A 143,661-nucleotide genomic window follows, 5' to 3' on the forward strand; every position below is an offset into this window, starting at 1 on the left:
TTTTTTTTTGTGCTTCGGAAAATATGTTAATTTTATTTTAAATGATATATATATATATATATATATATATATTTTGTTGATGAATGATATATACATATTATATTAAAAAAATATGTATTGATTTGACATTTAATAATTTGATATAACCCTTGAAGAAAAAATATAAAAAATATTGACTGAATAAAAGAATACTTCTTTCTTTTAATATATTTTATAATTGTTTTACAAAATATTTTTGATCAATATACCAGTTTAACCGCGACTCAATCATAATTCAACTATTAAATCTTAAACTAGTACTTTGACCGGTTTAATAATCGGTCCGGTTTTTAAAAGATTCAAAAATATAGAGAATCAATTATCAATCAAAAATGAAAACCAATTCCTTCTCTTAAAATTGCCTACACAATATGCGAAGTTCCCTTTGAGTGTTTCAGTCAGAGACGAACGAGACACAGACTGCTCTCACTCTTTCTCTTTCTCTCTCAACTTTTTCTCTCACTAGAATCCATGGCAGCCGGAGTCGACGGCGGCGTGAAGGAAGCTACGGCGTCGCAGGCATACCTTGAAGGCAAGGCAGTGAACGATACGAGAGCTTTGATAGCTGAGCTCTGTCGCCATTTCTACAATCTCGGTTGGGTTTCAGGAACTGGTGGCAGCATCACCATCAAGGTCCATGATGACTCCATTCCTAAACCCCATCAGCTTGTGATCATGTCCCCTTCAGGTATATCAATCAAGCTAGAAAAATTTCATGTATATGAACTCTAACTCAATTTTTGAATTTTCATGTCACTTTTTTCGTGGATTGGTTGGTTGATTTGTGTGCATTTGTTTAACATGTAAAGCTATAAGTGGGTGTGAGAGTAGAAAATCATGAATGAATTGAAGTATAATTGACTTTGATCATTGTAGTTGTATGATCAATTGATCATACATTCATGTGTATATAGCTTTCTTGTCATTTTGGTATTGGTGAGATTCCTGGTTTTCGGAGTCCGTTCGAATGGAATGTAAAACAAATCTCACTATGGTTGATTTCAGTTTGGATTGGTTAATTGGTGGAGTTTGATTTCTCTGCTTACTAGTCAATTTAGTTATTGGTTGTGCTAGTTTCAGGCTGAAGGAGTAGTGGGAATTCTGTGTGGGATTGGTTGGTTGATTTCAGTCACAGGAGTAGCTAAGTCAAATTTTGAATCTTTTTATCATTTTTTTTTGTGGGATTGGTTGGTTGATTTCTGTGCATTTGTTTAACATCTAAAGGTATAAGTGATAATGAGAGTAGAAAATCATGAATGAATTTAAGTATAACGGACTTTGATCATTGTATGATCATACATATATGTGTATATAGCTTTTGGGATAATTAGTTGTTTGATAGCTTTATTGTCATTTTGGTAGTGGTGAGATTCCTGGTATTCCGAGTTGGTGCAAATGGAACAAAAAACAAATCTCAGTTTTGTTGATTTGAATTTTGGTGGGTTTGGATTGGTTAATTGGTGGAATTTCATTTCTCTGCATTCTACTTGCTAGTCAATTTAGTTGTTTGTTACGGTGGTTTCACCCGCAGGACTTGTTGGAGTGTTGTGTGTTGATCGCGGCTTCATTTTATTCTTCCATTTTATGAAAATAAAATTCTTGTGCAGGTGTTCAGAAGGAAAGAATGGAACCAGAGGACATGTATGTGTTATCCCACACTGGAGAAGTCTTGGCTGCTCCATCTCCCAAGCCTTACCCGAATAAACCTCCCAAATGTTCTGATTGTGGTCCACTTTTCATGAAGGTAAATTAGTTGTCGCCCTAAGATGTGACACACTCTGTTACTGATTGTGTTTCTCCCTAATATAATGCTCTACTGATTATCATAACATCGAAGAAATGCTAAGATTAATTTATTCATTCTTACTTATGTTGGATTTTGTGATAGTAATTTTTTTCCCTGTATACAGTACAAATGCTATTTTGCTTTCAGAAAATTGGATTCATGTTGCCACAATTTTGACATACAAGGAGATAATATTGAACATATTATAGTAGTTGGAAGGGCTTCTAGATTCTTGCTATGTATTATGTATATAATTAAAATGAATACGCTAATACTCTTACTGTCAATGTTTTCATTTCCAAAAAGAATATTTTATTGAATTGATAATGGAAAGAAGCTGATCATGAATTTTATCATTTGAATATTTATCTTTTATCAAAACTAAAATAGATGATGACGGTAGTTACTTGTTATTCTTAAGCATGTTTTATGAATTTTTTTTAAATATTTTCTCTCACAAATGCATTTCCCTTTCTTTGTTTCCAGGCATATGAAATGCGTGATGCTGGGGCTGTTATCCACAGTCATGGGATAGAATCTTGTCTTGTAACAATGCTCAATCCTTTGGCAAAGGAATTTAGAGTAAGTTTTTGTACATGGACACTTCAAAGTTTTGTAAACTTCTGGCATTTTGTGATTAGAGATGCTGATTCTAAATTATGAATTATGAAACATCATTTGTAACCTTGTGATCTTTCTCTTGTGTTTTTATCAGTAACTTTGAATTTTCTGAAGTTGTTTTCACTTATTACATATTGCTTTTAATGGGAAACATAATTTTGTAGTTGTAGTTCCGTTTTTTTTCTTGAGTTTTGTATGTTGCAGTAATTTTATTCTAGTTATTTTGACTTGATTCTGGCTGTCTCTACAAATTGCAGATTACACACATGGAAATGATAAAAGGAATCAAGGGACATGGTTATTATGATGAACTAGTGATCCCCATAATAGAGAACACATCCTACGAATATGAGCTCACAGAATCTCTAGCTAAAGCTGTATGTTTCACTCTGAAAATTAACCTATGGCTGGATGAATTTACATATTCGTTAATAGTGAATTACTTTGGTTCTGTTAAACTATCTTGTTTTTTCTGCAATAGGTCCACTTCCCAGTGGATTTTAATATCACAATTCCATTTATTCGATGTTTTCTTCACAATAACATACAGATATTGGTCAGGGTTTCCATGATCACACCGTGTGGTGTTTCATTAGTTTTTTGTTTTTGTTTTTTTATGTCTGATATACCTTGATCTTTTCTACTAATTTGTAGATTGAGGCCTACCCTAAAACTACAGCAGTACTTGTACGCAACCATGGAATATATGTTTGGGGAGACTCATGGATCAGTGCTAAAACTCAGGTTTGTGCTGTCCACAAAACGCCTAAGTCACAAATGTATATTTCAGCTTCTTAGAAGTTCCAGAACATATGATGCTCCTGAATAAGTGCATAGGCTTTTTATTTCTCTGGGATGTTTGTTTGTACGTTATCATGCTTTCTTGTAAATGGTGTGTGATTTTATTACAGTCTGAGTGTTATCATTATCTCTTTGATGCTGCTATCAAACTTCACCAATTGGGATTGGACTGGTCTACTCCAAATCATGGTCCAATACATAGTCCTAGGAGTCTCAGGATTGCTGGGGATTCAAATCTGTCTGTCAAGGCAAGGAAGGTTAATGGTGAAATTGATCCATTTCCAGTAAGATGATTTTCCTCTGTATTTAAAACTTTAGATCTCTAATCTAGTTTCTAGTATTATAACATAAAATTCCTGAAACTAGATCATCTATGCTCAGTGTGGACTAAGAATGCAAATGCCCAGTTCCTTAGATGTCACACATTTAGTGCAGTTGTTTTTCCATGTAGTTATATATTTGATTGTTGAGTACTGTTCCCTTTTATATTGCAGCGTTGCATTGTTCTTGACATTGAAGGAACTACTACTCCCATATCATTTGTTACTGAGGTTCTCTTCCCATATGCACGTGATAATGTTGAGAGGCATCTATCCAAGACATTTGATACTCCCGAGACCCAAGCTGATATTAAGTTGCTTCGCTCACAGGTAATGTTCAAATAGAGTTGGTTGGCTTTGCTTACTTATGGGATGGGAACCTGTGGGTCAGAGGTTTTGCCTTAATGACACTAACTGATATGTTGCAGATGAAAATAAGTTTTGGTTTTTAATTGCACTGTCCTTTTATGCTCTGCCCTTTATTATTTGAACACTTGCTACGAATAAGTAGTTTTCCGTGTTCATTTCATTCATTTATTCTTCAAATGGTCATACTTCATCTTGTTTTGGCATTTTTGTATATGTTGCATTCAAAGATTTTGGACCACTCACTTCCTTAAACTGTGAGTATAGGTTGAAAGTGACCTGGAACAAGGGGTTGCAGGTGCTGTGCCTATTCCTGAAGATAATGCTGTGAAAGAAGAAGTCATTGCTGCTTTAGTAACTAATGTAGAAGCTATGATTAAAGCAGATAGAAAGATCACTGCCTTGAAAGAGTTGCAGGTAATTAGACATTAGCAAAAAAATTCCCTTTATTGAATTTACCTTTGTGATATTATTATCTGAAATTTAGCTATGCAGGGCCATATATGGCACACTGGTTATGAGAATAATGAATTAAAGGGAATGGTTTTTGATGATGTACCAGAAGCCTTGGAAAAGTGGCATGCCTTGGGCATAAAGGTTGCAATTCCTTTTCCATTGTTCTACTTCTTTCCATTTCAATTGGCTAATTGTTTACCTGTTCTATTAGTCTTCCTTCTTAGTGTATTTCCATTTTTGTCTCGTTTAACTATAAAAGTTTTGTTTAACTATAGGGTAAAGCAATTATTTTTCTCTGTTGGCCTAGAATGAAACAAATACAGCAATCACGTACATGAAACAATCTTAAATTTTTTGAATTTGCTTGAGTGATTTTCACTGCAACCTGTGATTATGTATGCATAAGAAAATTAATGACAATCACTATTTATAAAAATAATAAATAGGAAGAGACATTTCGGAGAACTTTATGCTTTCCAATGAAACTAATTCCAACATGTTATTCCTTGCATTTTTAATTGCTATTTCTAATCGGTGCAACAGGTATACATATATTCTAGTGGTAGCAGGTTGGCGCAAAGGCTAATATTTGGACATACAAACCATGGGGACCTAAGAAAATATTTATCTGGGTTTTTTGATACCACAGTGGGGTAATGTTTATCTCTTTATCTCAAGATAAATGCTTACAATACACAATGACATTATTTTTTTACACACTCTTCAATAAGACGTGAAAGCCTCTGCTAGCCCACTACTAAAGAGCGGGTCGAAGTAATTTTGTTAGGCCAAGCATAGGCTTCACCCAATAATAAAGAATATCAAAAAGAGAATGACAAAGAATGTCACTACAAGCATTCCTCTTATCTCATTTTTTTTTACTAAATGCAGTACCTATTTTCATGCAAAACTTTGCAGGAACAAAAGAGAAACACACAGTTATGTTGAAATTTCTGCATCACTTGGCGTTGATAAGCCATCAGATATCTTATTTGTAACTGATGTTTTTCAAGAAGCTACAGCTGCTAAAGCAGCAGGTATGTGTTTTTCACTTATTCTTTTATATACTAAGTACAGACGTAACTGCTTTGGGAGCTTTCAATTTCTTGTATTTTTTTTAGAGAGCAAAAGTGATTTATTAAAAATCAAAATAAGAGTACAATCCCCTTATAGAGGAGATGAGACAAAAGAAACCGCAAAACTCCCAAAAAAGATTAAAAAAAACTCTTGTATCTTCTTAATCAACTATTATCAAGTCAGGACTAATTTGACAATGCATGAGTAATGACTAATGACAATGCATGAGTAAATATTTTTCTTCAAAACCATTTAAGTGTAATGATTAGCCTAATGGGTTACCCATAAAGATTACCCACAATGGTTAGAGTTTTTAGGTTTATGTGGGTTTAGGTCTTTGTTTGTGTAATTATCCACAATAGTTTACGGGACTCTTGCCCATACCTGCACATTATTCTTATGTTTTATAATTAAAATTTGTAGGGTTTTTAAATAGTTTTAATTGTCAATTTACACTTTTAAGTCCCCTTTGGAAGTTGAGCTTATTTTCATAAGTTATTTAGATTGACTTATGAATAAGAGTCTACGCTTATCCATAACTTATTTTCAGCTTTTTTCAGTATGTTTCTCAAATTATGAATAAGTGCTTAATTAAGTGATAAGAACCTTGGGAGAACCATACCACAAAAGCTAGCTGTTGTAGTTGGAGAGCCGCCTGGTAAACCCCACATTAGAATCTCATACTTCCAATGTGAGACTCAAGTCTCATACCTTGCAATTGGGTCCCTAACATCCACCAGGCTCCGGCTCCGCAACCCCGGCGCATCACGCGGGCTGGCTGTGCACCAGCTCTTTGACTAGTCCCGCGAACACTATAATGCCGGCGTCACCACCCGCGCCGCTAGTTTGCAGTTGAGAGACATGGTGGAAGGCTCTTATACTAATTGATAAGAACCTTGGGAGAATGATAGGTTTAGGAAGGTTTATACCAGAAGGGGAAGGGCTCGTGGGTTAAGTGACTAGAATATAAGGACTAAATTGTAATAAAGTGTTTAGCTGTTAGTGACAGCTGTTGCCAGCTGTGGCAGTTAGATTAGATATCAAGTATAAATAGGGAAATAGCTTAGAGAGGAAGTTATCTGAATTTTAGTGTTGAGAACCTGGTTGAGGAACCAGAGAGATCGTGGGATCTCTGTGAAACCCTAGAATTCAGTGTTCTTCCCCAATTTCCCATTTCTCTTGTATTTTCCCCAATTTGGTAGTTCACGTTCTATGCATTCCTGATTGTACTCTGTTTTGGAATTCAATAAAGTTTCTGGAGAATTACCAGTGTTATCACTGGTATCAGAGCACCATCCTGGTGCCTGAATCACGCGATTGTGCTACTCTGAATGGTCAAGACAAGAACCATGGCAAGAAGCGAGGGAAGCTGGAACCAGGAGCGAGAAGAATTGCGACAGGAAACCGAAGGTTTACGCACGCGTCTGGAGCTGAATGAGGCGCGCACGAAGGTGGCTGAGGATCTCATTGCAGCGCTGCGAGCAAGGTTGGGGAATCACGATCGGGATTTCTCTGAGGAAGACGAAACCGATGGAAGAAGGAACAGAGAGGAGCGAAACCGAGTTCCTAACAAGAATCGATGGAGGAAATTGGAAATCCCAGTCTTTTCTGGAACTGATGCAGTTGGTTGGACTCAGAAATTGGAGCGTTATTTTGCTCTGAGGGAGGTAACTGAAGAAGAAAGGATGCAGGCAACTATGGTGGCTTTGGAAGGAAGAGCTCTCAGTTGGTTTCAATGGTGGGAGAGGTGCAATCCATCACCATCATGGGAAGCATTCAAATTGGCTGTGGTAAGAAGGTTCCAACCCTCTATGATACAAAATCCTTTTGAATTGTTGTTATCTTTGAAGCAAGTAGGTTCTTTAGATGATTACATTGATGACTTTGAAAAATATGCTGGAGCATTGAAAGAGATAGATCATGATTTTGTGAGAGGTATATTTTTGAATGGACTTAAGGAAGAAATTAAAGCTGAGGTTAGGCTTTTTGAGTTGCATACACTGGCTGAGGTCATTCAGAAGGCCATTCTTATTGAACAAAAGAATGTGGCTGTTTCCAAGAAAGGAGGTGGTTTTGTCAGGTCTGCCAATTCTTATAGACAGAATAACTACAATAAGGTGGTTACCATAGAACCACACAATAGCACAGAACAGAAACAAGACAGTGCAGGGAATGCTGCTAAGAGTGGGTCAGGCAGTGAAATTGTGAAGGCTAGGGGAGGGGATTATAAACACTTGACTGCTGCAGAAATGAAAGAGAAAAGAGAAAAGAACCTGTGTTTTAGATGTGATGAGCCTTTTAGTAGGGATCACAAGTGTAAAAATAGGCATCTCAGAATGTTGATCATGGAGGAGGAAGATGACTTGGAGGGAGGGGAGTTTGAAGATGCTCTTTCAGGAGAATTCAATTCTTTACAACTTTCATTGTGCTCAATGACTGGTTTTACCACTAGCAAGTCATGGAAGATGAAAGGCGTTATTGAAGGTAGAGCAGTGGTTGTGCTAATTGATTGTGGAGCCTCACATAGCTTCATTTCCAAGAAACTGGTTGGAGAAATGTTGCTGCCAGTGGCTAACACCCCATCTTTTACAGTGGAAGTAGGGGATGGACACAAGACCATGTGTAGGGGAAAGTGCTCTAAACTGAAGCTCATGATTCAGACCTTAGAGGTTATCCAAGACTTCTATCTTTTTGGTCTTAGTGGTGTTGACTTGGTGCTGGGGTTAGATTGGCTGGCTAGCTTGGGAGATATTAAGGCCAATTTTGGTAAGATGAGGTTGTCTCTCAGGAGAGGAGGACAATGGATCACCTTGGAGGGAGATCCTACGTTGACCAAATCTGAGCTGTCCTATGGAGCTCTTATGCAGGTCTTGTTTGAGGAAGGGGAAGGTTTAATGGTCCATTGTGAAAAGGGAACCAAAGAGGACAGGGAAGCCAGCACTGTTCCAGCAGAATTGTCAAAGGTTTTGGCTGCATTTGCTTCAGTTTTTCAAGATTCTCAGGGATTACCACCTAGGAGAAGGCATGATCATGCCATTCATCTGAAAGAGGGAGCTGAGATTCCAAATCTGAGGCCTTACAAATGTCCTCATTACCAAAAGAATGAGATAGAGAGGTTGGTGGCAGAAATGCTAGAGGCTGGGGTCATAAGGCCAAGTGTGAGTCCTTACTCTAGTCCCATTATCTTGGTTAAAAAGAAGGATGGAGGGTGGAGGTTCTGTGTGGATTTCAGGGCTCTTAATAAGATCACCATTCCCAACAAATTTCCTATTCCAATCATTGAGGAGTTGTTGGATGAGATTGGGGGAGCTAAGGTGTTTTCCAAGCTAGATTTAAAATCCGGATACCACCAAATCAGGATGAAGGAAGAGGATATAGAAAAGACAGCTTTTAGGACACATGAAGGGCATTATGAATTTCTGGTCATGCCTTTTGGGCTTACTAATGCACCATCTACGTTTCAAGCCCTCATGAATGAAGTTCTTAAGCCTTATTTGAGGAAGTTTGCTCTAGTGTTTTTTGATGACATTTTGGTTTACAGCCCGGATATGTCTTCTCATGCCAATCACCTACAACAAATCTTGGCTCTTCTAGAAAAGAATTCACTCACAGCAAACCGAAAGAAGTGCACATTTGGTCAGCAGAGTTTGGAATACCTGGGCCATATTATTTCAGGGGAGGGAGTAGCAGCAGATCAATCCAAGGTTGAAGCTATGAAGGATTGGCCTATTCCCAAAGACATTAAGGGATTGAGGGGTTTTCTGGGTTTAACCGGTTATTATAGACGGTTTGTGCGGGATTATGGAAAGATTGCTAAGCCCTTGACTGAACTTTTGAAGAAAGATGGGTTTAAGTGGTCCCAAACTGCTTTGGAGGCTTTTAATCTGTTGAAAGCAGCCATGATCAACCCTCCTTTGTTAGCAGTACCTGATTTTACTAAACAATTTGTGGTGGAAACAGATGCCTCTAGTAAAGGACTTGGTGCTGTCCTCATGCAGGAAGGTAGACCTCTAGCTTTTTGGAGTCATGGCCTCTCACAAAGGGCACAACAGAAGTCAGTTTATGAAATGGAGCTTATGGCTTTAGTGCAAGCAATACACAAATGGAGACACTATCTCATGGGAAGGCATTTTGTAATCAGAACTGATCAAAGGAGTTTGAAGTTTCTAAATGACCAAAGGCTGTTTTCTGATGAGCAATTTAAGTGGGCTGTGAAGTTAGTGGGTTTGGATTTTGAAATCCAATATAAACCAGGAAGTGAGAATTCTGTGGCTGATGCACTTTCTAGAAAAATGATGTACTCAGCCCTCTCTATTCTTACTACTGCTGAGAAAGATGATTGGAATTTAGAGTTACACCAGGATCCCAAATTAGCTAAGGTGATTCAGGATCTGCTGATTTCTCCTACAACTCACAAGGGGTTCAGTTTCAAGAAGGGAATTTTATACTACAAAGATAGATTGGTGTTGTCCAAAAACTCCAACAAGATTCCATTGATCATGTCTGAGTGCCATGACACTCCAGTGGGGGGTCATTCTGGCCATTTTAGGACTTATAAGAAGATTGCTAGCTTCCTTTTTTGGGAGGGCATGAAATCAGATATCAGAAAATTTGTTGAAGCTTGTGACATTTGTCAAAGACAGAAGTACTCTACATTAGCTCCTGGAGGATTACTACAACCACTTCCTATTCCCACTCAAGTATGGATGGATGTGTCCATGGACTTTGTTGGTGGACTTCCCCGAGTCAAAGGCAAAGATACTATATTAGTGGTAGTGGATAGACTGTCCAAGTTTGCTCATTTCTTTGCGTTGGGGCATCCTTTCTCAGCTAAGGATGTAGCCTTGGTGTTCATCAAAGAGGTGGTGAAATTACATGGTTTCCCTACAACCATAGTTTCTGATCGAGATCCTTTGTTCCTTAGTCAGTTTTGGAAAGAGATGTTCAGAATGGCTGGCACACAACTGAAAATGAGTACTTCTTATCACCCTCAAACCGATGGCCAAACAGAGGTGGTCAATAGGTGCCTTGAAACTTATCTCAGATGCTTTGTTGGTCCTAATCCTAAGCATTGGTTGGAGTGGTTATCTTGGGCAGAGTTCTGGTTTAATACCAATTATAACAGTTCAGCTGGCATGACTCCATTCAAAGCTTTGTATGGTAGAGATCCCCCTATTCTCTTGAAGGCTGGAGCTATACCTTCTAGGGTTGAGGATGTTAATCAACTATTCCTAAATAGAGATGAGGTTCTGGTTGAGCTGAAACAGAATTTGATCAAGGCTCAAAATCAGATGAAGGTGCAAGCTGATAAGCATCGAAGGCCAGTGGAATTTCAGGAAGGGGATTGGGTGTATCTGAAGTTGCAGCCCTACAAACTGAAGTCTTTAGCTTCTAGGCCTGTGGCTAAACTAGCTCCAAGATTCTATGGCCCTTATCAAGTCATTAGTAGAGTTGGAGCTGTTGCATACAAGTTGGAACTACCCCCTCATGCTCGCATTCACCCATTTTCCATGTTTCCTTGTTGAAGAAGGCCCTGAAACCTGATCAGCAACCACAGCCTCTCCCTCCCATGCTCAATGAGGAGTTAGAGCTGGAAGTTTCTCCTGCTGAGGTGATTGCTACCAGGGAGGATGTGCAGGGCAATTTGGAGGTGCTCATCAATTGGGACACTCTTCCCTCTTGTGATAATTCTTGGGAATCAGCTGCAAGAATTCAAGACTTATTTCCCCTGTTTCCCCTTGAGGACAAGGTTCGACTTTTAGGGGGGAGTATTGATAGGTTTAGGAAGGTTTATACCAGAAGGGGAAGGGCTCGTGGGTTAAGTGACTAGAATATAAGGACTAAATTGTAATAAAGTGCCAGCTGTGGCAGTTAGATTAGATATCAAGTATAAATAGGGAAATAGCTTAGAGAGGAAGTTATCTGAATTTTAGTGTTGAGAACCTGGTTGAGGAACCAGAGAGATCGTGGGATCTCTGTGAAACCCTAGAATTCAGTGTTCTTCCCCAATTTCCCATTTCTCTTGTATTTTCCCCAATTTGGTAGTTCACGTTCTATGCATTCCTGATTGTACTCTGTTTTGGAATTCAATAAAGTTTCTGGAGAATTACCAGTGTTATCAGAGAACCATACCACAAAAGCTAGCTATTGTAGTTGCAGAGCCCAATGCCTTATAAACTTGACATTAGAATCTCATACTTCTAATGTGAGACTCTCCCACACCTTGCAACTGGGTCCCTAACATTAAGTTGTTTATTCAAACACACACTTGGTGATATGGGTACCCTAGTCAAACCTTACCTGATTGTCATTCCTAGTTAAACTAACGATGTCACAATATTTGTTATTGTAAGTGTAATACAAAGGTGAACTCTAGTCAATGTTTTGTACTGATAATTTCTTTTTTGTTTTTAAATCTGAATATTATTTTTTCTGTTGAATGGGCAAATAAGTGCATAAAAAATCTCTTTTAAATGAAAAATATTCCTGTTCACTATTCCGATGTGAATAATTAAGTAATAATAGATAAGACAACATCTTCTATCCGACTATCCCAATTGGGAAAACAGAAAATATGAACTTGATATCAATTTTTCTCTTTAAATGCATTACAGCCTTTTCCTGTACTTACACATCATTAGCACATACATTTCAAACTTGTGAAATGGTGCAGATTTTATTCGTTTCACTGTACATCGAAGAACTTCTCCAACCTTCTTTTTGTGATTTTAGTTCAATTTTGTTTGCTAAAAAATTGTCCGTGTTTCAGGTCTGGAGGTCATAATTTCTATTCGGCCTGGAAATGCACCTCTCCCTGAGAATCACGGGTTGAAGACAATCAGTTCCTTCTCTGAGATCTGAGAACAGATGCAGTGATCTGTGAGATTATGTTGAATGAGGCATGATAACTATAGATATTGTAACATTCACTTTTGAAGATGAAATGATAATGTAATATATTTCTGGAACTAATCAAGTTCCAGTTCAACTTTTTTTTTTTTAAGTTTTGCGTGAAAAAATCTAGTTAATTTGCATTTTCATATGTACTATTATATGGCATTTGAACATGTTACAGCAATAAAAATGTCCTCCTTGCCAATATTTGTCTCTTACTGCAACTGTCTCAAAATAGGATTTTGATTCATTCACATCCTTTTTTTTTTTCATCTCATTTTTTTCTCTTCCTATTTTTTTCTTCGTTTACTATCACATCATTTGTTACTCTATTTTGGATTCATATGTCTCTTTGGTGTGGGTGAATTCGGGGTTTGAATAATTTTTTCTTGTAGACCACTTATCAGCCTAAGAGATTCAGATTTTCTGACGATGAAGATATCTGAGTAGGTCTTAGGTCATAAATCTGCTATCGATCATTGATTAGGTGGTCTAAACTTTCCATGCAAAAAACAAAGGTGTAGGAGATGATGTTAGATCTCCCTGCCAAATTCCCTGATAGGCATGAAGCATATGCTTGGGAGCTTGGATATATGGATGTTTCTTGCGCTTCGGATTGTCTGCAAGTTATGAAAGTTCTTCAAGGCAATGTCAATGCAAGTTATGAAAGTTCTTCAAGGCAATGTCAATGTTTCGACCTTTTGGGTGAAGGAGTCTATTTTGCGAGTTAGGAATTTGCTCACTCAGGATCGACATGTTTTGGTAGTTCACAACCCTTGGGAGAGGAATAATGCAATAGATTACTTGCCTCGCCTTGCTTCTAGAGAAGGCACCTCGCGTCGCATTTGGAGGCTTCCACCATCGTCCATTGTAGCTACTTTATGCATGGATGTGGCGGCGTAGTTTTTTGTGCTCTTATTAATTTCCTCTTGTAACCAAAGAAAGAGAGTAACTTCTAATTTAAGAATAATTGTACAAGTGGCTACATCCTATTAAATGAAGCGTTCTAGAATATTTACTTAATCTATAAAATAAATCAAACAAAACTACTATGGCCACTATATTTAATTCACATATGTTTGAGCTTGTGGATATAGAATTTGCCAATTTTAATATTTTTTTTTGTTACAGGAGGAAATGAAAACTTAAATTTTAAATTTCATTTAGCTAATATCACAACATAAATGCACTTATCATTGTATATTATTACACTGTTCAATTTGAAATATATATATATATATATATATATATATATATATTTAAACTTTTCATAAATTTTATTACTCCAAAATCATATTAAGAGGTAAAAAATTTAAGTTTTTAATTGTAAAATAAAAGTTATTTTAAAAAGATGCACCCACGCAAATGCTATGACTCACTATGACAAAGGGTGTGGCGCTTTCTAACAAATGACAAATCAGTATGAGAAATGGTCCTTGAAGTTGGTTTCCTGCTTTCTTTGTGTTTCATCCTGTTTTAGATGACCTAATAGCTGCCATATTTGTTTAAAAAGTGGTCTCAGAAATCCCAGAACTATAAAAGATTGATGTTCCTAATTGATCTTGAATCTAAGAGAAAACAAAAATTGTTTTGCCAATTTTTATTCATTGCACCAGCAGCTGGGTCCAACCTATAGACGTACATAATTGACAAAACAAAGTCTAAAAAGTGATGGCATAGAAAAAAGTTTGTCTTCTCATATTCTCTTGCTCTTGTTATTTACATATGGTTTCTTTACTTCCATGCTTTCTCCAACATGATAATTATATTAATAGTTCCATTTTCTACTTTCTTCATCTTTAGACTTTTCCTCTCGTCATTTTGTTACCTTCTAATTGATTTCAAAGGTACAATCAATGTAAATTAAATTCAACAGAACAAGGGGAAATGAGAAACAGGCAAATGGGTAAATTGATATAAGCAATAATGATGGTTGCATGGTTTCAGAAGGACAACTAGTTAGACAACTTTGATGATCAGTACCTAAATACCAAATTAGGCCCTGTGATGCCACATTTTCATATATATAGGATACTGTCATTGTCTATAATTTTTCTGCATTTAGAAACAAAAGAAGATGAAGTAAGCAAAAGGTTTCTACTATACTATTACTACTTGATCTGAAAGGGAACTTGAGGACTGATACAGAAACAGTTTTTCTTCTAATAGGTGTCTCTGACAAAAAAAAACTACCCAAAACACATCATGTTACATGGGTTTGAGTAACAGAAAACGAGTAATGATATATACACACCTCCTTATTTATACACTTCATTTTCACCTATTTTTATTTCTATCTCTCTCCTCTTATTATCTATCACATCTTATACTTTCTCTCTCTTACTTTTTTTTTCTTCCTATCTCTCTCCTCCTCCACCTCTTTCCACCTCAATTTAGAGGTGTGGATAGATAATTATTGCATAGAAAACTAATCAAACTAAAACTTCCAAAACCAACAAGAGGGACCCCCTCAAGCTTCAATGAGTTGACCCTCGACACCCACCTTTCTTTCCATTGCATCTTTGTTTGATGACATAGGATACGGTTAGGTCCTCAGTACAAAGTACAGACACTGTTTTCCAGTAAAATGTGTCCCAAATAATGATCCGCAGTTACTAGTCCTCCCTTTTCTTTCTTCTGAATCTCTTCATCTCTAAATACAACTTCTCTTTGGTGGTTGGAAACACATTATCATAAAATTTGTGAGATAATCTTCAGCTTTATGAATGTTCCTTTAGAACCATTTGGATACAAACCAAAGCACTGTTGGGAGCTTATTTAAGGGCTCATTTGGTTTACGAAAACCGGAAAATAACACATTCCAATCCACTTTTCGTAGCAGTAAGGATGTGACATTTTTCTGTTTTCATACTTTTTTTGCTGTAAACCAAGTAGGCTTTAAGTGCTTTTTCTAATACATAAGCTTCAATAAGTCTATGTCCAAACACACTCTTATTGTAATAGAAATCCAAGAATAATCATTCATGGAACATGGTGAGAAGAATTAAAATTTACCTAATTAGGAGAAACTTGAAAGTAATAGTACTGCTCCATGGTGGAAAATAAAGAGGGCTTTGTCATTAAGGGAAGTTTACAACTTTTGCAAGCTTTGTACCTGTTGATGGAAAATAAACTGCAAAAACCCAATAATCATTCTCTAAATCATAGCCTGATGATGATGATGGTGCTCTAAATCATAGCTTTGTTACTCAAGAAGGTGACTCTGTAACTCTAGGTGAAGTCACAGGAAAAAGAGGTAAGAGCTGTGGCTCAAAGCCTCTGGGAGTTGACATGGGAGATGGGTGTAGATAGAATCCCTTGTCAGCTATGGCCTTCTCCTCCTCTGAAGAGCTTCCAAGTGAAGGTGAGGACTTGTCAAAAGGGTCATCATTCAATGGAGTGACAGGGCTAAGAGCAAGGGAAGGGAAGTCAAGAAGGCTAGGGGAGAGAATCTCTGAACTTGAGGGAGAGAACCTACAAATCTCTGCAGAATTAGGCTTCATGAATGTGTTGATGATGAGGGTGTTCTTCAGGCTGTTGTTGTAATTCCTCCTTTCATACAGCTTGAACCCTTGCTGCTGCTGCTTCTTTGGTGCTGTCTTCATGGGAGGGATGTTGAAGTTTCTGGATGATGGAACTGGATCTTGTAAGTGTAGTTTGGAACATGGAGCTGGTTTTGTGGTATCTGATGAGCCAGTGAGCATTTGAACAACTTGCTTGAAAGAGGAAGTGTCAGCTTGGACATAAGTGGTGGGGTAAGGGTTTGAGTCAGATCTGGGAATGTTGTTTGGGGTGTGAGGTGGTGTTGGGATTTGGATACCATTATTGCTGCTGTTTCTGAGATTGCTTCTAGGAGACTTCATGAAAGTTTGGTTCTCTCTGTCTTGGACTCTTGAGCTTATTTCCATTGATGTGAAGGTGAAGGCTGCTCTGTCTTCAAAGGAAGACAGGAAAGAGGTTGGGGAAGTTTGGATGAAAGTGATATATGGAAGAGTGAAAAACAAGGCTTGATGATAGAAAGCAAGAAAGAAAGAAAGTGTCTGCTTGCTTATGTAGCTTGAGTTTTGTTCTGTCTGGACTCTGTTCCTTTCTTTATATTATTTTCAATTCAAGCATGGTATTTAGGCATCCTACTAGATTGTTTTCTCTTAACCTCATTCTTTTGTTAGGGTGTGTTTTAATAACAATTGTGATTATACATGTACATACACATTTCAGCGGACATCTAATAGATATATAGTTTACCAGTGACGCTTAAAACGGCTAATAAATTATATGTGTATTGGATGTTGCTAAAATCGATATATTCAACTAATATTTTTCTAATATGTAATATGAAAGAGCTTTTATATTTATAAGAAAAATTTCATTCATTATTTATCTCAAGGTGTATAATAACGTTCGTTTATACAGGTGTCATGTCAAAAGTACCCAACATATAATTTCTATTGATTAAGCCATTAGATTTGTAGTTTTAACCTATTATTTAATGGTTGATTCGCTTCTAATTTACACCTCTCATGCTTGTCTAATACAAGATTCTATCATAGTAGAATTAGGAATTATTTGGCAAATAGCATATGTGCCACACCACACAGCAATAGGGAAAAGTTATGATTGGGGAGTTAAATATGGGAGAGGCATTGACTTCAGAACCCAACAGCAGAGACTCTTGTATTGGTGATGTGATTGGGAATGATAGCTACATGTGCACTAATCCCATTGTTAGATTAATTCCAATTTTTAGACATTTTAAGAGTGCATTAAATTTTTTAAATACTTTCATCACTTCCTATGTCACTTTTAATTAACTCCCATAAACTAATAAAATAGTTAATAATCATGAATTTATAAAATTAGTATTAATTTTATTACACAATCTTTATTACAAATTTAAAAGAATTTATTGATGTACTAGCGAAATTGAATATAAAACATTAAAAGTGAAAATAAAAAGCTCAATGTATATCATTCACAATACTTAAAAGTAGTCGTTTGAACTATAAGATTGAGATTTCGATCCTTAGAAGTCGCACTTCTAAAGAAACCTTTAACGTTCATCACACACAAATCAAATAAAATTGCATCAATAAAAAGATACTTATGGTTTTAAAAAGTAAAAATAGAAACATTTAATGATTGACAAATATTTTAAAATGACACATATTATGGTTGGCTAAATGAGCCATAAGGGTTACTTAACCTCACCTCAATTGACCAATAGAATTATTTATAAATAAATTAATAAATAAAATATAAAATTTTTATTCCACTTATTTTAAATATGATTGATCCACCTAGGACTATGAGTTATTTAACTCAAACTATTACATGGGTCATTTAGACAACCACTTACATATAAATATATGTGAACAATTTAGAATGTTTCATGCATTTTGTCTTGTAAAAAAAATTAGAATGTCCCATAAATAGAAACAAATTGAATATTTTTTGGGCTTTATCTATTTAGAATCAATTTTTTCTTTCATCCAATTTTTACTTGTTATTTTTTTCTATCTCTCTTTTCTTACTCAATGATATCACATAACATATCGATGTTTTCCCCCTTGCTTTGTTAGGGTTAGCTCATCTGGAGGAAAACCCGCGAGACTCCACAACCGGGGAAGAAAGCCAAAGAGACACCAAAAAAGGTCCAAACGATAAAGGAAGAAGCCATGAAGGATGTTTCTATCCTCAATTTCGCAATAGCAATCACGAAATTTCCAATTGAAAATTTAGGAGCCCTATTTCATACAAATGAATTCTTCTAAAAAAAATTCAATGTGGATTAAATTACTTGTTTAGTTCAAAAAAAAGAACTTGTTAGTGTTCATTCAATAAAAGAAACTACGTAAACAAAATTAATTTTAATATCCAAACATAACTATTAGTCTTATTTTGTCACTTCAGAAACTTGCTTACTTTAAAGAATCTTAGCCAACAAATTTTACGGTTCATGAGTTATTATTATGACAATAAAAATACATAATAAAAATAAAATTAAATAATCATTCATTAAAAAATAATACAGGCTTGTATATTTTTTATCATTTCAAATAATCTGCAACTGAGACCAAAAGGCAAAAGGTGCAAGTTGTGTGAGGTGAAAGATTATTCAAGAGCTTTCAGCAAGCTGTGAATGTGACTACATCAAACCAATCATGTTAGCCTCTAAATGCACGTTAACAAGTCAATCTGTCTCACATCTTACATCTACATATATATGCTTCCACAAGAAGGTGAAGAGGCTTCACCCAAGTTGCATTCTTTCCATGAGAGTCACACCAAATTATGGGAGTCTCCATAGTATTTGGTCCATTTGGTATACAAGAACTGCATCGTTAATTTCACAAGCACAACAAATTCTCCAAAGCGTAGCGAAAATCGTGGCATCTCGGAGAGTGAGTAACTCTGATCAAAGAGCTCGAGCAACATTTTTAAACTCATTCAAGCAAGACTGGAGTGTCTTCTGACGCTTTGTTAGAGACTCTCGTTCATTTTGCAGAACATCTATGGCGCCCGGAGCAACAAACATGTCCATGAATTTCTCATCATTCACAGCAAATAAATCTAACATGAGAGCCACGAGAAGTCCCTCTCGGCTGCACAAATAAACACAACAAAACAGGCGTTGTAATTGATAGTTGCATACACTGAGGTAATGTGGACCATATAGACCATATATAAATTAGATCCATGTTATCTAATGAGGTTAGGAAATTTATACATTGACACCCCAATTCCACCCGACCCCTAGAGAGAGATTGGAATGAAAGAGAGGAGTGAAAGATATGATGAAAGACAAAGTGAGTGCGGATATATCAAAACTGGCTATGGTCTGAAAAAGGGTGAGCATAAGTTTAAGAAGAATATAATTCAAAAAAGAAACATGAATAGAAGCAAATATATTATTCATTAGGAAGAAGATATGAGGAGCAAAAACCTAATTTTTGTAAAACAAATTAAATCAACCAGAAGAGAAAAATAACAAAAACTAGTATAAGAGAGGAGTGAAAGATATGATGAAAGACAAAGTGAGTGCGGATATATCAAAACTGGCTATGGTCTGAAAAAGGGTGAGCATAAGTTTAAGAAGAATATAATTCAAAAAAGAAACATGAATAGAAGCAAATATATTATTCATTAGGAAGAAGATATGAGGAGCAAAAACCTAATTTTTGTAAAACAAATTAAATCAACCAGAAGAGAAAAATAACAAAAACTAGTACCCTTTGAGGCTTGAAGTTAATTTGCCACTGCAAGGTGATGATGGTGGGAAAGAGCACAATAGGATGCTCTTTAATGGAAATATGTGACGGAAAACATCATGAATTTGGAAAGGGAAAGGTATTTGGTTGGAGTATTTCTGAAGTTAAAACATTCTACAGAAAGGTAATAGTGCAGTACTGAGAACATTCTACCAATATTTTCTGTTACCTTATGTATCTCTACCTCCCTAGTTCAAGTCCATTAAGCTAAATTCGGACTTGGAGGGTTGTGTACCTCCCCCGAGTAAGGAAGACTCAAACTCGAACTTAAGGGCAGGAAGCTCGGCCTAGATAGTGAACTATGTTAACACGTAATTAAGAGGCCGCTTGTAACCTCCAAGGATATTAAGCCAATCATCAAGGCTACCCTTAAGGTGATCATTAAGCCACTAAATTGACCAATAAAGTATCATATTACCCAGAGCAACCAAGAACCCAAGAGGCAAGCAATCCTAAACCTTATAGCCCCCAACAATGACGGGAAAAATAAGTTCAATCACCACGGATTCTGGGACCTAAGGCTAAGTGTTCTTGTACACTTGGCTTAATTCCCCGAATATGGAGAGAACAGTATCGTCTATTCTTTTTTTACCACATGTATCATCCGTGGGAGCTAATCATGTTTGAGAATTGAACATCCACATCATTTGGGGATAACTCTTCCAGCCGAAATTATCAATTCACTAGACTCGAGCCGAGAACCAATCACCCGTTGATTAAATCATTCTATCAATATGGTACCGCCTATAGCTTGAACTTTTATAGTGATGCATTAAGCAAGCAAAATTAAGGCCGAAACTGGTTTTAGAAAAGTACAGAAGCTTACCAAGGGGTTAGGAATCCAGAGTTCATGGTTGATGTCACGCCTCTCTCAACAAGAACTTCACGTATACGTGCAAAATGCTGGGCAGCTGATAAACAGATTTCTGAGTAAGGTGAACCTGATCTCTCCCCATTTCCAAACAAAATGCCCCCATTTTGCGGCCTAATATACTCAGAATTTTTTCCATTTCCTGCCATTCTGGAGACCCTCTTCCTCGGTCCAAGGTCATTACAAATTCCAAGCTCCCTCTTTTTTGGATCACCTGGCTGATCAGGAGATGGGGTCTCAGGGATAGTCATTTGGCTTTCTCGCAAAGCGTCTCTAGCTTCTGCTGCAGCTTTACCCGGTGTGGTTTCCTGCATGTTATTATTTTCTGGAGGTATGTTTTCCTGATCCCTCATTGCATCATGATTGGAAGCTGAACTCGTGTCGCTCAAATCAAGGAAAGCCTGGCTGAATTTGTTGAAAGTGGCAGCATTTTGGCCAGAACTGGGTTGGAATTCATTGAAGTAGCAGACCTGTGAGTATGGACTGGTAACTGAATCAAGGTGGTGCCTCACAAGCTGCTTGCACTGCTTAGTGAGATCCTTTATGAAACGACTGTATGCACACCGTAAAGCAGCATGAAAACCAACATAGCCATCCATGTTTCCTGATTTAATCCCATCTTCAAGGTGGGAAAAAACACCAGTAAGCTTTTCGAATCAGTTGCAAGAAATAATATCAAAATATAAGAGATGCAAAAAACATAATCACCACTAAGCTTTACCTATTCCTTACAAAGTTACAAGGGGTTATATGCTTTATGCCTTTATCACAAAATAGACAAAATATGGTTAAAATCTAAAAGACAATTGAAGGGGGAAAATCCCAAGACATTAACACAAAATGAAATGAATATATGCATTCCCAGAAAACATATAAAAAAGATGATAGTAGAACAACTTTTTTTCTTTTTTTGTATATTTAAGTTCTGGAAGGACAATGAAATATTCAATTGCCCAAATGTAAATTAAAAAATATCTTTAAGCTGAAGAAATCAGAACCCGTGCAAAGGATTGACTTGATGCCTGAGTTGGAATGGGAAATGGAATCAACTATTGAGGAAATTTTTGACATTCAAGTAGTGAGAACCCAATAAATAAGAAAGTGTTTATTTTCTGGTGCATTCAACTTTCCAAGAGGGTTTTTCCAATTGAGCTAAGTATTTGGTTTGAGAAAACGTACATTCACATATTCACATCTAATCAAATGGATGTGTTTAGTTTCCAGTCGAAAACACATTCATGATTCAACTGACATATTTTTCAAGTGAGGAAAGTTGTTGGATTGAGAAAAGCACATGCACACCCAATCTAGAGCCAACAACACAACTGACAACTGAACGGTATACCAACAAGGAGTTTCACTTACATTGTGAATCACGACAGCGGTTTCTTTCTAGAGCCAAATCAAATAAACTTCCTAAAACAAAAGCAAGCCGATCACAAGCAGTATCAAGAAGAGGAGCAAGCCATGATCTAGCAGCAGCACGTGCAATCTCTGCAGCAGCCTCTGTTAGTCCTCTTCCCCCACCTCGGCCAGCATGGGCAAGTAATATATTTGCTACCTGTGAAAATGACACTAAAGAATTTGAAGTTGAAATCTCAAAAAAAATTGTTCCTCCAATGAGTATATGAAAATTAAATCACCTTCTCCCGTGACACCGGGGGGCATTCAATGGAATATGCAGCGCAACGAAATTCATGCATCACCCTCTCAAATGCAGCCCCTCCATAAAGGCGAAGGGTAGCATTAGGGGGATTTACATCCGTAATGACACCAGGCCAAACCCCAATACCACTTTCTGACCTCTCTTGTACTGTTGTTTTCCCCCACTGCTCAGGGCAAGGATCCGCTGCACCATCAATCAATGCACCCTGGAACAAAACAAAAGATGCACCTATCAACTTAAAACAAATGCACATAATCGTTGACACCCTTTGTTGAAAGATGTTCAAAATTACAGCTCATTTGTGTAAGTGAATTGCATAGAAGCTTAGAATACATTATAAACTTGGTCCAAGGTGTGGAGACCAAAGGGTGTAAGTAATATATATGGTACATTAAATCCATCAGAAGAGAAATTTTTGCAATATAAACTTGGTCCATCAATGAAAAAGTTTATAGATATGAGTAGAGACACAATAAGTGGTTTTGTACAAACTGTTAAACACGGTTCATCAGTCATGAATAAGTACCAACCACATGGTTGCTGATAGAAGCTGCATCCAGCATTGCGAATTTCCTAAGATGAGAAATATCTGAAGTGGCCTGTAGCTTTGAATCCAGTCCGGCAAGCTCAGAAGTGATTTCACCACACCGTTGCTCAAGCAATGCAAGAGTTGCAGGCGCAGCTTCTTTGTATTTCTTCTGTAGCTCAGACTCCAAATAATCCCTCAGACGGCCAAAACCAACATAGGACTTGAACTTTTCTTCATCGAAACCTCCCTTGACACCCTCACGAAGATGACGAATAACCTCCGAGTCCACCTGAGAAATCTGTCTACGGAACTCCTCATTCGAAACATTGGTTCTGTCCTTAGGCAGGGCCACATAATAAGGGCGAGTGCTATCTCCAAGGTATCCACTTGCACTCAAATAGCGATCTACTTCCCACCGGTCACTAAATTCCTGCAAGCATCAGATAGCTTATCGCCGAGACAACAATAACCAAAGCACTATTTCACTGCATGATGTCAGCTACATGAATCAACCAACTTCATATATTGTAACATACCATGTTTAGTTATGCATTTGCATCATCCAACCCACGACTCCAATCTTCAAAACATGGTTTTGTAATTTTTAACATGTTTGAGAACATATTCCTCAAGGGTTGGAACATGGTTTTGAGTAAAATTAACTATCTATTAGCATGTTTGGAAACCCTTCTAAAATTGATTTTAAAGTCAAAATCAGTTTCAGAAAGAAACTTCTATAAGTAGCTTTTGAATGCTATAATTGATTAAAATCTACACATGAATCACTCTACTCCAATCATGCTTAACCAAATCAATTCTACAAAAAAAAATCAAATTTATTCAGAAACACATTTCCAAATGCTCACCCAATCACACACATAATATCTAATGATGTCCATGTCTAACTCACAGACAATTTAAATGCAGAAACAACACCATATACTCCATGCATACTTCTACCAATTGATAACAAAAACAATCATAAGTTGATGAGTTAACTAAAGAATTATATCATCAAATTCATACCTTGAGTCGATTATCAAATTTAGATACAACAACAACCGTCCGTCTAAACGTGGGATCAATTTCGCGAACCGCATCCAACCACAATGAGGAGCACCACTCAACACTACTCTGCTGAAGGAACAAGATAATGCGGTGTGGAGGAGCAGCCAATGACTTCACCATCGAAAGAATCTCCTCAGGCGTGCTCTCCGGTTCACCCTTCTTCGCCTGCGAAACACAAACACAAAATCAAACCTTCTACATCTCCTCACCTCTAAAAAACCCCATTCCCAAATTCCAAAACCCTAACCTTGAGAACAAACCCCGGCGTGTCGATAATCGTGAGATTAGGACAATGCGCGTAATCAGCTCTCAGCACAATCGGCTTCGGGGAAACCGCGGTCCTCGTCGTCTTCAAAAGCGCCTCGGTTCGAGACTTGATAATGTCAGCAATGGTAGAAGCAGAAACCACAGGACTTCCATACTCTTCTGAATCTTCCTCCTGCAAATCAGTTACAACTGTTATAACCGTTTAATAACCGAATTCAGTTACGTTACGGTTGCAGTTACAACCAGAAAGCAAAAATTGATAGAAATGGGTGGCGATTTTGAACCTGGAAGCGGCAGCGAGGTTCTGCGGCGGAGGGATCATGGAGCATTTGGAGGATAAGGGGGCGGCGAGTGCCCATCTCGACCTCGCGGACATTGAAGCGGAACCCGAGGAGGGCTTCGAGGAGGGAGCTTTTGCCATCGGATTGGCCACCGACGGCGACGATCTCCGGGATTGGGAGTGTTTCGCCGAAGGCTACGGCGGCGGCTTGGAGGCGGTTGTAGGCCTCAAATCGAGACGTGGAATCGGGGCGATGTCTCCGGCGGGATGATTTGTCCGATGGGGTTTTGGTGGGAGGAGTGGCGGTGGAGGATGACATGGTTGCCGTGGTTTGAGTGGGGAATGGAGGGAGGGAGAGATGGATGGAGTTTGAATTTGAATTTGGGGTTGGTCTCTTTCCTTTTCGACCGTTGTATTTGAACTTGTTGGGTTGCGACTAAATAAAATGTGTTGAACTAGTGGACGTTGAATCATTTCATGGCACACCAATCCATTTTTTACATAAATTTACTTAAAACATAAACAAGACATTTTTAACTATATAAATCTAAATCTTAGTTGTACTTGCAATTTATTAATTTCATGACAATATTGTCATCAGTTAAAGTCGTCAGAAAATGACATGCCGAATTTTCCCGCCACCCTAATCTTTTTCATCAAGCTTTCATGCGCTAACACTGAAGGCTTTGATCGTTGATTACATTTTTTTGTGTGAAAAAGTCATTATGGACGGTTGTCAAAGTCATGGTAATTGGCAGATAAATGTGTTTGTCGGTAAATAGCTAGCGGTATTCTTATAGTGTTATCCTCAATTTCAATCGGATAAATCCTCTCAAAATTTTAAAAAAAAATTGATCATAAACTTGTTGTTCTAGATTTGATATTTGGCGCTCTTTTTTTCTTCATCCTAGAATCAAAATTTTGAGGTGTTTTGTGTTGAATTATTCATGTTCTACTCATTCAAGTACTAGATCCTTGTAGTTTGATCAATTTAATTAGTGGAAATTTTGTAGATATTGGTAAAATAAATTGATAACGGTGCACCATACTTACGCGCTAGATTACCGATAGCTTGGACCATCAGTAACAACGCGCTAAATTTTCCCGCCAAAGTTACTGAGAATTTATGAATGTTTAATTTCTTAACCAACGGTTTTCGTACCGTCGGTAATAGATTGTCGGTAAATAAAACTTTTATTCGAGTGTATACATCCAAAAAATATTGGACATTGCTCTGGTATCCTTGAAAATGGCAGGTTCAGTATCCTTCAATTCAATATTTACCACCGATTTAAGTTAATCCCAAGTTAAAAACACACAACTTAGGATTTTCCTTCTCAATCCTTTAAATTGAAAAGCTATTTTCAAAAAACTAATTTTAAAAATTTATTTTTCAGAGGATGAAAAGAATAGTTTTTTTTTTAAATCGGAAAGATAAATTGCACCACCCTCCACGATTGATCCGTAAACCTCCTCCACTCAACTCATATGTGGGTCACATCACTCTTCGAATAGACCTACACATAAGAACCTAGCATACGACTACTTGAACATTGATATACATTCATAAATTATTTAAATTGAAAATACACGATTTGGGAATTTCCTTCTCAATTTTTTTAAATTCAAAATCAATTTTCAAACTTATTTTTCGGAGTAAGAAAAGAATAATCTGAAGATATTTTGCAATGCTAAATTACTTGTGACTTAAAAAAAACAAATAAAAAGCATCTCAATGAAAAAAGAGGTTTCTTTTTTTGGTCAATAGTTTAAAAACAATTTATATCAAACTCATTTTTTCTGTCTTCCTCTTTGTCATTTTCTCTCTTTCTATTTTAAAAAACAAAAAACTGTTTTTGCAAACTAGGTTCTAAAAGTTCAAATATTAGTCATATTAATCCTATACAAATCTCAAAGAGAGGAACATGTCATAAGAACACAACTAGTAATTGAAGTTAATCCAGACTAAAAACACACGATATAGAAATTTCCTTCTCAACCTTTTAAATTCATAAACTATTTTCAAAAAACAATTTTAAAACTTATTTTCAGTGGAAGAAAAAAACATTTTAAATGAGATATATTGCAAAGTTAAACTACTTGTGACTTGAAAACTAAAAACAATGTTCATCAAAAGAAACTAAAGTAAAAATAGAAAACATCTGAAATATTTAGAGATTTCAGTTTTAAAAATTACAACTTATATCAAACATTTTTTTGCTTTTTCTATTATTATAATCTAAACTTTTTTGCAAAAGAGTGGCCTTAAGTTCTTGAAATTCAAATAGTGGTCATATTAATCCTATACGAATCTCAAAAAGAGGGTCACATCACTCTGGGGATGAACATTCACACGAACACACCAACCTTGGGGTAATGAACATACACACAATACCCGAGAGTATAACTTTCAAGCCATAATTCTACAAAAGGTTTTTTTTTTGTATATATTATCAAGTCTATAACCAACATAAAGAGATATCAACATTAAGTTTCAGTATCTCACAGTACCATTCCTTTGACCAATTAACTATAAAAAAAGAAAAATGAAAACCAAAATCTATGTTTCTGGTAAAACAAAATGTAAAATTAAATAGTCATACTACATGTATGAAGCTTCACAGAAAGGAGCTCAACCATAACATGGTGTGTTTGATCCACATTCCCTCCAAGAGGTTGTGTAGAACAGAAGAAAAGAAAACTTACTGACACTGGCAGCAAATCTAGACACCCGAAAAAACTGAAAATGGATTTTCAGCTCCTTCTACATCTAAGCTGTTCAGAAAAGAAGGATGTATCCCAGCATCAACATGAACACAGCGAAGAAGGCTCCAGATGCCACCCATATCCAGTAATCGTTAGACCTTCTCCTCTTGAGAATTGCTTTCGGAATGGCCTCAGGGGCTTTTGCTCGGCTCCTCGATCTAACAACGTGCTCCTTCACGGCCTTCTCCTTCACCGGAGCTGAGGGTTGGACTTTATCATCAGCTTTCTCCTGTTCTGCCACCTCAACCGCTTCATTTGCCGGTTCCTCAGGGTTCGGAGCAGCTGCAGAGCCGGGACCCGATTTCTTTGCTTTCTTCTCACGTTCCTAACACAAATCAAGACCCGAATTCATATTTCAGTACTTAATCTTGCATTCACAAAGCATGTTCAGAAAAGAGAATTGCACCAACAATCACCTTAAGCTTCTTCTCAGCCTCCTTCTGTGCTTTAGCTGCTGCTTTGGCTGCTGCTTTCTCTGCAAGCTTCTTCTTCCTTTCCAAGGCCAGCTTTGCTTTTGCTAGTTCCTCTTCTCTTTTCATCTGTTTCAACTTCGCCGGATCAATTTCCGGCTCTTTGACAGGAGCGTCCTTGTGCGGGTTTTCATATTCATATTCATCAGCATCTTCTACATCATTGATAGCCAGACTGGGTTTCAAATTTTTTCCTTTGTTTTTGGTTTCTTTCTGAACCTTCGGGGCAGGCAGAGTTTCTTGGGGAGGCGCTTTAGGCTCCTCCTTTGGCTGCTGTTTCACACTGCTTTTCGGTAACTTTTCAGTTTCTGCAGCAGGTTTTGGTTCTTCCAGCAATGGCCTTTCATCGGGATTCCTCATTCGACCATCCCTACTCAACTGCCGCATATCCAGCGATGGCAAAATTCTTTTCTCATAGTCATTCCTAAAGGATTTGTCGCTGTTCCAGAGTGACATAAATTTCTCAACCTAGAACCCACAAAAAATATAAATAAAATTGCAACTACTACACAACTTAGGTAAGAAAAACAGCAAAAAAAGTAGTAATATGACTAATGTACAATGCAATGTGAGGCCTGTAGACAAACCTCTGTCTGTGACAGTTCCCCGAGAGCATCAATATCTTTCTTTGCAGCAACCTCTCGTGCTTTGCTCAAAATTGTACGACTTTGGAAGAAATGAGTGTTCTGAATAAATGAAGATCAATTCAAATTCAGAAATTATTCAGCACTGACTTGTGAAACAACAAATGAGTAAAACTTTCTGATAGCATGTCCATAAATTTGGATCAGAATTAAGAGTATAGCTCGGTACCACGTGCCAAGAATGAGAAACATAAAACTATGGTGTGTGTGTCACAAAAAAACAAGACATACTCCCTCATCACGTTGTTTTCTTAGCTGCTGAATGCTCCCAAAAGCTTTTTCCCTCTTCTGAGTTACAGCTGCCAGTTCTTCCTGTAAAGACTGGAGATCCCTGTCTATGACTTTCAGCGCATCATCGAGCTGCTTGATTTTGGACCGGATGACTTGCCTCTCTTTTTTCACACCATCCAAATCTCCACCTATGAGCTGCAATGGAAAATAATTGTTAAAGAACATTTTAAACAGTACATAATTATAAATCCTTAACCAAAAGAAAGAGTTCCATAGGAAAAATAAAAATAAAACTATCTCACCTTAACCTGGTCATGAATGTCTTCTCTCGGCCCAACAGAGTCTTGCACTTTGGCCCTCAAGGAAGCATTAGCAATAACCTTATCCCTTGTCCCCTCAAGCTGTTTGATTTCACGAAGGATTTGTTTTTCCTCAGTCAATGGAATGCTCTCATGCTGTATGCGGTATTGCAAGCTATATATCTGCATCAATTAAAGTACACATTGGAATAGCGAGTGAATCAAGAATAGATGTTAGGATTAATTATGATGCAGAAAAAATAACAAAGTCTGCAATAAAAAATAACTTGGACTCATAAACTTACAGTGTCATTAAGTTCCTTCTCAGATGAGCATAGTCCACCCTGGCCTGAACTGTTCGCATTACGCAGCTTGCCCAATGCTTGCTGCAGAGGTTCAATCTCTTTTATTTTTTCATCCACAATACTCTGAAATTGCCTATTGTCATCTCTGAGAGACTTAATCTGAGAAATCAATTCTGCTCGCTCTGACTGCGTAAAAACCAAATATGGCATAATATTAGATGCAATCAAGCTAGTAATCCCAAATTATTCTAAAAAAAAAGCTTTAAATTGGAGTTATTGATGCACCGCGGTTGCAGTCTCGCATTGTGGATTGAGGCAGCTGCTGCAACAAATATGTTGTCGCCACACATCATCATGAAGTCTACAAATTATATCATTAACTTGGTCTTTCCATTTTTACTAAAAAGGTGTAAGCAGATAAGATATGTGGTAATGTAATAAAGGAGATTCCATCATCATCTTTTCCAATGAGGGTACTGTATCCTAACAATTAGAGGCTACCATTTTTGCTATGTTCAACTTAAAAGAAAAATACATAAAAAATAACAATGTATTTATATCTCAAATAAGTGAGTCACAGAAAAATTATACACTAACTGTCAGGAGAATTGGTGCTCTGACAAAAAAGAAAGGTAAAGGGCTAAACAAGCTTTTGGTCCTTATATTTGTTTTTTGTGCTTACTAAGTTATTAATTTTTTTCCACTGTTTTAGTCAATAAGAAATTTAGCAATTACATTCCTTGTTGTCCTTATGGTGATCATCCATCCAAATTATTTCGTCCAATAGTGACACGTCAACTGGTATTAATGAGGTAGTCTTAGAAGAAATTCCGACGCAAGTTACTGTTAAACTGAATCATCCAAATGCAGGTTCATCACAAGGACAGCATTTATTCTATATAGAAAATTCCGGGACTACAGAGAACAAATTAAAACACTAAGGACAAAACTGAACAGACGAAGTTGAAAATAAAGACGAGGAGAACAGGAATATTTAATTCCCTCCTTCCATTGTCTTCGCATTTTCAACTCCACCAAGAACAACACAAATTTTATGGAACAACCATGACCAAAGTATTATCAACTCACCCGCTTCGCCTTTAGAGCTTCAGTGATCTGAAACCGTGCTTGATTTGTCAGGTAAATCTCCTTATCAAGCTTATCAACTTTGGACTTAATGTCGGGATCATCATAAGGCCGGAACCTGACAAAATAAAAAGAATGTATCTGCTGAGGTGCAGGCCACTCTTCAGTTGCATCTTTCGGGCCACTGGAATCTGGAACACCATCAACTTCGGCCTTAGCAGCTTCATTTCCATCTGAACCAGATTTTACGGGCTCTGCAGCTCCCGGCTCCTGTTCCAATTTCCCATTTTCAGTTTCATGAGAAACAGATTTCTCTCCTTCAGCAATGTTTTCCACTGGTCCTGGAACCATCTCAAATCCCACAACCTCAACAGTCATTGCTCCAGCTACAGGACAGCCTCAAAAATCCCCCAAAACCTAATGCCAAAGCATAACAATTCATATAAACATAAGGAGCATTCAAGAGCATGTATAATTAAACAGTTTGATCCACAGGCCTAACAAGCAGGTAAACAAATGCCAACCCATAATACTTCATATGAATGCAAAATTAAACAAAAGGAACATTCAAGATCATGTATAATTAACCAGTTTGATCCACAGGCCTAACAAGCAGGTAAGCAAATGTCAACCCATGATACTTCATATGAATGCATAATTAAACGACACCTACTCCCAAATACTTCATATGAATATAAGGAACATTCAAGAGAATGTATAATTAAACAGGCCTAACTAGCAGGTAAACAAATGCCAACCCATGAATCAAAAAGATTTTTTTAGAATGGTTAAACATGATTATCATTTAGGGGAAGAAAACACACCCATGCAGGCCAAGGCTTAATGATGAACACTTCTATTCGTCAATAAACACATGAACTATATCAATTTGATCACAATCAGGCAATTTCAACCGTGCATGTCAAATGGGCAAAGGGACCAATGGACTCAAACATGCAAAACAAAACCCCCCATGAAAAACAGAATTGTAAACAAAGATCACACCTTGTTCAATGAACAAACCAAGCATGCAAACCAAAATTGGAGAAAAATGAGACACATACAAGAGGATAACAAAATCAAAAGGGAATGATCTGAATACCTTGAATGGCACCCCACGATTGATAATTCAAAAAAGAACAAAACTTTGAACTGAGAAGCTTCAGAAAATGAGAAATGAGAAATGCAGAAGCAATAAAAAGGGGAAGAGAGAAAAACAGCAGTGTAGCACAAATGGATAATTACCCGCAAGAGAGAGAGATTGCCACAAAAGAAGAAGACCCCTTTTGACAAAAAGCCACCAAAATCCAATGCCCAAAATAGGTTAAATCCCTGAAAAGAGAGAGAGAGAGAGAGAGAATAGAGAGCACAATGGGTCAGATCTTTCTCTCTGTGTCTCAATATAAACCAGTGCTAGAGAGAGAGAGAGAAAGTGAAGGGAGAGAGAGAGAGAGAGAGAGAGAGAGAGAGAGAGGGTCGTTATATATATACGAGGTGATTAACGATGCTTCTACAGACAGTGAAAACGGTGGTCCAACGTTTTTCTCTTGACATAGATTTGCAAAGGTTGTTCTTTTAATGTTTTCTTTGTCTTAGGAAAAGCAAGTAGTGTGTTTACCTCTATTTCTTTATTTTTTAATTGTGTTTAGGGAAATATTAAGTGGGGATGTAAAGGAAGGAAATGAATGAGAGGGAAGATTAAGAAAAAGAGAAAAAGAAAAATAATAATTAGGCAAATATGGATGAAATGTGTGTAAATATAGAATAGAATATTGGTTTTTAATTTTGTGTATAAAACCAAACCATAATTTATCATTATACTCTATTTCTGACATGTATAAAATCGAATAAAACAACGGTTTCAATTAAAGATTTCTTGATGCTATCATTTCACGTTTTCTTTCATGATTACTGTGGGCGTCGGCACAACATAACAACTTTGGGAGTAGCAAGCACGATTGAGAAATCACATAACGTGTCACAAGACATGTGAAACTGAGAATGCGCTTCCAAATGCAGAAAACGTGAAAGGAAGTTGAGTGCAGCGTGAATTTGAAAGTTGATTCACGTTCATAATAAAATTAAACAATATATATCATTTTACTCTATTTTTGACACGTATAGAATCGAATAAAACAATGGTTTCAATTAGAGGTTTGTAGATGCCATCATTTCACGTTTTCTTTATCGATTACGGCGGGCGTCTACAAAACAAAACAACTTTAGGAGATAATGAGAATGTTTGAAAAGCTATCTAACGTGACACGAAACATAATGAACTGATAATGTGCTTTCAAATGCATAAGCGTGAAAGGAAGTCTGGTGCAGCGTGAATATGAAAGTTGATTAACGTTCATTATGAAGGTAACGCAGAAACGCAATACCCCCAGTTGAGAATATCATATTGAGTGGATAGCATAAAGATAAAATGGAAAAGAATTACTTGAAAATACTAAAATACAAATTTTTGATTTTGTATATTGTGTTTGGTGATAAAAAAATAAATCCATATCTATTATCTTATTCTACTTTTGAAACGTATAAAATCGAATAAAACAATGGTTTCAATTAAACATTTGTTGATGTTATCATTTCATGTTTTCTTTATCGATTATTGTGGGCGTCTGCAAAACAAAACAACTTTGGGAGATAACGAGCGTGTTTGAAAAACAATATAACGTGTCATGAGACATTGAATGGAGAATGCACTTTCAAATGCAGAAAATGTGAAAGAAAGTTGGGTGCAATGTGAATATGAAAGTTGATTCACGTTCATTATGATGCCATCATTTCACGTTTTATTTATTGATTATAGTGGGCGTCTGCAAAACAAAACAAAACAACTTTGGGAGATAATGTGCGTCTTTGAAAAGCCATCTAATGTGTCACGAGACATATTGAACAGAGAATATGCTTTCAAATGCAGAAAACGTGAAAAGAAGTTGGGTGCAGCGTGAATATGAATGTTGATTCACGTTCATTGTGACGATAAAACAAACAGCAATAACCCCCAGTTCAGAATATCAAATTGAGTGGATAGCATAAAGATAAAATGGATTAGAATTACTTGAAAAATACTAAAATATAAATTTTTTATTTGTATATTGTGTTTGGTGATCATAAATTAAATCCATATGTACCATCTTATTCTACTTTTGAAACGTATAAAATGGAATAAGACAATGGTTTCAATTAAAGATTTGTTGATGCTGTCATTTCACATTTTCTTTATAATTACCGTGGGCATCTGCAAAACGAAAACACTTTGGGAAATAATGAGCATGTATGAAAAGTGATCTAACGTGTCACAAAACATATTGAATGAAGAACAATGTTATCAAATATCTGTCATGGCGCCGCCATGGCAGTTTTTCATGGCGGTTTTTTGGCTTTCCGCAATGGTCGATATCCGCATATGGCCGCAATATGTCGTCATATTCCGCTATATCCCGTTATATTCCGTCATTATTTGTCATGTATGGCGGGATTTCGACTTTCCGCCATGACCTGTCATCCGCAATTAACAACACTGATGAAGAATGCGCTTTCCAATGCCGAAAAGGTGAATGAAACTTGCGTGTAGCGTGAATATGAAAGTTGATTCACGTTCATTATGATAGTAACACAGACACGCAATACCCTCAGTTAAGAATATCATATTGAGTAGATTTTTGGGCTTTAATGGAATATATTTTCCAGAATAATGACATTAACTAGTTGTGAGCTAGTGATTTCAACTATGATGATTTTTCCCAAATTTTTTAACTGTGTTTTTGATGCATTCTTTATCAACTATTATTATTATTATGGATGACGAAAAAAACGTAACAACTTTGGAAGATGATAAACATGTTTGAAAAATTATTCAACGTGTTATGGGCTATATTGAATGAAAAATGAACTTTCCAATGCAGTAAGTGTGAAATGAGGTTGAGTGCAACATGAACATTAAAGTTGATTTGCGTTCATTGTGACAGTAGCACAAACAAACAATATCCTCAATTTTCTCATCGATAACATCATATTGAGTGGATTCATGACCTTTTTATGGAATATGTTTGTCAAACCAATTACTACCTTGCAGATAAAATGGAGTTAGAATAAATTGGAAAATAATGAAATACAATATTTTAATTTTGCATGTGTTTGGTGATTATAAAATCAATCCATATTTATCATCTTATTCTATCTTTGACACGTATAAACCGAATAGAACAATGATTCCAATTAAAGATTTGTTGATGTTATCATTTCATGTTTTCGTTATCGATTATTGTGAGCGTCGGCAAAACAAAACAACTTTGGGTGATAACGAGCGTGTTTGAAAACTGAAAAGTCATCTAACATGTCATGAGACAAACAAATAATGGCCTTTCAAATGCAGAAAATGTGAATGGAGGTCGGGTGCAACATGAACATTAAAGTTGATTCACACTCATTATGACAGTAACAGAGTGTGCTTGAAAAGTCAACTAAAGTGTCACGAGGCAAATGAAGAATGAGCTTTCAAATGTAGAAAATGTGAATGGAGATTGGGTGCTATATGGACAATAAAGTTTATTCACGCTCATTATGACATTAACAGAAATACACAACACCCCCTGGTTGAGAATATCATATTGAGTGGATTCACGGGCTTTTATGAAATATTTATATTTTCCAAACCAGTTACGACCTTAATGAAAGTCTGTTCACAATCACTGTGAAGGTAACACAAGCATACAATATTATCCTAGTTGATAACATAATATTGAGCATATTTATGGCGCTTTATGGACCTCTATCAAATCAATTTTTATCTTATATATACGGAGATAAATCTTATGAGAGTAGTCTTTTTATACAAGAATGTGAGAATAAATCATGACTGTTAAATCTAATGATTGATGGTTAAGATTAAAACAATATAATGGTCATATGACCACTTTAAAAATGTCATGTGACTTTTTTAAAAATACATATGACTTAATGTTTAAATATTGCCCATTAATGATTATATATATATATATATATATATATATATTCATAAATGTTTTTGAAAGTCAAATAAGTTTCAGTTATCATATATACATGGAGTCAATAAAAAAAGACAAAAACAATTAATACGTTAATAAATGTTTTTGGAATGCACATAAAAGTTTTGGAAGTCAAATAAGTTTTAGTTTCTTATATACATAAATGAGTAATGATTCATCCTCCTACAAATGCTATTACGTACGAAATGAAGATACTAATATTCAAATGAAAAGTTAATGTATCAGATAGCTTAAAAGTGTAGAAAACATTTAATTTTTTCTTCATTTAGTATGTAGGACAATAAAGTAGGAAAATATAGACGAGTAAATCGGGAAAAGTAACCCAAAGACAAGCAAAAAAAAACTATAAGCCCCTAATATAAAGAGTTAATAATTTTAGAAAAAATATTTTCTAAATTTAGTATCAATTATGAGACAAAATAATCTTTCAAAATTTAAAATAATTATGAGAAAAATATCTTTTTCAAAATCCCAAAATTTGCAGAAAAGTAATATATGGCTTCGTCAACTTACTAAGAATAGTATGGGAAAGGAAAAAAAAAGGAAGATAGGTCACGAGGGTGCCACTTATAGGAGTTGATATTTTTTAGTTTCGAAAATAATTTATAGTGTAAGATATAACATAGTTCAATTAATTTTTTAAATAAATATCATAAGAAAATAATATCATATAAAATAATTTATAGTGTTACAATTTTTTTATATTTTTAAAATATTAAAAATTAAAAATATAAAAAAATATTTTAAAAATATAAAATATATTTTAATATTAGTTTTATAAAACCTCTACAACTAATACTTGGTTGTGACTTTTTTTCTTAAAATAAACCTTTATTAATGGTCAAATGCAAAAAAAAAAAATGTACAATCCATGCGAAACAAACAAGCCAAAAGGCCAAAAAGCCACCAAAAATCCCCCCCTACCCTCCACACACACACAAAGCGTCCTCAAATCAACCTAGGATGATTTCACGTAAGCTAAGTTATTAAACCCTTAATCATTACTACATTTGAGCCCTTAGGGTGTAACCCCAATTCGTTGCCCACTAACCAAATTATCTTCGCCCTAATGGTAATCACATCCTCACTTGGAACTGGCTATAGGAAATTCTTTGGTGGCTTATCCTTCTTGGTAATCACATCACACCGTGACATTTTATTATTATAAATTTTATATCATGATTGATTAATTAAGTACCTGTGTCATAGGGGTAACGTTTTTATATTTGGAGTACGAAATTATTAATTAATATTATTAATTTGTACTATTTTTTAATATACACGAAGTCAAGTTCGCCCGATCAATGACACACTAGCCAGATCAATGACCCATAACTCATTGACTCAGTACCTCAACTGAGTCGATGGCCGAGCCGAGTTTCAAAACCCAACACACACTCATTTTTCTTTCTACTCCAAACTTCTTATCACATAACATCATCATACATCAACTAAATTAATTATTTATCTATCTTCTTTTTCACTTTCACACTTTTTTTTAGAGATGAGTAGAAAGAAATATGTGAGAAATAAAGTAAATTTATAGGTTAAGAAATTATTATTTTAATGTTGCGTGTCAATGAACAGTGTTTTAGAGAACCTTTATGCTTTGTTTGGTTCATGGAGATTTGGGTAGAAAGAGAGAGTTAGTGGAAGGGAGGATGAAACATGAGTCTCGGAGACAAGAGGGAAGAGAGGGATTTAATTGTGGATTACATAGCTTTATTGAATCTTCTCAATTTGAATAGAAAAGGAACAGTAAAATGAAGCATGTGCCAGTATTTTATTTTGCTGTTATTGTTTCGATTAATGATATATTCACATCTCACTTTTTCTTTCATCTCTTTTCCACTCATTTTTTTTTCTATCTCTCTGCGTTTCTTGTCACATCACATATCATATCACTTATTTCTCTCACTTCTCTTCACATTTTAAATAGGTGGAGGTGGAAATGGATGAGGAACTAAACATTATTCTATTGTTTCGGGTGGTTCTAAACCGCCATGAAATGAAACTAAACGGCCACAAGGTGTTGATTTGACTTTAGAATAAATTTTTTTTTTCTCCATCTCATTCTTTCTTTTTTATCTCTCTACTCTTTCTATCATATCAAACAACTCTCACAGTGTCTATCGAACATTTTTCTTCATCGTTTTGTTTCATGCATATTTGAGTTAATGATGCAGCCTTGTATTCCTTACCATGCAGTTTATGTCGCCTCATGTTGGAGTTGAAATGGTCTTGATTTTATTCTAAGGATATTACAATGATTTGTTAATAGATCCCCTTTTTTATGTATCTATCACGTTACAATCGCCGGTTCCATTTGGCCAATTTCTTTTGTCTATTTTTTAAGGACTCATTGACAAGGACAACTACAGTAATTGTTTAGTTTTCTGCAGTTATATTCTTTTGCCACTTTATCATTTTTTTCATGCTCTAGGTTTGTCTCTCTCTGATAGGAAATGCATACTGTTACAAATCTCATGCTTAGGCATGTATCACCTAATGTTGGTCATTTAAAATGTCCTTTAACTTTTCTAAACTTAGTTAACAATCTATTTTAATTGAGCAATATGCATTCACACTCACTTTATTTGCATTTCTCTTCTCTTTCAATTATATTACTCATCACATCTGCTATTTTTTCTCACTTTTCTTCATATCTCCTCTCCACTCCTTCTCCACTTATTTGAGGTGTCAATGAAACTTAATTGCTTTTTTTTTACTCGCTAACCATCTCTTAAATTCAATACGTGATGTTGATTCAGAATTCAAAGGCAGTGAGTGTTGAGAAGATACATGAAGAGGATTTCAAATATGTTCATTTCAGTGGCAACTAAATGGTGAATTTGCTTCATTTAGATTTCAGTGATTCATGGAATTCAATTCAGAATGAGAGAAACAAGAAGCCATGATAAATCTCACTGATGGGATCCTTTGAAATGGATAAAAAGTTGCTATCACCTCTCATTTTGATCTCTGTGTTCATATTCTTTCTTTACACATACTTTGATATTCTTTCTTTTTATCAAATCTTCAGTTCAATGTTCTTCTTTCTTCCATCTCAATTGTCCAGAAACCAAACTGCTCCACTTTTTGTTGAGACAAAGATTTCTCCTTCTACATCTCTTGTAGGGTCTGCAATTCCTCGTTTTGCTTATTTGATTTCGGGATCAAAAGGCGATACGGAGAAGCTTTGGAGAACTCTCCTTGCCCTTTATCACCCACTAAACCATTACATTGTTCATTTGGACCTTGAGTCACCTCTACAAGAAAGGTTGGAACTTGCTTCTCGAATTGGGAAAGAGCCTGTTTTCAATGAGGTTGGGAATGTTTTGATGATTCAGAAAGGTAACATGGTCACTTACAGAGGACCAACAATGGTTGCTAATACTCTGCATGCTTGTGCTATCATGCTCAACAGAAGTAAAGACTGGGATTGGTTTATAAACCTTAGTGCTTCAGATTACCCTCTTGTGACTCAGGATGGTTAGTTTTTCATCTATAAGACTGTTTCATTTAGCTTTTTGTTCTGATTCAAAGTATGCTTCTCGAAACCCTCCTAAAATTGATTCAATTCAGGAAGAAGTTTATATGAGTACATGTTTGGATCAGCATTGTCTAATATTGATTTTGATAGAACTGATTTTGGTTAAAATGATTATGATAAACATGAATTGAAAGTGTTGAGTAATGTGTTGAATTAATGTTTAGTGGAATAAAATTGTACTTATTGTAGAGTTACAAGTGGTTAATGTTAGTGGAAGCACTTAGTGCTTAATGGAGTGTTAAAGAAACTAGTGGTGACTTCTTGATAATTGTAACTCTCACTCACTGAGTACATCTGTATGAGTTACATAAAATAATAAGAAAAATACAAAGAGATTCAGCACCCAAAACACTTTCTCTTACTTTAATTTTCTGCGAAGTTAAGCAGTAGACTTTTGTGTGTTAGTATCTATTTCCACCTTAAGAATACCACCAACAGATAGTGATGTGATTTATATTTCAGTACCTTCACGGGAAAAGTGAATTTTGTAGGCTAATGTTACGAAATTCTGTTGTAAAATCTTAGAATTGATTATGTTAAATGTAGAAGTTACTTTTACTAGCTTCTAGCACATTTGATTTAGGGGCTGAAATCAATTCTTCATAATGACTGCTGAATAAATTATTGAGTTTCAGAATTGATTTATATAAAAGAAAAGTGGATCGAAAACAAGCATGCTATTTATGCTCAATGATTGTTAGACTAATATGGGTAGATGTTTGTTTGTGCAGATCTGCTGTATACATTTTCTGATTTAGATAGAACCCTTAACTTCGTTGATCACACAAGTCATTTAGGATGGAAATTGTAAGTTTTTTTTTTCTCTGACCCTTCCCTTACATAGTGATGAGTTGTGCTCTTCCATTGAGATATGCAACCTTGATTTATACAGAATGAATTGAACTATGTTGTGTGCTGTGTAGGGAAAAACGAGCAATGCCTTTAATTATAGACCCAGGGCTTTACATGTCAACCAAGTCTGATGTCATTTGGGTTGGTCCTAAGAGAACTTTTCCAACAGCATTTAAACTATTTACTGGTTAGTTTGTCTTAATTTCTACACCTTTGTTCCTTTCTCCTTGTAGAAACTTATCAGTTGATTATCATTCAAATGGCTCACTTATTCTTATTTGAAGAAATCTTGAGAGGTTGCATATTGATCAGAAATATGATTTCGGAAATCCTCCTAAAGAGCAAACCATTCATCACCTTTTAAAATGATATCAAAGTGTATCATATATATATACTCCATCCGGTCCTATTTATAAGCAACAAAAAAAAATTCACATAGTTTAAGAAATGTAGTTAAACTAGATAAAATGCATTAAATTTGTCTTAAATCAAAATAAACTTCCAAAATTACCCTTTGTTATTAGTGTTGGAAAGTGGGAAAAAGAGAGAATAATTAATGAGACACATTTTACAAGTTAGAATTAATAAGGACATCATTGGAAAAAATTAATTAATATAGCTCAAACTTTCATTTGGTTCTTATAAAAAGGACCAAGGTTTTTCTTCTCTTTCATGCTTATAAATAGGACCGGAGGGAGTACCTGTTTGTTAGGCCATCCATAAATGAGTTTACACGCAGATGTCAAGTCCTGCAAATTCCATGCTCTAAATGTCCAATATTGGGCGTGAAGTTGAAGTGTGACTGAGAAGTCACACATTAACTAGAGATATGATTAAATATAAGGATAGAGCATACCTGTGAGCTAGGAAATAACTGATGCACGAAGGATTGTAATCTGTCCATGCGTAACTTCAAAACAAGTGTTATAACAGTAAAGAAAAAGGTGCTTGCTACGATACCACAATACTTAGTGTGGGTATAATACACGAAAGGCTGTGGACCAATTAGAACCATTCACATCCTCCATATTTAAAAAAAAAAACAAAAATATAAATAAAAAATGAATAAATGTAAATTATTTATTGGCCATGTCATTCATGTATGATACTTAGTGTGGGTATAATACACGAAAGATTGTGGACCAATTAGAACCATTCACATCCTCCATATTTAAAAAAAAAAAACAAAAATATAAATAAAAAATGAATAAATGTAAATTATTTATTGGCCATGTCATTCATGTATGATACATTGTGGGTATCATAGAAACCACCAAAGAAAAATGTGCTTATTTGAGGAAAGATTAGCTTTTTACATCAAGAAAAATGAGAGAATAACTAATAAGAGTATTAACAATGTTACACTTTCATGTCAACCATTTTTTCTATGAATTGATGTAATAGTACTCCTAGCCTTATTAATTACTGAGGGTATCAATTTTTTAGGCTAGTCTTCTCAGTTATCACAAAGCAGCTTATATATTTTCTTTTTTGAGGTGGATACATTCTTATAACAGGGCTAGCTTTTCATACTCAAGAAATAGAATGAATTTCAAAATTTTAGGGTCTGTTTGGTTTGAGAAAACGTTTTCTATTTTCATTTTCATTTTTCATTTTCTGAAAACAGTTTTCATTTTTAAATTTTTAAGATGTAGAAAATGTGTTTGTTTTGAATTTCTATTTTCAAAAACTAAAAATATTGGAAACATGTTTGATTTAACTATTTTTAATATAAAATTAATAATTATTGTTTTAAATACATTTAAAACAAAGAACAATAGTCCCGGGTTCCTTAAACATTTAGTTCAAGATTCGATATTTGAGCGGTGCGTATGAGAAATCTTCTATTTAAAGAGACGTATTCACTTAACGTGATCTCAGAAACTCAGGGGATTACTCTCATAGCTACCGATAATATTTTTTGGTATAAATATCCGGTACCATGTCACTCTTTGAATGCTGCCAGAGTCTTAAGACTCTTCATCCCTCCCTAGAGTGTATTGTGTGGGAGTCGAACCAGAGAGCTCTTCCCACACGTACACTCAGTCTGCGTTACCAACTGAGCTACCTCTCTTGGGTAGCTACCGATAATATATAGAATATATTGGAAAACCAAAATATAATATACATTTAATACAAATTAGTAATAAAAATAAACTTATATCTCATTAATGAATAGTTTATGAATAAAAAATATAATTAAAATAATATATGTGTTCATTTATCAAGTGCCCTGGAACTATACGTACCAAAAAAAAAATTCAAGTAGAACTATGGAACGTACAAAGAAACGGAAGAGAGAGAAAGAGTAATGAGAAGGAGGCGGGTGCAATCAGATAACCAAAAAAGGAAATAGTTATGAAAAAGAAAAAACTTCACCATATTAACAAGTTTGCCACCGCATTTTCTAAAAGTCTGAAAACGTAGAAAACGTTGTTTTTTTATTTTCAAAATTGGGGCCATTTCCAGCACCATTTTCTCTGAAAACATTTTCTTTTTTCTGAGCAAACATATTTCCAACTTTATTTTCAGTTTTTAGTGAAAATGAAAACAGAAAACGTACAAACCAAACAGGCCCTTAGTTTTTCCTTGTGTCACCCCTCATTTTCAGAAAGAGTAATGATACCTAATTATACAGAATTCTCGTGACATCCATCCGATATACACATTACCGGTGATTTTTAACCTCTGTAAACATTTGCGGCTGTTAAGACAGCTGTTGTGTATGTTGGAAGGGTTTCAGTGAATTCTGAATGTCTGCCAATCATTGTTGTTTCAGAAAGACTAGTTGCTAAAAATCGCTGCTAATGTGCAGGGTCAGCATGGATGGTTTTATCACGAGCATTTGTAGAATATGTTGTGTGGGGTTGGGACAATCTACCAAGGACCCTTCTCATGTACTACACCAATTTCATCTCCTCCCCTGAAGGCTACTTCCAAAGTGTTGTATGCAATGTGCCTGAACTCAGAAAAACTGTTGTCAACAGTGACTTGCACTACATTTCTTGGGACAATCCTCCAAAACAACACCCTCATATCCTCAACATTAACGACACTGACAAAATGGTTGCAAGCAATGCTGCATTTGCAAGGAAATTCAAGCAAGATGATCCAGTCTTGGATGTGATTGATCAGAAATTGCTAAATCGGGTTAAGGGATTATTCACTCCTGGTGGTTGGTGTTCTGGGAAACCTAAGTGTTCTAAGGTTGGGAACATTTACAGCATTAGACCTGGTCCAGGATCTCAAAGGCTTCGTATGCTTGTAGCTAAATTAACTTCGAAGGCTAGGTATGGACAGAATCAATGTGAATAGATCTTATTGGGAATTTTCTTTGTTAGAGTTGGAAGATTCAGAGACAGATGAAAGGTTATTTTAGTGGTTAAATTTGTTAATGTCACTCCTGCATCCATCCAGCACCTTATTTATAATATGCAAGGCAAATCAATTCTATATATGACCTTAGCCAAAGTTGCCGCTTGGAACCATATTCAGAGCTTGTTTGGAAATCATTCTACAATTAATTTTGAAGGCAAAATCAAGTTTGGGAAGAAGTTTCTATGAGTAGTTTCTAGGTATTGGAATTGACTAATTAAAGTGAAGTTAGTTCAAACATGTTACGAGTAGGGAAGGCATGAGGGTCACCTTTGTTTTCCCATTATTTTGTACTCCTCTTTATGAGTTTTGTAATATTTTTATAGCTCCAGCATCCCAACTTGGATTTTTTTAGGCTCAGTCTCTGCAACATCATTGCAAGACATTTCTTTTAACTATCATGATCAACAAACAAGTGGGTTACTGAAATTTATGTATCTTTTTAACCAAGTCTAGAGGCAATGAATGGACTTGATCAACAATACAGGGAATTCCAATCCTTCAATATGGAAATACTTTGAAAATAAGCAATTGCTACTAAAGAGAAATATGAAAAATCAATTATTGTTTGTAGTCAACACATGTGGATTCATTTTGTGGACATTGTTACAAAAACAGAATTTTCTTTTGGACCCAAGGTAGCCAGCTCAAGTTTGTTGATGATATATAATGGGTATTCATTGTCTATGTCTGTCAATGATCTTGAGATTGCTATATATGATTAGTTAACATACAAATTGTCTAGATCTTTTTTTTAGAGTAAAATTGTCTAGATCTTAGACCATGGTTTCAAGTCTTAATTGCAGCACGTGGTTTGCAGTAACCTCCTTGTCGTGCACCTGAAGGAAGCAAGTTGAGCTCAAATACATGGAATATAAGCTATCTTTTAGCCTTTTTTTTCTATTTTTCTAAAGGAAGAATTCTCCATGTCCCTTGCTGTAAGGGAGAAATCCGTGATGACCTTTACTTTATACAATTTTAAATTGTGTGATACGATAAGATTGTTGTCATTCTGTGAGTGGACATAGTCTAGAGATTCAGAATAGGCCATGTTATTTATTATTTATTTTGTGCCAATTTAAAAATATTCCTCTAGTTTCACTTTATTGGCGCCAATAAAAGTTAATAGTACTAGAGTCGTTGATCTAACGGTTATTCAACTAAGTCCTTTTTTATTATTTTAGTATTTCAAGAAAGATTTAAAGGTTGTGATCCCAATTCATGATATCTTTGAATTTTCAAAATATTAAATACTGTATGAAGTTTGGTGATAGCTAGTAATTCAACAACTTTCAATTCCACACCACAACACACATTTATGTGGAGTTGTTCTAACTTAACTTAAGCAAGGGTCTAGGGGTTTTGGTTTTTGTAATGTGGATTAACTCTTTTAATAAATCATTCTCTACGCACACTGCCCAGAGATCACATATGCCGAGTCCCGGTGTCGAACACTGACACGACACCGACACCCGTACCACACCTATAGGACACGTCAGACACTTTCTCGTCGTGTCTGATTAAAAAAAAAATTTACTGCTCGGACATTTGAGTCGACACCTCTTCTTGGCTGGACACTTCTAGGACACTTGTATTTTTTAAAAACATATAATTTTTAAGAGTGAACCATGAAAGAAATTGCTAATTTATCACTTAAAGAACCAGAGTTAAATACATTTTCAATGATGATGATCAATAAATGAGTGAAAATCAATAGATAGATTAGTTTTTTTTTAGACAATTTGTCTTTTTATAAAGAAAATATCAAAGTAATTTCCTAAGCTTTATGACAAGAGTTTCATAAAAAAATACCAATATATATATATATATATATATAATATATACGCAGTGTCCCGTGTCTTGCTTTTTGGACTTTAACCGTGTCACAGTACCGATATCGTGTCGTGTCCAGATGTCCGTGTTAGAGTCTGTGCTTCATAGTTGTTAAGAGGTATAAGAAAGCATATTTTATGCAAACAATTTACATGATAATTATAAACTATGAAGCATTAAGAATGATGAGGTGGCTGCTGTACTTATCCAAATGTTCATTAGTACTAAAAAATTATCGGATTAAGACATGAAATCACCTTAACTAACTAGTGATAAAAAAAAATCATAAGATAAAGATCCTGACAAGTCATATGGACCCCCCCTTACATCCTCAAAAGTCCAAAGATAACAACAGCACAACAGTTAATTATGTATGTCGACCCATTTTGACGACCTTTCAATCGAACAAACTCCGAAGCTGTCAAAGAAAAAAGCATGTCGATTTATACTTGTGGCTCAGAGAATATCTAAGCAATTTCTATGCCATTTATGGCATAATACATAGTTTGTCATCATTGATCTCTGCAAAACCAATCTAGAAGAGTTATCCTGCTCCTATATAACTACCCTGAGGCTTTAAACAGATCCCCTTTATGAACCCTTTTTTATCTGTATAACATATCCAACCTTGACAGAAAAACCCTGTTTTTTTTTTTTCCTTCTTCAAGGCTTTCACTAATATCCTTGTTTCAAGGATTCTGTGAGTTTTCTGGTTTCAATTTGAGGTTTCTTTGCAGCTTCTGATTTGTTGTAACTGCATAATTGAATCCAGACCATGTGTGTCAAACTAGCATCATAGTATGTTTGGATTAGTTTCCCAGAACTAATTCCGTTATCCAGAAATTGCTCACAGAAGCTTCTCCTCGTAAGGACGGAAAACCATTTGTTAGGGACCATTTTCGCGCGAAAAGGTTATAAGTGAGGGACCAAAAGTGCAGTTTAATTGATTTTTGATCAATGGTTTCTTCTGTGTTTACCCTTATCTGCTTTCTTCATTCTGCAATAGCTCTTAGTTGCGGAGCTATGATGATATTCTACTCCAAAGAGATCACAGTGTTTGGCCGTGGACCGGAGACTGCAAGCAAGCTTCAAGGTTCAACGTCGCATGATCAGCTACTGATTAAGACCTCTGATTCGTTCTCCGGCCTGCTGTTGTTCGCAATTGGGATCCTTTTGGTTATGGTTTCCTTGGTTAAGGATAGGGATTTTCAGAGCTTCTTCGCCAAAGGGTGTGTGCTTCTTCACGTTTCCATGGCAGTGTGGAGATTCTTCTTTGAGAGGAAGATTGAAGATCTTGCTAGTGACTGGCCTAGGCATGCTGTTGGGAACATTGCATTGGCAGTTTCATGGGTCTTCTTTCTTGTGTTCTCATGGAGAGAGAAGTATGATTGATTTGGGTTTCAATGGCATGTGAAGACTCAAAATCTCAGGATAACCATTGTATGAGTTCTGGTAAGAGAGGATGTTATAGCTTGTTGGGTCAAATTCCTGGTTCTGTGCTGCATAGATTCTGTGGATGGGTGTGAGATTGTTTAGGATCTTGGTTGGCAACTTAACTGCTTCAAGTTCAACTGCAAATCAATGTTTGATTTTCAGTTAAAACATTTAGTTGGAATTGTGATTTTCATTCAATGCACGAATGTCCTTTCATATTCACCGTATGGAAATCCAAATTTAAGGGCTTTGGGGTCCTAAAAAATGTTGAAGTATTCTTTTCTTAAGGCTTTATGTGTGTGAAAGTATAAGTTGTCAATTTTTCAGCATTACATCCATAACATTTATGTATGTTTTTGTGGCATATTGTTGCATTTGATCAATGTGGAGGTAGCATCCATATGTAAGAAAAATTCCACTTTTTTAAAGTTGAGATATGACAGCAAGGAAAGATTTATACGGATTCTATATTTATAGTAATTTCTTTGTTATTTGTCATCTCTTTCTTTTCTACTCGATTATATTATTATAATAATATTATTTAACCCCTTAAAATAAGTTTGACTGCTCATTTTTCATTTAACTAAATTTATTCGGGTCCGGATCCTCTCCAGTGAAATTCTCTCAATTTTTCTCCAATGGACATTTGTGGCGGTTCAAAATCGCCACCAAATTTTGTCAGCTGCCACAAAACCGCCACAAATTTCCACTGGAGAAAAATTGAGAGGATTTCATTGGAGAGGATCTCAGCCCAATTTATCCTCCATCGTTTTCTGATTCAGACTGGTCAATTCAACTGAGAACTTAGTCGGTTACACCAAACAGCGTCATGTAAGACAAAAGAGAAGTGAAAATATTATGAATAATGTAATAAAAATGCAACATGAAAAATGGGCAAAAATGTGATAAAAGAGAATAAATATGTTTAACATGCACTCCAACACATTTGATGTCAATAGTCAATTTTGTGAAAAATCAACACATATCTCCTACTTCTTAAAAGATGTGTTGACTTTTTAAAATTGAACCCATCACATCAACTGGACCCTGCAAAACGACGTCGTTTCTTTCTGTGCTCTGTTTCTCTCCCAACTCTAATCAACCCTAGCTGGCAATCACGTGTTTCTTCTCCTTTTCTACCTACTCCATCGTACCATTCACCTTCTCCCTTTCTCTTCCACAGCTCATAGAGTTGTGATTTGTGAAGTAACGCTTTTTTAAGGGTTTATTTTTTTGAACTCGTTTTTTTAAGGGTAATAGTAACGTTATTTTTTGTAATGAAATAAAAGGGGAAAATATAAATTGTTTTATTAATTAATAGTATAAAAACTCAACCGAATCACATTTCTTGTCTGTCTGTAAACTTGGAAGAGCAAATCACCAGAAAGTCCCAGAAGCCCTCCAATACTACAGTGCAAACCTAAGAACACGGTAAGCTTTCTTTTCTTCTATCTCCCACTCAATCTGTGTCTCTTCTTTCTTTATGACTTGTTGTGTCTGTTAAATTTCCCAGTCCATGTCAAATTCTTCTTATTTGAGTTTGTGGAATATTTTCTAGAAGACCCTTTGTGTCCTAGATTCAAGATTTATACAAAAGATTAGATTTTTTGGTCCATGGGGCTTTTTGCTATTTATATTCTGCAATTGGGTCTTTTTAGGTTTTTGATGATCAATTTTCAATCTTTATATACAATTTTTAACGAATTGCCAAACTGGCTATTTGTGAAATTTCAAAGATTAGTACTTTAATGATGGTTTAATGGTGGAAGGTGGATTGAATTGAAGTACTTCAAACTTAGTTCAAGAGGAGTATACATGGTTTTACTCCAGTGCCCTCTATTTTATTGGATATGGTATTATTGTTCACAACTTGCCTTGGGTACCATACCCTTTTGTGTGGCATAGCAACACCCTAAAGTTCAAAATTAATCTTGTTTCAGCTGAACTGATACGCGTTATATGTGAAAAGTTTCCATTGTACTAGTGTTAGTTAAGCTTAGTATACTTGCTTGTGTCCCATTGACATGTTGTATCGAAATAAATTTCATAAATTTGTATTCATCTCGCTCTCTTGCTCCAGGTCTATCTGAGTTAAACTTATTTTTCACATCATTGTTGTTTTTTTGTTCTTTAGAGGATTTAAGACAATGAGTGGTGCACAACTGCAAAATGCTTCGGCTACCTTGACCTTAAAAGGGTCACAGCAAAATAAAAGTTCAGCAACTGAAGCTAGTGGTGTGGAGTCAAAGCCAAAGAAGAAAATATGCTGTGCTTGCCCGGACACTAAGAAACTGCGAGATGAATGCATCGTAGAGCATGGTGAAACAGCTTGTATGAAGTGGATTGAGGCTCACAAACAATGCCTCCGTGCCGAGGGATTCAATATTTGAGATTGTTAATGAGGAAAAGACAAGAAGACATTGATAGAATGACTAGGTTGGTTTTATGAGATTGATAAAGATTTTGGACCACAGTTTATTTCTTTATAGTTACATCAGAATGATATTCTGAAATTATGAATAAAAACAGGGTTATTGATTGCTACATACTATTTACAACTTATTAACTTCAGACCTTTTGAATCTGGAGGTTCTCCGCTCTCTGTCTCACATTTTTGCTCATTCTCTCTTTTTCCCTGTTTGGCTCGATTTTCTCCGCTTAAGCATCTTTTGGATATTTGAGTATAGGCTTTAAAGTCCTGCCTATTCTCTGATCTTCTTGTGAACTTAATTTCTTGTGGTATTTTAGAGTTAGAGACGGTGCTCTGAGGAGAAAGAGACGGTACCCCCTCCATGAAAATCTCATATTTGTGTTTTTTGAGGTATATCACTGTGATATGCTTTAGTTATGGTTTATTACCTTGTTATATTGTGATTATTTACTCAATTATATCTGGGGAAATATGCTGTTTATTTTTTATCAATTCGTTTCTATAATTATTTGAAGTTATGGGTTCTATTTAGGTGATATGGTTTTATCGGGGAATTGGAAATGTGAAGTTGACTGGTATGAGATTGAGAATCCTATCCTTTGAAATGACTCTGATATGAAACAACAATGACCATGAGATTTGTATTTTTGGGGGATCCATGTTAGAGCCTCATAGTTGCAGTGATAGTAATGGCGATAGCTGACTATCAGTGAGAGTTAGTTAGTTAGGTACAATTAGAAGAAATAAGGCATATTGCCTATAAACGAGAGGAGGTGTTGCAGACCCTCCGAATTTCTTCGATACCAATTGATGGGAACTGGTATATATTACACAATAGGGGAAGTCCCCTTGATCACAACAATGCAAAACACACAGAGTAGATCTCTAAGGTTCTACAACTTCCCTGTCCTAAGGCTTCTATTTCCATTCAAATCACTTGCTAGATCTCTTCCTATAGGCAATATGCTTTATTTCTTCTAACTCTACCTGACTAACACAGTGGCCATCACCTCTCATATGGTTTAGGTGCATCTAGTAATATGATACTAGGAGGAAAGGGTTATCTATTAGATGAAGTTGTCAGTGCACAGAGAGAACTACTAATTAGATGGAGCCGCCCGCGATAAGATTATAAGATATGGAAATCATCTGATTTTAGAGAGGAAAGAGGTATCCTTTAGTGGAGCTGACTTTAAATGAGAGGTTTCCCTTAGAAAGAAAGGACTATTAGTGAAATGAAGTCACCTCAGATTTTATTTTTTCATGTTTGATCCCTGTTGTATATTTTCCTATGTTTTTCTTTTTAACATTCTTTAGTTCTATTTTTACTTCATTAATTCATAGTATTAAAAATGTTATTATTTCGATTTCGATATAGCACATTTGCAAATTTGTTTATTTTTGTGCAAAAAGTTTACTGAGACTATTTGGATTAATTGTCTTTTGTTCATTATTATGTTTACCAGAGTTTTGAAAGAATAGCCACTCTTATTGTGTTTCCTCTTCTAATTCCTGGTGGTTTTATGCCCGATATGAGTCTATGTGACTGGCCCTTTCTCTTATTTCTCGTCTAGATTCCCAAGTAGCTCAGTAACCCGCTTCTTAGATGTTGCAAACCGTCCAACATCATCACCCGTCTATTTTTGGTACGCCTCCTTTGTTTGGTGGCCCATTTGATATTATTTTGTAACCTCAGATATTCTGCAGTTATAGGGGGCTAGTGTAGAATTTACACCGAGTTGTGAAAATTATTCTGTCATGGCCTCGTGGGATTTGTGAAAAAACTGTTTTGCTAAGTATGTTGTGGTGACTGTTAGGCTAGTCAGGTTAATTGGTGTATCTGTTAAATTAGTTTTTGATCCAGTAATGGCTTGAGTTTAGGGTTTTGAATTGATTGGAAGATAGCTGCCATTAATCAATAAATCCCATTACCAGTTGGTCTTTATTGTTGAGGGAAATCATAGTCATTTTTAAATCTAAAGGTGCAGAAATTTTCAGGTTTTATCATTTTTTTCTCCCCTTCACTTGATACTTTTGTGGTAATATTTTGTGTTGCATTATATTAATGATAGTTTGCGATGCTTTTTTTCTAAATCTTGAACCAAATTCTGTGGTGGAGCAATAAAGTAAAGCATTTTATCCAGATGCATAATTTTCTCCTTCTTATAAGTGCTTGTTAGGTCTTCGCCACTTAATCATGAATTTGAAAGAATCAGGCAATTGTTGAATCCATTTGTCCTTTTGTAGATTCATTCATCTTATATCCTTCTCTAACCATCTCAAATCTAGTATACTAGCTACACCAATTATACTGCATATTGTACTAGTTACAGTGTTTGTACAGTAGAGTTCCCATTCACCGTTGTATAATACTTGCTGGAAAGCCATTATTTATCTGAGTATCTTTAGACAACTCTTTTACATCTTAGAATTATATTAGATGAACTTTCTAAAAGCTATGCTTTAGCAATTGATTCATCTGGTCTCTAAAGTAAGGCATTGGCAATCTTCTATAGGATATCGATGAGCATAGTATGCAAATAATAAACAAACGCCCCTATCAGTTCTGCTTCATTGCTTATCTTTACTTGTCCACTTATTACCAGCTTTGTCAGAGTTAACTGCCTTTGCTTTATGTGTCTTATTCACCTTGAGTTCAAATAGATTTCAAGTCCTGTGTGTCCCAATTTTTCTTTCAAATTTTAGTCTGAGTTGGTTTTCACTTGTATATGTGGAATCTATGTGCTGATGTAGATGGTGGTATATCAATAAAAGCACAGAAGCGATTATTAAACAAAGAATTAGACTTGTTTTAGTCCATTTAACTATAGAATGCTACAACTAGGGCTGTTGTATAACTGGGACAGGAACTGGAAACAGTTGTGCTCACTTGACAGGCATGAAATTTGATAAAAGCACACTCATTTATTTAGTAAAAGATTACATTATTAGAATTAGATAGTTTCTATTGCCAAACACATGGCAATTACACATTTGCATATGTTCCTTAATGGCCGCAGGTGCAGTTCACACAGGTGCAGCTAGCGCCACACTTGCAGTTCCCATCATGCTCAGCAGCTGAAACGTCCATGGCAACAGTCTCGACATAGCTGAAAAGAAAAACATGTGAGTCATAACAAGCTTTCCTTCTTGGTGTAACCTTATACAATGGACACTGAATGCAATTTTTTTACCTCGTCTGAGTCTCTACGATGTTAAGGCCATAGCTGTTTCCCTTCCTGAATAGCATTAGCATAGCATATATATATTAATCCTTTTAGAGATCAAATATGGTGATTGAAACACACAGACAAAGAAATGAAACACTTACCCACACTGGCTCTTGTCAGCGCAGTCGCAGTTACCGCATGAGCTTGACATGTTTGGTTTTGAGGAAGAGAGAAATACCACAAATGAACTTAGCTGTAGAATTCAAAGCTTTGTATACTGCTGCTGTGTCTTTAAGTTGTGAACCATGATCCTCTATTTATAGTGGAAAGAGGAGTAATTCTTACTAGGGAGGCTTCGTTGATTAGAGTTCCTCTTTAATTGTGGACCTCACAAAGCATGTGAGGGGTTCACTGTTCTGGAGAATTGTTGTTATCTGAAGGAATCTAAATGATGGAGGCTTGGCCTCCTCTGCTCCTCTCATGTCAATTCAAGTTGGTTCTTGAGTGTGTCATATTAATGTTCTGAGATTCCTATGCTTTTTGGTTCAAAATTTTCCACTTGCTTGAGTTTCAAATATGGACAATTGATAACATATTACCCTTACTTTTTACAGACTACTAGTGCACTTTATTCTACTCTTAAGGTAGTGTTCCTTCTTTGCCATATTTTTAACTTCTCCAAGTTCCTTCTTTTCAATACAAGTTTTTCTGCAGAAGTTAAGTGTCAATAGGTGTTAGGTAGGTGTTTCTGCGAATGGTCCCTTGGAATTTCTATTAGGAGTTCAGCATCCGGCCCTTGGAATTTCTATTAGGAGTTCAGCATCCGGAAGTTGTATTCGGTTCAAAAGTTTAGATAACTAAGAATTTAGTCAGTCTATAGATTTGGACACAAGGGTAAAAAGGATAAATTTTGGGTTGTGTGAGTTGCATGAGAAACACAAAATTGTTGCAGGAGAGTTGGGATAACATGGTGGCTGCACAAGGTGGAGGTTGCGCTAGTACTGTCCAGTAAACCATGAAATGAATCTTTTATTAGAAAACCATAGAAGATTCGTTTCACCTTATTTTGGCTTAATTGTTGCAGGGCCCCAAACTATGGCTACTGTCCATTTTAATTATTTCTAGTTCCTTTTTAAGAAAATTCTAGCTACCAAACTACCGTAAGTAGCAAGTGAGTCTTTCTTTTATTTTTGGTACATTAGAAAGATAAATTGCTCCTTCCGAGGATTGATCCTTGGACCTTTCCCATTCAACCTACATGTCCCCTTAACTCTTACCACTTGAGCTATAATTCGGGAACAACAATCAAGTCTTTCAAATAATAACTTTTGATGAAAAAGTAAAATAAGTAGCAAAAGTTTTTTTAGCAAAAAATTTAATAAATAAAAAGATAAAAATATCACTTAAGACCAAATAAAAATGTAATTACATATATAATTCATAAATAAATAGTAAATATTTTCTAAATTTTAAGAAAAAATTATTTAATTACCATTGGTTCGAGCACGGTTTGACCACTATTGAATCATTGAACTTTAAACAATACATCTGTCGATTTTATAACCGGTCCAATTTTGAAAACATTGGATTATAGAGGCCAAGATGTAATTTCAATATTTGGATAGTTAAAAAGCACAACAAAGTTAGCATTAAACATTGAAATTTCACATAAAAGTCAATCATTGGTTAACCTTTTTTAGTTCCACATCGCAAAGCTTCTCCACCATTCGCTCTCCTTCCGCTATATAAAGAGTGTTCACTATGTTTTAGACACCAAATTAAAATCCCAAAATCTAGTACCAATGTCTAGGATTAACAGTCCTTTGAGTGTTTGGGTCACTTGGCTTTTCTGCTTAGCGTGGAACCTATGCGCTAGTCTAAAGTTTTGGTGGTTGTCGTTGTGCTGCAAGGTCAAGCTCCTGAGAGGCCTAAGCGAGTTATTTTCATTAAGGTTTTCTAGGCTTAATTGCACTTTTCGTCCCTGATGTATCATGTATGTGCGATTTGGATCCCTGATTTTTAAAACGAGCAATTTAAGTCCTTGAATTATTAATTTGTGATAATTACGTCCATCTGTTAATTGAACATCCAATTAATAACAGAGTTAGCATACTTGGCGTTCATTAATGACGTGGCGTTGACTCTTTCACCACTAGAATGTCACCGGGGCTGCCAACTCACTAAATAAGAGATTAAATAAAACTAATTAATTAACTAAGTATAATCCTAAAAAATAAATCTGGAATCTAAACCTAAACAGCCCCATCCCCTTCTCTTCATCTTCTTCCACAGCCCCAACCCCTCTCTTCAACATGATCCGCCCAAACCACCACTCTGTCAGCTACCCTTTTCTCAGCAACAAAACCCAAAGCACAACTCCAAAGAACACAATCCACCGATCTGTCAGCTACCCACTCTGAATATTTATATTTTGATTCTTATGTTTTTTATGGGGAATGTTGTGCGGAGGTGCAGGAAGTGCGAAAAGGTTGTATATAATCAATTATGGGATCTTTTTGTTATTAAATTTGAATATTTGTTTTTTGATTCTTGTGTGTTTGATTGGGAATGTGGTGCGTAGGTTCAGGAACTTTGAAAGTGTCATACAAAATCCATTTTCTGGAAAAAATTATTTGGGGCAAGGGTTAATTTTTTTGGAAGAAGAGTGTGGATTTGAGAAGGGAATGGTGGTTGAAGAAGAGGTCCTGTAAGTTGGTGATAACACATATTATGTTGATTCTGGGTTTGTTCACATAACATGGCTCAACTCAAAAGAAGGAAGGAAAATACCCATTTGCGGTTAACAAACTTTTGGGAGCATTTTTAACGTTTTTCATTTTAGCATTTACGAATCTTTAGGCATTTTTCCCGAAAATTGTTTGGGTCTGTTAAGTTTTGATGGGGATTGTTGTGAAGTTTTGATGGGGGATTGAAGAGGGAGAGGGACGGGAAATCGGGAATGGAAGAAAAAGGTGATATGGAAAATAAAAAGGAAAATTGATAAATAATAATAATAATATTAAATATTAATTGTTGTGCCAACTCAACAATTTCCGTTATGAATTAGACGGTCAATTGACGGAGGGACTTGATTGGCACATAAAAATAATTTAAAGACTTAAATTGCTCGTTTTAAACATTAGGGATCCAAATCGCACATACATGATACATCAGGGACGAAAAATGCAATTAAGCCTTTTTTTTATTTCAGTAAAACTTATTTTCTACCATGAACCCGGTTGCAACAAATGATGACTCCACTGGGAAGAGTCAAGCTTCACATGATTGATTGGACAAAACTTAATGACTTTATTTTTGTTCATATTACCCCTTTTGTAATATATACTTGATCACTTTTGTATATATGTTTTAATTGTTGTGAACACTAGCGTAGATGGTTAATAGTGTTCTGGTAGATATTGGTTCTATTGTATATCTTAGCGGAGAAAAGAAACTCTCACTTGGGAGAGAGAAAAAGTCCCCGGATGTGGGTGTAAAACCTATGATGTGGAGGAGAGAGTCCCCAAAGAAGGTGAAAACCCCCAAGTTAGGGTGGGTGACTGCGGCGTTGCTGGAGTTCCTCACTCAATTTGCTCAATTAGGGTTTTCTCCAGCGACGCTACTTTAAGTCATCTATTATTATAATTTCAATCTTTCCACTTTCCATAATCTAATTTTAATAGGCCCACAGCTCACTACAATAATTGTGACAGTATATTTAACAACGTTAATGTTTATTGATAAGAAAAACCTTCAAGACCTGTCATTAAAAAACGTACACAATTATCTAATTAGAACTCATCGTCTTAACATATTAGAATTAAATTAATAGAGAAATAAATAATATAAAAAAATGTATGTAAGCATTTTTTTAAAAGAAGAACTTTATTAATAAAATAAAGGAGAAGTATGTACAAAGGTTACCAAAAGCTAGAAAACTATATATTTATTTAATTCTTAAAAAACACAAGGGAATGTGTATTTTTTTTTTAATTTGGGCTCGTTTGGTACAACGTATTAGACATGATAATATAAGTTTATACAATACATTATAGATTTATTCTTTTTTTTTGAAATAATAGATTTATTCATTGTTTGGTGCTAACATTATATTGTATAAGCTTATACATCAATCCCCTCTTATACATTGAAATGATGGAGTATTATTCTATCATATAAGTGATGGAAAAATCATGATAAAAGTGTCATGTATAAGCTATATAAAAATCCACAGCCACCACCACCACCATCCCCCATCGCCACCACTACCCTCCATCATCACCACCACCACCGTCGCCTCCACTACCACCCCCACCACTACCACCACCACTACTACATCCACCACCATCACGTTCTAACACCACCACCACACTACCGCCGTCGCCGCCTCCACCACTCTCAACTGTAATCGTTATTACCACCACCACTACATACTACCATGACCACCACTACCGCCACAACCACCTCCCTCTACTACTGCCGCCACTGCTGCTACCAACGCCCCACAACACTGATACCACCACAATACTCTCCTCTAGTATCATCCACCACTGTCACATTGCCTCCATCGCCATCGTCACTACCACCACCACTACCTACCGCGACGACCCACCACTACCATTACCGCCACAATCACTTCCCTCCACCACTGCCACCGTTTAACACCACGACTGCCACATCTACAACCACCACCTCCGTCACCCCCATTATCGCTACCGCCATTGTCGCGGCCACCTCGGCCGCCACCGCCATCTTTACCACTCACTAACATGATCTCATTTTTATAAATATATATCATTATTCAATATTTCATAAAACATATATATGTTTATATTATTTTAAGCGAAATCGTAAGTTACACAGTGTATGACCAAACATTATATAGTATTAAATTTTTATTAGGTCTAACACTTATCGGGTCTTATACTGTCAGACCTTATACTATATAACATACCAAGCGGAAACATGTAATGTTAACAATTTTATACTTATCTTATTCTTTTATTTTTGGCATAATCATATATTTGGTCCCTACTTTAGACTATGTGTGATTTTAATACATTACACTCTACTTTTAAAATCAAGTAAATTTGGTCTATTTGTTGATCTTAATATGTGTAAAATCCTTATATATATATATATATATATATATATATATTCAAATACTGTAGGATTTATGATGAATTGGTTTAAAAGTCGTAAATTTTGTACGAAAATAGAATACTTTTGCAAGATACGAGGTTAAAATTCAAAGAGCAAATTGGAATTTTGTTTTTTTTGTTGAAAATTAATATTTTGATGAGTGGCATTTGAGAGGAAAAATGTCTATAAAAATATTATAAAGTAACTTATAATATTATAATACTTCATATATAATATCATAAGTCACTTATATTATTTATAATATTTTATATTATAATATTAAAAAGTGACTTATATTTGTGGACTATAACTTTCCTTTTAAATATTTTTTTGTGTGAATATTTTTCCCCCTTTAAACATGATTGAACATATGAGGTAATATAACGTTCAAAAAAAAACATGAGGTAAATTTTATTATCATGATATTATTAACAATAACTAAAATTTCTGACATGGAAGATGGATCCAAGTTAAATCTTACCCCATCCATCATGACTCACGAGTCATGACCATAAGGGGGCGTTTGTTTCAAGTTTTGAGATCACATTCCCGGGAATGTTATTCCTGGGTAAATTTTATAAATGTGTTTGGTAAGTATTTTGTATTCCTGAGAACATTTTAAATTTTCTTAATTTAAAAATTAAAAAAACTTAAAAATATAGATAATAATGATAAATTGTGGGAGAAGTAGGAAGTTACATTCATCTTTCCCATGAGAATATCAGATTCCCAACCTTTTTCATGGGAATCAATATGAAGGAAATCATGGGAATTGTGGAAGTTATTTTATTCTCGGGAATGATCGATACTCAGGAATCATAGTTTCCAATCTTGTAACAAACACAGGAATGTTCATTCCCAACTTTCATATTCCCGGGAATATCTTTCCAAATCTTGAAACAAACGCCTCCTAAGTAGTAAATTTTCAAAAATATTTTAGTAATTAATAATGATAAGAATAAAAAAAAACCGAGGGTGGTGAGGAAAGCAGTTTTGGTCTGATTGGCAAAAGTAAAGATCATAAAACCGACCGCAGAAGAACAGGGCCAAAGACAAACCTCACTCATCAGTCATCACCTAAACGGTAGGGACAAAATCGCAAATAAACGAAAAACCCGTGCCCCTTTTGATAATAAAAAAAATATAAAGAACACAACACAACACAGTGCGTTTCGTTCTTCACAATCCTCATGCCAAGGCGCGCGAAGTAACAAAAGCCCACATCATAACAAAACCGAAACCCACTTCATTCATTCATTCATCTCACTCTCTCTCTCTCTCTCTCGCGTTCGGAGCTCAATTTCCCGCCGGCGAATTTTTCCGATGAACCGATCGATCCAGCCGCCGCCGCCGCCGCCGTCGTCGGAGCATCCATTCCGAAGCCCCAAATTGTTTGCTTCTCTCTCTCTCTCTCTCTCTCTCACTCACTCTCTTCCTTCGATTTTTCTCTGTTTCGCGTTTTTCACTTTCTGAAACGATTGTGATTCTTCCGTTTGTGACAGGAGGAGAGTGTATTCGGGAAGCGGTTCTCATCACATGATGAACCCTGATGTGATCGAGATTCCTCAACCGGCGTGTAACGCTTCTTCCAATTTGATGAAGCAGAAAGAGGTATCGTTACTGATTGATTAATCGCTCTTTATTTTCTTTCAATTCTCTTGTTCTAGACTCATTTTTCGTTTACTTGTTATTTAATTTCAGTTGAACTTTTTTTTGTTACTTTTCTGATATCTGGGTTTTTTGGGATGATTTTTTTTTCCCTGTTGATCAAAGCTGTTTTCGCCGTTTAATTGTGGGTTTTGATGTTATCGAAGCATGCATTTCGTGTAAACCGAGGTTTCTGTCTTTGCATGTTCTGAGTTTTGTTAGTGTTGTGTTGCATTGGAGAGGGACTGAACTTGGTTGAATTTAGTGTGGGGAGAAACAACATTGTCAATTTTGTTTTTCCTTTTTCAGTGAAACTGCACAGGTTAATTCGGTTTATGTTTTCTTTTGTATCCTTTTTAATCTTGGCTCTTCATTGATGGTTGCATTGTTTCTACCAAATGTAGTTGAAGTTTAGGGTTTTTTCGGTACATCGGTTGAGAATTCAGTTAAGATTGGATATCACTGTGGTCATGATCATATCTTTTTTTCTTCTGTTTTTCTTGGGCAACACTGGTAGAGAAAGAAAAACAGTAAGATCTTTGACTATTAGGGCAACTTTTAATGAAATATAGTGGTTGGGATGGGACCACTCGCCCATCCAAGAGTCAACAAGCATGCCATTTTTATTTTTATTTTACAAAAATTTGGCCAAAAAGTACAAGCTATCTAGTTTTTTTTTGGTTTGCTGAAATTTTGATGGCATTATGATGTGAATGGCTATGTTTGTAAATGGGTTGTTTCAATTTTCAATACTCAGCAGTCAGTTGGATTTGACGCTATTGATTTGTTATGGATGTTGAGGTCATGAAAGTCTTTATTTATGAATAGATGTCTTATAATTCGGTGATTTCTATTCTTAATTGTGCAGTTGTTTTTTCTTCAGTTGTACTAATACTGGGGTCTGGGAATATGTTTCTTGACGTGTTGAATTGCCCACATGAACACTAGTTTGTCTACAGACATTGGACAAGGTTTTGTTGATATGGCTGGTTTAGCAGGAGAGTAAGATTTTTATTGTGCTGTGTTAGAAGTGGAGGTGTGCATAGTGTAAAATTGCATACCACATCACCTGATGTGGCCGTAATATTATCGTTGCGGAAGTATCTGCATCCTCAGCTGCAGTGTGTTAAATAATCACAGGAAAACCTGCCGCATAGCATTATAACAGCCACAATATAATAGGTCCAAAGATCATATTGGACCGCAATAGGCTGCATCGAACCACAACGGGCCTAAGGTCATCGCACAAATCCCATTCTTCATCCTCCTTTGTTTAGTAGATTGAAGGGGATTTCAAGGGTTTGGGGGGGGGGGGGGGGTGTATTTCAGATACTGGTGGACTGTTGATGAAGAGGAGGTGGATTTCGGAGAGGGGGGGGGGGGGGGGGGATATGTGTGATAAGTCATGAAGGGTAACATTTGACACAAATATAAAATAAAGCCACAATTCCTGCAATTGTGATTGTGACCACGTCTACTACCGCAGTTGTAAATTTAAGCTATGGATGAATGCAGCTATTTCTATGGATAGTCTAGGATGATTTATATGACACTGCAAATAAAGCGGTTCACTGAATTGTTTCTGCATACCTTGCGTGTGTGTTTCAAGATAGATTTTATGAGCGATATTTTCAGTAGATGTATTTTGTGAAGGGTGGCTTTGTTATTTTGAATTTCGGAAACTTTGTTTTTGTTTCTATTCTTTTTAAAATTTCAAGATACTCTTGAAGTCTTCTGATTCTGAGTCTCTTGCTGTAAATTTCTTTCTCATTCTCAACCAATGAAATTTTCTGTGCAACAAAAGAAGAAGAAAATGCTTATGATTAGCAATACTAGAAGAGTTATTTGAACGCTTACTTGACCAAGAACTTTTTCCAGCATAGAAATTAAGACAGATAGTTCTAGGGTGAATCACGAACTACAAATTCATAATGTTGTGATTTTAAGAGTCTCATATTCTGATTTTTTTCCTTGTCTAGTTTTTCGTGAGAATTCTGTGTAGCATGGGTTTTACCAGCATTTACCTGTTGTCTTCGTTCTTTAATTTCAATTAGATGTTTCTTTACCATTTTACATAAGGTGATTTTCATCCTCTGATTATGGTATGCCATTGAATTATTATTGCTGTTGGCATATTAAAAACCAGTCAAGGCCACTTTTCTGTCCTCTTATATGCGAGTCAATTGCAATGGAATATACTCTAATGCTGACTTAGGTTATCTGGGATCCCAGCAATTTGCTTGAGTTGGTTAGCAGTATATTTGTCTTTTGTTTTTTCCTCGTGAAAATTAGTCTCCCTAGCATTGCTGTTATACAACTTGTTTCCGTCGTGTAAATATATCTGCTTGAGGTATTTGCGGACTGCTTTTCTTTCTAATTTTGCCTAGGTGGTTTTCAAATTTCACTGTGTTAATGTTGATATTGGATTATATCATTATGACCTTGACATACATTTCTAAAGCACAGTTCTTCTCTTTGGCCCAATTTGCCTCTGAATTGTACTAATTGTATCCAATGTTATCCTTTTTTTTTAAACTAAGAAATACTAATTGTACTTTACTTTTGCAGGCTGTTTTTCATGGCGTGATTGACATCAGCAATGATGATGACTCTGCTGATTTAGTGTTAGTTGGTGAAAAAGTTGGAAAAAGTAACAAGGGGAAGACAGTTGAATCTATTCATGATGGTTTTGGTGATCATCAAAATATGGTTTGTGAATAGGATATCTTGTTTCTTGCAGCTAATTATGTTATCTTTTCCAACATAGAAAAATGACTAACATGTTCCTTGGAATTTTTTTCAGGAAGTGTTTGACAGTATATTTTGTCCACCTGTTATGGGCAAATCTGGACCAGGTAGCGGGGTTGAGTCTTCCAATGGTTATACTTCAGGATCACATGATATAATCCATGTTGATGACATTTGTTCTGATCAATCATATGATGATGATGACTTCTCTGATCTTTTTTCTGATGATTATATGGACGTAGATGATTATGCTATACTACAGGCACATTTTGATAATGTGAACATACCTCCTGGAATTGAGGCACCCATTCCTTGGTTGTCACAATATGATCTAGGTAAAAATTCTGCAGCGACTTACTCATCTCAGCCTTCATGGTCATTAGAGCCTACTAACCCTGAAATCCAAGGACCTTCAGCTGGTAGTTCTAATTTGCAAGTAAAAGTAGGTTCTATTGATCTCCCTTCCGGAAAGAAGCTGTCTTCTTCTAAGTTATCTTCTCAAGCTGCATCTAGTAAGAAGAAATTAGATGCCTCACAATGCAGGAGGCGTAAGCTAAAGTTGGCATTAGAAGTGGAGTCATCTAAATCTAATTGGGTTTTGGGACATTATGGTAAAAAGAAGCCTGATGTTTTTGGTTCTTCAGCTAACCATGGATATATGAACAATTCAGAGGCCATGATGAAGCTGCCATATGGTGAGCCACAATGGGAACTATTTGAAAGTGAAAAGAAAGCTGCTGGAAGTATCAGTTCACATCATTCGAATTCTGTTGGACCTGTAGATGGATCATTGCATTTACCGGGAAATGAGTCTGCAAACCCTTGGTTGTCGAAGAGTTCTTTTCATTTTAATCCATTTTCTAATTATACAGCTAATTCAAGTTTTTTCAATCCATTTGTTCCTCTTAATGCCCCTCCTCCGGAGCTAGCGTTTCATAACACTTGGGCGGCTCACAATTACGCGAGAGGTGGAAATAATGGAACATCTGATAGTACTGTTGTGGCAATCTCTGATGAAGCCAGAGATGAAATTTTAAGGAAATTTCAAAACTTTAAACAATTTGACACCGTTGAAGACACTTCAGACCATCATTTTCTTCCCACTAATTCTTCCATGAAGCAGGTACTCTTGTTAACACATTTTTTTTCAGTTTTTGTCTCGATCATTTTGGTTTAACATCAGTTTATTTCCTGAACAGTATCCAAAGGATTGGGCTAAAAGAATCCAGGAAGAGTGGAAGTTATTGGAGAAGAACTTACCTGGTAAGGTTGTTTGTTTAGTTTTCCTGTAAAGAATTGGCTGTAATATTTTCCTTAATCAAATCACTTTTAGTGTTTGATTTCGTTTTTCAAGCTGATGGAGCTACTCTATGTGATTATCTCCATCAGTTATTAACAAGCTAACGGGTGCCTTTCAGACTCAAAGCCCATTAACATGGCTGCAATTTTTTAGTATAATCCTTATGAAGTAGATTTTAACATTCTTTCCGTTGGTAAGACGTAAGAGTCCAAATACTCGTTCTGAAGCAGGAAGTTAGAAAAAGCTGTTGATTGTGTTCTGAATATCATAATGACTAATGAGCAACCAGCCATTGGGTTGATTACTGTTTCTTTGACACTTTATCTCATTTCAATCAGATACAATATTTGTCAGAGTTTATGAATCAAGAATAGATCTTTTGAGGGCTGTGATTATTGGAGCAGAGGGAACTCCTTATCATGATGGTCTTTTCTTTTTTGATGTTTTCTTTCCCAGTGGCTATCCCAATGTACCCCCGGTATGTGGTTGAGGGTACTGCATTTGAATAGCAATATTTATATGTTCACTCTTTTTAATTTAAAGTCTGACTCAAGCTACAATATTTAATGCAGCAACTCTACTACCACTCTGGTGGGCTTCGTCTCAACCCAAATTTATATAATTGTGGCAAAGTATGCCTCAGTCTACTTAACACCTGGTCTGGCAGTAAGAATGAGAAGTGGCTTCCGGGTGTTTCAACAATTTTACAAGTTCTAGTCTCTATACAAGGTCTAATCTTGAATACAAAGCCTTACTTTAATGAGCCTGGATATGCACATATGAGTGGCTCGGCTGATGGTGAATTGAGATCCCTACGGTATAATGAGGATACATTCATGCTGTCTTTGAAGACAATGATGTATATGATAAGAAGGCCTCCAAAGGTTTGAACTATCTCTCATTCTCTTTGTTCAATGTTTTATCTCTCTCATTGGGTAAATTGTTTTAATAAATGTGAGCATCGCCATGGTCACTCGTAGCACCTCAAGAAAGCCATGCCTAGAAATGCTCCTGTTGTGCATTTTTGCAAGTTATGAAGTTGGAGAGTAAGAGAAATAAGCATTGTATTAACTAATTTAGGGACAAAAATTAGCATTTTATGACAACAAACTGAGCAAAATGGGCAAATGATTTGATGGTTTCAATTGAGTCCGTTTTGAAGTATATGAGAAGCATATATACTTCCATTAGAGAATTCATGAGATCTTGCCATTTAGCACTGCCCACATGATATATCTGCATAAATCAAGATACTTTAATAATTGGCATAGCATACTGGATCTTTGCATAGATGCTGGTAATAAAGCTTGTTAATCTACTAAATCAGTTTTTTGTTTTTTTCAAACAAAAGTTAATTATTGTGAGATAAAGAAGACCTGATGTGTGTTGGAATACATTTTGTCACGCATGAAATACATGCCTTGCTTCATACGAGCACCTGTCTCTGCACCATTGCATTTATGCTTTCCAAAGGTCTTGATAGTTGATACCTTTATGTTTTATGGACGATCAACTACTATTGCAAATCATCACTAATGACCTGTAACCATAGTAGTCAATCCCGGATAGCGGCGCGTAGCGGCCGGCCCCAAAAGTGGGATAGCGTGATAGCGCATAGCGGGATGGCCGCTATTCTGAATTTTTTTATGTAATTTTATATCATTAATAGTTTAATACTATATACATATAAATAGCAAACAATGTCAAATATTGCCTAAAATTCATAACATTCATAATAGAAATAAAAATCATAAGTCTTGAACAATAACACACAACTAATAACTTCTCAAAAGCAAGGTAAAGAAGTCGAATTTGCAAATCTGAATGAAGAATGAAGCTTAATTCTTTCAATTTTGACCTATAATGGCCCTGAGAAGTCCTAACATGCCCATAAAAAGGTTCCCCAACGATTTAAAACAAAGAGGCTTGAGTCATTTTCTCCTTCGTTCATATAGCGCCGCTATTTCCCGCTATTGGCCGCGATCTGCCGCTATTTTGGCCGCTATTCGCGCCGCTACGACCGCTATTGTGAAGTTGGCCGCTATTTCATCTCAATAGCGGCAGGGAGCCGCTCCGCTACGCCGCTATAGCGCCGCTATTTGCCGCTATTGACTACTATGCCTGTAACTGTATTCTGTTTTTTGAGTTCAAAACTTCAAATATTGACTTCAGGTTATTTTTTATTTCAGAATTTTGAGGACTTCGTTGTTGGGCACTTCTGCAGCCGAGCTCATGATATTTTGGTGGCATGTAAAGCATACATGGATGGTGCTCAAGTTGGCTGTTTAGTCAAAGGTGGGGTTCAGGATGTTGATCAAGGAGACAAGAGCTGCTCAAAGCAGTTTCAGTATTGCTTATCTGCACTTGTTAACATGCTTGTTAAAGAGTTTACACAAATTGGAGTTAAGGACTGTTTGAAGTTTGTGTCTTCATCAACAGCACAGGACAAGCAGTTGGGTGAAGTGCCTGTGGCTGCTATGTTTTCTTGATAAACCCAATTTTTTGAGACTTGAGAAAGGCTTTACTACATTTAATTTATACAGCTATAAGGAGGCTTATGTTTTTATTACATTGTTGAATTTAGACTCTCTTTATTTTCATGGACAATGGCTGCACATAGTTCTGGATGTTGTATATACTTACAGATGAAATTATAATGGTTGTTAGGATGGCATAAGACTTTGATCATTTTATTCTAGCTTATTGGGTTCTCTTATCTCCTATTGGTAAACCAGTTTATTGTGTACCTGTTGGCACCAAAATATTCATAGAGGATTAAACGGCTAAAAACTAATATAACTGAACTCTGTCTAGTAGATTCTAGTGTAGCCCTTAGCAGTTCCAGAAGACGGCTGGATGAACACAGATTCGCATGCAAGTCGAATTTTCGGGCAAATATCATTAGGGTAAACAATATATTCATGATACTGATTTGAATCCTAAGGGTTTCTGATTAAGAAATTGGAAATGGATCCACTCTTAGATAATAGGAATTTTGATTTCAAGTGGGGCCAACCGATACACTTGAATAAGACCTGGTCTTTAGATGACTAGGATTGAAGGCAACATCTAGGCGAGATATTTGGATGTGGGGAGGTGGTGTTTTTCCTTTGTAACCATTGTGCTCAGCTAGAATTTACCTTATGAATAGGGGATACAACGACTGAATCCAATTTGTACAACAACTCAAACCATCAATACAACTACAAATTTCATGTATCTTCCATATCGGTTAAGTCCCTACACAAGTTATTTGAACCGGCAAATTGACACCCCTAATGGGAGCAACAAACGCATTGAGAAGTTTTCATCACCTAACCACAACCATGATTGACGTGTGGATCTAAGGTTGGAGTGAAGCATGAAATCCTCAAGCATTCAAAGGAACAACATTAACCGAGTTCCTATTTTTGGTCTCATCTCCAACTCTAAAATGATTATTCAATCAAATACTATTCAATTAATTATCACATATAGTAATTACCTATCTCTCGTTCATACTTACCATCTACATCTACATTCATGGTAACAAAACAGAAGCGCAGGATTGCAATACACAAATGGATTCTCCACTGGAACATGTTCTTGTCCTGAATTCCGTCCCCTCACCCTCTCTCTCAGATCGTGTTGCGGCAACAACTGCCCTTTATGTTTTAAATGGCATTGCCAGAGACGGTACCCCAAAGGAAGATCAAGATTCTCCACAAGTTCTAATGGACAAGATTCTCCAACATCTTCACATCATCAATTCCGATCAATATTCTAGTACACACGCGACGAAGGATTCTCCAAAATATCTACTTGACAAGATTCTCAAACATGTTCTTATCCTCGATTCCGCCCCCCCCCCCCCCTATCTCTCAAGCAGTGCTGCTGCAACTACTACCTTCAACGTTCGAAATCGCCCTCACAGAGACGAAGAGCTTGGGGATATACTGAATTCTGACGCTGTCCCTATTATCATGAGACTTCTTTTTTATTTGAGAGATGAAAATGGTGGTCAAGGCTTCTCTGATACCTTCAAATATGATGTGCAGAGAGGATGTGCTTTGGTCCTCACCCTTCTATCTTTTCAACCGAAGTATCAACAACTCATTGTTGATGCTGGAGCCTTGCCTCATCTTGTTGATTTGTTAAGGGTGCACAAGGCTGGTGTCATGTCTCAAGCACTTATTGGTATTCTTAAGACAACAGCAGGCACAATAACCCATCTTGCCTATCAAAACTCCAACATTAAGACCCTTTTCAGGAATGAAGGTGGTATTCTTCCTCTTGTTGAATTGCTTGAATTCAATGATTCAAAGGTACAAGTGGCAGCTGCAGGGGCCTTGCGAGTTCTTGCATATCAAAATAATGACAACGCAAATCAGATTGTTGAATGCAATGCATTGCCCACTCTTGTACTAATGCTTGGATCAGATGACCCTACTATACATTATGAGGCAGTTGGTTTAATCAGAAATCTGGTCCACTCTTTGCCAAATATTAAGGAAGCTCTTCTTGAAGCTGGTGCTTTACAACCAGTGATTTGGTTGTTGAGTTCCTCATGTTTGAAGAGCCAAAGAGAAGCAACTCTTTTACTTTGTCAGTTTGTTGAATTGGGTCGGGCTACTAAGATTCAGATTGCCGAAAGAGGGGCTGTAAGACCTTTGGTTGACATGCTTACATCCTCAGATGAACAACTTAGTGGAATGTCAGCTTGTGCTCTTGGGAGGTTAGCACAGGACCCTGACAATCAAGCTAGCATTGCTTATAATGAAGGTATAGAGCCTCTACTCAATCTTCTTAACTCAGAGATTTATTTTGTCCAACACAGTGCAGCCTTCGCTCTCTATGGTCTTGCTGTTAATGAGGACAATGTTGCAGATATTATTAAGACTGGCTCAAAAACTTCTTGATGGACCTTTCAATACTCTTCCTAGTTCCTACTAAGAAGTATGTGGCAGTAATTTAAAAAAAAATTAGAGGAGATTATGCATGGGCGAGTACTAAAACACCTGATGAATCTTATGCGCTTTGCAGACAAAGGTGTTCAAAGACTTGTAGCTATTGCCCTTGCTCACTTATGTTTCCCCGATGATCATAAAACTATTTTCATTGTTAATAATGGACTAGAATTGCTTATGGATCTTCTTGAATCTGCAAACCTGAAACAGAAGAGTGATGCTTCAAGAGCACTTTACAAGTTGGCCACCAAAGCCACACCTGTCTCTCGTGTTTTTCTTGCTCCTCCGAAGGTGTACTTAGGCGAACGATATGTGAACAATCCTAATCTTTCTGATGTCACATTCTTAGTTGAAGGTAAAAGGTTTTATGCTCATAGAGGTTCTTTAAAGGCTTCTTCCGATATATTCCGTGCAATATTTGATCAACGTTATAAGGAAAGTGAAGCCCAAGATATAGAGATTCCAAATATTAAATGGGATGTCTTTGAGTTGATGATGAGATTTATTTACACTGGAACAATAGATGTCAATTTGGATATTGCTGAGGACCTCCTCATTGTTGCAGATCAATATCTTCTGGACAATCTTAAGTCTCTTTGTGAACATACTATTTCTCAGGATATTTCAGTGGACAATGTTTCAATATTGTACGAGATGTCGGAGGCTTTTAATGCTACATCATTAAGAAATGTGTGCATATTGTTTTTTCTGGAGCAATTTGATAAGTTGAGTGTCAAACCATGGTATTCTCGCCTAGTTTGTCTTATTGCACCAAGCATACGCAAATTTTTCTCAGCTTTATTTGACAAGTATGATTTAGCTGACTATTGAGGATTCTTAAACTTTAGGAAAGGTGAAAAATGTTCAAAGATGTAAATGATTTGGTGTGTTTGGATTTCAGTTTGCAAAACAAAGTTTGGGTGAATGTGAGTTTGCAAAACAGAATCTACGTCAAAGTGGGTTGGTTGTAATGTGATTTATGTTTGAATACTTTTATTTTAAAACAGAGTTTGATAACATGAATCATGGTTGGCTGATATTAGTTTAAAGCACTTTTAAGTTGTTTAATTACTAAAAAATATCAAATCAATCTCATTCAAATATTTTTCTTCAACTGATGCATGAGACTTGCTTTTGGTACGAATTGCATGAGAGACTTTGCATTTATAAATTATGAGAAAGACTAAAATCAAACTCGTTTATAAATTCAGGGACTAATTAGACCAATAACTCTAATTTTTTTTAAAGTTTCATCTTTTTAATTTTGTTATAAATTTTAATTTTTTGTCTTTCTATTTGATTCTTTATTTTTTTTAGATGTTTGTGATATTTTACCCCCTTCATATTATATCCCATGTATATCTCTTTTCAAGGTTTCAGACTACCGGATAGAGCACCGATGACATGTTGGGAAGGCCAGCAGAAGCTGGATTACCCACCACTTTAAATTTTAGTGATCTCAGGTAGATTCAAACCCTCAACCTATTGCGAGGTGATAAAGTTAAACCCGGTAGGTTAAATTACATTTTTATACCTATGTCAGAATTCAGAAAGATATTTCCTCAAATTTTCAATTGTTTTCCTTCCTCATTCCCTCTTGCAAGCATGGGTATATATTTCCCAAAACCTTATCCCACCCAAATATCCCCATTTTCTTCAACAACACAAACTGAGAAAGAAACTGCAAAACCTTCATCATCACACATTCACACCACAAGTGAAGAGACATGTTCACCTCATCATCTCTCTTCTCATTCCACACTCCAACTCCAACCCTTCATCATCATCATAATCTCATTCCCTTAACCACCACCACACACTCCTTTCGCTTTCTTCAACCACTCAACCACCCTCTCTCCCTCTCCCACTCGCCGGCGCCCTTCTCCGCCGCCGCCAAGCCACCCACCGCCGACAAGTCCAGCGAGCAGAAATGGGTCCACGAGGGTCTCATCACTGAGTCCCTCCCCAACGGCATGTTCCGTGTCCGCCTCGACAACGAGGACCTTATCCTCGGCTATGTCTCCGGCAAGATCCGGAAGAACTTCGTTCGGATCCTTCCCGGCGACAGGGTCAAAGTTGAGGTCAGTCGCTATGATTCTTCCAAAGGACGCATAGTTTACAGGCTCCGTAACACCGGTGGTGGCTCCTCTTAGCTTTCATGCACGTGAGGTGTTTGTGAAAATGTCTCAGACAACCCTCCAATTGGGTACTCTTCTTTTGTAATAGCTTTTCTTTGATGGGGAAGGGAAAGGGTATTAGAGACTCCATAGTTGTACTCCATGGTTGTATAAAGAAGAATCATTTGGGTCTATTTTTTTTTGTTCAGTTTCACCTTATAATTGATGCATTTTCTGTAGTGGTTGTAGTGAGTGCATTTGATTTTAACCTCCTATGATGTGCATGTCTTTGGTAAAATGATCAGTTGATTTTTGTTTTATTATGACATTTTGACATCAATTGATCAATGCAATCTAGACCAGCTAAGTATAAAGAGTAGGGTGTTCCCCCTTGAGATTGTGTCATTTCACATTGATTTGTCTGCATTTCTGAAACTCTTGGTATTGATTGAGCCATGTTAAGACTTGCCATCTGATGAGAATTTCATGGGTAATGTTTGATTTTCTGTCAGTGGTTTAGGGAGGAAGAAGTGAATCAAGTGATATTGAATTAAGTGGCAAGGAATTGAATGTAGTAAGTGGCAAAGAATTCTATAGTTAGAATGAATTTAACTTCTATGTGTGGCAGCAATTATTAGGTACCACCTTCTATTCACTTTGACAAGCACAAGAGTTTGGTAATTGACACACCTATAGCTGCTTAAAGAATTAGTGGTATTTGTTATCAAGGTGGATCCGGACTTTCTACTTTTACCTCTTTCCATGTCCTCATTTTCTTCTTCTGCCATCACAATCCCTTACACCATTCATCATGCTGTGATAGTCCCTGAATCATGTATCACCGCAGCTGTTAAACACAACTCCTTCTGACTATCATCAATCTTTGAATGGTAAGTGGTCAACATGATTTTGTTGATTTCCAAGTACAGGACTATCTATACAAATGGTCAGGTTTCTAGAATCAATCAATTTTTTTGGCTGCACTGCATCACTGTATCAGGTGTAAGCTACAGAACCGAGCTTGAATGTGTAACCAAGACATAGGGAGAAATAACTCTCTTCTAGGAGGTATTTTCTGGGCATAAAGAAAGGAAGCTTCGTTCCTTTATATAAAAAAAAACAACTGAGGCTTTGCATAGGTTAATTTGGTCGTCTTTACTCTTTACTGCTGAGGAGGTAAGTTACTTGGTCTTACAGTTGTTTCTTATAACTAGATGATGTTAACTATTAGGTACTATCAGTAGTTTGGTTTAGGTGGAACTTTTAAGTGGCCAAGTTTCTTTCATGGTCCAAAGTCCTGTTACCCACTTCCTGACAGATATTCCAGGTTAGTGTACTTGATCTTTGAGAGGGTTTGCCACCTAGCTTGCAGCTGTGTACGAGTAGCAATATGTATTGAGTAGTCTCTCCTGCTACTGTATTTGAATTGATTATTGCCATACTCTGAATTTTATTTCTTTTGGCAAATGGATAGGACACTTGTCTAGATTCATCTAAAATCATGCTAAATCTCAGTTCTAAGGAAATAGACCATATCTTGGAGATCTCATGGAATTTGCACTAGGTAGATTTGTTAGGGTCTTAACTAGAGATATGACCAAAATATTCCTTATAAAAAGTAGTGCAATCCTCACCTCTAAGGTAGTTTTGGGATAGAGCTATATCTCTCAAATTCTTATATGGTATCATAGCTTATCCTAGATCCGTTTATTGAAAATCATCTTTCCACGCTCCATATGTGCAACTCTGGGTGTGGGGTGAGTTAATGTCCCACACATGTGGGTTGGAGCTTGCCCGGTGGCGATTTGACAACAATGCTAGTTGTGGGCAGGCATGTCTGTAGAAGGAATCTCAGTGAAATCATGGCATTTATGGTGAACATCACACGCGACAACTGTAAAGGCACATGAATGATGCCACGTGATGTGACTTGACATGGGAGTAGTTCGATGCGTGGGGATTTGTGCTCCATGAATTGGAAGCAAGGTTGGAATAAGCATTTTCCTCCTCTTTAGTATTATGGAATAGTTGCATTGTGGGCAGGTGGACCGATTGTGGTGTCAGGCTAGCCAGCTTGCATTAAAAGAAGGAGATTTTGGCTAGCTAGAATAAATATGCGCTTTCATGTTTCAGACTTGACGTCTTGTGAGCATGTGGACTAGCCAGGGGGCACGCCCTAAACTTGACGCCCAAGCCCTTTCAGGGTCTAAGGTTCAAACAAGTGCGGGAGGAAGGCAGACTTGGCGAGCTAGAGTAAAGATGCACTTTGTCTTTATGCTTCAGACTCGACATCTTGTGGGCATGTGGACTGGCTAGGGCGTCATGCGCTAAAGCTGGTTCCCCAACCTACTTTTAGGGTTTTTAGGCTACAAGGCAAGTCCTCGTTAAGGACCGATGGTGAGTTGTTATGGTCTGGGTCGGACTTGACACATGACACATTAGGCAATTGTAAGGTAATAGCTTAAGATTAGGGTTTAGCCACACTATAAAAGATTTGACCCTTCATTCAGTAAGACAAGTTCTCTGTTGTTCATAAATGGATGTTCATAACCCTAGATCTAGAATCCCTAGGTCATAGCAAGAGCAAGAATGAAGGTTTGTGTGAAAAATGTCCCATCACCCAAGGCCCAACATCGAAGGAAGCGATTAGTGGAGCTCAACTTGATGGTGTTATGGCATGCCCACGTATCAATGGCGCGAAGGGTGGGGTAGCCTGTTCTCGTGCCTATATAAGCTCAATGAAGAAAAAAATGAAGAGGGTCCATAAGTCAAGTTATGGTGGTAGTGGTGACTGGATGGTGGTTTGGGTGGCGGATAGAGAAGAGCATAAGTGGACTCTATGGTATATGATCACAAGAGAGTAAAGGGTATTTTAGTAAATTAGTATCTTTAACATAATAAAAATGGATCATTCATTTTTAAAATATTTTATCCAACGATTCTCATTGGATCATGGTGAGCATGTACATAACCGAACCCAAACATATAAGATGTTTTGTGACACATGGAAGTTATGACATGACCCTTTCCAAATTGACCCCTATGTTCAAAGAAACTAGAAGAGTAATTCAAAAAGAAAATGTAAAAGGAATATAAACCATCCTGTGATGTCTTGTGTTAATAGTTAATACTTAATACTTAATACACAACTGCTTTAATTGCTCCAATATAGTTCAAGACAGGTTCCTCTCGCGCATTAGAGATTCTATCTTTTCAACATCTTCAGGAGTGTCCACACCATGAGCATTGTGGTCAACTTTTATTACCTACAACAAATAATAAAAAGTAATTCCAAACATCTTCACAAGGTATAACATCTTGAGAATTCTTCAAGTCTCACATTGAACAAAAGGAATAGAGTTGAATAACATATAATTGAAAAAGACTCATACACACTTAATCTTCATATTTTTTTGTCAAAGATGTGGTGTCCTTGTATGCTATAACCGTGAGGTATTAGCCTTCACACCATAACAGCCAGCATCAGAGCTGGCGGTTATGACCTTGATAACCGACAATAGCCCCGTTGAGAGGGGAGCATGGTAATGTCATAAAAACTCACATTTGAAGTATGGAAAAGACTCATAAACACAGATTTAAGGTTTTAGGTGAAAGATGTGGTGTCCTTTACTATTGTGATTTACTCCTCATCTAACGTGGTTATAATATGAAATTTAGATATTTGTACCCTGTCGAAGTAAGGAACAATATGTACCTTCATCTTATAACCGTTCTCAAGGACCTTAAGCTGCTCCAAGTCCTCCTCGAGTTGCAATGGGGTAGGTTGAAGATCTGAGTATATCTTTAGAAACTTTGCATCATAGCTCTAGCAGATGATCAGACAGAAAACTATTAGCTTACAATGAATCAAATAATGGTATCAGACAAATAAACTATGAGCATTGTTTGATTGTTATCGTGGCCAATTAAAACAATTTAATATTAGTACCTGAATCCCAAGATGAAGCAAATAAGGGAACTGTGGATTGACCTTCCAAGACCTGTAGTATGTGTGCAGGGATTTATCCAGTTTTGCATAATGTAATCATTACACTACTACAGATAACTTTCACAACTAATTCACAAGTAAGAAGTTTTGTGAATGGAGGAACAATTAAGATGAAAAACGTTACTTGTTGAATGGGATTAATCCTCGTGAAAAATAGATTGCATAACCACGAGTATCGACCACGCATTTCACTCTATTTGGATCATTCGCATCTTCAGACTTTAAAGATGTGACTGCAGTGCTGAAAACTGCATCTGGAGTTGCCTGTAAGGATCATGGCAGATAAAAGTATGAGCAGAAGAGTAAAAATCCAACAATGAGATATACATAGTAGTTTTTCCTTTTGGCCATAAAGTTAAAAGGTTTTAATGTGAAGCTTATCAAGATCAACTTATGCTATTTTAACCAAGTGATGTGGAACAGCAGAAATTGTTTATAGTTTGTTGAAAATTGAAGTGCATATATGACATAACAGTTATTAATTTTTTGCTAATAGATAGAACAATATTCACATTTTTTGTGGGATGAAAATAATTTATTATAAAAACTTACCTGCAAAGCTTTGACAATACCATCTATGATTTCAGGTTCAATAAGTGGTTCATCACCTTGAATGTTCACAACAATATCATACTTTTTCCCAAGCTTCTGTACGGCTTCATTGCAACGCTCAGCACCTAATAAGTAAAACAACGAGTATGAATCATTGTGTTAGGGAGACACAAGGCATTGAATGGCTAAAATATGCTCCTAAGTTGCATACCATTTCGGCAAGATTCTGCAGTCATTATGACATCAGCCCCAAATTGTCGACAGCAGTCAGCAATCCTTTCATCATCAGTTGCCACAACTTAAACCAGAGAAAATTACCAATCAGAGACATAAGAGAAGCAAGTAAGATGTACCAAATTGTGAAACTGCATATTTTGTTTTTGAATATGATGCACCAGATAACATACATGTAGAATACATGTAAATATGCCTATACCACAATCAAAACCATATCATGATGTTTTTGAATTAGAATGCCAAGATACTATTCATGCCAAGTTGGAGGAAAATCATGTCATGGGATAGACCTACCAACATGATCCAATGTAGCAGCCAGCTTTGCCCTTTCCCATGTTCTCTGTCACATTCAGCCCAAAGTAGGTGAGATACATCATAATTTTTTTTTTTGTTACAGGAGGATATTAGATACATCATAATATGACCATTAGAGACAACAAATTACAAAAAATAATAGGTTCTCGAAAAAGCTTGATATAATGTGAACCAGCCAAAATGAAGGTCTCATACTTGACATGCATATATAAAGTATAAACAAAGAATTCAGTTAGTTGTGCGAAAAATTTACAAGTGAGTCAAGAGCAATAGTTGAGTTAAAATGAAAAATATACTCAAAGAGACTCTTCATTCTAGAAGAAAACCACTCCTGTATGGTTTGCAGTTTAATGCTTATTTTAAATAGTAGCCACTAGCCAGAGAAGAGTCAACCATTTATGGTGCAAATCTTATTATCTTTAAACCTTTTTTAACTCTGATTGGATGAACAGTGTGCATGAGCAGTGCGAGTGAAGAGTCTTCAACAATGAGGCTGCAGATTCAGAACAGATTTTTGAAATGATCCAGTGGCGGTCTTGGAGCTGGTTTTCTGCATTGGAGAAGGAATTTAGATGTTCTGTATTTGAGTGGAAATCAGACCCCATCTCATGTATCACTCAAATGTAATTGCTTGCTTGCTGTTCATTTGTATTATGCAGGGAAAGTTGGCAGCTGCTAACTTATTTGTTTCTTGGTACATACTTCTGGGGCCATGGTAATTGTGGTTGGGAGCTGTTTGTGTTGTGCAGGTGTTGGAATGCATTACTTTCCTGATGGTGCTTTAATTTAAGATCTTCATATCCTAGTTTCTATGCTGGTTGTTTGCTGGATTTTTTGTTGGATGCTTGTCTGTGTTTCTATCAATTTTTGGGGCATCTTGTCATGGAATTTAGGTGGACTCTCTCTAATCAGGTCATGGATTATTATCTGGTGGTGGATGTGCTATGTTTCTGGTGTCTTCTCAGAGGTTGAGGCTTGTTTGGTGTGATTATGGCTATACTTTGGATATCATGATGATCATTTCTAGGAGCAACATGAACATATAAGTGTGGAGTGATTTTAGGCATGCTGACCTGTGCTGGTTCTTGGGACAATGGCTTATGATGTTTTCCCTTTATCTATGTATATTAGTCTCCATTGGAAGTTTCGTTTTGATCTTAGTGGGAGGTACTCTTTTTCCTTACTAGGTTTTCCTAAGGGGTTTTCTTCTAATAAGGTTTTAATGAGGCCTCCTCCTAAGATCTTTCTTCCATGGAGGGGTGGGGGTGGGTTCTTTTTTATATTCTTTGTCTTTGTAAGTCACTGTACCTTTATTTTTCTATCCTCTTGTATTGGGTTGAAGTACCCCTTGTGCTTCATTTCAATATATTCTTAATTGCCTATAAAAAAAACATCAGTAGTAGCAGTTAGAAAGTTATTATTTAATTATTAGTTGGGTTTCTCATTACAACAGTTAGTAATGGTTAGACCATATGCAATAGTTGAAGGAGTCCAATGAAGTGTTGAATATTCAACATGTTGAATACATTCAACATAGTTGAATGAACAGTAACCAGTCTCACTCAACACACATGGCAAAATCTCATTGGTTGTTGTAATTTTTAGATTTTTATTTCATCATAATTATTTGAGATCAATTATTTCGTAGTAATTAATTTTTTTCCACCAAAATTCATCATTTTTTATCTATAAATAGAGAATTGGTTCATTTGATTTGGACACAGAAAAAAAATGACATTTTTCCCCTCTAGTTTTTCTATTTAACCTCCAATAAACTCTTATTTGTAGCTCTAAACATATTTTTAGTGAAATGGATCCCAACAATAACCCTTTTAACACCCAAAACTCTATCAATTACTCTTTCAACTACCAGAATTCCAACAACTACAGAATCTATCTATCTATTTATAATATAGGAATTGTGAAGCGTGCGATCTAACGCCGTCACCTCAGCGTTTATACCTCTAGCAATAGTACCCACATCAGCAGTTTTAATGACGTGTCACGTTGTAATCTTTTAAAGGATTGAACATAGAGCTAGAGGCTAATGTTGCTTACTATTATGCTTTCCAGCTCCACGAAGTTTTCTCAATCTCAAAGTTTATGTTGCCAACCGTTACATCAAGCCTCTGTTCCGTTACAGCCATTATGTTCTAAGCTTCAGTTTTCCCTTATTGATTTCACAGCTTTTTATCGGTTACATCTGCACCAAGCTTAATTGTGTTCCCAACTTTGTATTCTCATTTTATTTATACTATCCCACTCAAACTCTCTCTTTATTTCACAATTTCACAGATGAACATGGACTCTCGCTCTGACTCTCACCCTCCATTCTTCCTCTTTTTGCTGATTGATCTGGCAATTTATTGTATTCGTCATTCACTATCGCATTTAATCTTGATCGTGCTCTCTTTGTTCAATCTTGTATGGATAATTATCTCAAAATGGTTATTATGGTGTTTTTGACAGATGATTCCTTGTCTTTAGAGCTTTGGACAACATGGAAGGAGCTAATATACCTCAGAACTTGCGTTAAGGATTTTATATATTCCAAGTGAAGAACAATTTCTACCCAGCATAAATCAATCTTCCTTAAACAGTACACTTGACAACCTTGTCATAAAGGTAAGTAGAAGTTCCTATGGAGCTGAGCTCATATTAACAAGATAATAATAAAATATATGAAGTTTCCAACTCTGTCCCATGTGTTCCACATTGAAGTTTTAAACTTGTATGCACTTCTACTAAGTGGCATAAAATTTGGGTAAATAGCCAAGATGGTCCCTAAATGTGTCAACCGCCTTCAAGTTTGTCCCTAAACTTCTAAAATGCCTCCCGCGGTCCCTGAATGTGGCAAAAGTCATTCACCGTTAGTCCTTGACGTTAAAAAAAGGAACGGACGTTAACAAAATCTTTTTATTTTATTTTTTTTCTTAGTTGGACTGCCTACGTGGAATTGAGTGTTGGTAAAACATTTAGACCATTTAGACGTCAATTAGTCCCTGAATGTGGCAAATTAACCCCCAATGTAAAATTTATCATTTTTTAAAAAAGTGGTGGTTGGGGGATTCGAACCTAGAGCTTGAGGGTGTAAAAACAACTCATTTGCCAGCTGAACTAAACAATTTACTAGCTATAATGTGAATTCTATTTAACTTCCGGTTGAAACATTATCACCTTCATCTTCATGAAGATAAACCCACAGAACCAACAGATAACTCCATGGAACCTACCATAAAACTATTGAAGCTCGAATACACATTTTGATGTGGATGGTTCAAATCATGAAGATTTTGCTCCAATTTTATACACATCAACGTTAATTTTTGTCTCCACAGTCTCCAAACTAGTTTGTCTTCCATCAGACATGATGACCATCATGCACGCATTCTGCTCGTGGTCATGAGGCTGCTGCTAGTGTTATCAACATCATCATCATCATGTTGCTCTGTGTTGGCTTTCTTCTTGTTCTGTATCAAAGTGTGTAGAAACTTGCTCCTTCTATCTAACTCCTTCTCTGCTCCTCCTTCCATGTGTGCTTAAACGCACTCACTCTCCAGTCAACCCTTTTCCTCTCTTGCTTGTTAGATTCAGATTGTGAATACCAGTCTCGTTAGAGCAGTGGCAACTCAACTATCTTGTGCATTTAGGATTGATAAAAAGGGGGAAAAGAAAAAAAAAAAAAAAGAGGAAAAGAAGGAGAGATAGCAGAAGAGTGAACTGGAATGAGTGTAGGAAGAACAACAAAGAAATTGCGAGGGAAATGGAAGAAGAAATTCAGAGGTGGGAAGAAGGAAGGTTTGAGAATTTGGGATTTTCCCCTAATTTTTAGGGTTCTTCTTCATATAAACGAAATCAAGGACTAAATTGAAGCATTTCAAACTTTCCCAACGTTTAAATGCCACGTAAACTTCAGCATATAAAAAAAAATCCATGTCAGCACTCCGTTAACGTCTGTCAACTTTTTTCAACTCGGGGACTGTCATGAAGGGGTTTGGCCACATTGAGGGACTCCGAGAGGCATTTTAGAAGTTTAGAGACAAACTTGAAGGCGGCTGACACATTCAGGGACCAACTTGGGCTATTTACCCCATAAAATTTAGATGAGAATTATATGCATCTGTAGCATGATGAAGAACTCCAGTAGCATGATGAAGAACTCCAGTGGCTGAGAATTATAATCATAACGTTATGTTTGTTCATATTTGTGGATTTTGAAGGTGGTTTGTTAAAGAGATAAAAAAAGATAAGAATCACGTGGGTTTTCTCTTCCAAAATTGAACTTTTCATTGAACATTTTGTGACAGTTATGATCAAACTAGAAGTTACCAAGGAACCGTGCATAGCACTAAAAAGGGAGTCGTCAAATGCACATCTACACCTAACATGTGAAATGGATGCATAAGGATGTTATGCTCAACCTGAAATACTATCATAAAGTTGAAAGTACCAGAGATTCATAGAGGCATAATGTCAGAAAAGCTTCCTTGACCAATCGGATAGATCAAGAAAACAGCAGTAGCGGCTGCAACAAGAGCTGAATATGCAACAACAATCTAAGAGCACATAGAACTAGCACTTGGGTAAAAATTGTCACAAATACGGTCGTGGCATTTGAGAAGGTGCCAGGCACGATGGTTGTCACGGAAACGTTTAATGCCATTAGAAACAGCCACAAGGTGTAAAAAAACCACCACTAAAAAAATGATTTTTTTTGAAGTGATATAACTTTTAAATTAAAAAAAGAACTATGAAATCATTTTTTCCGCCGCGCATCGCGCGGGTCTGAGTCTAGTTCAAAATGAATCTTCCAACCAACGGGGTCCCCAAAATATACCAAATTATGGATTTTCTCCAAATTTCATCATGCTGTCATCTAATCCAAATTATAGTTAATATTATAGATCTGTGATGCGTGATTCAAATGTACATCACGAATTGCAAGCAGATCTAGTCAAACACATATGGGCAAAGTTCGGAATGTTTCGTGATTAAATAGATTTGTTTGCTTAGTGTATAAGTTTTTGTAATTTCACTTGTTTTAATAATGACTATCCCTATATCTCGTCTTTTTTTACTTGCAAGAAAAAATTAATTAAGAATATAAAATTACTAAACTAGAAAAAAAAATTAACTCTTAATTATTTTAATTTAATTTCAATCGATAATTGTTATTAATATATATTGAAAAAAACAAAAACATAAAAGAAAGTAAGAATATGAAATAAAAGTGGTGAGGTAGGGTGTTGAATTTTATCAAAACAAAACCATTGTAGTGAGTAAAAGTTGAATGTATGTTGAATTATTAGATGGAAGAGAAAGAAGGTGATGTGCAATGTAAAAAGTGAAAAAGGAGGGAGTTGAATGGAAAAACCATTGTACATGGTCTTATAGTTTGAATTTAAATTAGATAGCAACAATTATCTGAACAAAAGGGGGGGGAGTATAAGGTGCAATAGGAGATGGGTCTTGCACCGGTGCCATATAGGTGAGAGCCAATGAGATTAAAGCATCTGTCAAGTGGAGAAATTGGAAACCGGCTCATTCTGTTGACAAAAAAATTAGATATATTTAAAAGGCTTAATCCTCAAATTAGTCCCTGTCTTTGTCTCGCCGTCTGAACCAGGTCCCTGATCGGAAAAAATTGTGGAATAAATCCTTATCTTTGAAAAACGTATGGAGCCAGTCCTCACCGGAGCTCCGATCTCCGGCGAGTGATGAAGTGTCACGCTGACTGTATGAATGAAGCTGACATGGAAAATAAAAAATCTACACATAAGCAAAATAAAGTTTTCGGATTTTTATTTTTTTCCAATTAAAATTAACAAAAAAAAAGTTTAATTAATGAAAACTTAATTAAAATATTCATCTTCACCATCCAATTAAAACTCAGAAACCAAATTAATCGATCTTTCATCTTTCATCTTCACCTTTTCATCTTCACCTTCAACAAACCCAGCCACTACCACCCAGCCACTTTCTTCCCTTTCATACCACGTCCCACCAGCATCAAGTCCACTAAGTCTCTGTCACCAGAACAAACTTGCAATTGGAACCAGAATGAAAAAGGGGAGAAAGAGAGATTGACAGAGAAAGGAGAATAAGAGGCCAAACAAAAGCAAAGAACAATTAGGGGAATTTCTAGAGTTCACCTTCGTCCAGATTGAACCCCGACCTGCAACCAGATCTGTGAACCCCAACCTCAATAGGATAGTGGGGAAGACATCCCAGGCTACCAGTAAAACAAACATAAGGAGACAAGTTAAGGGTTTCATCTTTGGCTTTTTGGGTAAAGATTGAACCCATCTCACCCTGGCTCGTTCCGTTGCAGCCTCCACAAATCAACTCATTCATTCAAGTAGTCAATTTGATTTTTTTTTTGAATGCACAAACATATGACAATTAGAATACCATGATAAACAAATGGGCATAATGTTCAAGCAAGATAAATAAATGAATTTGCTGCTTCAGGCGGTGGCTTTCTTTCTTCTTCCACTCGTTGTCGAGTTTCAATTTGATAAAATAAGAAAAAAATTAATTAAACCCCCACCCACCCACCGTAACCCCCAATCACCCATCGCAGCCCCCACCCCCACCCCCAAAACCCAGAACATCCACCCATTGCAACCCCGATTCCGCAACCTAAATGAATGGTTTTCTTCTTTTCTCCTCGCACAGAACAGGGTTCATCTTCGATTTGAACGGTGTCACGGATCTGAGCATCGCGTGACCAAAATTGTTGGTGAGGCCGATGGCTTCCACGGATCTGGGTGCATGTTTCTCAATCTGGATAGATTTTTCCAGATCTGAATTTTTGGTTACTTTAAATGAAGGTGGTGGGAGAAAGGAATTAGGCTGCAGGTAGAGGAGATGAATTTTTTTGGGTTTAGAAGAAAGTTTATGATGTATAACTTAATTTAATTTGTTTTATTTAAAAAAAAATTGGGTTTTTTAAATTTAAGTTAATTATATTATGTGTAAATTAATTTAAATTTTTTTAGTGCCATGTCACCTTTATTTACACAGTCAGCGTGACATTTCATCACTCGCCGGAGCTCCGGCGAGGACGAGCTCCATACATTTTTCAAAGATAGGGATTTATTCCATAAATTTTTCCGGTTAGGAACCTAGTTCAGACGGCGAGATAAATACAAGGACTAATTTGAGGATTAAGCCTATTTAAAATATAACATGTAAATGTCACTTGCATCCCTGCCTTTCTCCTTCAATACTTGAAGAAAAGCTTCAACCGCAGCGGCAACCCTTGGCCAACCACCGCGCCGGCGGTCCCTGAGATCCGGTAAACATGGGTGGGATGAGGTGATTTGAGAAGGGAACGGTGGGTTGGATTTGCAGAGAGTTGAAGCCCACTTGAAGTTTCATCAACGAGAACTAGTTCGAACTAGTTTCATCAACACCACCTCCTTCAACACCCAAACTAAGTTTGATTTGCTTTGAACCTCCAATCTCTCTTAGATTCAGAACATAAGGGGAGAAAAGGAGAAAATTTGCTCGATTCAGATCCAAGTTCGAATTTGCGTCTGAGGAAGAACCAGATGAGTTGTTCCAGGATAGCATGAATGATTCCCAAATGAGTTGTTTCCTAGTTCAGTGTTGATGAGAATCGCTCTAGTCTTTAGAGGTTTCCAATTTGCTTATGTGTGTAGTTTTGGTTGAACATTCTAGAGTAATTTGGTGATATGAAATGGACCTGGTGTTTTCTGTACAACATCATCGCCAGATCTGGTGCTTTCTTTACAACAATATCAAGCAAAGCATAAAAGTTGGGATTTGGATCCTCTCCATCCATCTTCTCTTCATACCCTCTCCATTCAAAATTTGAGCCATTGATTTTGAAATTTAAAGGTGAGGATTAATTCATGTTTTCTCTCTCTTCTTAAATTGATTCAAGTCTTTAAATACAATTCATTTTTTCTCTTTCTTTTTAAATTGATCCAAGCCTTTGGAGAGGATCCAAATCCATCGTTGTGGATGTTGGTTGTTTTTATCATGACTTTGGATCAAATTTTGGCAAGTTTTACTTTTGTTTATTAGCATACTGTTCAAGAGAAATTGGTTTCCATTCAAGAATCATTTTCCAGAAAAAAAAGGTGAAATGAGCTGAGTTTTTAGTTGATTTCGCACTGAGACAACAAGATCTCAGTTAAGGATCACCGAGGAGGCAGAGCTCCGGTTGGTCACTGGATACAGGGGAAGAGAGAAGGATATTCTTGTAAAATGTCTTTTTAATTTTTTTTTTCAGCAGGTAACTATTACCTGTTATAACGGGTAAAATTTGCTCTTGCATGGTGCAAGACCTAGGATGCACTTGCACCCTAGGAGCCACCAAAAGGGGGAATTCAGAAATTCTGTGGTTAAGTTTTAAGGAGAGGCTGGACATCTACCGGGGAAAGACAGGCTCTTTATTCAATAATAAATTCTTTTTTTTCATTTTGATATCTAAGCACCACCCATGTGCTATGTATTGAAATTGGAGTGAAATCATCATATGATAAAAGGTCAATCAGAAGTAAACCAACACCCGAAAGAGAGAATTTTGGACATGCTGGAAACGATGCGAATTGACCTGCTACAAACCGACCAACATATTCAATGTTTGGAGAATATGATGGAGACTTTCATGCGACATGACGAAGAAGGTTCTCAAAGAGTAAACCAAGAGGGTGAAAATAGGCGACCAAGGCTAGAGGAAGAGTCAACTAATGATAGAAACTATGAACATTGGCGGAAATTGGAGATTCCAATCTTTGATGGAGATGGTGATGCCTATGGTTGGGTTCACAAATTGGAATGGTTTTTGAAATTCGAGGCATTCCGAAAGAGGAGAAGCTGCATGCGATTCTGGTGGCTTAAGCCTTGTCATGGTTCCAATGGTGGGAAACATGTAATCCACGTACGGGTTGGGACAATTTTAAATTGGCAATTATTGAAAGGTTTCAAGTTTCCAACACTCTCAACCCTTTTTCTGCCTTGTTACCACTCAAACAAGAAGGAACAATGGAAGATTTTGTGGAGCAATTTGAGAAGTTTGCGGGCATGTTGAAAGGCATGGATGAAGCACACTTAATAGACATATTTTTGTTAATGGCATGAAGCAAGATATCGGTGTAGAAATAAAACTTTATGAACCACAAACTTTATCCATCATGGTTAAAAAAGTTTTGATGATTGAGTAGAAAAATTTCAGGCAATGTGGAAGGTTCATCACCTTGAGGACAAGGTTGATATTTTAGGACGCGATATTGATAGGATGAACAATGTGCATGAACAGTAACAACAGTAGCAATTAGATAGCGGTTAGGAAGTTATTATTTAATTATTAGTTGAGTAGTTTTATTATTACAATAGTTAACAACTGTTATAGTTAGAATTTAAATTAGATAGCAATTATATATTAGGGGTTGTGTCTGAACAGAAGAGGATTAAAAAATTATGTGATCAAGTCTTAAGCAGAGGCTGAACTCTCGAAATTCCATAATCTACTTAGGAAAGATTGACTCTTGAACACCAATGTTGTTTGCTCTCCATATTGAAGGACACCCTAGCCCAGCATAGTTTCTGTTTTGTCCATCTTCTTCCTTCATTAAACTTCTCGTTATTTAGGTTTGAGCAAGTAGCTAGTATTCTTTTCTATCTTCCTCAACTTGGAAATGATGTTATGTTTGATTGTAAATCCATGGCAACCGCAAAGTGTTTACTAGGTGCAAAACTATATTTTCGCATGAGTCAATTTTGTTGAGCAGAAATATTCTCAGGAGCTAGCTCTTCCAGCAGAATAATTTTTCATTCACAATATTCGAATTCAAGACTTATTTAACAGAATCTAACATATCACATGATCAAATCACTTGTTGGTGGTAACACCGTATCAATAGCTTTAATTAGCCAAATATTAAACTTAATGAGGATATGGAATAAAAACAAGAGAAGTATATTGGTACACAATCTGTTTCAAATCATCTCAAAAATGAAATATTGATCCTTTACAGTTTACCCCATCAACTCATTAAGCAGTTATCAATCGTTTTAATTAGCAAAATATTAAACTTAATGATGATATATAGAATAAAGGCAAGAGAACTTTGTATTGGTAGAAAATCCCTTTCAAATCATCTCAAAAATAAAATATTGATCCTTCACCCCTTCATTCATTACCCAACATTTGATATGAATACTGACCAAAAAATTGTCCAAGTGAGTTCACAAAAATTCACCAATTCAAAAAAGAAAAAACTCATACAAGGTCTTACATAGAAAGCAAAAATCACCCCCAAATAATGAAATAAAAAAAAAGGAAGATGTGTGCACCTGGATCATGGGCTTGCCAAGGATTTGAACCAAGGGCTTGCCCTGGAACCGAGACGAAGCAAACCTAGCGGGTATGATGCCGATGACTCGGCTCCGAAATTTGTTGAATCGGGTCAGATAAGCATGAGCACCAACAACTGTTGCGATTGTGACTCCAGCCACGATACCATGGATGATCCATGTCGTCATGTTGTTAGAAGAATCAAATGAGGACGAAGACAAAGATAATGAAGGTGAAGACTAAATTACCATGGCACGAATAGAAGAAGAGGAAACATAACAAGGAACGTGAAAGATTCAGAGTGAGTCGAAGTGACTGGTAAAGTTGACAACTTCAGATCTTCCTTGGTTAGCAGGAAAATCTCATGGACTGTATTTTGGTTTGCATCTATTAGATGATCCTCCTCCTCGAAATTGTAAGGATGAGGGTTTCATTCACAAAGTCGATCTTAATTTAGAATTTTTATTTCTAGGCCTTTGACCCCCTTTTGATTTTTTTTTTTAGAGTCTTGACAATAAAAAACCACATGTATATATTGTCACTCTATATCTTTACATGAGTCAGTCTTATTTGAGTAGAAATATCCACATGGGAGTAGCTCTCTCAGCTAACTATTTTCCATTTAAAATCCTCAAACTCGCGACTTACTTAAGAGAATATGAGATATACCACATGAACAAACCACTTGTTGGTGGTAACACCGGCCAGCGGAGCAAAACTTTAACAAAGGTGGGACGAAGGTTGAACAAATTAAATTATGTCCGTGTTTATATACACCGTAGAAAACTACGGTAAAGTATAAAATAATTAAAGTGGAGAAATTAAAAACTAAGAACAAATGTTTAGGTTATTAAAGTTATTTTCAGGCACTCATTTATTTAGGGATTTTTAATAATTTTTTCATAATTTTTTGTTACCCAAATTAGATTTCAGAGCCGGTCCATGATGCACAACCTAAGTCACTAACGCACCCTAGCCATCACCATATATGTAGGAGCTTAGCTCTCAGGCCTCAACAGTCACCAGTCACAAGAAAACCAATTTACATCGCTACACACTTTCGGTTGTGGAAAGGGGAGTAGAGTGTGGAAGGAGTAGGAAGAAAGAAAGGGAGCTACAAAGTCCAGAAGGGGCTTTTAGACTACATCATAAATTGAAAACAAAAGTATAGATGTCAAATAAATTAAATCTCATTTGGCATGCTGTAGTAATCAACAGTCAGTCAGCACATGTCCTTCTCTTGTGAAAATTGTCACTTGCTCACTAAAAAAGTAGCCAAATGCTATTCAACTAAAAGAATGACATAGAGAGGTTATTTGGAAAATCATCTACGGTTGATTTTTCTATCAGAAGTTTAGAGATAAATCTCTTTGAGTAACTTCTTAGTTTAAAAATTGATTTTAAAAAATCAAAACATACAATAATCATTAACATATAATTGGCTCAAATGATATATATATTTGATTCCTTTAAATAAAGTTTTAGGTTCAAGTTTTGTGGATGAGAAAAGATTCTACTAGAAAAATCCCACTATAATATATATGTTTCTGACTCGAATAAAATTCTCTCTTATAAAACACATTTTAAAAGATAATGCTATGAGTCTAATGAAACCCAACCACCACAATGAAGCTAGAATGCTAGATGGACCCCATGACACTGATCTCATCGCACAAATTCCATATGGACAAAAGAGATTTTATAGAGTTCCTTATACATTTTCATCAGTTTAGTGTACTATATGATGTTTGGCCACATGTACAATAAATATATATCCAAAATCAAATTGAATTGAAGAAAGTGAACCTGATTCAAAAATAGAAATGAGACAACTATAGTCTCACTAAAGGCTAAACAGTCTCACTTAACACACTTCCACTTCTGCAGTATAGATGTACCACACTAACCCTCAAAGACATTGACAGCCTAACAGATTAGAAAGCAAGAAATCTCCCGCCCTGAAATATATATATCAATCTGAAAACAAAAGCATTTAAAGAAGAGTAAATTTGACCAAAGAAATTTAAAGATGTACCTAACATGTTATGTCACTCTAAATGCAGCTTTCACAGAGTAGTATATGGACCAAATTTTTTTCTAGGGAGGGATAAAATCGAATTCTCAACTAATCTGATGATTAATTTCAAAAAAAAAAAACTAATTTGATTTGATGATTAACCTTAATTTTTAACATAATAAATTTGGTTTTTACATTTTTAAAAGATTACATCCAATGATTCTCATCATTTTTTTTATAAACCTAAGTAAATCAAATATGGAAGCACAAAGTGGTGCTTTAATCCTAAGTACAATAGAGATTACATGAATTGAAACTCAAGTAGAAAATGAAAATTAGACAAAAGAGCCGAGTGAGAGCAAAGCCTAAACAAGAAATATATATCCCACATTCTTCCTCTCTTTCTCTCTCTCAAATGCGGCATCCGTCTGTCTAAACTCTAACCTTAATTCTCACATTCATTCAGTTGCAGCACGTGCTCACCTTCACCTGGTTTTCTATTTAAACGTACACTCATCCATGCACTTTCTAACTATCTCCATTTCTCCTTACCAACTCCATTCAATCTGCAATTTGCATTGGATCCCACTCCTAACCTGTCACCATAAACCATTACTCCAAGCTCCTACGTTTTCCCTAACTCCTTCTCCCTCTCTCTTCACTCACTAGCTAGTAGTACATTATATTCTTTGGCTATAAACTTCATCTTACTCTAATTATTCTGCTAAGTTATGTAGTTGATATTCTTTCTAATTATTATGCACTATTTCCACCTCTAGCTAGAATACCACCAACAGAAGCACCTGAACCATTGGCTTCCCTGGAACTAAGACCAGGGCGGGTATGTGCTGATGACCCGGCTCCGGAATTTGCAGAATCGAACGAGGAGGAAGACTAAGGAGAAGATGATGATGAAGGTGTGGAGCAAATTGCCATCGCACGAAGAGAAGAAGAAGAATAGAAAATTCACTGTGAGATTCTACCTTTTCTTTTTCCTTTTGATTAATCTTCACGAATTGTTGATTCTGACGAGATACAGTATGTTTTAATATTAAGTTTTAGAATACAAAATAATATATGGACCCTAGGTCATGGTTGAAATTAACACTAAATCACCACAATAGAAACTATACTGGGTTCACATTATGATGTATATATCTCATTCCCACCTACTTTGGGCTGAATGTGACAGAGAACATGGGAAAGGGCAAAGCTGGCTGCTACATTGGATCATGTTGGTAGCTACATTGGATCATGTTGGCAGCTACATTGGATAGCCATTCAATGCCTTGTGTCTCCCCAACGCAACGTTTCATACTCGTTACTTTTCGTATTAGGTGCTGAGCGTTGCAATGAAGCCGTACAGAAGCTTGGGAAAAAGTACGATATTGTTGTGAACATTCAAGGGGATGAACCACTTATTGAACCTGAAATAATAGATGGTATTGTCAAAGCTTTGCAGGTAAGGTTTTTATTTTAAAAAATAAATAAATTATTTTCATCCCACAAAAATGTGAAAATTGTTCTATTAGCAAAAACTTAATAACTGTTATGTCATATATGTGCACTTCGATTTTCAATAAACTAGTGAAACAATTTCTGTTGTTTTAAATCTCACTTGTTTAAAATAGCATCAGGGATCTAGATCTTAAACTCACATCTAATGTCAAGTAGGCAATTAACCAGGTCATATACTTGGATTTGAATGCTAATTGATTATTACAACTAGGGGAGTACGTAAGGTCAATTTAAAATAACCAAGCAAAAAAGCTTGCAAATCTATAGTTAAATTTATAAGGACTTGTATTAAAAACGTACCTTCATCTTATAACCGTTCTCAAGGACCTTAAGCTGCTCCAAGTCCTCCTCGAGTTGCAATGGCGTAGGTTGAAGATCTGAGTATATCTTCAGAAAATTTGCATCATAGCTCTAGCAGATGATGAGACAGAAAACTATTAGCTCACAATAAATAAATCAAATAATGGCATCAGACAAATAAACTATGAGCATTGATTGTTATTGTGCCAAGTAAAACAATTTAATATTAGTACCTGAATCCCAAGATGAAGCAAATAAGGGAATTGTTGATTGACCTTCCCAGACAGACCTGTAGTAAGTATGCAGGGATTTGTACAATTTTGTATAATGTAATCATCACAGAAAATTTTCACTACTATTTCACAATTAATATTTTTGTGAATGGAGGAACAATTAAGATGGAAAACGTTACTTGTTGAATGAGATTAATCCTCGTGAAAAATAGATCGCATAGTCACGATTATTAACCACACATTTCACTCTGTTTGGATCATTCGCATCTTCGGGCTTTAAAGATGTGACTGCAGTGGTGAAAACTGCATTTGAGACCGCCTGTAAAGTTTTCACCACTGCAGTTACATCTTTAAAGCTTGAAGATGCGAATGATTCAAAAAGAGAGAAATGTGTGATCGATAATTGTGGTTATTCGATCTATTTTCACGAGGGTTAATCCCATTTAACAAGTAACGTTTTTCATCTTAATCCATTCACAAAACATCTTTTTTATGAAATAGTTGTGATAATTTTCTGTAATGATTACATTATGTTAAACTTGATTAATCCCTCTGCATACATACTAAAGTCTACAGGAAAGGTCAATCAACAGTTCCCTTATTTGCTTCATCTCGGGATTCGGGTACTAATATTAAATTATTTTAATTGGCCACGATAACAATCAAATGCTTATAGTTTATTTGTCTGATACCATTATTTGATTCATTGTGAGCTGACAGTTTTCTGTCTTACCATCTACTAGAGCTATGATGCAAAGTTTCTAAAGATATACTCAGATCTTCAACCTACCCCATTGCAACTCGAGGAGGACTTGGAGCAGCTTAAGGTCCTTGAGAACGGCTATAAGATAAAGGTACGTTTTTTATACAAGTCCACTTAAATTGTTTATCATTAATGGCTTCGGATAAAAAATTAACTATTCATAAAATGGGACGACTTCTAATTCATTACTACTACTTGTTACTCCAGTATTAAAGATAACTGAGGTTAAAAGAAGAGTAATTTGACCATAGAAATTTAAAGATGTTCCTAACATGACATCTCACTCTAAATGCAACTTTCACATAGTAGTGGATATGGATCAAACGTTTTTTTCGTAGACTAAAATCGAACTCCCTTATAAATACATATCGTTTTATTTGGTAGTGAAGAGTAACAGAGAAAAGAGAAGTTGGTTAAAGAGAAAAAAATGAGAAATAGAGTCAACTTAGATATTGTTTGGTATAATAAAAATAGATGAAAGATGGAAATGAGAAAATTTAACTTTTTTTGTGTTTAAAAATAATTTTTTCTAATATAAAACATATTCCGAATTTATGATGGTAGGATTGTAAAACTAAAAACTGTCGGTCCCAAACTGCCAATAAAATGCAATTTGAAATTAAAAATGATTATTCGAAATATTTAACACTTTCTAGCAGTTTGCTCTGATTACCGAGTCTCAAGCCGCCATTAAAGTATGAAATTTGAGAAGATTTTTTTTTTTTATAAAATAGGGACCAATTCATTTGTATCCAATTTATTGAGATAACGAAATGGGGTGGATCCCATTACTTTTTCTCCTCTCTAACTCTCACCAAACACACATGTTTCTTCCTTCCTCTCTAACTCTCTCTTTCTCATCTCTCAGCCCAAATTTCTCTCTATCAAACAAAGTAATAGAGAATAATTTAATGATTAACCCTATCTTTTTTTTTTTTGGTACATAGATTAACCCTATCTTTTAACACAATAAATCTGGATTTTAATTTTTTAAAATATTACATCAAACCAACCATTCTTATTTAAACAAAAAAACATTGTGAGCCGTGCACATAACGCAACTCAAACATAGTATAACATAGCCTAAGCAGATCTAAATTTTCCACCGTCACTTCCACTCACACACTCTGAATCTTCCACGTTCCTTCTTCAACTCTTCGCATCAATGGCAATTTGCTCTTCACCTTCTTCTTCTTCATCTTCTTCGTCGTTTGATTCTTCAAACAACACGAAGGCATGGATTGTCCATGGAATTCTGGCCGGGGGCGCAATTGCAGCAGCTGCCGGCGCTCACGTTTACATGACCCGCTTCCGCAAATTCCGGAGCCGGGTCGTCGGCGTCATACCCGCCCGGTTCGCCTCCTCTCGGTTCCAGGGCAAGCCATTGGTTCAAATCCTTGGCAAGCCCATGATTCAGGTGGACCAAAAAATCTGTTTTTTTTACTTAATTATTTGTGGGGTGATTTTTGTTTCCTAATTTAGACCCAGTATGAGTTTTTTCAGTTGAATTGGTGAATTTTTGTGAATTCTCGATTTTTAGTTCAGTATTCATATTAGATGGTGGCTAATGAATTGTTTAGCCAAAAATCACCAAAATTGTTCAGTATTCAACATTGCTGTTAATTGCGGATCGGGTCATGGCAGAAAGTCAAAATCCCGCCATAAATGACAAATAATGGATATCGGAATATGGCCGTCAAATGGCGGGATATAGGCCATGGCAGAAACCAAAAACCGCTATAGCGGATATTTGATAACACTAGTATTCAAAGAATTACACCATAAATGGTTGACTTTTCTCTGGCATGTAAACTTCAAACTATAAAGGAGTGGTTTTCTTCTAGAATGCAGAGTCATTGAGTATACTTATCTTTTTAACCTCTCAACTCTTGCATAGCGGATATTTGATAACACTAGTATTCAAAGAATTGTACCATAAATGGTTGACTTTTCTCTGGCATGTAAACTTCAAACTATAAAGGAGTGGTTTTCTTCTAGAATGCAGAGTCATTGAGTATACTTATCTTTTTAACCTCTCAACTCTTGCACTTACTCACTTGTAAATGTTTTGCACAACTAACTGAATTCTTTGTTTATACTTTATATGCATGTTAAGTATGAGACCTTCATTTTCGCTTGTTCTTATTATATCAAGCTATTTCAAGAACCTTTTATTTAATGGTGAGATTATGATGTATCTCACCTACTTTGGGCTGAATGTGACAGAGAACATGGGAAAGGGCAAAGCTGGCAGCTACATTGGATCATGTTGGTAAGTCTATCGACATGATCTTCCTCCAATTTGGCATGAATAGCTATCTTGGCAATCTAATTCAAACACATCATGATATGGTTTTGATTGTGGTATAGGCATATTTACATGTATTATATATGCTTGTTGTTTGGTGCATTATATTCAAAAACAAAACATGCAGTTTCACAATTTCGTGCATCTGACTTACTTCTCTGATGTTTGTTTGGTAATTTTGTCCGGTTCTAGTTGTGGCAACTGATGATGAAAGGATTGCTGACTGCTGTCGACAATTCGGGGCTGATGTCATAATGACAGCAGAATCTTGCCGAAATGGTAAGCAAATAGGTGCATATTTTAGCCATTCAATGTCTTGTGTTCTCCCCCATTGCAATGTTTCATACTCGTTTTTCTTATTAGGTGCTGAGCGTTGCAATGAAGCTGTACAGAAGCTTAGGAAAAAGTATGATATTGTGGTGAACATTCAAGGGGATGAACCACTTATTGAACCTGAAATAATAGATGGTATAGTCCAAGCTTTGCAGGTAAGTTTTTATAATAAATTATTTCCATCCCACAAAAAATGTGAATATTGTTCTATTAGCTAAAAATTAATAGCTGTTATGTCATATATGCACTTCAATTTTCAACAAACTAGTGAAAGTGTGAAACAATTTCTGTTGTTCCAAATCATTTGTTTAAAATAGCATCAGGTGATCTTGATAAGCTTCACATTAAAACCTTTTAATGTTATGGCCAAAAGAAAAAATTTCTATGTATATCTCATTGTTGGATTTTTACTCTTCTGGTCATACTTTTATCTGTCATGTTCCTTACAGGCAGCTCCAGATGCAGTTTTCAGCACTGCAGTCACGTCTTTAAAGCCCGAAGATGCAAATGATCCAAACAGGGTGAAATGCGTGGTCGACAATCGTGGCTATGCGATCTATTTTTCACGAGGGTTAATCCCATTCAACAAGTAACATTTTCAATCTTAATTGTTCCTCCATTCACAAAACATATTACTTGTGAATTAGTTGTTAAAATTTTCAGTGATGATTACATTATACAAAATTGTATAAATCCCTGCATACTTACTACAGGTCTGGGAAGGTCAATCAACAATTCCCTTATTTGCTTCATCTTGGGATTCAGGTACTAATATTAAATAAATTGTTTTAATTGGCACAATAACAATCAATGCTCATAGTTTATTTGTCTGATGCCATTATTGATTCATTGTGAGCTAATAGTTTTCTGTCTAACCATCTGCTAGAGCTATGATGCAAAGTTTCTAAAGATTTACTCAGACCTTCAACCTACCCCATTGCAACTCGAGGAGGACTTGGAGCAGCTTAAGGTCCTTGAGAACGGCTATAAGATGAAGGTACATTTTTTATACAAGTCCTTATTAATTTATCTATAGATTTTCAAGCTTTTTTACTTGATTGTTTTAAATTGACCTCAAGTAATCCCCTAGTCGTAATAATCAATATTAGCATTCAAACCCAAGTATAAGATCTGGTTGCCAACTTGACATTAGATTTGAGTTTTCCGAAACCATCTTATCTCCAGGTTCTCTGATATTGAAAAAATGCTCCGTAGCTTTTAGCCACCATGATAACAAAATAAGTTGTCTGACTGTTGAACTGAATACATAGTAACAGCTCAATTGGATATTAAGATGTTCTATTATTACTGTCATGTTCTTCTGTTCTCAAGTAGAATAGTAATTAAAGCTTCCAAAAACATGGCTGAGGAGGTGTACATGGAACTTGGAAGTGTTCCACGAAACAATAGTGGAGCTACAGGTTTTCTTCAATAGGAATTTGCATTAAAATGTGGGAAAAGTATCCCGCAGTTCCACTTAAGTTCTTTATTATTAATTCCTTCAGATAAAAAATTGACTATCCATAAAAGGGACTGAGTTTTTAATCAGCTGATGTGCCATGATCATTCATGTCAATGTTCTACACTCTTATAAAAGATGTTTGGAGTTACTTTTTATTATCTGTTCTAGGTAATAAAAGTTGACCACGATGCCCATGGTGTTGACACTCCTGAAGATGTTGAAAAGCTAGAATCTCTAATGCGCGAGAGGAACTTGTCTTGAACACTTTGTTGGAGCAATGAAAGCACCTGTGTATTATTAACCATTACCACAAGACATCACAGATAGATAGGGTTTATATTCCCTTTTTTTTCTTTTTAAATTACTGTTCTAGTTGCTTTCAACATAGAAACTAGTTGTCATGTATTTTTTCATTAAAAAAACACCAGATTTATTTGATATAATAAGAGGATCCATATTTGACACGAATTTGATTATTTGAGCATAACTGTATGATGTATCGTAAGGTTTTAGTTGTGATTGTGATCTTAATACTTTAAGTCTTGGTTGTTCAATCATGTATTTAAACCTGTATTGTATTATTTTGGAACTTGTTAAAGTATGTTAGTTACTTGTTGAGGAGAAGGGGGTCCTTCTACGCCGTAGACTTTAGCAGGGCCTTCCATGTTGGCATAGTCTACATCAAGATATGGAAGGGGTAAACTATCTCTGGCAAAGATGAATTAAGGGACCTGCATGAAATCAAATTAAGAAAGCTCCTAATAGCTTGAATTCTTGGTATGAGGACCAAGAACCAAGGAAATATTCCCTAAAAGAAGTGAAGTGCATCAAGTATGAAGGTATGAAGCATATGAATCAAAACCGCCTTGGGTAGAGAGGTCTTGGGCTTTCTGAAAAGCGATAATTGAACTACTTTGTTTTGTTGAACTAGCCTCTTCCGCGAACTGGAGTTTGAAGTCTCCCTAAATTAGACATGTTAAACGACATGTTCATCATGTGCCTTTTGAATGTGAGAAATCCTAACCGTTTCTTTTCTGATAGGATTAAGATCTCCCATGTCTGGTAGAAGAACACCTTCCATCTCATTCATAAAGAATGCAAGGAGGCAAAGGGACCAAAGCCTTTGACCTTTTGAGGGGACAAAACATCTTCAGCAAAATGGCAAAATAGACAATGTTTTGGTCTTTATTGGACCATCCCAAATATGGATCTTGTCAATTTTGTCAAATTGGGACACAAAGTGAGCCAAGTTGCGTCGCCTGATTACTTCAAGGATACTATCCAATCTAACTCGGATTGGCTGAGTTCCATTGATTGTAAATGCAAAGACGTTCATTTGAAAGGCCTATGAGTTCAGTTTATAGAAACTTGATTCCTCTTTGCCCAGTCTGGTAAATCATAACTGAGTTGGGTTGATTATGGGCTCATAGTTCCCGGAGCATATGCAAATGCCAATGGATGAGTACCCATAGTGCACTTGCCCTGTGAAGTGTTCTTCATCCCTGAGTTTTGAATAGTAGGAGTTAGATCTCTATTATTCATGTGTTGTTCTTTTAAAGTAAGAAGGTAATTGATTAAAATAATTGATATCATTTGAAAAAAAATTAATTACAAGAGAAAATTCAAACGTCATACAAAATTAGAAAAACAACGCAATAACATTAGATGGAGGAAGCCGCCAAACACGTTGAGGAGAATTCTCTCTAGAAGCTTGTCTAGCTAAGAAGTCCATTGCATTGTTCTTCTCCTTCGGATATAAGTAACTCGTACACCTTAGTTCCAATTCAGTAACTCCTTAAAAACGTTGAGTTGTGGTACTTGTCCAACGATTCGAACCATCAGTTGAAACATATCAACCATGTTCCTGCAGGTCCCAAACATACTTTAGACTTATCTCCTTTGCCAAAATCTCTGCTACGAAAGCACTCCCGTGCCCAAAACTAATAGACACCCTCGAGATCCAAACACCGTGAGCGTTACGACTTACGAATAACAATGTCCCAACCGATGCGAAGCGAGGCGGTATTAAAATAATAGTTTTTTATCATTTAAAATAAATAATGACCGATAAAACCTAAGGGAGACAGTATTTGTTTTTGTTGATAAGCACTAATGCACTATGAATTATATTGAAAAGAAGTACAAGAGGTACTTTAATCCCAATACAAGTAAGAAAGGATGGAGGAAAAAAGACTGAAAAGAAATCAATATAAGGCAAACCTACTACTGCCAAAACTAACCCACCCATTACCCCCTTGGAAAAAGGCTTTATAGAAAAGGTTTCATTAAAACCTTACTAGGAGAAAACCCACTTGGGAAAACCTAGTAAGGAAAAAGGGGTAAATGGTCACTTTGGTCCTCAAAAGTGTCCACCGACTTCACATTTGTCCCTGAATGAATTTTATTCACCTCGCGGTCCTCTAAAGTGTCACACGACCGTCACTTTAGTCCTTGACGTTAAAAAACACAAACAGACGTTAACGGAAGGTTGAGTTGGAACGTTGGGAAAGTTTGAAATCCTTCAATTTAGTCCTTGATCTGAATTTTCCCCCAAATTTAATTAATAAAAAAATAAAAACCAGAAACCCAACAACAATGATGAATCTTCATCTCCTTTATCATGAAGTAATGAAACCTTAGAAAATCCCAAAACATTTCATTTCGGATCTGAAACCAGATAACTCCTAGATCTCTACATGCCCTTCCTCTTCTTCTTCGACACAAAAACGCAACTATCAAGACCAACAGCAGCACAAACAAAAATGAAGACATTCTTAGACACATAAATTGTTCCATCCAGGGCATGTGATACGAAGCTTTCAAAGTTCAGTTCAAGTATTGGAGTGTGGAGATAACATCAAAATTGCTTCTTGCCATTCACAGGATTCAATCAACAAAAAATGATGACGTGAAAAACACACTCAATTAGAGAAATAAGAAGAAAACAGAAACCCCATTTCTCAAACCTCACCATCATCACCTACCACTTCACGCCACCCCAAGCTACCCACCACCACCACCCAAAAACCCAGAACCCACCCACCACCATCACTAAACTCTTCATGCTAACCCGAACCCAGAGCCCAGCACCACCCCTCAGATCCCATCGAATCATACCTAAAAACCCACCATGCAACCCCCAACCCACCCATCACACAGAAACGCAGAACCCACCCACCACCATCACCAACCTCTTCACGCGACCCACAACCCATAACCGACCACCATCTCTCAGATCCAATCGAATCAGACCGGGATCGATTCAACTTGCTTCAAGATCGGTGAGTTTAGAGACTAAATTCAACTCAGAGAAGCTCTATGTTATAACCTGAAAATGTTGGTCTTGATTACTGTCTAAAGACATAACATTTGAGCCCTTTTTCCAATTGATAGATTAGTTTAGTGGGAATTATAATTATTTTTTCCAATTATCATAGCTTAAATGGAAATACTTATATTTATGCTAAAAAAAAAAGTTGTGGACGCCATTGAAGAACTAGAATAAAGAACAAGAAGAGAACCCTACACATTTGTTTCTCTGTCAAGGAGATGAAGATTCATCATTGTTGCTGGGTTTCTAGTTTTTTATTTTTTTATTAATTAAATTTGGGGGAAAATCCAGATAAGGACTAAATTGAAGCATTTCAAACTTTTCAACTTTCAAACTCAACCTTCCGTTAACATCTGTTTGTGTTTTTTAACGTCAAGGACTAAAGTTATGCTGACATGGCATGTTTCCATTGGTACAGCCAGCTGGTATAAAATCCATGAAAATTGCATTAAATTGGTCATTAGTCTCAACTCTCATCTTCGTCCGCACATTCGACAAGTGGTAACAATATCCAAACACTCTCACTCCGCCATGGCCACCGTGCTCGAATCCCTCGCCGTTCTCCCTCGCCCTTCCGCCACCGCCGCCGCCGTATTCTCCCCTCGCCGGAGCTACCCCAAGCTGCCGCAATACGCGGGTCTCAAGGCCAGACCCAGGCCCATCGCCTCCACTCGCCTCACTGCTTCGCCCGCCGCCGCTGCCAGAGTTGTTAATCGCACCGCACGCGTCGGCGTCGTGTGTGAGGCTCAGGATACCGCCGTTGAAGGTTAGCTTTCAATGATTCGATTTTGTAATTGGGAAATAGTATGAAACCCTTCTGAGAAAGTGAAATGGTACTGTATTGCTTAAGTTAGCAATAGAGCTAGAGAAATGGTGTGTTGTTGTATGATGGGTAGTAATTGTAGTAGGAGTCTTCAACTGAGGAGGAAGATATGGATAGTGATGAAGTTGCTTCCTTATAGGAATTTAATTTTTATGTGGGCCTGGTTGTGATACAAGATTGTCATAGATGATAACTATAGATTAGTTATCAAGTTATTAAGGTTTAGAATAGTTGGCACCAAGTTAGGGTTCACACTGGTGTTGACTTCATTGAAAATGTAAGTAAGTGGTGAATTAATGAGATGGATATGTGTTCATACCTAAGGGATAAAATGGAATGGAGTTTTTTTATTTTCAGGGGTAATTAAGGCTTCTAGACCATTGCAGGGTCAAGAGGGACTTGATGCAGCTTGTTGTATGTGGTGTTATTAGTTGTTACTTGTTAGTGGTTTTCCTCGCCTTCACCATTTGTGTGGCAATAGAATCTTCTCGAATTCCCACAGATGGCACTAACGATTTGTTTTGAGATGAAGATCTAGATGGCACAACAGTAGGGTGATGGCAACTCTCAGGATGTCTGTTGAACTTTGGTGTGAACTGCATTGAGTGATGGAAAAGGCACTTTTGATTAAAAAGTGAACTAAGCAGGCTAGATAGATGGGTGAGCTGGTCCTGTATGGGAGATGTGTCTCTTTATATATAAGTATGTTGGGTATTGTAGTAGGAGTCTTCAATCAATTTAGATAAGGACTGTGAGGAAGTTGTTTCTTTGTAGGAAATGAATTATTATTCTGACCAGGTCACCAGGCTGTAGTTCAAGGTTCTCATAGATGATAAGGATATATTAGTTATTCAATGTAATGGTCCAGAATAGTTGGTCTGATGCATTTCCTGTGATATGCACTGAGATGCTCTTTATTCATAGTTTTCTTATATTTTCTTTGCATTGATTAAATGAACTTAATAAGGCCTAGTTTCTTGTTGAGATATTTTTCCATCAATCCAACATAAGCATAGATTGTTAGTTTCTGGTAGTATTTTCCAGTTTCCTGCTTGTCCTTTTTTATTTGGTTTTCATATTCTTCTTTTCAGCATCATTCATCATTGTAATAAATTGATGTGGATTCTAATGACTTTCCTTCATACTTCAAGAGAAACTTCGTTTGTTTGAGACAGCAATTTGGAGTTAAATAATTTATATTTTTGTGCATTGCAGTGGCTTCTATTACTGATGCAAATTGGCAATCGCTTGTCCTTGAATCTGAATTTCCCGTTTTGGTTGAATTCTGGGCTCCATGGTGTGGTCCTTGCCGAATGATCCACCCCATAATTGATGAGCTTGCAAAGCAATATGCTGGGAAGCTCAAGTGCTACAAACTTAACACTGATGAGAGCCCTTCAACTGCTACTCGTTATGGCATTCGAAGTATCCCAACTGTTATGATCTTCAGGGATGGTGAGAAGAAAGATACTGTTATTGGTGCTGTGCCCAAGTCAACATTGACCTCGAGCATAGAAAAGTTCGTATGATGTGGTAAGTGATGATGACATTTGCTGGAAATAAACTTATACAGCCATGCTCTATGTTGCGAAGGAAAATTGCTAGAAACATTGATGTAGCTGCGCTGACTATGTTATTTGGCGGAAATCATGGGGTAGTCGGTGATAACTACCCTATCTTGTGTTTCGTATAGTAACATTTAGTATCTATTTTCCAAAGTTATAATTTCTTCTAGTTTCTACACCTCTTAGCCCTTGTATCAAGTTTCGATAATTTGCTTGCTTAAATACTCATTGTGCTCTGTATAGTTATCGATGCATCCTTATTTTCTGTTTTTTAGATTATTCTACTAGTTACCAATATGTTAAGTAAATTTACCATTAAACTAGAGTACATTTTAAATTGATTTTGCATCTTTGGCTTCTGCTTCTTTTCATTTTTCATTGAACACTGTTGACAATGCAAGGGTACAATGTTCTAGATCTAATGAACTTTGTTAGGTCTCAGGGATATAAAATGGATTTTTCATTCTCATCTTTAGTGTATTTGGTTGAAGGGAAATACATGCATCTTAAATTTGCCTTGAAATGGAATTATGCTTTTTTAGCTTCTCTTTGGCATCTATTATATATTTATCCTGTGGATGACTGGATGTTTCAATGGTGTCGCCATCTTCCATTTGCAAATTCTTCTTTTATTTATTCACACCATTCACGCCATCTTTCGTTTCTTTTATCTAATGAAGCATGGGCTTTGCCCGTAGAACCAAAATATAATTTTCAATATAAACGAGTTATTAGTTTAAGTGATAGTGCGGTACATGTTTGTTTATCTCTGAAGAGAAGGGTAAGGGAGCGCAAGAGAGGAGAGAAAGGCAAGTCATTCCCTTATTCAAGAGTTTTGAATTCCTCAAAACCTCCTAATTTAGGAGAATAAAAAAAATATAATGGAAAGAGAGTTTTAGATGGATAGTAGGGAGTTCTCATAAATACCGCTAAAGCCTTCCTCCTCAATAAAACCTCTCACAATATACATATGCTATTATTATTATCTAATACTCTCTGTTTTTATATATTTGTAACTATTTTGATATTGTTTGTTTCTATTTATTTGTCACTTTTACAATTTAAAGAGAATAATAATAATCAAAATTAATAAAAGAGATAAATGACATATTAGAAAGTTAGGTAATAATTTTGATAGAAACAAAATCATTAATTTTATTTCTTTTTGGTGCTTGGGCGGGTAGGCCCCAAAAAATAAAAGGAAAAAAGAAAGAAAACAACAAACTACTTCCTCACAAAAGAGGTCCCAATAGCATCCGCATGCAACAACGATGCCATTCCCTTCGGGAATCCCGAAGAAAACACAAAGGCAAAGACAGCTGAGCCTCAGCCTTTGTCCGAAAATCCGCACAAACATTTCCTTCTCTTAACATGCGAGAAAGCCTCACCTCCCAATCTCTAGCCAAAAGATCCCGAATATTCATAATCAAGGAGGCACATCAGTGCTGGTGAGGAGAAGACTTCCTCACCAAATTAATTTTAAATTTCTTAATATATGTGTAAATATTAAGGAAAAGACAAATAGAGTACTATATTATTATTTGGTCATTATCATGCCAAAATCTTGTGGGGGTCAAGTGCCCCAATTCTTGCCTAACATGGTTACATGGATCAATCATCCCAGCATGGACGTGTCATCATATCTTTGGTTTTTGAAATTAAAAAAGAAGTACTTAATGGCGTTATAATTAAGAAGATAATCAATATCTTAAAATTAAAACAAAGAATCTCATTTATTTTTAGGTTGTGTAAGTTATCCACAAAATTATTTTATTTAACCTTATGAATACACAATTAGTTTAATAGTTGGTGGCCACCACCACATCCCCACTCATTCATAATCTTCCTTTTCCACATTTTCCTCTCGTCCATTGCTTCCTTCTCAACCTCCATACCCATTTTCCTTCCATTTCCATTTCCTCTTCCATTGAAGCTGCCTTCATTTTTCTCTTCTTTCAATCCGTTTTCATTGCCCATTGCCATCTGAATCTCTTCTTTTCGAAAGGTATGTTTTTTTTCCTTTTCTTATGTAATTGTCTGTGGTTGTTCTAATTCGATGTGTAAGATGGAGAATTTTGGTTTTCATTCTGTGTTTTGGGATCAAAATTGGATTTTTTGAAATGGGTATTGGCTTTTGTTTCCTAAAATGGTTTGCATGCATTGAATTTTCATCTGGGGTATCGTTTTCAAGGTTCCTTTTGATTGCTCTGTTTTTTAGGGATGAATGATGAATCTGCATTAGTTTTGGTTCAATTTGTCTAATGGAATGTAAAAGTGGGAATTTTTTATGAATAATTGTGAAATAACCAAATATATTTGGGAAGAAAATCTTTGTGTTGGGGCTCTCTTCTGGAAATTAGGCTATCATCATTGACATCCATGACCAACTAATAAACGGTGTTTCTTTGGTCTGAGATAATTTTTGTGTATTCCATAATGAGATACTGGCTCTTGCATTTTGTTAGTTGCAGGATCAATGAATATAGAAATGTTCTCTGTTGAAGATCATGATGAATTATTATAAATTAATCTGTAATATGTAATGATTTGTGGCTCGGGCATATGAATCAATCATATGCATAGAAATGACCATTTCTTAAGAAATCAACATTGTTGTAAGTGCGTTGCTATACAAACTAAATGTATTAGCACACACATTGAGTTTGAGGTTAAAGGAAGTAAGGAACATTTGGCATATCTAAATAAATAAATTTTATTTGTGATCTCTAGTTATTACTTCAAATTGGAACAATATCATAAAATTCCAGGTTGATTGCATATATTTGGGTGTTCCTGGAAATATTAAGTAGCTTCTGCGCCATGCTTATTGGAGGTAAAATATAACTGATAATACTACAAGTTACCCTTTAGAAAGAAAGTTTATTCAACATCATAAATTTGTTTAGGAAGTACATTTACAATTCAGCTTTCTGAAGTTTTAGTTGTCATCTGAATCTCTGATCTTATTGGTTCTTCTCTTAGATCTGGTGTGTCTAAAATAATTGGAGCTTTCTAACATTTTTGAAATCCTTAACAGGTTATATTGCTGTGGGAGAAAATTCAATGGAATCAACATACTTCGATTCTAATGGGGAAGTCTCACCGAAACAAAAATTGAAATCCACTTCAGCAGAGTCACCAATCTCCAGTAGTGACAATGGTTGTTTTGATTGCAATATTTGCTTGGAATCAGCGCATGATCCTGTGGTCACGCTATGCGGTCATCTGTACTGCTGGCCATGCATATACAAATGGCTCAGTGTTCAGAGCTCCTCAGCCGAACCAGACCAGCAGCAAACATGCCCAATTTGTAAAGCTGAGATCTCTCATACTTCATTAGTCCCCCTTTACGGCCGCGGAACATCTAATTCCGAATCTGAATCCAAGAAACTCCAGATGGGTCTTGGAATACCTCAGAGGCCACCTCCTTACAACTTGAATGCTATGTTAACTTCGAACCGGGCATCGAATCCACATCAAGGTGAGCAACTCTATCCAAGTTATTTCCACTCACAATCACGGCCATTACATTATCAGCAGCACTACCTTTACGGAACTCACGGTGCCAATGGATTACCTTATCTTGGCGGTGCTGCTATGACTAGTTTCTTTAACCCTGTGATTGGCATGTTCGGGGAGATGGTCTTGACGAGGATTTTCGGGGTCTCTGATGCAAATTTGTTTCCTTACCCCCATAGTGGAAGTGGCAGTCCCAGAATGAGAAGGCAGGAGATGCAGATTGACAAGTCTCTAAACAGAGTTTCTATCTTTCTTTTGTGTTGTATTATTTTGTGTCTTCTCTTATTCTGAAGATATTTTATTTCAGACTGTATAGGCACTTATAATGTGCAGTCCTGAATACTCATGGTGGTGATAGGGATCTACTATAGATTGTGTGATCATGTAGATAGTAGGTTTTAGCATGTTTTGTGGTGATTATGATGACATTATGCGTTTATTTTCTCTTAATTATGATATGAATGTACCTATACGAGAGTTTATGTTCCTGATCGGAAGTCTTATGACTGAGGAGTTTGCAAGTTGGAAGAGTGAAGGTGAATGAATATTCTTAAGAAAACTTTTGAGATGTGTATTGAAGTTGTAACTGGGATTTGGATCTACTACTTCAGTTGCTTTTTTTTGTTAGTGTCAAGCCTCGTAAATTACCATAACGGTTTTTTTTTCCTTGGGTGCGCAACCAAAGTGCTTAATAAACTGTTTTCCCTTTCATCTGCTAGTATTTATACATACAAGGCTCCTTGTTAATGTTTCATGTTCTTTGAAAATGGTTTCTTCAAAGCTTGCTGAGAAATATTGATAGACGAATCAGGATAAACACGTATGGGAGGAAGGAAAAAAGTTATCATTGTTGAGTAAACCGTTGTTATTACAGATCCTATGATTCAACATTTCAATGAGAAAAAAAATCGCGTGAGACTTGGCGGATGAGTAGATCCGAGTTACCATCGTTGTACTCTGGCGTGTGAGATGGAGGCGTGTGGGATACGTGCAAGAAACACTTTCATTCCAAAAGAATACTAATTTTGACAGAATAACATTAGGATTTTGATCAATGTAGGTGTATAATGCAACACTCTTGATGTCTCCTCCTCCTCCTCCTCCTTGTGTTGTTTGTATTTGACGCTCTTGATCAACACTTAGTCTCAACGACTCTTTTTCTCTTATGATCAAAGTGATGGGCGATTGAGTTTTAATTATATAGAGGAAATCTCTATTGGATGTCTTCTGCTTCTTCTCGCCTTTTCCTTTGTCTCTTGGTTTGTGCATTGATTTGGCCTTGCCTGTTGAGTTATTGCTTTTCCTTCTGCACAAAATGGACGTGATAGTTGACAGTTTCAGAAAAGGTGAATTCGATCCCCATTAAGTAACGTTGTAGGAGTATTGTAGACATAGATTTTTCAAAGCTACTCCGTTTTTGTTGATAGGATTAATGCTAGTTAGCATCCAACCAAATCTACTGACCTTCTTTTTGTGGTTTTCTTTGTGATGGTTCATTAGAAATTTAGTACCAATGTTCTTCTCCATTTTTTCTTCTCTATTTATCGGTAATATCTCTGGCTAAAGCACATCAAACAGGCAAGAACATTAAATGCAAAACAGATATATGTTTGATCCTTAGAAGAAGTCTAAACTAATGGAAGGGTACACACATTACAATGTCACTAAACCTCTTAGAAGAAGTCTAAAATAAAGACTTGAAGATCTAAAAATGTAGAACTAACCAAGCCACATTTTAAAAAGTGAGAAAAAGCCTCTTCAAGTAGAAAACAAAATACTCTCATCTTCATCTTCAGAGATCCTACATGTTAAATCATCTCTCTATGAAATATTCTTAGTATTCTCTTAGTGTCATATCTTATATCACAATACTCAAGAGTTGTTAGATCTTGATATTTCTACATCGCTCTTTCTGATGAGAATCTAAGTAGAAGAAAAATCTTTTCTTGGATTTAGGATAAGTCCGATAGAATACTTGTGAGGAGAAGTCTGTAGAATACGTGTGAAGGAGAAGTCCTTGATATTTGGATGAACTAGTGGAGAATCTTGGTGAATACCAAGGCGGGGACGTAGCCCTTTGATTTAGGTTCCCTAAGATAAACTTCTTGTGTGATTTATTTGTTTTTGTTCCCTTACGCTTTTATCTTATCCACTACACAATCACTCTCTTTAAAAAAAAAAATCAAAAAACTAATATTTGTTTTAAAATGTTGTTTTTAATAGACACAATTCAAACTCTTTTTCTTGACTTGTGCCCAGCAAATTAAATCCTGCGTAAAACTAATATGGAAAACTTCTTACCCGTTTTCACAAGCTTTATGCAAGAATGTTTATATATATAACTACTCGTAGAAATATCTCTTATAATTTACTTAGCTTATGAGTTTTTTTTTTTTTTTTTTTTTTCCTAATATAGCATATATATACTGTTTTAATATTTTTGATGAGGGTAGCTAGAACTAATGCACGTCAAAGTTCCATATTCCAGATCCCTTTTATGAATAAAAAACATCAACACCAACTGAAAGTAAACGAATTAAAGGGTATGCTGAATTATAACATTAGAAACACCATAAATATGATGGTCGAGATTGCATCTTCAAAGTAATCAACTGAAAATGATGTCACAAAAAAGATGTCAACTATATTTTCCACAATAGTTGCAATTGATCTCTAGGAAAGATTTATTCTTTCAAATGTTGACATTGGTAAAATACATTCTTGCTCTCTTTGAGAACTTCAGTTGCATTGGCGTCCTTCATTTCTGGGAAGCGAATTAAAGCCTTTGTAAAACTAATATGGCACTTCTTACCCATTTTCACAAGCTTTTGGCAGCAAGGTTTAGTCACGTTCTTGTCATGGGTTAAATTGTCAAACAATTCTTCTCCACACTGAGAGCCTATTTTTTCTATGCACTTGGCCATAAATTTAGAGCTTTCGGGTTTGGTAACTTGATCACATTTGTCAAAAATTCGATCACTCTTGATTAGAGTAGGAATCCAATCTACCTTTGTAGAATTAGGATTAGATTGAAGAGCAAATACTGTCATTTTGGTGTGGCAAGAATATCCTGTTTGAATAAGTTTATAACAACAATCTTTGGAAATTATAGTGTTGTTATGACCGTACAATTTGCCAATGACGCTTCTTCCACATACTGGCCCCATAGTCAGTGCACATTGTTGTAAATACTTTTTTTCATCTTCAAGGTTTGTAGCTTTTACGGTAGCAATAACGAAAACCACTAAAATAAAATAGATGCTAATATTCGCCATTAGATTCAAGAAAAATGGACTATATGTTTACTTGTTGGATGCTAATGTTCAACTTGGCATTTGTTTAAATAGAGAGCTAAATTGAAAGCTGATGTTGCATTAACTACTTTACTAATGTGAAACATTTTATTAAAGAATATGTTACAGATTAAAACGTTTTCCTTAAGGGATTTGATAGTTTGTCAGAAAAGAAACATATTGCATGAGATCTTAATTTTAATGATGAATATGGTATTTAATTTCACTTTGGTAACTCTTGTTTGGATAAATGATAGTTTTGATCTCGCATATTCAAATGTTTCATTATCAATTTTTCTAGAAGCTTAATTGTCTTTTCAATTGCGAAAAGAAATTTCTCGTGCATTGCACTACGTGCACCGGTATATATATAAACCGACAAAGTTGTAGTCAACCGTATAATGTAGTATAATATAGTCTGATATTTAATATACATATATAGTCTAATAGTCACTTTTTACCATTTTGACTTTGTTCAAAGCGTCATCTTTTTTATTTTCATTAGGTTTAAATGTGTTTTTAGTCTGTGACTTGTGAAGAGGAATCAAATAGGATTTATGTAAGAAATTTCTTTGCACCAGATCCAAAAAAACATGTTTAGATCCAAATCCAATTAAAGTTTCCTGCATCATTTTTAACCAGTCAATATTTCATATACCATTCGGTCACTATTATAAGTAAAAAATAAGTTTTTAAATTCATTCAATAAATTATGTATCTAGTCATTATTAATGACTAGATATAACATTTATTCAATGAATCTAAAATGTTGTTTGTTTGCTTATACTAGTAACCGGAGGATGTATGTTTACTATAGTTGAGGGGTAACCACATGAACTTTTCGCATCAAGTTTGATACTGAAATTTTTAGAATCACTTTCTATACCCATCAACCATCTCTTCCAAATTTTTCTTCTTCATAATCCCCTTCGTCTTCTTCCTTCATAACTCAAACTTAAGCACCCGGAAATTCACCCCTATTCTCCAAAACAAAGCAACCTAAAACGTATTTTTCAAAAAAAATTCCAAAAAACTATTGAACCCTGAATGTTTATTTGTATACACTAAATTTATTAACATTAAAAAATTCAAACAAAAACTCTGCAACATGAATAATTTTGAAAATTTTCAACAAAAAATTAATGTGTCGACTAAAAAAATTTCATGAGAGTTGTTAATAAACCCTCGAGGGTAATATTTGGACTTGAGGGTTCTTAGTATATTATAAACCCTCTGCAACATTCCGCGTCGTTGTGTGACGACAACCCTCCCTCTCGTTTCCCTTTCACTTGTTTTCCTCTTTCGCCCTTTCGTTAAGCTTCCTCATTCACCGTTCAAAGTGGATCAGTCTTATCTTGCATTTCTGAAGCCGATTGACTCCGGTTGGAGAAGATGTGCGCCTCTGGTCTTGCCTCCTCCTGCTCTCCTCGGTTTGCTATGTTTGTCCATCGTTCGTGGGCCTGTTCCGATTAAATTCACTACACACACAACGAAGAACCCTTGTTGTGTTATTCAAGTAATTAAATCTATGTCATCTGCCAAGGTATTTGTTGTAGGTTTTTCATACCACTATGATAATTCAAGACAGCGAGAAGTTTTTTCTCGCCGTGGAGAAGTTCTGACGCAAAGGTAATCGTCAACCATGACTCGCAAAGGTTCAGAGGTTTTGGCTCTGTAACATATGATACTAGTGATGATGCATTTTCTACCATTCAGGCCCTCGTTTGTCAAGATCTTCATGGATTGTAGCTTTCGTTCGCTCCTGCTTCTTATCGTCTTTGTTCGGTTTGGCTTCAGTGTGGTTTTCTGGGTTCTGTTTGTGGGGTGGTGGCTTTGATGGCGAGGATAGGGTGTTGCTGGAGGCGGAATTTCCTCTTATTAGTTTGGGTTTTTGGGTTCTTTAAAGGTCGCAAGAGTAGTGTATCATTGAGTGGGTTTTGGGTTGGTCTTATGCCCTGTGAGGTGTTGTGGTTTTGGCTGCTTCCTTTGCTTTGCTTTGTGCTTCGAAAATGGAAGTCTCGTCGGCGCTCCTCTTTGTCTTGGTTTGTTTTCGGTGTTGTGCCATTCTGGATCTTATGCTTTCACTTTCTAGTCGATGTTCGATTCTGATTTGCATCCCTCCAATGGCGAGATGGCTCTGTTTTTGTTGGGTTATGTGGCTTGTTCTTCATCTCGTTCCTCGACAATTGCCTCTTCTCGTCTTGGTTTGTTAGGTGCTTGATCAGGGTAAGATCTTTGTTGATTGTTTGGGGTTTATCCTGCATTTTGTGCAGGTGTGTTTAGGTGCTGTATTTTAAAAGTTTTACTTGTGGGTGCACCAAAGCAATTTGATTCCAAGGTCTTTTGCCCAATAGCGGATAGTAATTTTTTAAGTTTTCCTATATATTATTGAAGGGGACCATGCTCACTTTGCTAAGTGTCGTTTGTATTATCGATCAATTTTCATCTAATAAAACTTTCAGCTTTAAAAAATAAATTGCTCCATTTCTCAAAAAAAGTATTTTACAATGTTTGTCATTGATCTTCATGAAATATTTCTTATTTCTGACATTTGTGAAATATTTCCTCATTCTTGATAAGAATTTGAGTTGCATTGGCGCTCCTCATCTCCGGGGTGCGAATCAATTCCTTTGCCATATTTAGATGACATTTTTCACCCATTTTCACAAGCTTTCCACAACAATTCTTAGACATGCTCTTGTCGTGAATTAGTTCGTCAAAAACTTCTTCTCCACATTGACTACCTATTTCTTCTGTGCACTTAGCAATATATTTGGGGCTTACAGGTTTGGTCAGCTGATCACACGTATCATAAATCTTATCAGCCTTGAACAGAATGTCAAGCCAAGTTAAATCTTTCAACTGTGGATATGTTTTGAGAACAGCTAGGGCCATTTTGGTGTGACAAATATAACCTGTTTGAATAAGCTTATAACAACAATGTGTGGAAAGGTCAGTCGTTTTATGACCGAATAATTTTCGAAATACTTGATTTCCACAGGGTTCTCCTATATACTTTGCACATTGAACGATACTCTCTGGTTCAGCAAATGTTGTGGTTGCAATTAAGAGAGCCAACAAAATAAGACAACTGCTAAGTTTTGCCATGATATTTGAGTAAAATATTGCAATGTATTATTTGATTTCTAACCTGTTTGATGCAAATGTTCAGCTTGGAGTTTATTTAAATAGTAAAATAAACTGAGTCATTGTTAGGATTCTTGTAACTGAGGTTGCATTAATTAATTTTCTAATGTGAAACATTCCATTGAAGAATACGTTGCAAATGGCCAGAGTTCCTCAAGTTATGCGAATGTTGGACAATAATGAGGGAAGTTAGATTTAAAATGAAACATTTTCTAAAATAAATTTAAGAGTGTTCTAAACTCATATGGGTTATTAACCCACAACTCAATTGATTGAATCTTCCTCTTGTAACTAAAAAAAAATCCCACAACTCAATATACCAATAATTTTTTTTATAAATAGTTTAGTAAATAAAACATAAAAATTTTAACTCACTTATCTTTAATGTGATTGGATGATGAATTATTTTACCCAAACTTTCACATGGGTCATTTAAACAACCCAAGTTTTAGTTGTAAGAGAAATATTTAATTTCACTTTTATTACCATCATTTGGAGTCTGCACAATTTCAGTTTCTAATTTTTTTAGCGAATCAAACCTATATTTTATTTCTTATTTTATATCCAATATCCCTATGGACTCGAGGTATAACAAAACTTAATATATTAATGTTAGAAACTTAGCGGAAACTTCATAAAATGTATAGAACTTATTAAGAAGAAAATTCTCATCATTATAAGAGACACGGTCTAGTCCCAATCCATCATAGCAACAATCATTATTCATATACATCAAGTTTCTTAATATGTGTGCGAGTATGGGGCGGGTTGAGTACTATAGTACCCATACCCGCACCAATACTCACTATTTTTTGCATGTATTTACTCATACTTAACTTCATACTCATCTAGTGGGTTTTCATCTTACTCATTGTGGGTACTTTTTACGGGTATATATCTAATGAGTAAAAGACTCATTGTCATCGCAATTGCAGCCACACTTACATCAGTGGAGTCAAAAGCTCATGGAGTCATACTACAATGTAATCAAATAAAACATTAGAATAAAGCATGTTCACTACTTATGCTGATACAAGTAGCTAACACACAAAAAATCATACAAAGCCTCCCCCCCAATACCTAGGAACAACGGTGAACCAAGCTGACTTTTTGAGCAGTAACGTTTTTTCCTTTTTAACCAGCAGCTCCATCTTTTGAAACTCATATAGCTTTGTTGATGTTACAATCTATTTAGCCTAAAAGGAAGCCTATGTTGTAGCTGTAGTAGAATCGAGATGAGTCAAGCCGGAAAGCAGTTAGACCAAAAAAAATATGGCAAATTGAGAACAAGTGCTAACCAATTACTACAGTAAAAGAACAAAGGGGGGCAAGAGAATGGAGATCGATCGCAGCGACTAAGGCGAACGAGGCAGGCGTGTCGGAGACAAAAAGGAGTGGAGTCAAGGAAAGCAGAGGTGGTCATGGAAGAGGGACATATTTTAAACTAAAATAGATGAAAAACTCTCTTATTGGAGTAGCAAATTTATCTAGTACGAAAGAGAACTCACCTATTAGGAAAAAAACATCTACTTAGAAGGAGGAGAGGAAAACCTCCATATAAGATAAGGATTTGAAAGAGACCCTAAAGGGGTGGTAACTCTTTGTTCTAGTGTCTCGTTTTATTAACGCAATCATACTCTAACTCGGTCACACGGACCGGCCCATGGACGATTTCTTAACATGTTTTGACCAAAAAAGTGAGAACAAGCCTCTTAAAGAAAAGAAAAGAAAAAAAAAACAATTACTCTCATCTTCATCTTCAGAGATCCTACACGTTAAATCATCTCTCTACGAAATATTCTTAGTATTCTTTCAGTGTCATATCTTGTATCACAATAATTAAGAGTTGTTAGATCTTGATATTTCTACATCACTTTTTTTTTAAGAGAATCTAAGTAAAAGAAAAATATTTCTTGGATTTAGAATAAGTCCGGCGTGTAGAATATTTGGTGAGGAGAAGTCCTGTAGAATACTTGTTCAAGAGAAGTCTTGTAGATCGAATACTTGTGAATGAGAAGTCCTTGATACTTGGCTGAAGTAGTGGAAAATCTTGGTGAATACCAAGGTCAGGACGTAGCCCATTGATTTAGTGGAAAATCTCTTATGTAACTTATTTGTTTTTGTTCTCTCACGATTATACCTTATCTACTGTCCAATCCCTCTATATCTAAAGAAACTTCAAAAAAACCAATATTTGTTTTAAAAGATTAATTTTAATAGACACAATTCAAACCTCTTTTCTTGTGTCCCTGCATTATTTTTCAGGGAGAAAATTAAATCCTTAGTAAAACTAATATGAAACTTCTTACCCGTTTTCACAAGCTTTTTGCAGGATTAATGTTTATATAACTACTGGTAGAAATGTTTGTTATAATTTACTTAGCTGATGAACTTATTTTATTTATTTTTCTTTATATAGCATATGTATTGTTTTAATGTTTTCAATGAGGTACAATGAATAAATCGTATGCCTCAATTGCATGTCAAAGTTCCATATTCCATGTCCCTTTTATAAAAAAAACATCAAAAACACTAACTGAAAGTATCGAATTCAAGGAAATGATGAATTATAACATTAGAAACACCATAAATATGAGTGTCGAGATTGCATCTTGAAAGTAATCAACTAAAAAAGATGTCACAAAAAGACATTTGGCACCCCGTAAATTTGTTTCACATATGAATACAATTTCACGTATAGCTACAATTGATCTCTAGGAAAGATTCATTCTTTCATATATGTTGACATTTGTAAAATACATTCTTGCTCTCTTTGAAAACTTCAGTTGCATTGACGTTCCTCATTTCTGGGAAGCGAATTAAAGCCTTTGTAAAACTAATATGGCACTTCTTACCCATTTTCACAAGCTTTTGGCAGCAAGGTTTAGTCACGTCCTTGCCATGGGTTAAATTGTCATACAATTCTTCTCCACACTGAGAGCCTATTTTTTCTATGCACTTGGCCATAAATTTAGAGCTTTCGGGTTTGGTAACTTGATCACATTTGTCAAAAATTCGATCACTCTTGATTAGAATAGGAATCCAATCTACCTTTGTAGAGTTAGGATTGGATTGAAGAGCAAATACTGTCATTTTGGTGTGGCAAGAATATCCTGTTTGAATAAGTTTATAACAACAATCTTTGGAAATTATAGTGTTGTTATGACCGTACAATTTGCCAATGACGCTTCTTCCACAGACTGGCCCCATAGTCAGTGCACATTGTTGTAAATACTTTTTTTCATCTTTAAGGTTTGTAGCTTTTACGGTAGCAATAACGAAAACCGATAAAATAAGATAGATGCTAATATTCGCCATTAGATTCAAGAAAAATGGACTATATGTTTACTTGTTTGATGCTAATGTTCAACTTGACATTTGTTTAAATAGAGAGAGCTAAATTGAAACCATTTTTGTATCTCTGTAACTGAGGTTGCATTAACCACTTTACTAATGTGAAACATTTCATTAAAGAATATGTTACAAATTAAAACGTTTTCTTAAGGGATTTGATAGTTTGTCACAAAAGAAACATATTGCATGAGATTTTCATTTTAATGATGAAGATGGTATTTAATTTCACTTTGGTAACTCTATTTTGGATAAATGATAGTTTTGATCTCGCATATTCAAATGTTTCATTAGCAATTTTTCTACAAGCTTAATTGTCTTCTTTTCAATTGCAAAAAAAATTTCTCGTGCATTGCACTACATGCACCAATATATAGAAACCGACAAAGTTGTAGTCAACCGTATAATGCAGTATCATATAGTCTTTTTTTGGAGAACAGTATAATATAGTTTAATACTCCATTCATTCCATAAAGTTAAGTTTCTAGTTTAAGATTATAGTACAAAGAGTAAGAAATCAATTATTTATTGTACAATTTGATTAGATTGCCCTTATTTATAGTGTTATATTTCCAAGGATAGTCGTAACTATATCAAGAAGTGCAATAAACATAGTGGATAGAGAAAGTTTAATAAATAAGGGTAAGAAAAAAAAAAGGGAAAAATGCATTAACATCCTAAAACAACAAACTATTTAGAATATTGAAATCATACCTAAAACTATAAACTTTCTAGAACGGAGGGAGTATTTAATATCCATATATAGTATACTGGTCACTTTTTACCATTTTGACTTTGTTCAAAGCGTCACTTTTTCCTTTGCGATAAAATGCGTCATCTTTTTATATATTTTCATTTAGGTATAAATGTGTTTTTAGTCAGTGACTTATGAAGAGGAATCAAATAGGATTTCTGTAAGAAATTTGCTTGCAACAGATAAAAAAAAAACATTTTTAGATCCAAATTCAATTAATGTTTCCTGCATCATTTTTAACCAGTCAATATTCCATATGTTTACTATATATAGTTGTGGGGTGACAACATGAACTTTTCGCATCAAGTTTGATACTGAAATTTTTTGCATCACTTTCAGACCCATCACCCATCTCTTTCACTTTTTTTTCTTCATGATCCCCCTTCGTCTTCTTCCTCCATAACTCAAACTTAAGCACCTAGAAATTCATCTCTATTCTCCCTTCTCATGGTTGAAACCTAGGCAAAAATAAAGCAACCTAAAACGTATTTTTCAAAAAAAATCCCAAAACTATCGAATCCTGAATGTTTACAACAATAAAAAATTCAAACAAAAACTATGCAACATGAATATTTCTGAAAATTTTCTAAAAAATATGTTTCGACTAAAGAAATTTCCTGAGAGGGTAATATTTGGACTTGAGGGTTCTTACTATTAAACCCTCTGCAAACTTCTGCGACGCTATGCGGTGGAAACCCTCCCTCTCGTTTCCCTTTCGCTTGTTTTCCTCTTTCGCCCTTGCGTTAAGCTTCCTATTTCACCGTTCAAAGTGGAGTTGTGAGATCCCTTTTTTGTTTGCTATGGCTCGACGTTTTAGATTTGGTTTGTGTCCAGATAAGTCTTATCTTGCATTTCTGAACCAGATCGACTCCGGTTGGAGAAGATGTGCGCCTCTGGTCTCGCTTCCTCCAGGTCTCTACCGATCCTGCTCTGCTCGGTTTGCTATGTTTGTCCATCGTTCATGGGTCTGTTCTGATTCTCAACACACACACAACGACGGAACTTTGTTGTGTTATTCAAGTAATTAGAACCATGTCATCTGCCAAGGTTTTTGTTGTAGGTTTTTCATACAACTCTGATGATTCAAGACTACGAGAAGTTTTTCCTCGCCGTGGAGAAGTTCTGACGCAAAGATAATCGCTGACCATGATTCGCAAAGGTTCAGAGTTTTTGGCTCTATAACATATGATACTAGTGATGATGTATTTTCTGCCATTCAGGCCCTCGTTGATCAAAATCTTCATGGTTCGTAGCCGTCGTTCGCTCCTGCTTCTAGTTGTTCGGTTCGGCTTCAGTGTGGTTTTATAGGGTCTGTTTGTGAGGGGTGGTGTTGGGATCGTTTGGTTGTGGGTTGCTGTTTCTACTGGGGTTCAGTTTTTGGTCAAGGTATCTATGCGGCGGTTGAGCTTTGTGGCGGTGCTGGCTTTGATGGCGAGGGTAGGGTGTTGCGGGAGGCAGAATTTCCTCTTATCAGTTTGGGTTTTTGGGTTCTTTACAGATCGCAACAGTAGTGTATCATTGAGCGGGTTTTGGGTTGGTCTTATGCCTTGTGAGGTGTTTGGCTGCTTCCTTTGCTTTGTGCTTCGAAAATGGAAGTCTCGTCGACGCTCCTCTTTGTCTTGGTTTGTTTTCGGTGTTGTGTCATTCTGGATCTTATGCTTTCATTTTCTGGTCGATGTTCGATTCTGATTTGCATCCCCTCCAATGGCGAGATGACTCTGTTTTTGTTGGGTTATGTGGCATGTTCTTCATCTCGGTCCCCGACAATTGCCTCTTCTCGTCTTGGTTTGTTAGGTGCCTGATCCAGGTTAAGATCTTTGTCGATGGTTTGGGGTTTATCCTGCATTTTGTGCAGGTGTTTTTAGGTGTTGTATTTTAAAAGTTTTACTTGTGGGTGCACCAAAGCAATTTGATTCCAACGTCTTTTGTCGAATAGCGGATAGTAAATTTTTAGGTTTTCCTATGTTTTATTGAAGGGGACTGTGCTCACTTTGCTGAGTTCCGTTTGTATTATCGATCAATTTTCATCTAATACAACTTTCAGCTTTAAAAAAATAAATTGCTCCATTTCTCAAAAAAGTATTTTACAATGTTTGTCATTGATCTTCATGAAATATTTCTTATTTCTGACATTTGTGAAATATTTCCTCATTCTTGATAAGAATTTGAGTTGCATTGGCGCTCCTCATCTCCGGGGTGCGAATCAATTCCTTTGCCATATTTAGATGACATTTTTCACCCATTTTCACAAGTTTTCCACAACAATTCTTAGACATACTCTTGTCGTGAATTAGTTCGTCAAAAACTTCTTCTCCACATTGACTACCTATTTCTTCTGTGCACTTAGCAAGATATTTGGGGCTTACAGGTTTGGTCAGCTGATCACACGTATCATAAATCTTATCAGCCTTGAACAGAATGTCAAGCCAAGTTAAATCTTTCAACTGTGGATATGTTTTGAGAACAGCTAGGGCCATTTTGGTGTGACAAATATAACCTGTTTGAATAAGCTTATAACAACAATGTGTGGAAAGGTCAGTCGTTTTATGACCGAATAATTTTCGAAATACTTGATTTCCACAGGGTTCTCCTATATACTTTGCACATTGAACGATACTCTCTGGTTCAGCAAATGTTGTGGTTGCAATTAAGAGAGCCAACAAAATAAGACAACTGCTAAGTTTTGCCATGAGATTTGAGTAAAATATTGCAATGTACTATTTGATTTCTAACCTGTTTGATGCAAATGTTCAGCTTGGAGTTTATTTAAATAGTAAAATAAACTGAGTCATTGTTAGGATTCTTGTAGCTGAGGTTGCATTAATTAATTTTCTAATGTGAAACATTCCATTGAAGAATACGTTGCAAATGGCCAGAGTTCCTCAAGTTATGCGAATGTTGGACAATAATGAGGGAAGTTAGATGGAAAAAGAAACATTTTCAAAAATAAATTAAAGAGTGTTCTAAATGACTCATATGGGTTATTAACTCACAACTCAATTGATTGAATCTTCCTCTTTTAACTAAAAAAAACCCACAACTCAATGGACCAATAATTTTTTTTATAAATAGTTTAATATATAAAACGTAGAAATTTCAACTCACTTATCTTCAATGTGATTGGATGATGAGTTATTTAACCCAAAATTTCACATGGGTCATTTAAACAACCCAAGTTTTAGTTGTAAGAGAAATATTTAATTTCACTTTTATTACCTACATTTGGAGTCTGCTCAATTTCAGTTTATAATTTTTTTAGCGAATCAAACCTCTATTTTATATCCAATATCCCTATGGAATCTAGGTATAACAAAACCTAATATATTAATGTTAGAAAATTAGCGGAAACTTCATAAAATGTATAGAACTTATTAAGAAGAAAATTCTCATCATTATAAGAGACACAGTCTTCTCCCAATCCATCATAGCAACAATCATTATTCATATACTTCAAGTTTATTAATATGTGTGCGAGTATGGGGCGGGTTGAGTACTATAGTACCCATACCCGCACTAATACTCACTATTTTTTGCATGTATTTACTCATACTTAACTTCATACTCATTTAGTGGGTTTTCATCGTACCCATTGTGGCTACTTTTTGCGGGTATATATCTAATGAGTAAAAGACTCATTGTCATCCCTAGTCTAGCCACACTTACATCAGTGGAGTCAAAAGCTCATGGAGTCATACTACATTGTAATCAAATAAAACATAAGAATAAAGCATGTACACTACTTATGCTGATACAAGTAGGCAAGTAGCTAACATACTAAAAATCATACAAAGCCCCCCCAATACCTAGGAACAACGGTGAACCAAGCTGACTTTTTGAGCAGTAACTTTTTTCATTTTTAACCAGCAGCTCCATCTTTTGAAACTCATATAGCTTTGTTGGTGTTACAATCTGTTTAGCCTAAAAGGAAGCCTATGTTGTGGCTGTAGTAGAATCTAGATGAGTCAAGCCGGAAAGCAGTGAGACCATAAACAATATGGCAAATTGAGAACAAATGCTAACCAATTACTACAGTAAAAGAACAAAGGGGGGCAAGAGGATGGAGATCGATCGCAGCGACTAAGGCGAACGAGGCAGGCGTGTAGGAGACAAAAGGGAGTGGAGTCAAGGAAAGCAGAGGTGGTCACAGAAGAGGGATATATTTTAAACTAAAATAGAAGAAAAACTCTCTTATTGAAGTAGAAAATTTAGGTTCCCACTAGGGTGGTCATTTTAAAAAATGGTCCACCCATGGACCAAGGGTCTTTTTAGTAATTTACATTTAAAATAATTAAACCCCAAAATTTTCACTTCATCATGCACCAGATCTGCCGGCTCTACCTCACTCCTTTCTCTCTCTACCTCCAACCATGGCTTCTTCATCTTCTAGAACCAAATTCAATGGACCAGTTCTACGATCTTTTTCACTCTCTGGCAGATTCTCCTCATACACCACATCCAAAACCCCTTCTCATCACAACCCTCAGCTTTCGCGACGTCTCGGTGATGGGGTAACGCGACGCGATGCTAGATCAATAGCACGGTGGGAGTGAGTCTAGATCGGTGTGCTGAAAGGTTGGATCGAAAACCCTCTTGATTCCGTGGACGAGGAGGAAGTCGGCGTCGTAGATCGGCGTCGCTGTGATCCTGACCTTGTTGATTTTTCCCCAAATTTCAAACATTCATCTAAGAGAGAGATCAGGTGAGGATTGAAATTGCAACCCAAAAGCTTCGAATTGCAACCCAGATCTTCAAATCACACCCTAATATGTTCGAATCACAGCCTAGAATGTTCAAATCCCAACCCGGAGAATGCCTAATATTCAGATCTGCGTCTGTGTAGGCTTGTTGTATTTGTGCTTTTTCTGCACTATTGGCTCGGGTGTTTTTCAATGTGTATGTGGTTACTGGTTAGAAGTTTTCAATATTAGAAGTGTTTCTGTATGTGGGTTTTGGTTGTATGCTTACTTGGAGCGTGATTTGGGATTGTAGGAAAATTTAAAATCACGTTGCTTGATTTCATTATCTTGTTGCTTGACTTCACTATATGGCTTCGATTGTTAACAAGGAACGTGATTTCTTACTGGTGTGTTTTTGTATGTGGGTTTTGGTTGTATGCTTACTTGGAATTGGAAAAGCTTGACTCCAAGAATTGATTCAATAAAGCTTAACTCTGTTTTCAAAAAAATAATTTAAATCTGCTAGTTACTTGAAATCTGGGATTTGACAGAAACCACTATGGTTTGGGATCTGGCAGTTCTTGCAATTTTTTGGTGTGAAGAAGATAAAGAAGTGATGAAGAATGAAGATGAATGTGTATTTTTGTAATCATTTGGACTGAAATCACAGGGTGTGAAGAAGATGAAGAAGTGATGAAGATGAAGATAGATCCATCGGTAATGGAATTCATCTGGGATTTGATTAAAGATAAAAAATAAAATTAAAAATTATGTATTTTTGTTTTATTTTTTAATTAATAAGATAAAGAACATTACATTTTTGTCCTTTTACCACCCATTCAATCCTAGCCGTTCGATTAAAGAATATTCCAAGATTCTTTAATCTAACGGTGCTTAAATGTGGTGCACCGGTGGACCAGAAAAAAAATTTGCCCACCCTAGTGGGCACCGAAAATTTATCTAATACGAAAGAGAACTCACCTATTAGGAAAAAAACATCTACTTGGAAGGAGATGAAAAACTTCCATATAAGATAAGGAGCTGAAAAAGACACTAAAGGGGTGGCAACTCTTTGTTCTAGTGTCTCGTTTTATTAACGCAATCATACTCTAACTCAGTCACACGGACTGGCCCATGGATGATGTTTTAACCAAAAAAGTGAGAACAAGCCTCTTAAAGAAAAGAAAAAAAAACAATTACTCTCACCTTCATCTTCAGAGAACCTACATGTTAAATCATCTCTCTATGAAATATTCTTAGTATTCTTTCAGTGTCATATCTTGTATCACAATACTTAAGAGTTGTTAGATCTTGATATTTCTACATCACTTTTTTTTTTGAAGAGAATCTTAGTAAAAGAAAAATCATTTCTTGGATTTAGAATAAGTCCTGTAGAATATTTGGTGAGGAGAAGTCTTGTAGAATACTTGGTCAAGAGAAGCTAGTCATGTAGATCGAATATTTGTGAATGAAAATTCCTTGATACTTGGCTGAAGTAGTGGAAAATCTTGGTGAATACCAAGGTCAGGACGTAGCCCGTTGATTTAGGTTGAACCATGATAAATCTCTTTTGTAATTTATTTGTTTTTGTTCTCTCACGCTTATACCTTATCCACTGCACAATCCCTCTATTTCTAAGGAAACTTCAAAAAACCAATATTTGTTTTAAAACATTAATTTTAATAGACACAATTCAAACCTCTTTTCTTGTGTCCCTGCATTATTTTTCAGGGAGAAAATTAAATCCTTAGTAAAACTAATATGGAACTTCTAACCCATTTTCACAAGCTTTTTGCAGGATTAATGTTTATATAACTACTGGTAGATATGTCTCTTATAATTTACTTAGCTGATGAACTTATTTTATTTATTTTTGTTTATATAGCATATGTATTGTTTTAATGTTTTCAATGAGGTACAATGAATAAATCGTATGCCTCAATTGAATGTCAAAGTTCCATATTCCATATCCCTTTTATAAAAGAAAAACATCAAAAACACTAACTGAATGAATCGAATTCAAGGATATGATGAATTATAACAAAGAAACACCATAAATATGAGTGTCGGCATTGCATCTTGAAAGGAATCAACTAAAAAAGATGTCACAAAAAGACATTTGGCACCCCGTAAATTTGTTTCACATATGAATACAATTTCACGTATAGCTACAATTGATCTCTAGGAAAGATTCATTCTTTCATATATGTTGACATTTGTAAAATACATTCTTGCTCTCTTTGAGAACTTCAGTTGCATTGACGTTCCTCATTTCTGGGAAGCGAATTAAAGCCTTTGTAAAACTAATATGGCACTTCTTACCCATTTTCACAAGCTTTTGGCAGCAAGGTTTAGTCACGTCCTTGCCATGGGTTAAATTGTCATACAATTCTTCTCCACACTGAGAGCCTATTTTTTCTATGCACTTGGCCATAAATTTAGAGCTTTCGGGTTTGGTAACTTGATCACATTTGTCAAAAATTCGATCACTCTTGATTAGAATAGGAATCCAATCTACCTTTGTAGAGTTAGGATTGGATTGAAGAGCAAATACTGTCATTTTGGTGTGGCAAGAATATCCTGTTTGAATAAGTTTATAACAACAATCTTTGGAAATTATAGTGTTGTTATGACCGTACAATTTGCCAATGACGCTTCTTCCACAGACTGGCCCCATAGTCAGTGCACATTGTTGTAAATACTTTTTTTCATCTTTAAGGTTTGTAGCTTTTACGGTAGCAATAACGAAAACCGATAAAATAAGATAGATGCTAATATTCGCCATTAGATTCAAGAAAAATGGACTATATGTTTACTTGTTTGATGCTAATGTTCAACTTGACATTTGTTTAAATAGAGAGAGCTAAATTGAAACCATTTTTGTATCTCTGTAACTGAGGTTGCATTAACCACTTTACTAATGTGAAACATTTCATTAAAGAATATGTTACAAATTAAAACGTTTTCTTAAGGGATTTGATAGTTTGTCACAAAAGAAACATATTGCATGAGATTTTCATTTTAATGATGAAGATGGTATTTAATTTCACTTTGGTAACTCTATTTTGGATAAATGATAGTTTTGATCTCGCATATTCAAATGTTTCATTAGCAATTTTTCTACAAGCTTAATTGTCTTCTTTTCAATTGCGAAAAAAATTTCTCGTGCATTGCACTACATGCACCAATATATATAAACCGACAAAGTTGTAGTCAGTCGTATAATGCAGTATCATATAGTCTTTTTTTAGAGAACAGTATAATATAGTTTAATACTCCATTCATTCCATAAAGTTAAGTTTGCAGTTTAAGATTATAGTAAAAAGAGTAAGAAATCAATTATTTATTGTACAATTTGATTAGATTGCCCTTATTTATAGTGTTGTATTTCCAAGGATAGTCGTAACTATATCAAGAAGTGCAATAAACATAGTGGATAGAGAAAGTTTAATAAATAAGGGTAAGAAAAAAAAAGGGAAAAATGCATTAACATCCTAAAACAACAAACTATTTAGAATATTGAAATCATACCTAAAACTATAAACTTTCTAGAACGGAGGGAGTATTTAATATCCATATATAGTATAATGGTCACTTTTTACCATTTTGACTTTGTTCAAAGCGTCACTTTTTCCTTTGCGATAAAATGCGTCATCTTTTTATATATTTTCATTTAGGTATAAATGTGTTTTTAGTCAGTGACTTATGAAGAGGAATCAAATAGGATTTCTGTAAGAAATTTGCTTGCAACAGATAAAAAAAAAACATTTTTAGATCCAAATTCAATTAATGTTTCCTGCATCATTTTTAACCAGTCAATATTCCATATGTTTACTATATATAGTTGTGGGGTGACAACATGAACTTTTCGCATCAAGTTTGATACTGAAATTTTTTGCATCACTTTCATACCCATCACCCATCTCTTTCACTTTTTTTTCTTCATGATCCCCCTTCGTCTTCTTCCTCCATAACTCAAACTTAAGCACCTAGAAATTCATCTCTATTCTCCCTTCTCATGGTTGAAACCTAGGCAAAAATAAAGCAACCTAAAACGTATTTTTCAAAAAAAATCCCAAAACTATCGAATCCTGAATGTTTACAACAATAAAAAATTCAAACAAAAACTATGCAACATGAATATTTCTGAAAATTTTCTAAAAAATATGTTTCGACTAAAGAAATTTCCTAAGAGGGTAATATTTGGACTTGAGGGTTCTTACTATTAAACCCTCTGCAAACTTCTGCGACGCTATGCGGTGGAAACCCTCCCTCTCGTTTCCCTTTCGCTTGTTTTCCTCTTTCGCCCTTGCGTTAAGCTTCCTATTTCACCGTTCAAAGTGGAGTTGTGAGATCCCTTTTTTGTTTGCTATGGCTCGACGTTTTAGATTTGGTTTGTGTCCAGATAAGTCTTATCTTGCATTTCTGAACCAGATCGACTCCGGTTGGAGAAGATGTGCGCCTCTGGTCTCGCTTCCTCCTGGTCTCTACCGATCCTGCTCTGCTCGGTTTGCTATGTTTGTCCATCGTTCGTGGGTCTGTTCTGATTCTCAACACACACACAACGACGGAACTTTGTTATGTTATTCAAGTAATTAGAACCATGTCATCTGCCAAGGTTTTTGTTGTAGGTTTTTCATACAACTCTGATGATTCAAGACTACGAGAAGTTTTTCCTCGCCGTGGAGAAGTTCTGACGCAAAGATAATCGCTGACCATGATTCGCAAAGGTTCAGAGTTTTTGGCTCTATAACATATGATACTAGTGATGATGTATTTTCTGCCATTCAGGCCCTCGTTGATCAAAATCTTCATGGTTCGTAGCCGTCGTTCGCTCCTGCTTCTAGTTGTTCGGTTCGGCTTCAGTGTGGTTTTATAGGGTCTGTTTGTGAGGGGTGGTGTTGGGATCGTTTGGTTGTGGGTTGCTGTTTCTACTGGGGTTCAGTTTTTGGTCAAGGTATCTATGCGGCGGTTGAGCTTTGTGGCGGTGCTGGCTTTGATGGCGAGGGTAGGGTGTTGCGGGAGGCAGAATTTCCTCTTATCAGTTTGGGTTTTTGGGTTCTTTACAGATCGCAACAGTAGTGTATCATTGAGCGGGTTTTGGGTTGGTCTTATGCCTTGTGAGGTGTTTGGCTGCTTCCTTTGCTTTGTGCTTCGAAAATGGAAGTCTCGTCGACGCTCCTCTTTGTCTTGGTTTGTTTTCGGTGTTGTGTCATTCTGGATCTTATGCTTTCATTTTCTGGTCGATGTTCGATTCTGATTTGCATCCCCTCCAATGGCGAGATGACTCTGTTTTTGTTGGGTTATGTGGCATGTTCTTCATCTCGGTCCCCGACAATTGCCTCTTCTCGTCTTGGTTTGTTAGGTGCCTGATCCAGGTTAAGATCTTTGTCGATGGTTTGGGGTTTATCCTGCATTTTGTGCAGGTGTTTTTAGGTGTTGTATTTTAAAAGTTTTACTTGTGGGTGCACCAAAGCAATTTGATTCCAACGTCTTTTGTCGAATAGCGGATAGTAAATTTTTAGGTTTTCCTATGTTTTATTGAAGGGGACTGTGCTCACTTTGCTGAGTTCCGTTTGTATTATCGATCAATTTTCATCTAATACAACTTTCAGCTTTAAAAAAATAAATTGCTCCATTTCTCAAAAAAGTATTTTACAATGTTTGTCATTGATCTTCATGAAATATTTCTTATTTCTGACATTTGTGAAATATTTCCTCATTCTTGATAAGAATTTGAGTTGCATTGGCGCTCCTCATCTCCGGGGTGCGAATCAATTCCTTTGCCATATTTAGATGACATTTTTCACCCATTTTCACAAGTTTTCCACAACAATTCTTAGACATGCTCTTGTCGTGAATTAGTTCGTCAAAAACTTCTTCTCCACATTGACTACCTATTTCTTCTGTGCACTTAGCAAGATATTTGGGGCTTACAGGTTTGGTCAGCTGATCACACGTATCATAAATCTTATCAGCCTTGAACAGAATGTCAAGCCAAGTTAAATCTTTCAACTGTGGATATGTTTTGAGAACAGCTAGGGCCATTTTGGTGTGACAAATATAACCTGTTTGAATAAGCTTATAACAACAATGTGTGGAAAGGTCAGTCGTTTTATGACCGAATAATTTTCGAAATACTTGATTTCCACAGGGTTCTCCTATATACTTTGCACATTGAACGATACTCTCTGGTTCAGCAAATGTTGTGGTTGCAATTAAGAGAGCCAACAAAATAAGACAACTGCTAAGTTTTGCCATGAGATTTGAGTAAAATATTGCAATGTACTATTTGATTTCTAACCTGTTTGATGCAAATGTTCAGCTTGGAGTTTATTTAAATAGTAAAATAAACTGAGTCATTGTTAGGATTCTTGTAGCTGAGGTTGCATTAATTAATTTTCTAATGTGAAACATTCCATTGAAGAATACGTTGCAAATGGCCAGAGTTCCTCAAGTTATGCGAATGTTGGACAATAATGAGGGAAGTTAGATGGAAAAAGAAACATTTTCTAAAATAAATTAAAGAGTGTTCTAAATGACTCATATGGGTTATTAACTCACAACTCAATTGATTGAATCTTCCTCTTTTAACTAAAAAAAACCCACAACTCAATGGACCAATAATTTTTTTTATAAATAGTTTAATATATAAAACGTAGAAATTTCAACTCACTTATCTTCAATGTGATTGGATGATGAGTTATTTAACCCAAAATTTCACATGGGTCATTTAAACAACCCAAGTTTTAGTTGTAAGAGAAATATTTAATTTCACTTTTATTACCTACATTTGGAGTCTGCTCAATTTCAGTTTATAATTTTTTTAGCGAATCAAACCTCTATTTTATATCCAATATCCCTATGGAATCTAGGTATAACAAAACCTAATATATTAATGTTAGAAAATTAGCGGAAACTTCATAAAATGTATAGAACTTATTAAGAAGAAAATTCTCATCATTATAAGAGACACAGTCTTCTCCCAATCCATCATAGCAACAATCATTATTCATATACTTCAAGTTTATTAATATGTGTGCGAGTATGGGGCGGGTTGAGTACTATAGTACCCATACCCGCACTAATACTCACTATTTTTTGCATGTATTTACTCATACTTAACTTCATACTCATTTAGTGGGTTTTCATCGTACCCATTGTGGCTACTTTTTGCGGGTATATATCTAATGAGTAAAAGACTCATTGTCATCCCTAGTCTAGCCACACTTACATCAGTGGAGTCAAAAGCTCATGGAGTCATACTACATTGTAATCAAATAAAACATAAGAATAAAGCATGTACACTACTTATGCTGATACAAGTAGGCAAGTAGCTAACATACTAAAAATCATACAAAGCCCCCCCAATACCTAGGAACAACGGTGAACCAAGCTGACTTTTTAAGCAGTAACTTTTTTCATTTTTAACCAGCAGCTCCATCTTTTGAAACTCATATAGCTTTGTTGGTGTTACAATCTGTTTAGCCTAAAAGGAAGCCTATGTTGTGGCTGTAGTAGAATCTAGATGAGTCAAGCCGGAAAGCAGTGAGACCATAAACAATATGGCAAATTGAGAACAAATGCTAACCAATTACTACAGTAAAAGAACAAAGGGGGGCAAGAGGATGGAGATCGATCGCAGCGACTAAGGCGAACGAGGCAGGCGTGTAGGAGACAAAAGGGAGTGGAGTCAAGGAAAGCAGAGGTGGTCACAGAAGAGGGATATATTTTAAACTAAAATAGAAGAAAAACTCTCTTATTGAAGTAGAAAATTTAGGTTCCCACTAGGGTGGTCATTTTAAAAAATGGTCCACCCATGGACCAAGGGTCTTTTTAGTAATTTACATTTAAAATAATTAAACCCCAAAATTTTCACTTCATCATGCACCAGATCTGCCGGCTCTACCTCACTCCTTTCTCTCTCTACCTCCAACCATGGCTTCTTCATCTTCTAGAACCAAATTCAATGGACCAGTTCTACGATCTTTTTCACTCTCTGGCAGATTCTCCTCATACACCACATCCAAAACCCTTTCTCATCACAACCCTCTGCTTTCGCGACGTCTCGGTGATGGGGTAACGCGACGCGATGCTAGATCAATAGCACGGTGGGAGTGAGTCTAGATCGGTGTGCTGAAAGGTTGGATCGAAAACCCTCTTGATTCCGTGGACGAGGAGGAAGTCGGCGTCGTAGATCGGCGTCGCTGTGATCCTGACCTTGTTGATTTTTCCCCAAATTTCAAACATTCATCTAAGAGAGAGATCAGGTGAGGATTGAAATTGCAACCCAAAAGCTTTGAATTGCAACCCAGATCTTCAAATCACACCCTAATATGTTCGAATCACAGCCTAGAATGTTCAAATCCCAACCCGGAGAATCCCTAATATTCAGATCTGCGTCTGTGTAGGCTTGTTGTATTTGTGCTTTTTCTACACTATTGGCTCGGGTGTTTTTCAATGTGTATGTGGTTACTGGTTAGAAGTTTTCAATATTACAAGTGTTTCTGTATGTGGGTTTTGGTTGTATGCTTACTTGGAGCGTGATTTGGGATTGTAGGAAAATTTAAAATCACGTTGCTTGATTTCATTATCTTGTTGCTTGACTTCACTATATGGCTTCGATTGTTAACAAGGAACGTGATTTCTTACTGGTGTGTTTTTGTATGTGGGTTTTGGTTGTATGCTTACTTGGAATTGGAAAAGCTTGACTCCAAGAATTGATTCAATAAAGCTTAACTCTGTTTTCAAAAAAATAATTTAAATCTGCTAGTTACTTGAAATCTGGGATTTGACAGAAACCACTATGGTTTGGGATCTGGCAGTTCTTGCAATTTTTTGGTGTGAAGAAGATAAAGAAGTGATGAAGAATGAAGATGAATGTGTATTTTTGTAATCATTTGGACTGAAATCACAGGGTGTGAAGAAGATGAAGAAATGATGAAGATGAAGATAGATCCATCGGTAATGAAATTCATCTGGGATTTGATTAAAGATAAAAAATAAAATTAAAAATTATGTATTTTTGTTTTATTTTTTAATTAATAAGATAAAGAACATTACATTTTTGTCCTTTTACCACCCATTCAATCCTAGCCGTTCGATTAAAGAATATTCCAAGATTCTTTAATCTAACGGTGCTTAAATGTGGTGCACCGGTGGACCAGAAAAAAAATTTGCCCACCCTAGTGGGCACCGAAAATTTATCTAATACGAAAGAGAACTCACCTATTAGGAAAAAAACATCTACTTGGAAGGAGATGAAAAACTTCCATATAAGATAAGGAGCTGAAAGAGACACTAAAGGGGTGGCAACTCTTTGTTCTAGTGTCTCGTTTTATTAACGCAATCATACTCTAACTCAGTCACACGGACTGGCCCATGGATGATGTTTTAACCAAAAAAGTGAGAACAAGCCTCTTAAAGAAAAGAAAAAAAAACAATTACTCTCACCTTCATCTTCAGAGAACCTACATGTTAAATCATCTCTCTATGAAATATTCTTAGTATTCTTTCAGTGTCATATCTTGTATCACAATACTTAAGAGTTGTTAGATCTTGATATTTCTACATCACTTTTTTTTTTTGAAGAGAATCTTAGTAAAAGAAAAATCATTTCTTGGATTTAGAATAAGTCCTGTAGAATATTTGGTGAGGAGAAGTCTTGTAGAATACTTGGTCAAGAGAAGCTAGTCATGTAGATCGAATATTTGTGAATGAAAATTCCTTGATACTTGGCTGAAGTAGTGGAAAATCTTGGTGAATACCAAGGTCAGGACGTAGCCCGTTGATTTAGGTTGAACCATGATAAATCTCTTTTGTAATTTATTTGTTTTTGTTCTCTCACGCTTATACCTTATCCCCTGCACAATCCCTCTATTTCTAAGGAAACTTCAAAAAACAAATATTTGTTTTAAAACATTAATTTTAATAGACACAATTCAAACCTCTTTTCTTGTGTCCCTGCATTATTTTTCAGGGAGAAAATTAAATCCTTAGTAAAACTAATATGGAACTTCTAACCCATTTTCACAAGCTTTTTGCAGGATTAATGTTTATATAACTACTGGTAGATATGTCTCTTATAATTTACTTAGCTGATGAACTTATTTTATTTATTTTTGTTTATATAGCATATGTATTGTTTTAATGTTTTCAATGAGGTACAATGAATAAATCGTATGCCTCAATTGAATGTCAAAGTTCCATATTCCATATCCCTTTTATAAAAGAAAAACATCAAAAACACTAACTGAATGTATCGAATTCAAGGATATGATGAATTATAACAAAGAAACACCATAAATATGAGTGTCGGCATTGCATCTTGAAAGGAATCAACTAAAAAAGATGTCACAAAAAGGCATTTGGCACCCCATAAATTTGTTTCACATATGAGTACAATTTCACGTATAGCTACAATTGATCTCTAGAAAAGATTCTTTCTTTCATATATGTTGACATTGGTAAAATACTTTCTTGCTCTCTTTGAGAACTTCAGTTGCATTGGCGTCCTTCATTTCTGGGAAGCGAATTAAAGCCTTTGTAAAACTAATATGGCACTTCTTACCCATTTTCACAAGCTTTTGGCAGCAAGGTTTAGTCACGTTCTTGTCATGGGTTAAATTGTCATACAATTCCTCTCCACACTGAGAGCCTATTTTTTCTATGCACTTGGCCATAAATTTAGAGCTTTCGGGTTTGGTAACTTGATCACATTTGTCAAAAATTCGATCACTCTTGATTAGAGTAGGAATCCAATCTACCTTTGTAGAATTAGGATTAGATTGAAGAGAAAATACTGTCATTTTGGTGTGGCAAGAATATCCTGTTTGAATAAGTTTATAACAACAATCTTTGGAAATAATAGTGTTGTTATGACCATACAATTTGCCAACTAAGCTTTTTCCACAGACTGGCCCCATAGTCATTGCACATTCATGTAAATACTTTTTTTCATCTTCAAGGTTTGTAGCTTTAACGATAGCAATAACAAAAACCGCTAAAATAAGATAGATGCTAATATTCGCCATTAGATTCAAGAAAAATGGACTATATGTTTCTTGTTGGATGCTAATGTTCAACTTGACATTTGTTTAAATAGAGAGAGCTAAATTGAAACCATTTTTATATCTCTGTAACTGAGGTTGCATTAACTACTTTACTAATGTGAAACATTTCATTAAAGAATATGTTACAAATTAAAACGTTTTCCTTAAGCGATTAGATAGTTGGTCGATCAGAAAAGAAACATATTGCGTGAGATTTTCATTTTAATGATGAAGATGGTATTTAATTTCACTTTGGTAACTCTTGTTTGGATAAATGATAGTTTTGATCTAGCATATTCAAATGTTTCATTAGCAATTTTTCTAGAAGCTTAATTGTCTTCTTTTCAATTGCGAAAAAAATTTCTCGTAGTGCTACGAGCACCAGTATATATATAAACCGACAAAGTTGTAGTCAACCGTATAATGCAGTATAATATAGTCTGATATTTAATATACATATTAGTGTCTAATAATCATTTTTTACAATTTTGACTTTGTTCAAAGCGTCACTTTTCCCTCTACCATAAAATGCGTCATCTTTTTATTTTCATTAGGTTTAAATGTGTTTTGAGTCTGTGACTTATGAAGAGGAATCAAATAGGAATCCAAAAAATTTATATTTAGACCCAAATCCAATTAATGTTTCCCGCATCATTTTTAATCAGTTGATATTCCAAATATTCACTTTAGTTGTCAATTGAGGGGTGACCACATGAACTTTTCGCATCAAGATTGATATTGAAATTTTTAGAATAACTTTCAGACCCATCACCCATCTCTTCCACTTTTTTTTTTCTTCATAATCTCCTTTGTCTTCTCCCTCCATAACTCAAACTTAAGCACCCGGAAATTCATCCCTATTCTCCCTTCTCATGGTTGAAACCTAGGCCAAAACAAAACAACCTAAAAAGTATTTTTCAATTTTTTTTCCAAAAAGCTATTGAACCCTGAATGTTTATTTCTAAACATTAAATTTATTAACATTAAAAAATTCAAACAAAAACTCTGCAACAAGAATAATTCTGAAAATTTCTACAAAAAATGTTTCGACTAAATTTTTTTCATGAGAGGGTAATATTTGGACTTGAGGGTTCTTAATAATAAACCCTCTGCAACCTTCTGCGTCGTTGTGCGACGGAAACCCTCCCTCTCGTTTCCCTTTCACTTGTTTTCCTCTTTCGCCCTTTTGTTTAGCTTCCTCTTTAACCGTTCAAAGTGGAGTTGCGAGATCGATCCCTTTTTCGTTTGCTATGGCTCGGCGTTTTAGATCTGGTTTGTATGCAGATCATTCTTATCTTGCAGTTCTGAACTAGATCGACTCCGGTTGGAGAAGATGTGCGCCTCTGGTCTTGCCTCCTCCTGGTCTCTACTGATCCTGCTTTGCTCGGTTTGCTATGTTCCTCCATTGTTCGTGGGTCTGTTCCGATTCTCAACACACACACAGCGAAGAACCCTTGTTGTGTGATTCCAGTAATTACATCCATGTCATCTGCCAAGGTTTTTGTTGTAGGTTTTTCATACAACTCTGATGATTCAAGACTGCGAGAAGTTTTTTCTCACCGAGGAGAAGTTCTGACGCAAAGGTAATCGTTGACCATGATTCGCAAAGGTTCAAAGGTTTTGGCTCTGTAACAAATGATACTCGTGATGATGCATTTTCGGCCACTTAGGCCCTCATTGGTCAAGATCTTCATGGTTCGTAGTTATCGTTCACTCCTGCTTCTAGTCGTTGTTGGCTTTAGTGTGGTTTTCTGGGTTCTGTTTGTGAGGGGTGGTGTTGGGATCGTTTGCTATTTCTACTGGGGTTCGGTTTTGGTCAAGGTATCTTTGCGGCGGTGGTGGCTTTGATGGAGAGGGTGGGGTGTTGCTGGAGCCATGGTTTCCTCTTATCAGTTTGGGTTTTTGGGTTCTTTGCAGGTCGCAACAGTAGTGTATCATGGAGCGGGTTTTGGGTTGGCCTTATGGCCTGTGAGGTGTTGTTGTTTTGGTTGTTTACTTTGCTTTGCTTTGTGCTTCGAGAATGGAAGTCTCGTCGGCGCTCCTCTTTGTCTTAGTTTGTTTTCGGTGTTGTATCCTTCTGAATCTTATTCTGAACCTCCAATGGCGAGATGGTTCTGTTTTTGTTGGGTTATTATGTGGCTTGTTCATCATCTCAGTCCCCGACAGTTGCCTCTACTCGTCTTGGCTTGTTAGGTGCTTGATCCAGGTTAGGATCCTTGTCGATTGATTGCTTGGGGTTTATCCTGCATTTTGTGCAGGTGTTTTTAGGTGTTGTATTTTAAAAGTTCGCTTAATCCTCAAATAAGTCCATGTCTTTGTCTCGCCGTCTGATGTAAGTCCCTCACCGGAAAAATTTGTGGAAAAGGTCCTCTTCTTTGTAACACGTTAAGAGCAAGTCCTCGTCGGAGCTCCGGGCTCCGTCGAGTGATGATTTGGATCGCTGACTGTGTTAATGAGGCTGACATGGAATTAAAAAAATAATTAAAAAATAAAAATAAATTACATATCACTTTTATAATCTAATTAAATAATTATTTAAAAATCCTTAACTTATAATTTCAAAAATATTAATCTCTAAATAAATACACACACACAAAATTTCATGAGTATTATCAATGTTCTTCCTTCATGATCTCAACCCAGAAACTTTTTTTGCCTCAACCAAACTTGAACCTAGAAAAATAAATCATCTTCCTTTCATTCTTCAATAAACAACTAAACTTGAAACAAGAAAAATCAAGATCAACCCCTCCCCCAAACCCAGAAAATTTACCCACAAATTAATTTTTTTCCAAAACAACAACCAACCAACAAAATAAAACCCCCAAAATCAGAAAAATATGAACTACCCAGAAAAAGACATTAGAAGAACAATACACATGGGTAAAATGGCTCCACGAAGCAAGCACAGATTGATGAATACCTTTAAGAAATTAAATGAATTCAATCATGCATTAAGCATCAAAATAAAGAAATTTGTTTACACTTGAATTAATACTCATCTCTGTAACACTTGAATTGAATTGGGAAAACAATTATGGCAGGCCCAAAGGGAAGAAGTTGCAGCTTTGCAATCCCTAACACAAGATGAGGAAGAAGGAGCCACATGATTCAACAATTCCCAGAACATCAAAATCAAATAACCCTAATTCCCAATTTACAAACAACCCAAACCTCAAGAACATATTGATGCCACCATTTCCACCATCCTGTCTCAGGAACAGATTGAAGCCCTCCCCTCAAGCTTTCTCGTCACTGTCAACAAAGTCTATCACCACCACCACCGTGCTTCCATCAGTTAAGAAGAAGAAGAAAGAAAGGAACAAAAACAGAAGATCCAGGTCGTACCCAAACCCAGATCGAGCAAGATCGACACCAAGTGAACACGGATCGAACCATAGCTTTGTTTCGAGATTTTAAGGTTGCCATGGGGGGTCCACCCTTGATGGGTTGGCCGACGGTGGTGATGGCTTTTGCTTGGTTTTAGAGAGAGAGAGAGAGAGAGAGAGAGATAGAGAGAGAGAGAGAGAGAGAGATGATGGGTTCAGGAAGAAGGAATAAGAAAAGGTTTTTGAAGGTGAGGGGAGAGGAAGGGGTGACGGCTAAAGGATTAAGGGGAGAAGATGGTTGGTGGCTATGGGAAGAAAGATGGAGAATTAGGGTTCATGAAAGATGATAGCAGAAGATGATTTTTTTTTTGAAAGAGAAGAAAATGAATTCTGGAAAGATAATTGTTTATTTTTATTTTTTTTAATTAGTGAAAGATAAGTGTTAATTTCTTTTATTTTTGTTAATTTAATTTAAATTTATGATGTGTTATTTTTTAATTATTTTTTTAATTCCATGCCAGCCTCATTAACACAGTCAGCGATCCAAATCATCACTTGCCGGAGTTCCGGGCTCCGACGAGGACTTGCCCCAGATGTCTTGCAATGATGATAACCTTTTCCACAAATTTTTCCGGTGAGGGACTGATAAGTGCTCATTTTACGTATGTTTGGATATCATTTTAAGCACTTATTTGACTTGTATGCTTGCATTTTTTATCATTATACTCCCCAAACGAGTTAACTTAGTACCTATTAAGCTTTAGCATAAATATAGTGAAAATATCATTAATTTCATGTTCTAACTTGGAGTTTTGATGTAGGGAAGAAATTCATGGAAGAGCCAAGTTGGAATTAAGAAAATGAAGATTTGAAGGCTTGATGCTTAGCACGAGGAAATGGTGCTTAGCACCATTCTGGCAAAAAGACCATGGCGCTTAGCGCCAGAATGTGGCGCTTAGCACCATTCTGAAGGATTCAACTTTTATTTAAGGGCCAGAACACATTTTTGTGGGGATCTCTCTTATTCTCTTCGAAATTCTCTCAATTTTGGCACCAAAACAGATCAAGGGAGCTTGGGCTTCATGGAGGAGAGGTCCCTGGGTTTAGGATTGATGGATTGAAGCTCCGGAGCATGGCGACGACCGCCGAAGGACCGTGACAACCTCTCGGAGGCGATGGAAAGCTTGGGAAAGCTTCTATCGTCGTGGATCCTTCGCCGTTCTTCTGGGTTTCATCTTTTCTTCCTTATCCCTTGTACTTGTTGTTTCTATTTTTGTATTTAGATTGTTGAAACTTGATTCTTTGATTTGTTCTAAACTCATTCATTGATGTCAATGTAATCTTTCATGTATGATGTTTCTTTCTATGCTTCATGATTCTAACCAATCAATTGATAATCAAAAGAGCTTCACTAATTCATCAATAGATCGGGAGATTGTTGTGAGTTTGTGTATGCTTAGTTCAATGAAAGTATGCACCTATGTCTTAGGTTACAACACCGTTGTTCAAGTTTTTCTTTTTGTGCTTCATGTATCGGTTGATCCATGTTAGATTTCAGGGGACTAGCATTAGATCGAGAGATTGGTGTGGGTCCGGTCAAAGAGAGAAACTGCTTAGTGCATCAATTTTCTTAGGGTGAGAATATCTTTGGTAGGAACAATAGTGGATTTCCACGTGACAGGTGGGGTTCTGAGTTCTAACAGGAGTTTTCGGAGTGACAACGGAGACTTGCAAGCCTAGGGTACCTTGTCTTAGGATGAATTGGTCATTGGGAATGTCTTTGAGAGAGAACTTGAGCTATATTATTCCTTTTGGGTTTTCTAGATGGTAAGGGATTACGTCTAGGAATTCTAATTGATAGATTCACCTAGGCTAGGGATAGTTAGGTGGATAGCTCTCGGCATCATAAGTGAAATGAACCATTACAAAAGTGTTTGAGTTGAAAGCAATTAGAGGATTAGGGAAATACATTCTAAATACGTTTTCTTCTTTGTTATCCCTGTAAACATTCTTTTACCGCTTTCCTTATATTCAAAACCATAAAAACAATTTATTCAACATCTTTGTATCCGCTCAGATCAATGTTTAACTGGTGGAACTAATGTTCACACAATCCCTGAGGACGATAAACCCGTATCTGCTTTACTATGATTGAATCATAAAGGTTTAGCCAAAAGCAGTACAAACAACGAGGAAAAAACCTTTATCAGGGACCTAGCTCAAACGGTGAGACAAAGACAGGGACCAATTTGAGGATTAAGCCTTGAAAGTTTTACTTGTGGGTGCACCAAAGCAATTTGATTCAAAGGTCTTTTGCCCAATAGCGGATAGTAATTTTTTAGGTTTTCCTATGTTTTCTTGAAGGGAACTATGCTCACTTTGTTGAGTTCCGTTTGTATTATCTATCAATTTTCATCTAATAAAACTTCCAGCTTTAAAAAAATAAATTGCTCCATTTCTCAAAAAAGTATTTTACAATGTTTGTCATTGATCTTCATGAAATATTTCTTATTTATGACATTTGTGAAATATTTCCTCATTCTTGATAAGAATTTGAGTTGCATTGGCACTCCTCATCTCCTGAGTGCGAATCAATTCCTTTGCCATATTCAAATGGCATTTTTCACCCATTTTCACAAGCTTTCCACAACAATTCTTAGACATGCTCTTGTCGTGAATTAGTTCGTCAAAAACTTCTTCTCCACATTGACTACCTATTTCTTCTGTGCATTTAGCAAGATATTTGGGGCTTACAGGTTTGGTCAGCTGATCACACGTATCATAAATCTTATCAGCCTTGAACAGAATGTCAAGCCAAGTTAAATCTTTCAACTGTGGATATGTTTTGAGAACAGCTAGGGCCATTTTGGTGTGACAAATATAACCTGTTTGAATAAGCTTATAACAACAATGTGTGGAAAGGTCAGTCGTTTTATGACCGAATAATTTTCGAAATACTTGATTTCCACAGGGTTCTCCTATATACTTTGCACATTGAACGATACTCTCTGGTTCAGCAAATGTTGTGGTTGCAATTAAGAGAGCCAACAAAATAAGACAACTGCTAAGTTTTGCCATGAGATTTGAGTAAAATATTGCAATGTACTATTTGATTTCTAACCTGTTTGATGCAAATGTTCAGCTTGGAGTTTATTTAAATAGTAAAATAAACTGAGTCATTGTTAGGATTCTTGTAGCTGAGGTTGCATTAATTAATTTTCTAATGTGAAACATTCCATTGAAGAATACGTTGCAAATGGCCAGAGTTCCTCAAGTTATGCGAATGTTGGACAATAATGAGGGAAGTTAGATTGAAAAAGAAACACTTTCTTAAAAAAATTTAAGAGTTGTTTAAATGACTCATATGGTTATTAACCCACAACTCAATTTATTGAATCTTCCTCTTGTAACTAAAAAGAAACCCACAACTCAATGGACCAATAATTTTTTTTATAAATAGTTTATAGTAAATAAAATATAGAAATTTTAACTCACTTATCTTCAATGTGATTGGATGATGGGTTATTTAACCCAAACTTTCACATGGGTCATTTAAGCAACCCAAGTTTTAGTTGTAAGAGAAATATTTAATTTCACTTTTATTACCTACATTTGAAGTCTGCACAATTTCAATTTCTAATTTTTTTAGTGAATCAAACCTCTATTTTATTTCTTATTTTATAACCAATATCCCTATGGACTCGAGGTATAACAAAACTTAATATATTAATGTTAGAAACTTAGCGAGAACTTCATAAAATGTATAGAACTTATTAAGAAGAAAATTATCATCATTATAAGAGACACGGTCTAGTCCCAATCCATCATAGCAACAATCATTATTCATATACTTCAAGTTTATTAACATGTGTGCGAGTATGGGGCGGGTTGAGTGCTATAGTATCCATACCCGCATCAATACTCACTATTTTTTGCATGTATTTACTCATACTTAACTTCATACTCATCTAGTGGGTTTTCATCTTACTCATTATGGTTACTTTTTGCGGGTATATAACTAAGGAGTAAAAGACTCATTGTCATCCCTAGTGCAGCCACACTTACATCAGTGTAGTCAAAAGCTCATGGAGTCATACTACAATGTAATCAAATAAAACATAAGAATAAAGCATGTTCACTATTTATGCTAATACAAGTAACTTTTTGAGCAGTAACTTTTTGAGCAGTAACTTTTTTTCCTTTTTAACCAGCAGCTCCATCTTTTGCAACTCATATAGCTTTGTTAGTGTGACAATCTGTTTAGCCTAAAAGGAAGCCTATGTTGTGGTTGTAGTAGAATCGAGATGAGTCAAGCCGGAAAGCAGTGAGACCTTAAAAAATATGGCAAATTGAGAACAAATGCTAACCAATTACTAAAGGTAAAATAACAAAGGGGGGCAGGAGGATGGAGATCGATCGCAGCGACTAAGGCGAACGAGGCAGGTGTGTAGGAGACAAAAGGGAGAGGAGTCAAGGAAAACAGAGGTGGTCACAGAAGAGGGATATATTTTAAACTAAAATAGAAGAAAAACTCTCTTATTGGAGTAGCAAATTTATCTAATACGAAAGAGAACTCACCTATTAGGAAAAAAACATCTACTTAGAAGGAGGAGAGGAAAAACCTCCATAGAAGATAAGGAACTGAAAGAGACCCTAAAGGGGTGGCAACTCTTTGTTCTAGTGTCTCGTTTTATTAACGCAATCATACTCTAACTCAGTCACACGGACCGGCCCATGGATGATCTCTTAACATGTTTTGACCAAAAAAGTGAGAACATGCCTCTTAAAGAAAAGAAAAAAGAAAACAATTACTCTCATCTTCATCTTCAGAGATCTATGAAATATTCTTAGTATTCTTTCAGTGTCATATCTTGTATCACAATACTTAAGAGTTGTTAGATCTTGATATTTCTGCATCACTTTTTTTTTTGAAGAGAATCTAAGTAAAAGAAAAATCATTTCTTGGATTTAGAATAAGTCCTGTAGAATACTTGTTCAAGAGAAGTCTTGTAGATCGAATACTTGTGAATGAGAAGTCCTTGATACTTGGGTGAAGTAGTGGAAAATCTTGGTGGATACCAAGGTCAGGACGTAGCCCATTGATTTAGGTTGAACCATGATAAATCTCTTCTGTAACTTATTTGTTTTTGTTCTCTCACGCTTATACCTTATCCACTGCACAATCCCTTTATTTCTAAAGAAACTTCAAAAAACAAATATTTGTTTTAAAAGATTAATTTTAATAGACACAATAAAAAAAAGTGGTAAGCCTTATAACGATGAACCCCTCTGCTAGGGCTTCTGGGTCTAACGCTCCTCTGTCGGCGGTGGTGAGCCAGAAAGGGTCGTCGGCGGCTCGTGGCGTAGGCGACGTGGATGGCGAGGCGGAAGGTGGCGAGCTGGACGGCGATGCAGATGGTGGTTTGAGAAGATACAGCGCTGGGAGGAGGTTCTGCTTCTCTAGGTACATCGACGGGATTGAAGAGACGATCGATTACCTCCATCTTCGTGAGATTTGCTCGAAGTTTGGTAAGGTTGTCAATCTCTTTGTTCAACGGCAGAGGAAGTCCGGTAGATTTTTCCGTTTTGGTTTTGTTCGCTATGGATTGAGAGATCAAGCGCTGAAGGCTATTCAAGGTCTGAATGGGTTTAGGTTGGGGAGTGCTTCCCTGTCGGCTTCCTTGGCCAGGACCTCTCGGATTTGTGGCTCTCCCCGGAGCGGTTTTGGGCTGGGGACTCAGGCTGCCTCTGCTCAGGGGCAAAGGCTCTCTGCTCCTGTTCTGTCTTGGCGAGATGTTGTCTTGGGGCAGAGGAAGGTAAGTGCAGCGTTTCCTATTCCTGAGGGTGAGCTAAGGATGCTTGGTGGTGTTGGTTGTAGGATTGAAAAGGAGTTGAGATTTCCGGTTATTTTCCTCTTCCCAGAGATTTCTTGTCTGGTCTCCGATTTGGATGGGGATGAGAGGATAGGGGAAGGGCTTAATGGTGTCGGTGTTGGTAGTTTGGTGATGGATTTGGCTGGGGATGAGTGTTGGCATAGAGACAGTTTAGCTGTTGTTGAGGAGGCGGAAGCGGTTGTAGATCAGAGGGGTGCTTTCTCAGTTGTAACTCTCGCAGGCATGCGTGGTTTTTTGGAGAGTGGTTTGTCTTTTCTTCTCCAAGGTTCCTCGGCTGGGAGATGGAATCGAAACTTCTCTTCTGGTCTTCGCTTAAGCGTGTCTTTTGCTCCCACTCTTCTGTCGGTGTCTTTGGGGTCTTGGTGTTCAACGACTTTGAGGAATTTCCCTTTCTTGTTTCTGCCTCCGGATGGCTTGAGGAGTGGGCGTTGGGTTTGCTCCAATTATTCTGTTTCAGTCCCCTCAGGTTTTGGATCTTCCGTAGCTGGGACCTCTTCGCTTCAGGTGGTCTTGCCGGCTCTGCCAGGGCCTCTTCCTCCCTCGGTTGTGCCTTTCACTGGGGCGGTGGAGGTCGCTGGCTTTGTGCCTGTTCAGGGCTTGTTTAATGTGGAGCCTTCTCAGCTGCCCCGTCGGCGTGGTCGTCCCAAAAAGATTCCCCCTTCCTGCGTGAGTTCTGCACGACCCCCGGCTTGCGTGGAGGTGCAGGTTGCTGAAGAGGGCTCTTCTCTTTTGGCTTCGTCGGTTTCTATTCCTGCGAGCGGTGGTCCTTACTTCACTTGGTCAAAAAGACGTGGCTTATCGGCAAGGTCTTGGGGCTTGAGTTTGAGGGAAGCGACGTAGAGACTATTCGAGGTTTGGAAAAGGTGTACGAGGATCATTTCAAGGCTTGACCTGTGTAGTTTTCGGGCTATGTTTTGGTTTTCCTTGGGTGTGTTTTTTGGTTTTTCCATTGAGGTCTGGTTTGTTTGTTAGCCCGGTTTTGTTCCTTTTTTCGGCCTTGTAGGGTTCTCTTGTGTTCGTCGAGATACCTCATTTTTTTTTAGGTTATCTTTTCTCTCTAAGGGTGTTGTCCTTAGGGTTTTTTTGTGGATATTAATATATATTCCTTTATCTTTCAAAAAAAAATTTAATAGACACAATTCAAACCTCTTTTCTTGTGTCCCTGCATTCTTTTTCAGGGAGCAAATTAAATCCTTAGTAAAACTAATATGGAACTTCTTACCCGTTTCACAAGCTTTTTGCGAGATTAATGTTTATATAACTACAGGTAGAAATGTCTCTTAAAATTTACTTAGCTGATGAACCTATTTTATTTATTTTTCTTTATATAGCATATGTATTGTTTTAATGTTTTCAATGAGGTAGAATGAATAAATCGTATGCCTCAATTGCATGTCAAAGTTCCATATTCCATATCCCTTTTATAAAAAAAAACATCAAAAACACTAACTGAAAGAATCGAATTCAAGGATATGATGAATTATAACATTAGAAATACCATAAATATGATTGTCGAGATTGCATCTTGAAAGTAATCAACTAAAAAAGATGTCACAAAAAGGCATTTGGCACCCCATAAATTTGTTTCACATATGAATACAATTTCACGTATAGCTACCATTGATCTCTAGGAAAGATTCATTCTTTCATATATGTTGACATTTGTAAAATACATTCTTGCTCTCTTTGAGAACTTCAGTTGCATTGACGTTCCTCATTTCTGGGAAGCGAATTAAAGCCTTTGTAAAACTAATATGGCACTTCTTACCCATTTTCACAAGCTTTTGGCAGCAAGGTTTAGTCACGTCCTTGCCATGGGTTAAATTGTCATACAATTCTTCTCCACACTGAGAGCCTATTTTTTCTATGCACTTGGCCATAAATTTAGAGCTTTCGGGTTTGGTAACTTGATCACATTTGTCAAAAATTCGATCACTCTTGATTAGAATAGGAATCCAATCTACCTTTGTAGAGTTAGGATTGGATTGAAGAGCAAATACTGTCATTTTGGTGTGGCAAGAATATCCTGTTTGAATAAGTTTATAACAACAATCTTTGGAAATAATAGTGTTGTTATGACCATACAATTTGCCAACTAAGCTTTTTCCACATACTGGCCCCATAGTCATTGCACATTCATGTAAATACTTTTTTTCATCTTCAAGGTTTGTAGCTTTTATGGTAGCAATAACGAAAACCGCTAAAATAAGATAGATGCTAATATTCGCCATTAGATTCAAGAAAAATGAATATATGTTTACTTGTTGGATGCTAATGTTCAACTTGACATTTGTTTAAATAGAGAGAGCTAAATTGAAACCATTTTTGTATCTCTGTAACTGAGGTTGCATTAACTACTTTGCTAATGTGAAACATTTCATTTAGACAACCCCTTTCATTAAAGAATTGAATATGTTACAAATTAAAACGTTTTCCTTAAGGGATTTGATAGTTTGTGAGAAAAGAAACATATTGCATGAGATTTTCATTTTAATGATGAAGATGGTATTTAATTTCACTTTGGTAACTCTGGTTTGGATAAATGATAGTTTTGATCTCGCAGATTCAAATGTTTCATCAGCAAATTTTTTTTGGAAGCTTAATTTTCTTTTTCTTTTTGAAAGATTCAATGCGCACCATTACTTCTAGTAGTATGCCTATCATCACCTATAGCAAGGATGTCCACTAGATGATCTTCTTGAATCATAGAAGATGGTTTATCCCTAATAATAGAGGGAGAAACTTTCACCTCACACAGATGCTCGAGGAAATTCTCACTTTTATGGCCATATTTCCCGCAACTAAAGTAAATGGAATGGAGTCCCTAGCTCATTTTTTTGATAAGCATGGAGTCCCTCATATTCCAATTTATGCTCCTGGTCTAACAGAGTAAAGGTTGGAACCAGCGGTTGGCTCAGGTCCAATTCCATGCATATTCGAGCAAATTAAATTCCTCTAGAATGGATGGATGTGGAGTAATCAATTTTCAGCATTGTGCCTAGATAAGAACCTAAGTCTCCAAAGGAATTTCATGTTGTACAACTATCCGAATTTCATTTTGTCATCTTTGTTCGACGGGGAGTTTGGGTAAGCGAATCCACGGTGCGATTTTTCTTACTTCACTATCATTCGCCTTAAACATATATAGGGCACCATACTAGAAGGTAATGGTCTGCAACGATCCAGGGACCTTCAAACAGAGCAAAAGGATAGTCCTTCTCCGATGAGAATCGGACCAGAAGCCATCTGTTAGATCAATAACCTTTACGTACATCGCCATTTAGTTCCTAGAGTCTTTGAATTCTCTAGTCCAACCACTTGAACCCAAACTATTTTCCCCAACAATTTAACTACAAGTGTATACTTCCATGGTCTGCACCGCTCATCATTTTCTTCAAGAGAGATGGGGATAACAAATGTAAAGGGCTTCATGTCATCCTTGGTTTGCTCCCTAAGCTGTTCTCCCAATGTCAACTCCTCCCCATCAAATTTATTATCTCTTGGGACGAGAAGGAGAAATTTGAAGCCTCACCAACAATTTAGGTAGGAAGGTTTGGTAGCAACAACAATACCAGGCTCTAAATCCCCCCTCCAGCGTTCGTAGCATCCTCAGAAGCTTAGTCCATCATCTCTGAGTCAATAATACTAACGTCGCACACTTACTTCACCTTTTTAGTGCTTCGAATCGAGTGACCCTCTTCCTGAGGGAGTTATTCCTCTTTTATAATACTACAAGAATTGACTGTATCTTGTTTCAGAAAAAAGAACTTACCATAAAAATATAGTATAATAATTTATCGGGGGAAAACGACCAAGACTACCCGGGAAAGGGTAAGGAGAGAGGGGGAACGGCGAAAATCCGGTGAAAGGGGTGGCGAGATGATGGTCTTGACGGTGCTCCGTTACTCGTCGTTCCTGGAATGAGTCCCTGCGATGACACTCTGACGCTCAAGTTAGAACTGGGTCAAAGGGACTGAGAAATGAGGATATATTAATGTGTACCTTATGCTCTAGGCCTTGACTTTTATAGAGTTTAGGATTACGTGGTTCAAGGAGGTCATGAGTTCCTAGTACATCCTCGGGCTCAGTGCCTTTGTCTTGATTACTGATCCATAACTACTTGGTTGGCCGGTTGGGGTTGATCGTCCCCATAATAGGTCAAGCGAGGAGACATCGGGATTGACCCGCGGGGGTGATCGACTGGAGCGTTTCACATAACAGTAGTCACCTAACTCTGGTCCACAAGGGTTGTGCAGCTTGAGCTATGAGAGCGGGCCAATCATCCTTGAGGGACGGTCGGTTTTGAAGGCTCCCATAACAGCTTTATGATTTTACACCTACACTTTGTTTGGTAGAGAAGAGAGAGATAGCTAGAGAGGAAAAAGTAGAGAAGAGAGAAATTGAGTAGAGAGAAAGAAGTGAGAAATATAATAGATTTTATAGTTGTTTGTAATGATAGAAAGAGAAGAGAGAAATGAGAGAAAGATGAGGTGAAACATTTCTCCTCTCTTTTCGTTGAATAGAGAGTGAGAAGAGATAAGATTGATTTTATGTGAAATAACATTTTTACCATAAAAATATATATTTATAAATTAATATGATAATGATAGAGAGATAAAATAGGAAAGTGTTTATAAAAGTTATTCTCTCCCCTCAAACTCTTCAAATTTTGAAGACCTCAAAAAGCATGATGGCCCACCACTTTTATCACCCTCCCTCATCTCTCACCCTCTGCAACCAAACCAAAGGAACTAAGCTATCTCTCTTCAATCTATGTCTTGTATCTCTCTCTCTCTCTTCATCTCCACCTAACAAATATAGTGTAGCGTTCAAGCTTCCCGTGTACGGGAGAGCATC

At 36.2% G+C, this 143,661-nt stretch overlaps 12 protein-coding genes and 1 pseudogene across 14 annotated transcripts; 9 read left to right on the forward strand and 4 right to left on the reverse strand.

The window, feature by feature from the left end:
- The first annotated feature begins 401 nt into the window (after positions 1-401).
- On the forward strand, positions 402-12,567 carry LOC130745310 (probable bifunctional methylthioribulose-1-phosphate dehydratase/enolase-phosphatase E1). Its single transcript, XM_057597494.1, has 12 exons — positions 402-727; positions 1,647-1,783; positions 2,312-2,407; positions 2,704-2,823; positions 3,101-3,190; positions 3,358-3,531; positions 3,742-3,897; positions 4,201-4,350; positions 4,429-4,530; positions 4,933-5,042; positions 5,308-5,426; positions 12,236-12,567. The coding sequence occupies exons 1-12, from the start codon at positions 511-513 to the stop codon at positions 12,325-12,327; spliced, it is 1,563 nt and encodes a 520-aa protein (XP_057453477.1). The 5' UTR covers positions 402-510; the 3' UTR covers positions 12,328-12,567.
- Positions 12,568-15,418: 2,851 nt separating this feature from the next.
- Positions 15,419-16,489, reverse strand: LOC130749213 (VQ motif-containing protein 4-like). The gene has a single exon (XM_057602536.1). The coding sequence runs from the start codon at positions 16,266-16,268 to the stop codon at positions 15,570-15,572; it is 699 nt and encodes a 232-aa protein (XP_057458519.1). The 5' UTR covers positions 16,269-16,489; the 3' UTR covers positions 15,419-15,569.
- Positions 16,490-18,342: 1,853 nt separating this feature from the next.
- LOC130743087 (dynamin-related protein 5A) lies at positions 18,343-24,731 on the reverse strand. Its single transcript, XM_057595205.1, has 8 exons — positions 24,314-24,731; positions 24,010-24,201; positions 23,721-23,927; positions 22,696-23,124; positions 22,143-22,370; positions 21,865-22,060; positions 20,455-21,118; positions 18,343-18,962 (listed from the first exon to the last, which is right to left on the reverse strand). Exons 1-8 carry the CDS (start codon positions 24,626-24,628, stop codon positions 18,776-18,778), a joined length of 2,418 nt encoding a protein of 805 aa, XP_057451188.1. The 5' UTR covers positions 24,629-24,731; the 3' UTR covers positions 18,343-18,775.
- Positions 24,732-26,730: 1,999 nt separating this feature from the next.
- On the reverse strand, positions 26,731-31,567 carry LOC130743088 (proton pump-interactor 1-like). 2 transcript variants are annotated; one of them, XM_057595207.1, is made up of 9 exons: positions 31,356-31,567; positions 31,213-31,262; positions 30,114-30,527; positions 29,025-29,210; positions 28,723-28,902; positions 28,421-28,615; positions 28,133-28,231; positions 27,492-28,013; positions 26,731-27,400 (listed from the first exon to the last, which is right to left on the reverse strand). In XM_057595207.1, exons 3-9 carry the CDS (start codon positions 30,486-30,488, stop codon positions 27,089-27,091), a joined length of 1,869 nt encoding a protein of 622 aa, XP_057451190.1. In that variant the 5' UTR covers positions 30,489-30,527; positions 31,213-31,262; positions 31,356-31,567; the 3' UTR covers positions 26,731-27,088. The 2 variants fall into 2 exon arrangements, with proteins under 2 accessions (XP_057451190.1, XP_057451189.1); XM_057595206.1 differs by lacking the exon at positions 31,213-31,262.
- A 6,014-nt stretch (positions 31,568-37,581) lies between these two features.
- On the forward strand, positions 37,582-43,039 carry LOC130748302 (beta-glucuronosyltransferase GlcAT14A-like). Its single transcript, XM_057601484.1, has 4 exons — positions 37,582-38,638; positions 39,431-39,506; positions 39,623-39,738; positions 42,367-43,039. The coding sequence occupies exons 1-4, from the start codon at positions 38,077-38,079 to the stop codon at positions 42,864-42,866; spliced, it is 1,254 nt and encodes a 417-aa protein (XP_057457467.1). The 5' UTR covers positions 37,582-38,076; the 3' UTR covers positions 42,867-43,039.
- Positions 43,040-45,082: 2,043 nt separating this feature from the next.
- Positions 45,083-46,673, forward strand: LOC130749404 (uncharacterized). Its single transcript, XM_057602760.1, has one exon. The coding sequence runs from the start codon at positions 45,717-45,719 to the stop codon at positions 46,149-46,151; it is 435 nt and encodes a 144-aa protein (XP_057458743.1). The 5' UTR covers positions 45,083-45,716; the 3' UTR covers positions 46,152-46,673.
- An 11,436-nt stretch (positions 46,674-58,109) lies between these two features.
- On the forward strand, positions 58,110-65,319 carry LOC130747733 (probable ubiquitin-conjugating enzyme E2 25). The gene is made up of 8 exons (XM_057600748.1): positions 58,110-58,327; positions 58,439-58,547; positions 61,152-61,292; positions 61,387-62,454; positions 62,531-62,594; positions 62,970-63,109; positions 63,204-63,515; positions 64,821-65,319. The coding sequence occupies exons 1-8, from the start codon at positions 58,260-58,262 to the stop codon at positions 65,118-65,120; spliced, it is 2,202 nt and encodes a 733-aa protein (XP_057456731.1). The 5' UTR covers positions 58,110-58,259; the 3' UTR covers positions 65,121-65,319.
- Positions 65,320-66,112: 793 nt separating this feature from the next.
- LOC130748401 (ARM REPEAT PROTEIN INTERACTING WITH ABF2-like) lies at positions 66,113-68,492 on the forward strand (annotated as a pseudogene).
- An 812-nt stretch (positions 68,493-69,304) lies between these two features.
- On the forward strand, positions 69,305-69,730 carry LOC130743453 (translation initiation factor IF-1, chloroplastic). Its single transcript, XM_057595706.1, has one exon. The coding sequence runs from the start codon at positions 69,305-69,307 to the stop codon at positions 69,728-69,730; it is 426 nt and encodes a 141-aa protein (XP_057451689.1).
- A 3,137-nt stretch (positions 69,731-72,867) lies between these two features.
- LOC130743454 (3-deoxy-manno-octulosonate cytidylyltransferase, mitochondrial-like) lies at positions 72,868-86,123 on the reverse strand. Its single transcript, XM_057595707.1, has 9 exons — positions 86,109-86,123; positions 85,137-85,376; positions 74,787-74,832; positions 74,467-74,553; positions 74,256-74,380; positions 73,828-73,967; positions 73,644-73,695; positions 73,410-73,520; positions 72,868-72,960 (listed from the first exon to the last, which is right to left on the reverse strand). The coding sequence occupies exons 1-9, from the start codon at positions 86,121-86,123 to the stop codon at positions 72,868-72,870; spliced, it is 909 nt and encodes a 302-aa protein (XP_057451690.1).
- Positions 86,124-87,748: 1,625 nt separating this feature from the next.
- On the forward strand, positions 87,749-94,539 carry LOC130747709 (3-deoxy-manno-octulosonate cytidylyltransferase, mitochondrial). 2 transcript variants are annotated; one of them, XM_057600726.1, is made up of 9 exons: positions 87,749-88,125; positions 88,347-88,616; positions 92,195-92,240; positions 92,469-92,555; positions 92,640-92,764; positions 93,059-93,198; positions 93,323-93,374; positions 93,496-93,606; positions 94,240-94,539. In XM_057600726.1, the coding sequence occupies exons 1-9, from the start codon at positions 88,006-88,008 to the stop codon at positions 94,330-94,332; spliced, it is 1,044 nt and encodes a 347-aa protein (XP_057456709.1). In that variant the 5' UTR covers positions 87,749-88,005; the 3' UTR covers positions 94,333-94,539. The 2 variants fall into 2 exon arrangements, with proteins under 2 accessions (XP_057456709.1, XP_057456710.1); XM_057600727.1 differs by lacking the exons at positions 87,749-88,125; positions 88,347-88,616 and adding an exon at positions 91,022-91,385.
- A 3,311-nt stretch (positions 94,540-97,850) lies between these two features.
- Positions 97,851-100,138, forward strand: LOC130748649 (uncharacterized). Its single transcript, XM_057601883.1, has 2 exons — positions 97,851-98,168; positions 99,441-100,138. Exons 1-2 carry the CDS (start codon positions 97,934-97,936, stop codon positions 99,752-99,754), a joined length of 549 nt encoding a protein of 182 aa, XP_057457866.1. The 5' UTR covers positions 97,851-97,933; the 3' UTR covers positions 99,755-100,138.
- Positions 100,139-101,595: 1,457 nt separating this feature from the next.
- On the forward strand, positions 101,596-103,797 carry LOC130748841 (E3 ubiquitin-protein ligase RMA3-like). The gene is made up of 2 exons (XM_057602086.1): positions 101,596-101,795; positions 102,828-103,797. The coding sequence occupies exon 2, from the start codon at positions 102,854-102,856 to the stop codon at positions 103,598-103,600; it is 747 nt and encodes a 248-aa protein (XP_057458069.1). The 5' UTR covers positions 101,596-101,795; positions 102,828-102,853; the 3' UTR covers positions 103,601-103,797.
- The last annotated feature ends 39,864 nt before the right edge of the window (positions 103,798-143,661 follow it).

The sequence above is a fragment of the Lotus japonicus genome, chromosome 3 (assembly GCF_012489685.1).
Source record: "Lotus japonicus ecotype B-129 chromosome 3, LjGifu_v1.2".
Lineage (NCBI taxonomy): Eukaryota > Viridiplantae > Streptophyta > Magnoliopsida > Fabales > Fabaceae > Lotus > Lotus japonicus.

Coding starts and splice junctions, on each gene's coding strand:
- LOC130745310 (XM_057597494.1), top strand. CDS start 511: ATGGCAGCCGGAGTCGACGGCGGCGTGAAGGAAGCTACGGCGTCGCAG. Junction 4,531..4,932: donor GGCATGCCTTGGGCATAAAG/GTTGCAATTCCT, acceptor TCGGTGCAACAG/GTATACATATATTCTAGTGG. Junction 5,427..12,235: donor TACAGCTGCTAAAGCAGCAG/GTATGTGTTTTT, acceptor TCCGTGTTTCAG/GTCTGGAGGTCATAATTTCT.
- LOC130749213 (XM_057602536.1), bottom strand. CDS start 16,268: ATGGAAATAAGCTCAAGAGTCCAAGACAGAGAGAACCAAACTTTCATG.
- LOC130743087 (XM_057595205.1), bottom strand. CDS start 24,628: ATGTCATCCTCCACCGCCACTCCTCCCACCAAAACCCCATCGGACAAA. Junction 23,125..23,720: donor AATTTGATAATCGACTCAAG/GTATGAATTTGA, acceptor TGATGCTTGCAG/GAATTTAGTGACCGGTGGGA. Junction 22,371..22,695: donor CTTCTATCAGCAACCATGTG/GTTGGTACTTAT, acceptor GTTTTGTTCCAG/GGTGCATTGATTGATGGTGC.
- LOC130743088 (XM_057595206.1), bottom strand. CDS start 30,488: ATGACTGTTGAGGTTGTGGGATTTGAGATGGTTCCAGGACCAGTGGAA. Junction 28,903..29,024: donor AGAAGGAACTTAATGACACT/GTAAGTTTATGA, acceptor TAATTGATGCAG/ATATATAGCTTGCAATACCG. Junction 28,014..28,132: donor GGGAACTGTCACAGACAGAG/GTTTGTCTACAG, acceptor TGTGGGTTCTAG/GTTGAGAAATTTATGTCACT.
- LOC130748302 (XM_057601484.1), top strand. CDS start 38,077: ATGGGATCCTTTGAAATGGATAAAAAGTTGCTATCACCTCTCATTTTG. Junction 38,639..39,430: donor CCCTCTTGTGACTCAGGATG/GTTAGTTTTTCA, acceptor TTGTTTGTGCAG/ATCTGCTGTATACATTTTCT. Junction 39,739..42,366: donor AGCATTTAAACTATTTACTG/GTTAGTTTGTCT, acceptor GCTAATGTGCAG/GGTCAGCATGGATGGTTTTA.
- LOC130749404 (XM_057602760.1), top strand. CDS start 45,717: ATGGTTTCTTCTGTGTTTACCCTTATCTGCTTTCTTCATTCTGCAATA.
- LOC130747733 (XM_057600748.1), top strand. CDS start 58,260: ATGAACCGATCGATCCAGCCGCCGCCGCCGCCGCCGTCGTCGGAGCAT. Junction 63,110..63,203: donor GCTATCCCAATGTACCCCCG/GTATGTGGTTGA, acceptor TATTTAATGCAG/CAACTCTACTACCACTCTGG. Junction 63,516..64,820: donor TGATAAGAAGGCCTCCAAAG/GTTTGAACTATC, acceptor TTTTTATTTCAG/AATTTTGAGGACTTCGTTGT.
- LOC130743453 (XM_057595706.1), top strand. CDS start 69,305: ATGTTCACCTCATCATCTCTCTTCTCATTCCACACTCCAACTCCAACC.
- LOC130743454 (XM_057595707.1), bottom strand. Junction 73,521..73,643: donor TGCTTCATCTTGGGATTCAG/GTACTAATATTA, acceptor ATCATCTGCTAG/AGCTATGATGCAAAGTTTCT. Junction 72,961..73,409: donor AGAACGGTTATAAGATGAAG/GTACATATTGTT, acceptor TATTTGTTGTAG/GTAATAAAAGTTGACCACAA.
- LOC130747709 (XM_057600726.1), top strand. CDS start 88,006: ATGACCCGGCTCCGGAATTTGCAGAATCGAACGAGGAGGAAGACTAAG. Junction 93,199..93,322: donor GGGTTAATCCCATTCAACAA/GTAACATTTTCA, acceptor TACTTACTACAG/GTCTGGGAAGGTCAATCAAC. Junction 93,375..93,495: donor TGCTTCATCTTGGGATTCAG/GTACTAATATTA, acceptor ACCATCTGCTAG/AGCTATGATGCAAAGTTTCT.
- LOC130748649 (XM_057601883.1), top strand. CDS start 97,934: ATGGCCACCGTGCTCGAATCCCTCGCCGTTCTCCCTCGCCCTTCCGCC. Junction 98,169..99,440: donor TCAGGATACCGCCGTTGAAG/GTTAGCTTTCAA, acceptor TGTGCATTGCAG/TGGCTTCTATTACTGATGCA.
- LOC130748841 (XM_057602086.1), top strand. CDS start 102,854: ATGGAATCAACATACTTCGATTCTAATGGGGAAGTCTCACCGAAACAA.